Here is a 144,179-nt window from a genome sequence, read left to right as displayed (position 1 = left end):
TATTGTACCAATGGTAAGAGTTGCTAAGTGGTGATTTGCAGGGAAAATTGTGCATTGTGGAAACATGCATTTCCATTTTAACATATCCATTTCTCTGTCTCTCTCAGCAGAGGCATCACACAGCTCCACAGAGGACAAAAAGAGAAAGATCCACATCAAGCACCAGAGGCTGACAGTGATCTTCAACCATCATGCGCTGCAGAGTGAACCTCAGCACCATGATTTTCCTGGTGATCCTTCAGGGGGCAGCAGTGGTGCTGTTCTGCGGCTGGTACGTCCAGCTCAGTCCCTGCGGCTCTGCCCCTACTAACAGCAAAGTTCACGTTCTGCTGCTGTCATCGTGGCGATCAGGCTCGTCCTTCGTGGGTCAGGTGTTCAGTCAGCACCCATCTGTCTTCTATCTTATGGAGCCAGCTTGGCACGTATGGACCAAACTGCAGAAACCAGGTGCACGATCACTCCGGATGGCTGTGAGGGATCTATTACGGAGCGTATTCCAGTGTGACTTCTCTGTGATGGAGGCCTACCTGCCGGAGCACCACAATGTGTCCTCCTTGTTTATGTGGAGTCACAGTAGAGCACTGTGCTCACCGCCAGCCTGTTCTCTCACACCACGCAACCAGTTCAGCAACCAGACTAGGTGTTTCCAGACATGTGATGCTAGGGGCCTGCAGAGGGTGGAGGAGGCCTGTGGTACTTACAGTCACATAGTACTAAAAGAAGTGAGATTCTTTGAGCTGGAATCCCTCTACCCACTCTTGCAGGACCCAAGCCTAGATCTCCGCATCATCCACCTGGTCCGAGACCCTCGGGCTGTGGTGAAGTCTAGAGAGGAGTCAGCTAAAGCCTTCGTGAGTGATAATGCTGTCGTCTTAGAGCAGAGAAGCATACCAGCTGGCGAGGTGCAGTATCAAGTCATGCAGGAAATCTGCCGTAGCCATGTACGAATTAATGAGAGGGCCATCATGAAGCCCCCTCCATTTCTTAAAGGCCGCTACAAAATGGTCCGCTATGAGGACGTTGCACGCAACCCACTTGCGGAGATAGCTGCCATGTATGATTTTGTAGGTCTGGAGATGACCTCACAGTTGGAAGAGTGGATCTACAGGGTGACTCACGGGAAAGGCAAAGGGTCCAGGAAAGAGGCCTTCAAAATCACATCACGAAACGCCGCTGATGTCTCGCAGGCTTGGCGTACCGTGCTGCCACACAACAAGGTCAAACGAATTCAGGAAGTGTGTAAAGGGGCCATGTCATTGCTTGGATACAGGACAGTAAACAATGAGAAAGAACAGAAAAGACTTGACATAGATCTACTAGTACCACGGGAACCATATCAATTCAGCTGGTTGCCAGCTAAAACAGAGCATCCCAGTAATAGTTAAATGACAGTATTCTGTTTGAATGACAGCGACACCAAGAGACTATGCTGAACTGAAGTCTATATTCTTTATAGGCTTTATTGGCTGTATAAGTCTTTAATGAGTACTACCACAGACCGATTGATCAACTGGGGGAACACTGGCATGATGTCTGAGGGAAAAGCTCTTTGCAGCAATCATACAACTTGGACTGGCACAGCCCAGTCCTCACTTTTCAAAAGATTTTATAATTTGGGTGAGTTGACATTACATAGGCCTGTCATGGTAACTAACTGGTTAATTTATAAGAAAAAAAAAAAAAGCAAACTAATAATAGGCCTTTGCTGTTAGTCCAGCACACCTCTGACTCAGTGAGCTTGAGCGCTGCATTTCAAAGCGCTATCCAATTAGAGGTGGTTAAATTTTAATGATCCGTGATGTAAATGTCTTGCCTTTTATTTTATTTTCTGTTAACTTTACTGACAATCAACCACATCAGGGTGGAAACATGCTCACTACCCAATTTTGGGTCTCCACTGGTTTCTTGGCCACTCTGCACCGTGCAGCACCTGTGCTACCGTTAGCTAGCTAGTGGCACTGCGCATTCAGCGATTACAGCTGATAACGCTGTACAAGTGGCTGAATGCGTTGCTGTGGAAACATGGTACCCATCCTCTGGTCTCCCCCCAGGTTGCCACGGTGAGTAAGTGGCCTCATTGTGAGCCATTTAACCCTTTTTAGCATTGTTTAATATGTTAGCACCACGAGCTGTGTTGAGATTGCTAACGGTGATAACAGAGCTAACATAGTCAATAATGCTAAAGGAGGATTTGGGGCTCATAAATGAGCTGCTTACTGACTGGGGCGAGCTGGGGGGCGACTGGACTCTGAGTCAGTGTTTCCACAGCAACGCTGTTGTGCAAGGACGTAACTAGTGGTGGCCAAATGAGTGGTGCCACTAGCTCCTACCAGACCTGGGTGGTGTGCAATACAGTAAACTGGATAGTGGCAAAATTAGCCTATAGGCAACTTGTGTAACTGGTCAAAAATATTTTTGGTGGGTAACAGGTTAAGGGGTGACGGTTGAGATCTCTAGCATGGACATGTTTTGCTGTCATTTCTGGTCGCATTGCCTTTGTCCTCTCATCTTCTCCCTGTGTCAAAGTTTCACCCTCACCATGGGCTAAGCTCCTCACTCAATCACACACATTTGATTATGTTTTATTTATTTTGAATAATGTTAATAATTCTTTTCACATCCACTCCAATGGCTGAATATTCAGAAGAATCAAAAGGTTGTTGCTCTTTCAGAGGATGCACCTACATTAATATGCTGTTAAATTATCTCTGTATCAGTGGCATAAAATGCTCTTACAATTACAATAATAATGTTTAATGCAGTTATTTCTGGGACAATATATCATCCACCCAAAATAGTTATCGTGACAGGCCTAGTGTGACAGTGTATTTGTTAAGCAGCCATAGTCTTTGCATGGCCATACATGCAAATAAATCAGTTGGAAACATAAGGAAGTTGATAGATAATTATATGGTCTGGACAAACATAAAGGGGCTGGGGGTAGTCTGCCTTTCCTTTAAGTAGCTCTCCACTTTGTGTATAGTTTGTGAATCATTTAAGCTCATGGCACTCTCCCCTGCACAAAGTGAATCTAGGTTTTGCACAGTGCAAGCATTCTGGTGGTGACAGTCCGAGCATATTTAGCAGTACTGTGTTCCTGCAAAACATGAATCTCTGCAATCTTGTTAGTCTGAGAAATCTGCACATATTGAAGAATTCTGATATCTTGTGGAGCTGTTGTCGTCACTCTGTGTACCAGAGAACTAATGTGAATTCGCCCCATTTGAATCTACATTGTTTGCAGCTGGGCCTCATGCCAGTGTCCCCTGAAGGCCTGGTCTGTCCCAACAGGAGACTGTTGATCACTGATGACACTCCCACAGAGGAGGAGAGGCCAGCCTGAGGCCTGTGGTGTGACTGAGACAGGATGCTTGTTGATGTTATGGATCTACGACTGGGGCAGTCAGGAAGCACACTTACATTGTTGCCAGAAAACTGCAAAGGTCTCCTTATAGCTTGATGTACTGGATTTGAATCATCAAAGCTTCACTTGCACTAGGCAAAAATACATACAATCTTCAGACTATGGTTGTAGATACATCTTTTTTCCTAAAATTACTTCCAGGTGTCTGTGTTGTCACTGTTGGGAAATCAGACCAGGCGCTAGAAGAAAGTGTTGGCATTGTATGTTTCTGCAAACCACAGGAATGTTAGATTTCTGCATTTCATACACATCATATCAATGTTTGTAAAGTGACGTAGTGCAGTATGAGCTGACTTTGTCATCTGGAGTTTGAGGGGACGGTTGGTGGTGTGACAGTTAGGTGAGACACCTGCCAAGCTGCAGATCACTGTTTGACCAACAAACAAACAACCAACTAACAAACAACAAAACCAGTGTCATCACGTTTTCACCAACTTTTTAGCCACCATTCCACTGCTGCGATTCCACCGGGGATAGTGTTATGAAAAGTTGTGTTTTTTCGCTGAGACATCTCTGTATTTAGAGCAGGGATTGTCCAACCAAAACTGAGTATTTTAAGCCTAAACTTGATCTTTTCTGAACCATTACAGCATGTTTTTTTGTGCCTAAACCCAAGCACACAGTGCTGTTAAAACGTAAAGTTTAATGTATGTGATACATGATAATGTGCAAATGTAACCTATCAGTGGTTTGCAGAATGGTATATACAAAGGCAACATTTATTCTAGCAATTTGGTTGTTGCAAATCCTCTCCCCCTGAAACCATTAATGGTTAAACCTCCTTCTCATTACACTTAAAAGATGTCTGGTTCCTGGTATTTCAAACTATGAACAAATTCAAACATTTTGCATTCTTTTTGCTGCCATTTGAAACTCCTCAGTACAGTGGAGGCAACTCTACACAAGTGTAGACTTGTGTAGAGTTGCCTCCACTGTAATAGCTTACTTACTGTAACTTAATCATGAAAGTATTCATACATGACTGTTGAGAATGTTGAGATACATGAAGATGTAATCTGGCTACATGTAAACTTGCTTGCTGGAGTACCCCTTTTTTTTATTTATGTTTGTTTACAGTTTTTTTTCCTTTTTTTCTTTGGTTGATTAATGACTACGCTGATACACTAAGTGACTATTGTTTGAGTAGAGTACAGGATCAAAGCATTAGTCAATAGAATAATGAATCATGTTGGTTTATGACTTCAGAGCCAAATTAAAGAGTCAGTTAACTACTATTTGTTGCTAGTATTTAGAGTGCTTTCTTTAAGATGTTACATTTTCTTTCTATAGAAAAAATGGCCAAGCATCAAAGCACAATAGTTTCCCCTCAACATAAATTGTCCTCTGATTGAAACAATACCTTCCATACATTCTGATAAACCTGAGCTGTGTCCCAGATGGACACATACCTATATAAGGATTTTTTTTTAGTGCATTGTACAGCACAACACAAGACATCGAAGTGGATTTGAGGTGCACTCTTCACACAGTTAAGATGTCAGATTGATAAACTTGAAGCTGCACTAATTGATATTTTTTTAACAGTGGCGCAAATGATGTGTAATGTGAAAGACAAACCCACTCACAATTATGCTGTTCCCCATGGTTTACAGAGAGTTTTGCCATCGTTTAGCTGATTGTTTTAGTTTGTTCCCAGCAGCAGCAGGCAGCTGAGAAAAAAAAAACCTCTTACAGATGGAGCCAAAGAGCTGCTAGCATTCAGAAAACAGGACTTCACCAGAGGCTACATGAAGAGTGTGACTCTAGGGATTTCTCTAAGGATGAGAACTGAGCATTTAAAGGAAAATTCCACCAAAATAACAGCTCATCACAAAATACTAGAATGTCTTGAGCATTGGTGAGAAACATAGCTGGTTAAAACATTAAAGTCTTGGCTGTTGTTTGGCTTCACCAGACACATTTTAGTGAAAGCATTTCTGCACCAGCTCTAGAGTTAGCTCACTGGGAAGCTGATCAGTCTGTAGCTGCTGACACACACTTAATTCATTAAGAAATGCTGACTGCAGACAGGTAAAGTAATAGACTAAAATCCAATATAACACAGTGTGTCTGCTGTGTTGAAAGGGTAATAGTCAGTGAGAGTTTTTAAAGCTGAAGAAGAGAGGCAGTTTCTGGGCTCTGTGTCTGTCTCATATGGAACATTTGGAACATATGGAACAATGAGTTCACTGAGTACACTGTGTTCTCTTAGTACGTATGCAGAAATGTTTAGGGCTGGATTTCCCAGTGGACAGTGTTATATTGCATCGTGGCCTGTCAGTTATTCCACACTTTGCATTAATCATTTTTTTAGCTTCAAAGTTGTAATAAAAGGGAGACTTGAACAGAACACACTGCACTCTGCTGACAGTGTTTAACAGCTGTTTTATAGGTAATCCAGGGAGTTTTTCCCATTTTCTCCGTAAGGCATTGCAAGTCAAACACACATTTACACCAATACAGTCAAGGGTAACTAATTAATGACTAATGACTAATTAATTAAGTAGCTCAGTGATGCTTCAGTCACAACAGGATCATTAGTCCAGACTCCTATATGTAGATAAACTGACCATGTTTTAATGTTGTGAATCATTTCAAAGCTGATAGATTGACATAAACTGTTTTTCACAGTGGATTTAATCAAATGTTTTTAGAAAAAAGTTGCCACTGATTTCGTGAAGTGCCTTAACAGTGAACATGTGTCCCTATGCAATGTGAAAACTATGAAACAGTTTACTGTTACATTTAATCACATGTCTGCCCTTTCTTTTAAGTTTTAGTTTGTATGAAGAGTCATGTTGGTGCCTTTCAGAGGGCTTTGGCTGACAGACGTGCCAGTTTGCTCTTGTGTTTATCTGAAGATGACATACGAAGCAGAAACTATATGGTACTAATGACCGCAATAAATATTTACATGTAACCTTTGTCTTCGTTCCTTCTGTTGCTTTTAACTGAAAACTGGTTATAAACCTGGCTTCACAATGTCTGAAAGATGGAGAGTTTCTTAGCTGTACTTAATTTATGTGTGGGCGCCATCTGTTGGCTGAGTCTAGTTACTGTAAATGAATGAAATAGATTCTAGGCATCTTCACTAAATGTTTATTGTATGTCTATGCTGATAATTAAGGGCTAACAAACCAATATTCATTTGAGGATGGACCATGCAGGAAAAGGTACATAGTAACCACAAAATCATCCCTTAGTTTTGTATTAACTACTTACTATTCACCACACTGTTCATGATGTTGGCTGCCAGTGGTTTCTTTAAATGTTGCACTTCACAGAAATCAACGATTCTACACACAAATCATGAAGAAATACACATTTCAGACCACTGTGACCCTGCAATTACTTAATTTAACATGACATATTTTGTAGATACATACAGATATCAACCTTACAAAGACACAGTCTATATGTCTTTTTGGCATATTTAATTGAGAGTATTTCAGTCTAACATATATTTAAAAATACATACGGCATTTGAAAAAATACATACATTATAGGAGCATAAAATACACACATAAGCAGTTGTGAAATAAAACTATTTTGCACTGCATTGCAAAATTCAGTCAAAGCAATGAGGCTGCTGCAGACGAAATGTGTATCTTCCGTGTGTGTGTGTGTGTGTGTGTGTGTGTATAGATAGATAGATAGATAGATAGATAGATAGATAAACAACAACAAGACAGACTACACGAAAAGCTTGAAAAATACCCAGGGCTGAAAGAGGAGCTGGAGAAGATGTGGGGAGTAAAGGCAACAGTGGTGCCAGTGGTAATCAGGGCACTCTGGGCAGTGACCTCCACACTGGGAGAGTGGTTCCAGCAGATTCCAGGTACAACATTTGAGGTCTCTGTCCAGAAGAGTGCAGTCCTAGGAAGAGCTGCATTACTGCGCAGAACCTTTAAACTCCCAGGCCTCTGGTAGAGGACCCCAGGTCAAGGAGGACACACCACAACCACCCATTGGGGTGTTATGTAGGAAATTCCCTCTTTGACTGATAAACCCCTTCTCTGCTTAGCAGAGGTTAAAAAGGGAACAACACTTTGGTATACCACCTGCATCCCTGTCTACCAAATTGAAATATCTGAACTTTTTGAATATGTAAAAGACAATCATATGATAGGAGAGTGTGGACTTCTAAGTTCAGCCTCCTTGTGCCACAGGAAGACACATATAACTAACTGTGATGTACAACATAGCTGTTGATAATGAGACTGGGGAACTGGAGGTCATACAAGCAGTTAAATACATTTTCAGAATTGTAATGAGCACAGTTTATTCCTAAAGTGATTTGTGTACAACATGACATTTATCAGACAGAAAGCAATTATTATTGGGATGTATACACGCACATATAACTGCATATAGAAGGTGTTAAAAGTAGACATTTTTAAAGATAGTATACATTTCCTCTGTTGGAAAATTACGCATAGGAGAGGTTTTCCTTGTAGGCTGTCTCCAAGAAAGCCCGTTCTGACAAAAATATATTCATGATAACCCAAATCACATGTTTTCCTTACCTTAATGATAGAAAGTTGTCTTGGAAACTGCCTGCAGGTTCAGTTGGAGTGGTGCTGCAGAGACAGGATGCTGCAAAAAGATAACACTAGATGTCAGATTAAAACAGGAAACTAAGCAATTTTGCCTTCAAAATAAAAGGTCTGACAGTTCCATGAGGCATTGAGATGTTTACATTATAGGAAACGTCTCATTCCTCTCCTGGATTTCTGTGAGATTTTGGCAGCTGCACAAAGCTGAAAATTGTTTTAAACATACAACCCTGGTGATATTCAGTTATAGTGTCAATTCTGGATATTGCCATGTAAACATGTATCATGCAAAACCTACATACGTATTTCCTACGTTTTTTTTTTGTTTGTTTGTTTTTTTAAAGCTATAGGTATTGTAGCTATGGCAATTTGCATTGTCCAAGACTGCTAGTGCTGGTGCCATCATAGCTTTATATGCAAATGTAATTCATGTAGAAAAAAGAAAGCTCCTGAGTACAGGAGAGAACATCTGTGACTAAAGGCTAACATGCCAGTGGCTCATATGTTTGAGAGAGAAGATGAGCTGGTACCTCCTTATCCAATGTAGAAAAAACACTGTTACACTCCCGCTTCAATATGCTCTTTAAGGCTTCTACCACTGAGTGTACCAAAAAACTGGATGTAGCATCTATGATGGCCCCAGCAGTGAGGTTTGGCAGCTTAGATATGGGTTCATAGCTCATCACCATCTTGGCAGTAAGGGTTAAAGTTTGGGAAAATCCAAATCTGGTTAGCAGGAAGGAAGCCTGGGCGGGGATGGGTGAGACCAGCAAATGGCAGACACCAGTTAACTACAGTGCCCTCCAAAAGTATTGGAACAGTGAGTCCAATTCGTTTACTTTTGTTGTCGACTGAAAACATTTGGGTTTGCCATCAAAAGATGAATATGAGACAAGAGATCAACATTTCAGCTTTTATTTCCAGGTATTTACATCTGGATCTGATACACACCTTAGAAGATAGCATTATTTGTAATGGAACACAACATTTTTAGGTGAGCAAAAGTATTGGAACATATAAACTTAAAATAGATTAAAGTGAATGAGACTTAATATTTAGTTGCAAATTCTTTGCTTTCAATAACTGCATCAAGCCTGTGACCCATTGACATCACCAAACTTTTGCATTCTTCTTTTGTGATGCTTTTCCAGGCTTTCACCGCAGTCTCTTTCAGTTGTTGTTTGTTTTGGGGGGTTACTCCCTTCAGTCTCCTCTTCAGCAGGTAAAATGCATGCTCTATTGGGTTTAAGTCTGGAGACTGACTTGGCCAGTCTAAAACCTTCCACTTCTTGCCCCTGATGAACTCCTTTGTTGTTTTGGCAGTGTGTTTTGGGTCGTTATCTTGCTGCATGATGAAGGATCTCCCAATCAGTTTGGTTGCATCTTTCTTTAAATTAGCAGACAAAATGTTTCTGTAGACTTCTGAGTTCGTTTTGCTGCTGCCATCATGTGTTACATCATCAATGAAGATGAAAGAGCCCGTCCCAGAAGAAGCCATGCAAGCCCAAGCCATGACATTACCTCCACCGTGTTTCACAGATGAGCTTGTATGTTTGGGATCATGAGCAGATCCTTTCTTTCTCCAAACTTTCGCCTTTCCATCACTTTGGAAAAAGTTAATCTTTGTCTCATCAGTCCATAAAACTTTTTCCCAGAATTTTTGAGGCTCATCTCTGTATCTTTTGGTAAATTCCAGCCTGACCTTCCTATTCTTCTTGCTAATGAGTGGTTTGCATCATCTGGTGTAGCCTCTGTACTTTTGTTCATGAAGTCTTCTGCGAACAGTAGATTGTGATACCTTCACTCCTGCCCTCTGGAGGTTGTTGCTGATGTCACTAACAGTTGTTTTAGGGTCTTTCTTTACAGCTCTCACAATGTTTCTGTCATCAACTGCTGATGTTTTCCTTGGTCTACCTGTTCGACGTCTGTTGCTTAGTACACCAGTGGTTTCTTTCTTCTTCAGGACATTCCAAATGGTTGTACTGGCTATGGCCAATGTTTGTGCAATGGCTCTGATTGATTGTCCATCTTCTCTCAGATTCACAATTGCTTCTTTTTCACCCATAGACAGCTCTCTGGTTTTCATGTTGGTTCCACCTCTAAATGCAGTCTGCACAGGCAAAACCTATCGTACCCAATCTGAAACTGATCTCAGACATTCAGTGCTATTTATTGTTTGAATAATCAATATAATTGGGAGACACCTGGGCAACAAAACACACCTGTCAGTCACATGTTCCAATACTTTTGCTCTCATGAAAAATGGGTGGGTTCAAACAAAAGGTGCTATCTTCTAAGTTGTGTATCAGATCCAGATGTAAATACCTGGAAATGAAAGCTGAAATGTTGATCTCTTGTCCCATATTCATCTTTTGATGTCAAACCCAAATATTTTCAGTCTACAACAAAAATAAAGGAATTGGCCTCACTGTTCCAATACTTTTGGAGGGCACTGTATGTTTGCTGGACACAGCTGTCACTCAAGAAAACAATCATGCTTCTTTTTAAGCCTTGACACGTCCAAAATGAAAGAATGATTCTTTAAATCATTTTTAAAAAGCCAGAGTCTAGCATCTTGTCGAAAAATGTCTTGATTTAGAAATTCTAGTATAATGTGGAGTTTTTGAAAAGACTTCAGAAACAGTCTGGGATGTTTTGGAGCCAGCAGTGAACACAGCTGCTTCACCTCCCAGGTGTGGTGGTTGCTGCCTGAAAAGTATGATTTTTATAATGTAATTTCTTCTGTTCTGTTCATCTACTTCATGTTATGTCTTTGTCACCACCATAAACAAACACTGACTCCATTTTCACACTGGCACAAATGACCCCACACTCTCTGACTGAACCGACACCAACCCCCAACACAGCAGTCTGCCAGCTGACATGAGAAGTTGCTAGGACATTGAGGATGTAGGTTATGAGTTAAAATTAGATTTGAACTGTCCTACCAAATTATTTGGGTGGGTAAATCTGCCTTTTCCTTCGCTGTCCCCAAGCTTGAAATGAGTTGCAAGGCATAATAATATTTGGGGGTTTTTCTGTGAAGTTGTCCGTCACAGTTTGTTCTTGAATTTAAAACTTTTTTTATTTTGCCGCCCATCTTGACCATGACTTCCTGGCAGAAGACAAACTGCATGTCAACAGGCTGCTTAAATAAAGGATCAGTTTAAAAAATACAATCAAATATTTGGTTAAGTTTAGCATTTGAGTCTTGATTCCAAATATCTCCATTAATGAAGATCTATATGTCTCAGACTATGCTGCAAAAACAACTTGGAGGATAACACTATTTTATTTTTGTGACGCATTTTTAAAGGACTAAACCGTTCACTACGAATCACATTCTTTATATTGTTGCCACTCAATTGCCAAAGCATATAGTATACCATATGCTTCCAGGAACTGGTTGCATTTCATTTAAGATAAATAATCTATTACAGTTTTTACCACTATCTGTCAGCTCACAGTTTCATGCACAGATCACTTTGGAAACACTACTCGGTGAAGCATTCAAGGACACTCCATAACCAAGGGTTGGACAGTTCACTGCTGTATTCATGACTGCTGAGAAAATCTGCTCAGAGGACAACTTTCTTTCAACACAATCTTTGATGGAGCTTGAAATCTCAGTAGGTGGACATATAAAGCCACTGATTTGGTCCCTTAATTCTGTCATTATTTTCCATTTAGTCTCCTAAAATAACCAAAATAATCATTAGTAAATGTAATAACAATCATAAATAAACTTAGCAAATTGCCATTAATTATTCTTACTACTGGTTCTAATATTACAGTGTACTGGAGCTGTGCATAGGGTTTGTGCAAGTGGAGTTGCTGTACCCCAGCAGAAGCTGTTGCTTGACTGCTGTTTGTTGGTACAATCAATGTCAAACACTGTACTGTCTTTCTATTTGATTATTTTCAAAAGTAAAAGTGACAAACTCAAATGTAATACGAGTGTTCTCTATAGGCTAAATCACTGTTCATTGTGAGTATGTTATAAAACTGCCATTAAAAGGCATGTTATATGACATTAAAAATGTCATGGTATAGTATGTCATAAAAAGTCAATGTATAGCCTAATACTAGTATGTCACAAAGCTCTGATCTAAGATTTTTGTTTCATAATGCTCCTAAAAGGTCTGTTTAATAGGTGATTAGGGCCCTGAATTATTGAATGTTGTTGGAGGATCAGGAATAACGGCTTTGTTGTCAAAGGTGCGCTCGGAAGTTCTACTCAGTTTTTTTAGGGACTGTTCATTATTTATGAGGGGGGAGGGGTGGTACTAAAAGGGGAGGCATGTCAAATAATTTTTTTATTTATTTTCTGGAGAGGGACTTATTTATGTGGCTTAGGGGAGGGGTATGCAAAATGAAATGGTTGTATTTAACTAACCACCGATTTTTAAAGAAAACATGCAGGTGGATTTGGAAGGAATGCTTTCTTTAAAAATCGCCCAAATGACACCATATATCAGAGCCAGAAATGGTAAAAACAGAAATTACTGTTGGATTTGCAAATTGCCAATAGTTCTGCCAATGTCATGTGCAACGAACGCTTCGCTAGAAAAAAGTCACTTCATTCTATGTCTCATTTAAATTTGGCCAAAAATAAACCGTCTGCACGACAAGAGTGAAAAGCCGAGGCTTTTTTTCAACTTTGTGTTTTCGTCCTCAACTTTCACACATCAAAGGGTAAGTTCCAAAAACCTAATTACTAATCTATGATGGAGGGAGGGTCATGCATTTTCTGCTAGTCACTCAGGAAGGCTCAAGGAAAAATTCTTGTAGCTGCGGGGAGGGTCATAAACAAAACAAAAAGAAGTCACACCCCAACCACCCCCTCCTCGTATAAGTAAAGAACAGTCCCTTACTTGACACTGGTGAAAAGAGTTAAGAGGAAAGTGGGATATCTGCAGTCAAACACTCACCTCCACCATCCCATTGTGATAATATATGTCAGCACATAGTTATACCTGATTCATGAGTAAATAATTCCAAACAACTTCCTGTCTTCCTCCCTGCTCTCGGCTGCTGGCAGGTGGATAATGCGACAGCCAGGAGGATGGTTTCTGCCTCACCGGCCTTTGATTGACGTTTCCCCGAAGATCCAATCGTCTCCCTCACTTACAGATATGGCAACAAGCTCAGTCAAGTCAGCCGGAATAAGCCAGACCGTGACCGGAAGCTTGGTGGCTTCATTTAAAAAATAAAAGCCACAAAAGGTAACTGAATCCATATATGCACCTAATTTTGGGCCTCTGTCAACAGAACCAACAATAAGCCCTAAAAATAAAAGAGGCTACAGAGTTACATTGCAACCCACTGAGTCCAGTTGTTTAAAGAATAAAAATAAATACACATTGTGTCAGTTATGTTTGCACTCTGAAACTTTTGTCCGTCAATAAAAGTTTTGGAACGGGTTTGATATTCTGCACTTTTCACATCCATTAAAATCCTTTAGAGAGTTGTTAGACCAAGAATGAGTGAACAAAACTGGCATAACCTGCAGGAAATGTACAACAACAGAGAGGAATAAAGCACATATAACATTTCATAACTCAAATAGCTCACTTTCAACAGCTCAGATAGTAATATTCAGGTGGATGATGATGATGAGGAGGAGGAGGATTTAATAGAAAATCACACACAGAGCGGGAGGACAGCTCAGCCCTTTAGCAACAAGTTACATTCATGATTTAATGAATTAATGACTGAAGTGATAAATGGATTTAACCATTTAAAAAACAAACACGACCTCTCACGACTGTCCCATTTTACCTGAACATGTCATCAGAGGGAGATAGAGATCCTTGATGTGTTTGAAAGTCCAAAGTTTCTAAATTATTTTACCTGGCAACATATATTTTAATAGAAATATAGCAGAGATACATAACAAGTTCTTACAATAACACTTGAGGTAGTCTTCACAGTTTTTGTTAATTTTCCTGGTAATCTACCAAAAAGTGTCTCAAATTAGGCTACCTGTGTCTGAAACAGATGTAGAGATACAGAGATAAATGACTAATTTGAAATATTGCAATATGTAAAACATTCCAGGTTTGAAAACACAACAAATATTATATATTTATTGTAATTTATATATGTCACATACATTAAAGAAATACAATAATACAGACCTAAACAGTCTTATGTTGGGCTTCAGTTGTTGGGAGTTCATTGCAGCACCTCAGCAGTTGATGTCAGGGGGGTCATACTTGGGGGCTAGTGGGACTGATTACCCATGGCCCCAATTGGAGGGGGCCCTTGATAAGCCTGGAATTTATCTATCTTTATTATAATTTAGTTCATTAGTGCCATAACTAAATCACAATCGTCTGAATAAATCGATTGAAAGAATGAACACTGAATAAAAGAAACAGTGGAAGTATCCCGAGGCCTCTCTCACCCCTGAAAGGAGCAAAATGGTTTAGTCCAGCCTTTCATCATGGGAGTTGTCTCTGAATGTGGCTAAAGCCGAGTGACAGCTTTTGCTGCTGGAGCACCAATGTACATGTCTTTGCCCAAGAAAATCACAGTTCCAAAAAAGAAAAAAAGGAAAGGGAATGAAAGCAAACTGGCTTTGTAATAAATAAATAAATAAACTAAAAAAAAGGATGGGGGAGGGGGCACAGAGACTGTTTAGGTGTAGGGTGCAGAATTCGATGCTACGCCCCTGGTTACTGTTGACCTCAATAATCTGCCTCATATGCTAACAAACAGTATTTGTTTGAGGGTGTAACGTTGTTGGACATACCGGGGAAAAAATCATAACTTTTTTTTTTTATTATTTTTTTTATCAACAACACATTTGTCTACTTTATTTTACTTTGCCCAAAAAAGTTGCAACATGAAAACTGGGACCGGAAGTGCCGTGGGTAGTATGGCTACCTTGACACTGTTGTGGTAACGAGGTGCAGCTGCGGTAGTTGAAGAGCGGTAGACGTGAAGCAGAGGACAGGAGACTGGGCCCAACAGGAGTCAGTGGACAGCATAAATGGCCCCGGTGCCTCCGGAGTGAAGAATGGGCTCCCCGCTATCGCAGCCATGGCCAGATCCACCAACAGAAGCGCCGAGGACGGGGACTCGCGGGTAAGCGCCCCCACGGACCGCGGAGAGGCGCGGGACCTGGCCGAGCCCCGGGAACTGTCTCTGGAGGAGGTGCTGAAGTCCTACGAGCAGCCCATCAACGAGGAGCAGGCATGGGCGGTGTGCTACCAGTGCTGCAGCGGGTTGAGGGTGCCCCGCCCGCCGGCCGGGAGAGTCAGGCGGGTGAAGGACCCGTCCTCCATCCTCCTGCACAGGGACGGAACCGTGTCACTGCAGCACGAGCCCCGACACAACGGTAGGACAACCGGCCGTTGATGCCACCAACTTCCCTCTGCTTGGGCGCGTGTCCGCACAAAACTCAACTATGAAAAAGTAAATTCTAACAATATGTTTATGATGCACAGAGTAAGTTCGCGCTTAACGTTTAACACGACATTATGTTTTAAATATCAGGACCCACTTTTAAATTCGGCATAAAGTTATGTCCACGAAGCTGCGCTGTGTTTTGGTAAAATGTCGACTGTTTCAACTGGTCCACCTGATTCCCACTGTAATCTTCCAGTAAACTATCCCGCGGTATCCAGCAGCTCAAATGTACAAACCAAAATGAATGTAATTTTTTTTTACTAGACTGCAAACTGCCTGGCTGACCATACCAACGCGGAATTCAACAGTGTCTACCAGTGCTCCATAAAAGATATTGAATTATGTTTTATCTTGCAGCAACCTTGAACAAAATCAATCCCGCGTAAAATGATCCAAATTTTATATGGAGTTTGGTACACATGAACATCTTGTCCACAGGAGAGAAACAGGCGCATCGGTGCTAACCCGTCCCGAACAACATAATATCCCCGCATAATCGACCTTCAGCTATATTATTTGATAATATCGCAGACCCTTGAGCTGACTTTACACTGACGGACACTGTATTTTGAATAAAGTCGCTGTTGTGTCGCACTCCCGATGCCAACAAGGATGACTTGTATTATGCCGGTAAATGATTAATTATTCATAGAGCACAGCTTCACCCCAGCATCTCCTCTTGCAAAGACTGTTTTGGAGACTTCAAAGGGTGGATGGAAGCCCAAAGGATATTAGGCAGTCTTCTAGTTGTTTCCCCCACTGAATTGAGTCTGTACCTGCATAATATCCTACTGCATGTGAAGTATTTATGTCCTCACTGCGGATGGGCCCAACAAACCTATTCCAGAAGTCAGATAAGCACAGACACAACTTCATGCCAAACTCAATTTAGAAAAAGGTTTTATTCTGACTCTTTCAGAGCCACTTTATGACAAACCACATATTGTTTGAATGAAGTCTCAACTTTTGTATTCATGCAGCCTTAGGCGAGGACAGACATTATTTCCAGAATCTGATGTTTTATTCAAGTTCTGCTTGTAGCCTATTACACCAAATGTGCTGAAGGTCACAGGAAGCCTCTCAAAGGTCTTAAATCATTTCCATTATTACATTTGCTGCACCTTTGTTGTAAAGCAGCATGCAGCCAGAATATAAAAAACATTAATAACCTTACTAAGAGATGTTGAGAGAGGCAGAAATGTGAGTTTTCAAATCTCAGTAATAAACAGGATAGCCCCAGAGCCTGTTCACTATGCACCAAGTCGTCACAACCGGATGAACCCGCGCTTTCGTGCTGTTGTCTCACAGAGTAACAGCTGTGTAGCACCTTTTAAAGGAGTTAACGGGAAAAGTTTAGAGTGTGTCTCCAGGCAATGCTTATGCATGTCACTCAGCAACAGGGTAGCATCTATCTTAAACCATTTATAGTTTGTTATTAAGTAATTGTAAAGCTCATGCATTGTTAAACTTTACACCTAGACATAAACTATAAAGGAACAGTTCACTCCAAAATCAAAAAAACATATTTTTACCCTTTCCTGTTTATCATTGTAGATTGTTTTGATGTGAGTTGTTGAGTGTTGAAGATAGAGATGTCTGCCTTTCTCCAAAATAATGGAACTAGATGAAAATTGGCTTGTGGTGTGCCACAAAAGTGCCAAAAAAATACATTTGAAAATCTCAACAGCAATCTCTCTTTCCAGAAAACATGACCCAGTTACTCAAGATGATCCACAGACTTTGTTGTGAGCAGTTTCATGTAGGAACCATGTATATCTCCAACACTCAGGCACTCACACCAGAACAATCTAGATTGATAAACAGCACTGCAGGTAAGAAGAAAAATATGTATATTTGATTTTTAGGGTGAACTGTTCCTTTAAAATTACGCCCAAGCACCTATACCCCAAAGAGTGATTTCAATACTCTGTCGTATACTGTCTACATGCTGAGGTGGTAACAGTGGTGAAGTTCTTATAATAATTACCTTGGCATTCTATTCAAAGAGACCATAATAACTCTAAAGTGTTCCTCATTTTGCTGGGGACCCATTGGATCCCCCTCATGGACCACAGGGGGACACTTGAACTACTTTAGGTCTGCGTGCATCACGTTTGCCATTTAACCGTTGCACACTATTAGGATCATTCACTCCCAGCTCTCACTGAGGAGATGTTTAACTCTCATTAGCACAGTTGTTTATCCTTGTAGCCTGTGTTGGTTCACGCTCTGCTGATCCATAAGTAAACACAATGCAGCGGTTCAAATCCCTTAACCAGCATGATGTGAGTCTATTGTAGCCAGTCTGTGTGCATTATTAATGCAGCCAGTCAGCTCGAGGAGCCTTTGCATTCTTTCAGTGGCCAAAATCATCCCAAATCACCGCAACAGACAGCTGGGCTGTATAGGAAACAATTCATATTGAACAATAATCTCAGGTCCAAGCGTCATTAATAACGCACACTGTTTTATTGATCACTTCAACTGACATTTGTACTACTCTCACATGCATATTTAGGGCCCCAAAACCCACCACTGGGCTTAATGTCACATAAAGTATAACGACTATACCTTCACATGTTGGCACAGTATCGTCAAATCACACAAATGTTATTGTGTAGTAATTTTGCTCATATTTTTCCTGCTTATCATTTATTTAATTTTCTTTAAAAGGTTTTTAAACAACTATAAATAGAAATGTAATTTAGAGGTAACACACAGAGGGCGACCTAATGGTTAAGACACTTAGCATATGCTGATTGACCTGGATTCATTCTGGTCGGGCACCTTTTATGCATGCCATTCTCCCTCTCTCCTGTTCTTAATTTCCTGTCTCCTCTCCACTCTCCATCTTCAAATAAAGACAGAAAAGTGCTCAAAAATATTTAGGACACAGCTCTAAACCAGATACACCTAAATTCTGCCAGACTAACGATGAAAAAAGGTCAGTGTCCATGCATGCTGAGGTACACTGCATCTCCATTCAGACATTTACGTCATGGCCGTAGTGCTTTAAATTCTTCATACAAAGGTCTGATCTGGAGGTGTCCTACAGTGTGCTCTGTCCAAATTAACAGACACACTCAGTGGGGCTCTGAAATCAACATGCAGTCAGAGGAGGAAAACTCAATCTTTACAATTGTACAAAAAGTGTCAGAGGAGGACCAAGTCTGCGAAATTGATTTCCATTCTCCCACAATATCCCTTTTAGCTAAAGGCAGCTGGGTTTCATAAGGTAGTTCAAAGGTTGGCAAGAGCACTGTCTGATGAGTTTTCTCAAATATTAAACTAATAACTGGCTTAAAATTCATTTATTCATTCATTTTCTGTAATCACTTATCCTCTCAAGGGTCGTGGGTGGGCTGGAGCCTGTCTCAGCCGCCACTGGGCAAGAGGCAGGATACACCCTGGACACGTCACCAGACTATCACAGGGTTGACACATAGGGACAGACAACCACTCGAGCTCACACTCAGGGAGGAAGCTGGAGAACCCTGAGAACACCCACGCTGACACAGCAAGAGCAAGCAAACTTTACACAGAAGGGTCCCAGACTAGCTTAAAATGATAATGATTAATTATCAAAATAAGTGTGAAACAACTTTCTGTGGACAGACTAACTGATTTATCAAGTAATTGTTGCGACACTAGTCATGACCTTTTTAATGAAACTTTGGCTTTGGAGAACACAATCTCCCCACCAGGTCCACTTTGTAGGTGTTCTGACACTTTCTGTCACATCACATGATCTGCTCCAGCTGATGGACTTTGGAATTGTAGATGTTTGAAGATGTATTGTTTCTGAGCACCCTAAGGATTTGTGTTGGTGTGTGTTGCAGAGTTCAATTTTGGTGTTCTGGAGCTTTCAGTCACCTAATCTTCATTAGCAGATGGACTAACTATGGCTCTCTCGTTAGCAGGTACGCTGTAGCAAATGCTAAGCTTACAGTATGTATGTAAGTTTATTCACCTGACCTTTGAGCCAGTTACACTGGTGAAATCTTGCAAAAATGCATCTGTAGTTTAATATATTCAATTTCTGTCATTCATGAGAAAAACAAGTCATGTATGGAGCGTTACCTCTAAACTGTGATAAAATCTTACATGATACTCCATCCTAGGAATATGAAATATATTGTAACATTAGTATTCACAGCAGGTAGCCTGCGTAGTTTCAAATGACTTTCTCTTTCCTGTAAATCTGTAAATCTAAACCTCATCAGGTTGTACAACAGTCTGCAAAGGAGGAGGAAATTAATGTGAATCCAAATACAAGCCTAGACTGAAGCGGCACCACAGCATTTTAATGTAAACATCAGCCTGTGTCACTAAGTGAGACTGCAACAGAGAAAAACAGCTCATCCTCACTGACACGCTGCAGATTCACTCTGTTTACCAAATGAAATTCTGGTGTCTGGTTGTATAAAACCTGCAGTAACAGTAGTAAACAGCAGCACGTCCACAGAAGGCTGGACTCATCAACATATTTGCTTTCATTTCTTTGTCTGTAGTCACCTTTCATATGAAACACAACAGACCGTCCTTGTTGGTAAACATGAGTGTGTGTGCAGTTTACTGCCGTCACTGACATCAGATGTTGCAGTAAGTGCCAGGCCGGCCCTACCGTCAGACAGAGTGCACATCTGATCTCAAACACATAAAAGCAACTGAATTCATGGTACTACAGTGGATTCGAGTCACATGACACGGATTGAGCCAGGCTCAAGTCACAAATGTGATGATGACTGTAGACTTAACTTGACAAAATAAATTGAAAATAAATTGCAACTCGACTTGGACTTCAAGATTTGATACATTTGGCCAATCCCAAATAGAGAAACATATTTCATTTAAAAAGTGTGCCACAAAACAATTCATGTCCCTTCATTTCCTGAGTAAACCAACATTAACGCTATTTATTCCCAGAGAATTGCCTCTTAATTCCCCAGTTCTCCTTTGAACCAATCTGACAGCATCCAGTCAAGTTGCAGGAGAGAGCTATGAAGAACTACCTTTACAGTTTTGAGTGCCAGTTGGAAAAAAGGATACCAAAGAATTTAGATAACTTTGTAAACCAAAACGTATTTGCGTATGCAAAACCTACAGGTTGAAGATCATAGACGGAGAGGCGACAACTTACAAGTTTGTTTCACATTTTAAATTGCACGAAGAACAGAAAGTCAAAACTAATATACATTGTTAGTCAGCTAATGCTAAGCTAACGTTAGCTAAACAGCTAAGTAACTTTTTTACAAACTTGTTTAAACAAGTAAAGACAAATTTTCAAGTTCAAGTTGAACTTGTGACTTACAAGACAACGACTTGGTCCCACCTCTGCATTAATCTCATGTAAGGCAGAAACAGGGGCGTGAATATAGACAGTGTAGGCACTAGGCAGTGCGATGGCACCGGGGCCTCTGGGGTGGAGGGGCTCATAGAGAGAGCAGGCCTTTGCATGTGATTCAGATTGTCACCTTGGAAATATACCTGTGTTCAAAGATAAATAATTAAGAAAAAAAAGAAAGGAAATTATTGATTTAAAAAATTATGCCATTTACTATACATGTCCTTAAAAGGCAAACCCATCTGCGTCATGGTTTTAATTTTTCCAGGGAGATGTTCTGAGTATATGAGTACATTTTCTGTTTCAGAGCTGAGAACACTACAATAGAATAAAGCTAATTTTGGTGTAAATATCAAAACAAACATTCTGTGGGTCCACACAATCAGTCTCCCATTCATTTCAATGAGCAGCTCCTGGCTTTATACCCTATGACATCACAAGTTTGAGACTCACCTGTCTGGTTTCTGGCTTTAAGAGCAAGCAGCTCATGTTCACAAACATTGATTGAACTTTCCTAGACCATGGAAAATGCCATACTAGAATTCTAAATTTAAATGGTGTTCACCTTTAATATAAACATATTGATGAATGTAGCCTTTAGCACATGGATGAACCAACAAATTAATCAGATAGAATGATGATATATTTCAACATTTCTATTTTTGAAATGAGAATCCATCAGCCTACCAAGAAACCTCTTTAATTCTTGCTGCCATGGTTGATAAGTAAACTGTGCTGTTCCCTTGGAGAAACTTTTCATTTGCCCAGCATCACTGCATTACAGGACATTCATCTCCACAAATACTTAGCAGCAATCATTCATTCATCAAAATAGATAAAACCGCAACTATTAATAAATAAACTATTACAGGCAATACAAGCAAAGAGCTTTGATTCTTTCTGTCAAACTTGATAAGAAGGAAGTGATTAAATAGCATGCTGGTGCCCCAGTTTCAGAAACTGTTTTTGATACCTTGCTTTAAGAAATGTAAACATGATTTCTGCCTCTTATTATTAATAAGAGATGCAAAAAGTACTGAGGTTTGTGCTCAGCTCAAATGGAAACACAATACTTTGTTGTAAAACTGAGGATTTAAACTTTGACGTTTATACTGTCCCATCACAGCTGCAGCACTGTCCTTACGTGAGTCAGGATCACTTAAATGGCACATTAATAGATTTATAACTAAGTGGGTCTAATGGAAATCATATTGTCCCTCATAAAAACTGATTGTGCTGTCTGCAGCTGCTTTGTCCCATATTCCAAAGGACTCCGCTTGACTGTGTCAAGGCACTGAGAAGCTTCTGATTTCTCATCTGTTTAACTTTAAATATCTTCCTCCTGCATCAGCTGGGCTGCATCCTAATCTGTGAACAATAAACAGATGGAACTAGGGACGAGATAAGCAGCAGTTCCTCGATTTGAAATGAGACTCCTCACTGTTACCGTGGGAAGGCTGCAGATAGACATTGCAGGACGAGACTACGGGGTGAGGTGATCGGCTGAGTGCACTCAAGGCCAGCAGGAAGTCAAAGTCCAGATACATATCGCTCCCGTCAGATAAAAAGCTTGCATCACCAAAATGTCAACTGCTTTTGTTTTTTTGTTTTTTAAGATGAAAGACAAAAAGCAGTTTTTAGCTGGCTGACCATGCATTGTTGAAACACGAGACTCAAGAAAATTTGATTTGCAAGGTTTTCCCATTGCAGCATCACTATGCTCTTCGAGAATATGCCAGATCTCTCTCACCCAGAGGGGAGCTTTGATGCACAGCAGTCACTTCACGTAACGCTTTTTTGGAAATTGCCTTTGAATATCTAAATAGAGGCTGTCATTGTAGTGATTTACCCCCTTGATTATTGCTCTCCTGCAATAAATGCACTCAAGGATTTGAAAGAAGTCCAGAGGTCACCTTTGACTTGACATGCAGGTAAAGGTCTACGTGCCACACCCTACTATACCTGATGTAAGAACTTTGAGATAGAGGTAATTTGACAACGCTCTCTTCCTGCATTCCCAGTATTATTTCTTTTACTTTAATCCATTTAACTAGCTTTGCTTTCCCAGCCCAGTTTTTCTTATGTCACTTTGTGGTTTCTTTGAATTTAATCTCTCAGGCCTTATTACCATGGCAACAGATGGCAAAGTCCATCTTGGGAGAGTATGCATAATAGTGTAAGTGCATGTCTATGAATGAGAGTGTATGTGTATGGGAGTGGGGCTATCAAGGTTTTAAGGATGAAATAGTTTCCACCTTTTGCCAGAATAAACACTGTGTGACTTCAAGCTGATAAGAAGGAACACTGTGGGGTGTGGTGAGACTGGGCGTTGTCAAGATGTTGCATTAAGTCCGTCAGACAAGTCACAAAACATGATCAAATATTTGTCTGCTGTTGGTTGGCTAAGAGACACCCGTGAGAACAAATATCAGAAGATAGTTGACAGATTGTTCCGTGCTAGTTGAAGGCCACATTGGTTGTTCTGTCAGCTGGGCCACCACTCTGCTCCAGACTGAAATATCTCTGCTGTTTCTGGATGCTCGCCATGAAATTGTGTCTGTCCCCTCAGTTTGAACTGTAATATCTGCGGTGTTCCTCTGACTATTTATCTAGTGCCATCATCAGGTCATCATTTTAATTTGTCCAGTAGTTTGATTAATGACCAAACGCCTGCAAAACTGGTGACAGTTCCTTCGACCTCAAATGTGCTTCGTGGGTGTGTCTGACATAATTCACTATCCCCTCCATGAATAACACTTAACAGTAAATTGCAATTTTGGTAGTCATCACTGAGAAGCACAATGTCTCACAACTGTAATTTTTATATCTATAAAAAACAACATGATTGTTAAAGTTTTCATTTCATTTTGGGCATTTTGACAGCATTATAATAATTCTTGGTGTGTATTAATTCCACACTAAGCATTTAGACACTCAAGATAAATGACATAAAGCTAATTTAATATACTCTATAGCAAAAAAGGGGCGACTACATTTAGTGGTGGTTAAGAAAAGTTACCACAGGAAATGCTAAATTAAGATGGTGACCATGGTAAAAAATTACACCTGCTAAACTTTTTCATGTTAATATAATGTGAGTATTTAGTCTGACAGAGCATGGCTGTAGACTATAGTCTTGTTTTCACTCACTGCAAGTGGTAATTTGTAGTGCTTTAAATCACAAGTCTCATCTTGATAGAATATTATATTGATTCTTTGGACAATGATATGATGTTTGCTGATATCACAAAGTACACAGTCACAGTATGATTTTGATTTGTGGCAATTTAGGGCCTGCGATTGATATCAAACCACATAAGTGAGTATCCTTATCATCTTGGCTGCTTACCCTTGTCTGCCTGGTGCTAGGCCACTAGAACTGTTCAAATGTTTAGGAAGGAGGTGTGCTTGGATGGAAATGGTGACACATAGGTGCAATGGGAATTTCTCAATAAAGGGGAATCTTAAAGATGACTATATACTGTCATTGAATGGCTATATCAATGTATGATAACACCCCTACTAATTAGCCATGCCGATCATTAGTAATGACCACGTTAGCATGACAGACACCAACATTTTTGTATGTTCAGTTCATCCCAACAGTAAAGTATAAATAAGCAAACCCCAGTCCTCAACTTTAATCCATTACAGTTCGTTTTTCTTAAAAATGGGGATTAAAGCCTCACAGAGCTGCAAGTTTCAATGTCTATGTCCCCTGTCGTTATGTAGCTCTTAAAGCATTCCCAGAAATGTCCTAACAACATTTCAACTTCAACTGATAAGCTGTTGAGATGTATTTGTAAGTTTTAGTTGCAACCAGCAGCTCTATAGATAGCTCTGTCTGTTGGTTGGTCGGTTGGTCCGCAAACATTTCCCCACCCTTTGGTGTCCAAAGTTTGCCCTAGGAGGCTGAAATTTGACATGGAGGTCAAGTGTGTGTTCATGAAGGTGTGTTTGTATATATGGCTGAAAGTGGGTGTGGCAATGGGAGGAACCAATTGCAAAACGGTGCATAAATTCCAAATGGATACACAGAATTGTTCAAGGTTTTGTGGAAAGATTGGCCATAAAACAAAGGACAGCTGACACACACACACACACACACACACACACACACACACACACACACACACACACACACATACATATACACACACCATTTTGCAATGCCCTTTTTCACAACTCATGAATTGGTTGTCATAGGGAGGCACCATTGGACCCGTGACAAGTGTTTGTCAGATTGTGTGGCTGCTGTGGCACAGAGGTGAGCGGGTCGTCCACCAAATGGAAGATCAGCAATTCGATCCCATGTCGAAGTATCCCTGGGCAAGATAGTGGACCCCAAAATGCTCCCAATGGCTGCATCATTGGGGTGTGAGAGTGTGTGAAGGGTAGCAGGAAGCACCATGTACTCACCATGCCTCAGCCCCCATACATGGTGCCACATGTGTGTGAATGGGTGCAAATAGGTGATAGGACATGTAAAGCGCTTGGAGTGGTCAAAGACTAGAAAGATGCTATATAAGTGTAGTCCATTTATGTGTAAATGCATAATCGCATGAATGCATGCACATACGTGTTCATAGCTATTGCTAATTCGCACTTGTTTATTGTAAAAAACTGCTGTTTTCAGTTCTTCCAGTTTTGGCTGGGCAATATGTTATGTATTATTATTTATTGGTATTAAAGTTGATATCAGGATATGAAACTTTTCCTGCTTTAAAAGGCTGCATTAAAGTAAAGAGATGTAATTTTCTGGTCTTACCAGACTGTTGCAGCTGTTCTATTATTTGCCTTTGCCCGCTTAGTCATTATATTCACATGACTGATGATTGTTTATTAAAAATCTCACTGGGCAGATATTTTGTGAAAGCTCCAATAGTCAACCCGTAGCAGTATTGACATCAAAGTTTGGTCAGAAATACTGTGATATTTGATTTTCTACATATCGCCCAGCCCTACTGCCGGTTAGAAAATCACTGCCGCTCAGTGAAGACAAACGGGCCTAAACATCCTCCCCCTGTCCATATATCTCACTGGGTTGTTGTGTTTTCCAACGGCGTCTAAGCGTGAGGGCTCCTGGAAGTGATTTCGATCCAGATTCCTCTCCTCTTTTGTGTTAACTGACCTGTAACTGTGGGAAAGCAGCAGAGGTATCATCGGTTTCACTATGTGACCTGGCTGTGCATTATTTGAACCCGTCTGACAGGTTTGCAGAGGTTCATGTTATCATCTCTCATAATAGCGAGTTTCTTCACCCTCCTTTAGTGTCGGTTGGAGCCTTTTGTTGCAGGTTAAAGCAGCCTCTGTGTTCTCACAGGGAACAGAGTGATGCTCTGTTGCTCTAAGGTTCACATTCTGCTCTCAGCACTTTGTTGTTGACAGGGGAGGATGCTGTGGCAGGCTGACCTCCCTCCCTCCCCCCCACCACGTCCAGACCTATGCTCCACATTTCTCATCTTTTTTTGTGCTGATCTCTCATCTCTATCTTGCTTTATATGTCGCTGCTTTCATCTCTCTCTCTTCTCTGATGTTTCCACGGGTTCCCTCTCTCCGTCTTTGTCTCTGTCTCCTGCTTCTCTTGTCCATCCGTTCTCCTGTTTCTCTGCAGTGAGAGCTGCTGACCGAGGAGTTTCAGGCCTCTCGGGTGTCATTACTGACATCCGAGCTGGGAGAAAGAGCCTTTTTACTTTCTCTCTCACACACACATGCACATGCACAGTCACACACTCACATAGGCATGCCAAACCTGGCTGCGACACAATAACGCATGGCCAAGTTATGACTGTGGGACATATGGAGTTACACATTTGATTTACTCAGTAGAAGATTGAAAACAGGCTGGCTTAGTTTTTATTATTGCTATAAAGTTGACTGCAGAGCTGTTAGTGGCACAAATATCAGGTTTTCTTCAAACAACTTGCTGATCAATCATCCAGTTTAATATGAAACCAGATTTTCTTTAAGGCTGCCCCTGGCAACATTTTGAGTAATATATACATTTGTCTCCAACTGCAGGAAGTGACAAATCAAGTTCAACATGACATGTAAATCTCTCCCCTGAACATTACTGTAGACTGCCAGCTGTTAGCGAAGACTTTATTTTGGAAAAGAAATCAGAGAAGGAAAAATCTTATGTTGTACCTGTTTTGCCTCTTCTCTGTGGTGGTGTTCCCAAATGCTCACACTCACATGAAACTGACTTGACTCAGTGCAAGAAAATTTTACCAGGCTGGAACTGCTTTGACAGGAAAGAACTTCAGCAGCATATTAAAAGCATAAGATGCAAACTATTCAGAGGAAACCTTCCAATTAAAATATGGATTTAAGTTTTGAAAGGGTCACAGAGCTAATTATTTTTGTATGGCAGCAAAACCCAGAGCTCATTAATTAAAGTAGAAAAAAAGGACACTAAGAGAAAACAAAATGCAAGTTTGGACTTCTGTGAAAACATAACAGCAACTCAGAGAAACTTTTCAAACCTGTGACGCTGAGTGGAATTATGACAATAGCCTTCTCTACTAAACAGTGTTGGGGAGTAAGTAGTGACATGTAATTAAATTACACAGCAAATGAAACTGTAATCTGTTAGTTATTGCGATAAAAATGTAATTGAATTACAGTTATTAATGAAAATGTTGATTACAAAGGGGTTACATCTGAATATATACTTTTAAAAAAGTTATATGTGGAATATAAAATTCTTTCTATTGCTTTGCATCTTTTCGCTGTGCAGCATGCCTTTGTGACAAATTTGAATGCAGCACTCATTGGCCTATAACCCAAAAAAGTAATCAAACAGTAATCAAATCTATTAAGTTACATTACTTTGAAGTAGTTAAAATAGGGTGACCATATTTTGATTTACAAAAAAGAGGACACTCGGCCGGCCACGACATAGCCTACTTAAATGATACTCGCAGTTTACTCAAAGATGCCTTATCATTTTAATATATTTAAAATTTATATGTATGGATAGAAAATTCAGTTATATTACAAAATAATAGCTCTCAAAGACAGAAATTCAGATAGGCCTCTATAGGGGACACATACACACACTAGAGTGTGGCGATCCGAGCCCAACGGTACCCGACGGGTCGGGCCGGGTTTGGTCAAAAATGTAGCTATAAATTGTATTCGGGCTCGGGTCGGATTCGGTCAGCTTTCAGTGAAAATGTACTGTAAAAATAAATAAAATCCTATTGTCTGTCCTGTTTATTGCTTGGGCACTGTTATTTTACGTGACAACACCTGAACATAACACACACAGACACACATTGGCTGTTTGTTTCTACCTCTCCCCTCGCTGGAAGTCTCGGACCTCCAGCCGCCCGCCTCCGCCTTGATTAAACGCTGAAAATAAAATAAAAGAGGGAGACAGGTTTTTCCTATTTTATCTTATTTTGTTTAATTTCTCCCTCTCCTCTTGCTGGAAGCGTCGGACCTCCCACCTCCCGCTCCCGTCTCAAACACGGAGGTTTCCCTCTCCACTGAGCACGCCCGGCCTGTTAAATAGCCTGTTACCGTAACAACTGTGTGACACAAACTCAGTGCTTTGGTCATTAAATAATGTCGGGCTCGGTTCGGGTTCGGACAGAAATATGCAGCCCGTGCCGCACTCTAACACACACACACAAACACACGGAAAACCGGACATTATCATCAGTTTATAAAAAGCCCCCGGACGCCCCGGACTGGACGTGAAAAGTGGACATGTCCGGGCAAAAGAGGACGTTTGGTCAGCCTAAGTTAAAATAGTTACATTACTAATTACATTTTTAACAGTGTAACTAGTAACCTGTAACCTATTACATTTCAAATCATTTCCCAACACTGCTAGTTAAACGGAACAGTAACATCTAAAACATTTGATATGACTCACATCATTACTCTGCATTCAGAGGATAAGAAATTAAACTTCTACTGGAAAAAATATGGAAACAATAAGATGAGACCAGCTCAGTATCCCAAAACCTGACATGTACACACAAATAGATACATACATGTTGTGTGGTCACCGGAAAAAAATCCAGTCACTTAAAAAACTAGAAAGTTATGAAGACTAAACAGACAGTTTCAGCTTGTCCCATATTTCATAAAAAGTAAAAACCCTCAACAAAACATAGAGAAAGAATTGGTGATTAATGGTTAGTTATTAGAGCAATCCCCCGCAGAAAGATTTGGTATCAACAAAAGAACATATTTGTTCCCAGTTTAACAGAAGTTAAGTTTCTAATAAACTTCCACAATATGAAAAAATGCAGTGAGAAAAACAATAAAACAATATAAAAGTCATCTGGCAGAACTGGGAAGAGAATATATAACCACTTGTCATGATTGTAGTAGGGTATCTCTTTTTAATTCACTCTTAATATAGAAACTTCTTTCTTGTTATGATTCAGAGATGTTATTGTTACACTTTTTTTCTTTGTGACTTTTATGTCTTCATACTGTACGGCACTGTACTGTATGAAAACTTGGAATCAGCTGTTACATGTTGTTTGTTGTTTGATGTTTTTCTTCTTAACTTCAGTGATAAGTATTTGAACAGATAAAAACAGTATGATTCAGACACCAAATGTTTTATTTACATTTGAAATGGTTTTGGCCCCAAAGGGAAAATGAAACGATTAATATTTCTGTTTAGTCAACGTCCCCAGTGTTGGATGACAGGGGAGAATACGTTTAGAACTTTGATTTTGAATTTGTTTTTAAGTCCAAAGAAACGTTGGGTGACTCTCGAGCACAACAGCGCAATTAAGCTTTAATTAATTTGAGAAGCTGTTTTTCTTTTGGCTCTCTGCAGTCTGCTGGTGGTTAGATTGAACAGGTTTACCTGTGATTCATCAGTCCATAGTATGTTCAGCTGATATTCCCTGATCCATTTCCAACACGCTACCTGTTAATTCCAGCTCGTAGTGCAGTCGCTAAAACAGGGACCTGTTCCTCTTTAAATCTGCACACATTTTGATACAAAGCTTCTGGTTTCTCTTACCAGTGACTGATAACTTTTTTTATTCTTAGTAATTCTTATTCTGGTTAAACCATTTTACAGGTTTTTTGTCTTCATCTATAAAATAAACTCTTTATACAAAATAACATTTATTTGGCAAGGTGACTTTCTACAACCTAAAAGCATCAAAGACACTTAAAACCTTTGAAAAGTATTTTATATCTGCACTGGCATTATGTTTTGTGATTATAAAAACATGCCAAAAAGTATCAATTGAAGTTGATACAAGTTTTTTTTTTCTACGTTGATCGGAAATGGACAAAAATGATTTAATCTGGCAGACATGTCAGATGTAGAAAGAGTGGAATAAAAAGCAAAATGTTGATTTAAAAAAATCACCCAGTATTGTTCTTTATATAAAATGTTGTGCGTCTCCTCCTTTGTCTCCTCAGATGACACAGATGGGCCTCCTGCTCCGCCTGCTGCAGAGCACCAGGTGAGAAAGAAAGAAGGCAGACACAGAGCACCTCACTGTTTCAATGGTGTCGGTAAAATGCTTTTTATTATGGAAATTAATTACATATCAGTTATTACAAGACCTTTATTTGTCACAAAAGGTTTTCCCAGGTGACATAAACTAGATTTTACACATTATTAAATTAATTTCACCCTTATTTTTAAACATGGAACAATGTTTTGACATTTAATACAGTGGAAGCTGCTCATAGTGATCTTGTCTGTGCTGGTCAAATTGATCTCTAAAGACTAAAGAAGGATGATTATTATAATCAAGTTTTTATTCTTTATTTGTCAATGCAAATGACTATCTAATTGAGATTTGTGTGTTGATTACATTATGTAATTAAATGGGACAGCGTTGCTTATTACTGGATTTAATTGACTGTTTCAAACAGTCATTATGTGACCGGCATTATCAGGGCTTCAACCACAGGTGCTTTCACAGTGCATATTTGTTTTCTGTCTCTGTCACTAGCAGCTGTTATTGTTTCTCATTGTTTGACCAGTCTACACAAGGTAGCGTGAGAACAACCAAGTTTGGCTGCTGCATAAGCTTCGAGCAGCACTAGCCTCAGGGGGCCAGCTGGAAGTAGATGAGCTCTTGCAGGGCAAAGTATCATTGGAGTAAAGTTAGAAAAAATAAATAGATATTAATGAATTAGGCTACTTGATTAATTCTATTTATTGCGTCCTAAGCTTTTTGATCATATAAACTGTTGTTCACTGTATCTGTGATCACTGTAAGCCGTCTCCACTGTACTGTACTGTAGGTTTTGTCTTAGATATCGATCGTTGGATGCTTACTGTTAAGGATACAAGTAGGGATGGCAATAGAGAACTGGATCCAGTTGAGTACTGGGTACAAATAGTCAAAACTATTGAAATCATACAGCCACAAGCTTATCAATTCCTTTTATGGATGCTGACATTTGCGCATTACTAAACAATGGTGTCAGACTTATGTGTCTGTGCTGCTGGAAACTTGCAACAAGACAGAGATGACAACAGTGCTACTTGTAATGTCTGTAAAATGACAAATACATGTGGAAATACCAGCCATATGCTCAAACATCTTCTATGCAACATGGGCTTAGAGATCAGATATGCCATGTATTTGACACTCCCTGCACGTGTGCCACTTCTTCCCAACCAAGCAGCACGTCCGTAACCGAGGGTAAATATCCTGTTATAATAACAACAGCGCCTCGCAGCTACTCTGTGTTCAGACTCAGATATAAGAAAACAGTTGCACTGGTGCTGAAAACGTGTGTAGGCCCACTTTTTTTCCACACAGAAGATTGATTAGGAATCAATAAAGAGCAAGACCAACAAATAGTATTGATAGTGGCACTCGTATCAACAAAATCTTATCGATTCTCATCCCTACAAGAGAGCTGGATGGTTTAGAGAACAAATTTCTGTCAGCTACTGCCAGCACTGCTATGTATGTGTATGAAAGGCCCTTCAGCATGGTCTCACATGCTTGATCGTCTTGATCAATCAGACGCACCATAAAGAGTCTTTAATGTGAGACTAAATGTTCTGTTTGAGTACATTAGTTTGCATCTGTCTAGGTGTTTGGCAGGATCATGACAAACTTGGTGTTGGTAATGTTTTGGTAAAGAACAAACTGTTTACTATTGCCCTGTTGTATCTCCTCATTCATCCTTCAGCTGGTCCAGTCGCTGGGTGTGGCCATCTACCGAGCTCTGGACTGGGGACTGGATGAGAGCGAGGAGCGGGAGCTCACCCCCCAGCTGGAGAGCCTCATTGAACGCATGGCTGGGGGGGAGCAGGTTGGAGAGGGTGACAGCACCGCTGGGAACGGTACTAAAGATGAGGGGTACAGCGGCCAGGAAGAGGAGGAGGAGGAGGAAGAGGAGGAGGAGCAGGAGGGAGCAATAAGGCCGGTGTGTACATTCCGCCAAGTGATGGCGCTGTGTGCGTCTCGGCTGGCTAACCCGAGCTTGGCTCCGGAGCACTACCAGGCTGTCTGCAGGGCTCTGTTTGTAGAGACTCTGGAGCTACAGACCTTCCTCATCAAGATCAGAGATGCTAAGGAGGTACATTAAGTTGTCTTTTCAATAGAACACCTGTTTGCTTGTGAAATAATGTAGCTGAAGACATGTAGAGAATAAATGGAGGAGAACGGATGCATGACCTGCTTTTCAGCCGTGGACTTTCACTGCTCCTGCCTTCAGTGGTCTGCACCTCGCTCTGTGTGTGCACTCTTTGAATACAAAATGCTTAAAGCCCTGCTCGATTAATATTCTTGTTTACATGCTACAGAGCAGAGACTAAACATCTGAAGATGCCACCTCCACAGTATTTTTTAAGTGCTCAGCTTCGAATCTAGACTCCTGTTGTGTCACTGCAGTGGTTTACCCTTGTTAAACTTTTTATACATGTACAGGTGGTACGCTCTGTCTCATTTAGCAGATGGATATCTAGATGCTGCATAAAAAGTCCAGTAGAGAGTCATAGTTTGATTAAAATGTATGCTGTTTATCTGTTCTTTAATAATGCAACAATAATTTGAACGCTCCACAGTAAGTCAGGTATGGAGTCATTTGGGTTAAGCAGACTGAGGATTCATTCCTTTATGACAACTTGGGTCTTATTTATAGTTTGGCCATTACTTCCATCAGTAATAATGATATTGTATTCACCAAATGTTTTATAGATACCCTGACTTTCCTCTCACTGAAACATGTGTGTTTGCTTCAGGCCTAACCACGGCTCCCCCCAGGCACCATCAGGACTCAACTATTGCTCTGTCCAAGTCAAGTCAATCTTTATTTATATAGCACATTTCATACACAAGGCAACACAATGTGCATTACAAATTACAATACAATCACAACACAGTCATAAAAGTGCAAGTGCAGAAGAGAAATATGCACACTCACACACACACACAAGGAATTTAACCATAGGCGGTTTTAAAAAGTAAGGTTTTTAACCTGCTTTTAAAGGTGTTCAGTGTGGGGGCCTTTCTCAGGTCTTCAGGCAGGGGGTTCCATCTTCTTGGGGCATAAGTGCAGAAGGCAGCATCTCCTGCTTTAGAGTTAGTACGTGGGATGGTTAAAAGACCACTGCCTGTGGACCTTAGAGTTCTTGCTATTTTGTATCCAATCAGCATGTCTTTTATATACTGAGGTGCAAGGCCATGTAGAGCTTTGTATACTATTAATAAAATTTTAAAATTGATTCTGGTTTTGACAGGTAGTCAATGCAGGGATCTAAGAACAGGTGTAATGTGTTCAGACTTTTTAGTTTCGGTAAGAATGCTTGCAGCTGCATTTTGAATTAACTGTAGTCGCTGCACAGCAGATTTTGGGAGGCCGGTGAGTAGACCATTACAGTAATCTAGTCTGCTTGTTATAAAAGCATGGATTAATTTCCCAGAGTCTGATTTTGATAGAAAGCCCCTTAGTTTGGAGATGTTTTTTAGATGGTAAAAGGCTGATCTTGTGAGATGATTGATGTGGCTCTTAAAATTTAGATCACTGTCTATGATCACACCCAGATTTCTAGTTTCACTTTTGCTCTTCAGAGACAGAGAATTGAGATGAGCTGCAATTCTCTGTCTCTGAGCCTTTGCACCAAAGATGAGTATTTCTGTTTTGTCTTTGTTCAGTTCTAAAAAATTCTCTGACATCCATAGATTAATATCTTCAATACACTGAGTTAGGGAATGTGTGGGATCTAGGTCATCAGGAGATAGGGATATGTAGAGTTGTGAATCATCATGCATAATTATGGTAATTTATGTTGTGTTTCTATATAACGTGTGAGTGGGAGCATACAGAGGTTGAATAGTAGTGGTCCAAGAATTGAAAATTCTGAATGTCCAAACTGCACAAACACCAGCCACACTTAATATATTGATAATCACTCATGACTGCAGTTTAATTTTGTACAAATACAAGTCAAATAATTATTGTAAGATCATAGTGAAACAAACATGTTCTTTGCAGAAACTGCATCAACAAAAGGTACAAGGCGACTAACTTTAGGCCAGTGTTCATCTCTCTTACACATAATGCACACATATGGACACTTACACACACAAATACATACATACATACATACATACATACATGAAGGTGAGCCCTTTGCTTTATAAGTTCCACAAAGTTTAAATGGACACAATAAAAGGGAGCACCAATGTCCAAAAACAAAAGTCATACACATGCAATTGAAGTCCATTCCTACCTCTAAAAAGTCTTCCTCCTGGCTTTACTCACAGCAGGGCACAGTCCCTGATAAGGGCTTCAACAATGTCACTTTCCAATTATGTTAACTAGCTTAGCTAATGTTACAGTTCAAATTCCATCTTACCTTAGTTAGCTAACTCCCTTAAGACCTAGCCTGCTAGATACCTAACTTTTGGAAACAGGTGGCACTTGCCAGTGTCGTGCCAAAAAGTGATTGTCTGCCAAAAACATATTCCCGTCCATGGGCACCCCTGCAGCCTGTTAAATCTGTATCGCCCAGTTTATTCGTCTACAACCCCCAGCTACCAGCCCCAGAGGTTTCCACTTGTTTACAACCTGTCCGATCATCTGTCCTCGTGGTTGTTGCCCCTTGAGACCTTCTTTTAGCAATGTTGTTGCCATGTTCCAAGATCGGCAATTACTTTGGTGTTTACAGAACAAATCATATAGTTATGGAATATGGTCGTAGATATAAAGGGCAGCCAAACTTGCTGGGAAGAGATACAAAGTTGAAGAGAAAAATCATTACTCAAATTGTCCGTAAACAGCTCACAGACCAACTTCCTGCTTAAACTTTGACCTGCTGTACTTGCCGTAGGTGTGTGTGCACATGGTTTTTCATTTGGATTATAATTGACACTTTGGGTCTCACTTTTGTTTTTGTTTTTTACTGAAAAATAATGTTATATATGCTGAGTGAATCGGGTTAATGCCACTACGTGCAGAATTATAATTACTATTTTAAGTTACTGAGTACATCCTCTTCAGATCTTGTATTTTGCACCTGTGGCTGAAAAAAACAATGTTTAAAATGTTACTGTTGTCACTATTTGTTGCACAGATGCTGAGGAAGATCACAACAGAGGAAACGCTGGAAGACAGGTCTACCGCAGAGCTGGACGCATTGAAGCATAGAGACTGGGTGAGACGAAACGAGCAAGGGCGCAGCATGACAGGGAGGACAATACAACAGTGTGTTTGACTGAAGAAGGCAGTGTTGTCGTGTTGACGCATGCAGATGTGTGTGCTGTTGTTTCCATCCTAGGCACGTTTGTGGGTGCAGCTGATGAAGGAGCTCAGACAGGGAGTGAAGCTGAAGAAGGTGCAGGAGCAGCCGTTCAACCTGCTGCCCACCGAGTTCAGCCTCACACCCTTCGAGATGCTGATGCAGGACATACGAGCTCGCAAGTTCCAGCTACGCAAAGTCATGGTGAGAGACAAAACTTAGTTTAAAATAATCAAGCCAAGCATTAGATATGATGTAAATATGAAGATATGAAAGCAGTTAAAACATCTGTGCCATGAAAGCAGTTGAAATTGTCAGCTGATTAGTAAACACTGAAAGCAGATGACATGTCAGTCGAAGAGTAAGAGATAAAAGCAGTTGAATTATAAACAATTAAAACAATTTCAATTTCAGTTGTAGATTAAGTGACAGAGATAATGGAAGTGTCTGCACTGTAAACCCGGTAATAATAATAATAACTTTATTTATATAGCATCTTTTAAAACTGTGTTACAGAATGTTTCACAGATTATATGAACCACCAAGTGCTGATTGGTTTTGATTTAAAAGAATAAGGTTGCAAGACAGATTTCTACAGAGAGACTGCTCTAGAGTTTTAAGGCCCTGACAGCTTTAGTCTTAAGTGTAGATCGAGGGACTGTTTGTAGATTTTTGTCGAACAATCTGAGATTGCGTGCAGATAGATAGGGGCATATAAATTCACATATGTACAGTATCTCACATAAGTGAGTACACCCCTCCCATTTTTGCAAATATTTCATTATATCTTTTCATGGGACAACACTATAGAAATGACACTTTGATATAACTTAAAGTAGTTAGTGTACAGCTTGTATAGTAGTATAGATTTACCTTCCTCTGAAAATTACTCAAAACACAGCCATCAACATCTAAACAGTTGGCAACATAAGTTGGTGGTGAATTTCAAGAGAAAATAAATAAAGACATGAATAACTTTCCTTAAGTCAGAGAATGTTAGATCATTAGATGTTGAAAAAGCAGGACTTAACTCCCTAAATTGACATCTTGTTGAAAGTTTAATTGGAATCAAAGATAACTCCTAGATTTCCAGCATTGGACTGAACAGAGGGCCCCAAGTTCTGGCACTTATCATTGAATACGGAAGTGTCTAATAGCCCCAAAACAATACAATTTCAGATTTTTCTTTATTGGGGTATCCTGGTTATATAGACATAGAGTTGAGTGTCATTGGCATAACAATGAAAAGAGATTTTATGATTGTGAAATAATCTGCCCAGAGGAAACATTTACATACAGAACAGAAAAGGACCCAGGACAGAGCCTTGGTGTGCTCTATGGTGCATAATGGAGATGAACCATTTCAGACCAGTGTCTGTAATTTTTTCTAATTAAGGTACTGTGATCAACTATATCAAAAGCAGAACTTAAGTCAAGTAGGATCAAGCCAGACCCTTCCCCAGCATCAGCAGCAAGGAGGAGATCAGTGATCACCCTAAGTATAGCAGCGTCAGTGCTGTGTTCTTCTGGAAAGCCAGACTGGAACTTTCCAAAAATATCACGTTGGCTCATGTGGACAGTTAATTGTTTGTAGAAAATCTTCTCTAGGTTAATTGACTTGTAAATGCTGAAAGCAGCTGAAACGTCAGTTGTAGAGTAAGCACTTTACAGCAGTTGAAATGTCAGGAGAGGTCTTAAAGGGGCTAGAGGCGAAATTCAAAGCCTATGAGTTGTGTGGACACAGTTCTCAACATGGAGGTGGCTGAGCTGGCGGCTAGCAGCTAATGGTGCTAACTCCATTAACAGCTCTAAACATCAGCAACAGTGCTCACAGAGCTAACAGTGTCAGTTGGGGGTAACTGGAGGGTGGCCAACACGCTTCTGTGACAACACTGTCCCAGTGTCAGCTGTAACCACAGAGTACAGTGCAAAGCATCAGCGATGAGCTAGTGAGTGGGATACACACATGCACTAATATACACATGCGGCAGGACCGGCTTACCACAACAAAGAAGAAGCTGGGATAACAACACACACAGAGGTGGTGTGACTTTAATCTCTGCTCAGGACACCATTACTCCACTATATTTTTACATAGTAAACCATTTATTTGCTGCTACGTTAACACTCTGAATGTTGCATACAAAACCTTGTTGACAGCAGCGAAATTGAAGATGTTGCAGAGGAAATATTTCGAGATTGTTCTTTCCTTTGTGAAACCCAGCAAGAAATGCTTTAATTTTCAATTCACTTTGTTCAAACGGGGCACGAGGACACTGAGGGCAGACAGGAGTGAGACTGTGTGAGACTGTAACACCTGTTTGTCATTCGAAGACCTTGGAGCTACTGTCCTCTTTTCAGGCAGTCCGCTGCACCATGTACTGTACAGGCTTTGTTATAGTTAGAAAACATTATGTAGCAGGCATACATGAGGCAATCACCTTGAGGCCATCTCCACGGGCAGATACATAATTCAGCCTCAGAACACAAATATTAATGAAGATTTCTCTCGGCCTTCTGTCCTCACAGCAGCCAAAATCATCAGCCAACTCTGCAGTTCCCCTCAGCTTCAGCTCAGTTTCTTTAAGCTTCTTGTCTTGTTTTACAGCCTCAACTTAACTGTTTTGGTTCAGTCTAACAGCTCTTATCAACTCCTATTAGGCTGCTGTTATCAGTGAGAAAGCTCTGATAAACCCACTGTACTGTGGCTGCTTAGCACTACATGCCAAAGTTAGCAACTAGCTGGTGAACATAGAATTTAGCAGCTGAAGAGCACTATATTTATTTCAAGGATTTGTGGAGACCAAAATAGGGCTAAAAGTAGACTGCATGCTGGATGTGCCAATGGTAAATATACTAACATGTTTGCCATATAAACTTTATCAGGAGATAATATGTCAGTGTTATGTTAACAGTTTTTAGCATTGCTACACTGCTCACTGTATGATGTACAGACACAGTACTACAGTTAGTGTGGTGTTTCTTGTATTACTCAGGTGGACGGTGACATTCCTACCAGAGTGAAGAGGAATGCCCATGAAATGATACTGGATTTCATCAGATCAAGACCTCCACTTAAACCAGTGAGTGGGTTTCACCTTCTGATAGAAGTTGACCACAGCAGTGTGAAGAAGGGTTCATGTGTGCATTTTTTTTTTCATTTACAGTATACCCTGAAACCCTGAGTGTAAGCAGGCAGGTAGAAGAATACTTGTATTGATAAAAGTCTAGTTTTTTGGTTGATTTGTTGGCAAACAGGATTAACATGGTTTGACAGACAAATACAGTTGGTTGCCATGTTGGTTGCCAAAACTGAAAATATGGTTGCCATTTTTAGTCACCTTATATTTTGAGTATAAAGATAGTATGCAGTTATATGTCAGCTTAATAATGAAAAATGTGACATAAAAGAATGTTTAAAAGCTTTATTACAGTAACCAAGCAACCTTCTTAGTAGTTTGTGTTTTATCTGATTATATTAGATATCTGGTCATATCTCTTTATTTAAGGTTCATCTTGTTCTTTATCAGTTCAATCAGTTTGCAATTTGTTTGTGATGTTGATGGTTAGTCGAACTTTAAACAGTCAAACAGCTTAATTTGCTTCGTTGAAACAGGGTTCCCTGTGCATCATTCAACAGCATGATACTCAGGGACAGAGACTTTCCAAGGGAGAAGAAAGGACTGGAACACACTGATCAATTTATTGACTTCAATTCTTTTTGCACTTATAAAGCTTGTGAATTGATCAGCGCAGTCCTTTCTTCTCCCATGGAAACTTGATTTACCATTGTCTCTAAAACAGATGCCTGAGCTCATGCCAGTAAACACACCAACGCACATACAGCGATGTCTGGTTCTAGTTCTGACTAACAGCAATATTTAAATATCACTAATGCAAAAAATATTCAAAATTAATTTATTTTGGGGTGCATGTATTGTTGTTTGCTGTCCCTGTTTTTTTATGTTAGAGTGGTTACCATTTATGGCAACCAAAGGCTAAGTACTAGGAGCCAATCTCTCAAAATGGGTGCCAATTGCAAATTGGCAGTTTTTGTTTTCAGTGTTACATCAGTTTATCAGGCATTTTATATAGTGAGTCAGCTGTGTTCATCACTGATATCATGACTATGGTGATAGTTGCTTCATTACATTGTAACGAATTATATTCAAACTGTATTACTGGGGTTTTACCATAATAATAACTGTATTGTTTGACCCAGTCAAAAAACATTTGAGACACTTTGAATGGGTGGTCACATCATATCTTTAAATCTTGGCACCTTTTTCACCCATACCTGTATGTACATATACATACAGGTATATGTACATACAGGTATGGGTGTATGTACATATACATATCCCTCAGCCCATACATCTTTAACAATTGTTGTGAACGTGATATATTAAGAGCGCATTAAGGGAATTTCTTCAAATTTGAAAAAAACCCATCCACTTTGACTTAACGATGAAGTGATTAGATTTTGATGGCCAATAGTCAAGTCAAAGTCAAAGTCATTGTGACTTTACATTTGTCTCATTCTCATGAACAAGATATCTCAAAAAGGCCTTGAGGGAATTTCCTCAGATTTGGCACAAACATCCTCTTGGACTCAACGATGAACTGATTAGAATCTGGTGGTCAAGGGTCAAGGTCACTGTGACCTTCCAAAACACGTTTTTGGCCATAACTCAAGAAATCATACACTAAATATGACAAAATTTCACATAAATGTCTAATGGGATGAAATGATGAAGTTATTGCATTTTATAATCAAAAGGTCAAAGGTCAACTTCACTTTGACATCATAACATTCTGCAAAAACATTTGTCTGGCCATAATTCAAAGCCATATCTCAGGAACAGAAGGGGAGACATTTGGTCAGATACTGAATTGGTGACACTAATCTTAAGTCTCCATATTGAAACTGTGCTGATTGTATAGATCTGTGCTGCCAAGGGGATAGATGTGTATGAAGCATCCATATATTCACAGACATAGATGTAAACTCTAACTGCAGCTTGACTGGTTTGTGGAGGAATACAACCATGAGGCGGTAATTCTAATCTGAGATTGCCCAGAAGTATGGATATGTTCTAATTATTCCTCCTCATTAGGTTTCAGAGCGCAGCCTTCCGCCTCCTCCACCGCAGCAGCAGTCCCTCCATGACCAGGTCCTGGCTGAGATCAAGCAGGAGAGAAAGCTCAGGCCTGTATCCCTGCCCAGCTCCAGATGTAAGGGGACAATCATTCACCATTGTGTTTTTTTACCCAACTATAACTAAATTAAAGCTCCACCACAGGTCACATCACTATTTAAGAACTAAATGCAAAACATAAAAAATGTAAGTTCTCAGAGCAGACCCATATGAAGAAATGTATGTTTGTCTTTATTAAACACAACATTTTATTTGGTTACGATAAAAGTATTTTTTTCCAATTGTCCTGTGGTGCTTTGTAGAACTGAGAGCAGACTTTGTTTTGTTTCCATTAGACAGACACAAAAGTACTTAAAGATAAAATAGTCTAAAATGGTGTATTGGCTGTCAGTGGTGCCAGAAACTTTTAATAGGGGTGGCCAGATGGGGCCATAGAAAGTCTCAAAAAACAAAAGCCATAACTAAATTTCTGTAATTTTGTTGTGTTGTTGAAGTATAAAAGCTAGTTGAAGCAGCAATTCTATCAAGGTGCCACTGCTGTTTGTACGCATTTGTTAACATCAAAAACAGTTGGATGGTGCCTGGGGAGAAGCATTACGTATGGTGATAGTGGAGTAAAAGCTAAGGTCTGGTCGCTGCGTCTTCTCCCTGTGCCAGTGTGTTTTTCTTTTTAAAGTCATTGCATGACTTTCAGTGTTCTTCTTGCTGTGCTGTTCACAAAGCAAATGTTACAGTGAAGGTGAGCGGACCACCCATGTTGCTAAATAATTACTTTAGGGCTGATGCTCTATGCTCTATGCTCTCTATGTCTGTACATTCTGTACTGTAGTCTGTGAGGGTAACACTACAGTCAGGCACTGTATACTAGTCTGTAAGCTGTAGTGTGTAACAAGAGTATTTTTCCATTTAGAGATACAGTACATGTGGAGGTGGCGTTGCATTTCATAAATATTGACCGGCTATTTGCAGATCAAGGTCAGTTGATTTCAGTGTGTGGGCCGCTGATAAAGGACTTTTCACACTGCACATCTAAAGAGCACACTGACTGAACAGATATCTGGAAATTAATTATTAGTCTGAATTATCATTGATACTATTAATGTATTGTTATTAATATGATAATTGCAACCCGTTTTGTAGGTTGACCTAACGGGACAGTTGTTTTATAATCTGTGCAGGAAAAAAACCCAACAGTAACCATGGTAAAATCATTCCCCTTGCCAGAAAGATTAAAGATGCATTAAGCGACCTGGAAAATTTCAGTTATCCAATAATAACTCTCTTTTTCACTCTTTTGCTCGTCATCAGCTCCTGAGGGAACTATATGACGAACTATGTTCTTCAATTAGCTGCTAACTTTGTCCGCTGTTTGGTGCTGGGAAGGTGAGACTGAACCAGAACAGTGTAGCTGTGGACTGTAAAACCAAAACAATGAGCTGAAAGATGCTAAAAACTTTGTAGAGCTGAGAGTAACTACTGAGTGGGGTGATAATTTTCTGTGGATTTGTGATGATGAGTGACCTCATTTGCCTAACATAGTCAACTGACCCATTGGTAATCTAAATCTAATAATGCAGTGCAGCTTTACATTATGTTTGTACTGTAAGAAGGGAACACTCTTTCTGCTTTTTGCTGTAAAGCAATTCAACACATTTTGCTCCAAATATGACTCACAACAACATTCAGTAAAGTCAGTAAAATGCTACACAGCAACTGTTCCGACACTGCAACATAGCTCTTCCAATATTGTTGGTTTACAGTATTAACTTTTGATTGTTAACTCAAAATGAGTGTGTTCATAAGTTATTGATGCTAAACCACTACACAGGGTACATCTCATCTCAGTGCCCTCTGATCTCACTGTTTCTGACTTATTTGTTTGCTGAAGGTGTTTCTGGTTTCTCTTCACTCAGCATTTGGCTCTCTGCCCTGCCTGGCTCAGACTTGTCCTTGTAACGTCAAATCAACTTCATGCATCGACCTGTCCGTGTCGGAGCCAGGCCCCCGGCAGCCGTCCCGCCCTCGTATCCTGCTCAAGGCTCCGACTTTGGCTGAGATGGAGGAGATGAACATATCTGAGGTGAGGGCAGACAGGGAGGGGTTGAATAATTGGAATCATTGTTGGCGTCTCTTAGGACTGACTGGTGCTTTTCACAGTAGAACATGCTTTGTTTCCCAGCTTAAGTGGGTTAAGATGCCTCTGCGCAGTTTCAGAATAGCACAGAGGGTGGAAAGCGAAACACTGATTGAGATGAATCTTTTTTTGCACAAAGACTCAACAACTTGGAAAAATGTATTTTTCCCCTCTCTTGTTATGTTACCCAAATGAACCAATTTCAAGCAGATTGGAGTTTAAGTTCTTCAGATAGTTCTTGTAGAAACAGCTGCTAAATAATAGATAGACGTTATCTCCTTTCAGTTGGAGAGGAAAAGGAATTAAGGTGTAAAATGATCACTTGAGGGTGTGCAGTACTGCAGTAACCCTGACTTTTCTTTTAAGAGCTGCTTTGCATTTTTGTAACTGCCAAGGTAATTGTTATCTTAGCAATCCAAGCAGAACTGGACTTTATTAAGTTAGGAAACTGCTGTACTTGTGGTCAATGTATGATATCTCTATGACTCGGTCTGCATATTGTGTGGCCCCAAATGGAAACTGTGAGAAAGCCGAGCGAGACTGAAAACCCCTTAAATGACAGCAATTCAGTTTCAGTCCAGAGGGCTGTTTCATAAACCAAGATTACCAGTTAACCCACAACACCTCTTCCCTTCCCCTCTTCCTTAACCCTTCCTCTCCTTCTCCATCCCAGGAGGAGGAGTCCCCAGACAACGGGGAGCTGAGGAGGGCAGAGAGCTCCCCAACACCTCTGAAAAGAGATCGCTCCTTCTCAGAGCACGACCTGGCCATGCTCCGTGCCGAGATGCTGCCTTCGCTCTCTGAGTCGGGGCAGCTGGTCGGGGCGGTCAGTCTGAGGGGTGAGAGGCCTCGTTCCAGGACGCTGACCGGTGCCGGGCCTCCTCCTTATCACAGAGGTCAGTATGTAGAAGCAGACTGATCATCCGTGGTAACAGTTCATACTTCAATTTATAAATGATTACTTCTATATAGAGAGCAAATATACAAACACAACACCCTCTGATTTCATTTTTAGATCAAAGCTGGTCATGGAATTCCTTCAGTATCACAGAGATTAGAGAAATCGCGCACTGAAAATAGGAAACTGATATTGGAGTCTAATTGCTCCACACATTCATTAGATGGAGGTTTTTGATTCATCAGTATAACCAGATATCAATAGTGGGAAACTTTTACAAACACTACGGTGTGTACATCCACAGAGGCTCCAAAGTCTATATACCTATGACGTCGGGATAATTTTCAAGTTTAGTCAGTTTTATTTTATCAGGATGAGCAACTTGAGATGTATCATGTCATATTCAAGGGGGCCCCACTAATGACCAACGACAGGGTATGAAATTAACAAAATATTTTGGGGGCAATTTTGGCCCCCACGGTCTAAAAAATGGGGGCATTTTCAAAATGTTTGGGGGCCATCAAAAAATTGTAATTATGTTCTAACAATAAGCACATGAAAAGCAAAACCAACTAAGATAGTATCTTCACTCTTCAGTAGAAACCTCTATAAATGAAATAAATAATGGGTTACATAAAGTTATGATTGCAAAATATCACTCAGATTTCCTATAATTCAACCAGTTTAAATGTGATGATTTAACCATTCATCTACTGATAGCAGTACTAATGTTTCACTTATGTTAAATTAATTTAAAATTTAACATTCATTCTACCTTAATTTTTCATTAATTTGTCATTGTGTAGACACAGATCACCCAAGAAATGGTTAATTTATACTTATGGTACAGGAAAGCCCCCTCCCCTTCTCTGTCAGATTACTCTCACGTAATCAGTGCAATCTCGTTGATTATGTCTGGAAAATGAGTTGTAGACGTGACGGTAAATTAATTTAATGAAAATAAAATTATACTTTAATGTCAGATTGTAATACTGTTAAAAATATAAATACTTATAGTTGTTTCGAAAACTTGGGGGCAATTTTGGCCCCTGGAACATGGCTTTTGGGGGCATTTTTTGATAAATTGTGGGCCAAATGGCCCGTGGCCCTTGCTAATTTCTGACACTGACCAACGAGTGAGTCACCCTAACTACACTGAGCTTTGTCCATTTTAAAGCATCATATTGCCATAGCAACATGCGCGAGCCACTTCCCATGAGAGTTTTGTGAGATTGCATAGACTAGCTCTGTGCATGTCATCTAAATTAAATTACTGCACAATGATTCACAGTGAAATTCACAATGAAATATGGATGTTAGGCAGCAAATCAGCTTTGCTTTCAATCAGATAAGTTATGAGAAAATCATCTGACATATCATAAACACATGATTTTTTTCATGGTTATCCAAATATGCCATGTACAGAACTCAGTGAAGATGAGACAAAATCTATCAAAGGACTGCTGAAGAAGTTTGCAGAACATCTATTCAGGCGCGAGCAGTCCTACATAGTAACACATTAAGAGGGGAAAATAAGAAGGTGAAGAAAAAGTTGAATAGACTCTAGACATTTTTCCTGTCAAACAAAAGCATGACTAACAGTGTTATAAAATGCTGCTTCAGCCATGATATTGTTAGTATTCATCTGGGCTTCTCCTGCTATGAAAGGTCAAAGTGTCTGCGGTGAAGAAGACCCATGACTGATTCATTCGAGAACAACAACATGTGTGCTCTCATTATTGTTATTATATATTTATGTAGAAAAAAAACATGTTCAGTACAAGATGGATATTTTTTGACAGGGTAAAAAAAAGAAAAAAACAGTGATGCTCATTAAGCAAACATGTCAGTCAAATTCAAGATATAATGAAGCTCATCATGCACTTGAGGTCACTCTCAGTGTCGCAGGAGAGCCTGACAGCTTTTGTGTGTAAAACATCTGGCACTTTCACCAAGTTTCATTTTGTGAAAACTTCTGAAAGGAAAAATCAGGTGATGGTCTGGATAGTCAAATTTAGATAAATTCTCCTCGGCTCATTGTGTTACTAGTGTCTCCAGTCTTATCTCTGAAAGACCTGCGTGACTGCCAGTGATCTCAGATGACATTACTGGTTGTGGCATGCTCATTTTTACATTTAGCGCTCTGACATAGCCATTTTTAAAAGGGTTCCTTAACATCTTACCTCAAGATATCAGAATGCAAATGGGCTCTACTGATTCCTAAGAGTCTCCCCTATACAAACATGCCTACTTTACTGTATGCTATTTTTTTGCACACAGTATACATGTGTTATTTTCACCTATTCTTTTTAACACTGGGGTCCTTAATCAGTTTTGGAAATGCATCAATTAGGTATGACTCGAAAGCTGAGACTATTATGGAGTTACGAGGCCAATTTTATTCATATGTGGTGATGGTAGTTCCCATAGTAGCCATTTTATTGCAGTGAGACAATTTCTTTTTAAACTTGACATCACTGTATAAAATAACCTACTGTGATCTCGAGGATAATCACAGCCTCATGAAACTTCACAACAACAATTTAGAGACCTCAGGCATTCAGAGGCTGTGTGACTGTCATAAGTATATTGACAATAATGGAGTTTTCTCAGCAGTTTCCAGAACAGAAGTGCTTACTATCCAGCCACTGAAAAAAAATGTAATTCCCCAAAAGTCAAAAGCTTTTGATACCAAATCACAGCATAGTTTTTTTATATTGTGCTTCTCAAGGTCTTGTTTTTAATCATGCATTTTAGGGGATTTTTTGACCATTTTCCTCACTTCTCAAGTGGTAAAAAATGCTTAAATTTACCAGCAAATCTGTGTAACAAATGGTATCAACCCAAAAGTGGCTGCAACAACTTATGAGACATATTTGGGAATGTTCTAAGCCCCTATAGACTCTAAACTTTAAAAGTTGGAATAGGTGCCTAAAGTTCTCTTGTCTGTGGTGGCTCTCTTAATTATTGAGGTTGAAAAAAATGCTATCACTTTATGCACAGAGGAGGGCCACAATTTTTTTTCAGCTTCCAAATGGAGGGTATGATAGAAAAGCCCCAGTATTCCAAGAGAAAGAATTTTACTTCTCGAATTGTGAGGAAAAAAATATAAAGTGCATTGTAAATGAACACATGGTGGCACTGCTGCCACAAAAAAAAGTCAGACAAACATCAGTTGTTACAGTTTGCTCATGGCCTAACACCAGATGTCATTGAAAGGAAGCTCTCTGTCACACCGTCATGTTTCACTGCGACACTTAGCAGAACCAACATTAAGGTTATCAGTAACACCTGTGCTCTCATACTGTGACAAGTCAAAATGTCTCATGCAAAAAAGTGTTTTAACTATAATCAATGATTTGTTTCAGGGCTGGATTGTAGCATGTTTTTGTGTTTTTTATTTGCTCTACATTTAACATACTGTAGCCATACACATCTTTACTTCTGCTTCTTTACAGTTATTCTCAGCCAGGATTCATTCATATTCAGGAGTCTGAAGTTAGTTAATCCCAATCAAACAGTGCTGCAGCTCATGCCGTTGGTTAGTTCCTCCTATTTGGCTGAAAGAAAGATAATTAATGAGATCAGCTGCCGTAGTGTTTGCTCGCAATGAAAACCTGCAGACTGTTGGCCCTCTGTGATAGATGATTCACACACGCTGCAGTTTTAATCCTCCTCCCACAGAAGGAGACACAGTGCCAGTTATAATACAGAGCAGTCTGGTTTCCACAGTCAGTACATCTCTCCTCATTTATGAATTAATGAACTGGATTTTGATTTCACAAACAGTTTGGCCATAAAGTGACGTCAAACCCAGGCTGCCACAAACAGTTAAATTGAGTGCGCTTAGATCATCGATACAGCGGCTAGCACCCTAAACACCCTTTTTAAAGTTTCCAGCTCCTCTGCCTTGAGGCCTGGAAGGAAAGCAGTTGTGTATTAACCAGAACATCATGACAGAACTACTGCTGAAAATTAGCCCTCTCTATACTTCCTGTAACTATAGAGTATTTGCAACCCTTATTCCAAAAAAGTTGGGACGTTGTGCAAAACATAAATAAAAACAGAATGCAATGATTTGTAAATCCTTTTTGACTGATATCAATAGAATATAATACACATGCAAGATATTTAATGCTCAGACTTTATTGTTTTTTGTAAATATACATTCATTCTGAATTTGATGCCTGCAAGACATTCCAAAAAAGTTGGGACAGGAACATGTTTACCACCGTGTTACATCATTCTTTCTTTTAAGATCACTCAGTAAGTGTTTGGAAACTGAGGACAATGAATGTTGAAGTTCTGAAAGTGAAATTATTTCCTATTCTTGCTTGATATTTGACTTGTGTTGCTCAACAGTCTGTCGTACTTCGCGCTTCGTAACACGCCACACATTTTCAATGGGAGTCAGGTCTGGACTCCAGACAGGCCATTCTGGTACCGTCACTCTTTTTCTATGAAGCCACAGTGTCTCATTGTCTTGCTAGAATAAGCAGGGACGTCCCTGAAAAAGACATTGTCCGGATGGCAGCATATGTTACTCCAAAACCTACTGTAGATGTACCTTCACAGATGTTCAAGTTACCCATGATGCTATGGGCACTAACAAATCCCCATACCATCACAGATGCTGGCTTTGAACTTTAAGCTGGTAACAATCTGGATGGTCCTTTTCTTCTTAAGCCACGAGGACACGACATCCATGATTTCCAAAAACAATTTGAAATGTGGACTGTGGAGAAATCCCTACATTCTTTGCAATTGTGATTTGAAAAAGGTTGTTTAAATCTGTTGGACATTTTCTCACAAAGTGACCATCCTTGCTTATGAGCCATCCTTTCAAACCCACCCATAATACCAGTTAACCTCTGGAATTATTGAAACAGGTGTTTTTTGAGCATTCAGCAATGCCCCCTGTCTTTTGTTGCACCATTTAAAGAGAATTGTAATGAAGTTAACAATGAATAAGTTGTTGTAGTGGCATTGAAAAACAATAAAAAATGTTAATCGAAAAAAAACAATTCAGTTGTAGGTCAAAAGGGATGTTCAAATCATTGCATTCTGTTTTTATTTACGTTTTACACAGTGTGCCAACCTTTTTGGTATTGGCTTTTAGATTAAACTTTTTTTTTTCCAAGGGTTTTGTTTCAACCGTAATGGCAATAAAATGATTCACTCGTTGTGGAGACATTACGTCCCCACCACTTTCAGTCTGTCCTCAGTTATACCTCAAGCACTAACCTCATTAAATCCCTATTACCTCACTGAAATAAGAGCTGAATAATGTGTCAGCCCACTGTGGTAAAGTCCTCACAGGCCTTGCTGCCATGGAGTTGACAGGGATTATATCTGCCATGAAGCTGCTGTGATGGATTCTAATCAAATATAAAGATGTGCTGATAAAGTCTAACTGAGTAAAGGAGGGTAGGAGCTAATGGGTTTGTATCAGTGCTGCATGTAACCCACAGGGAGGATGTTATCTGTTTGATGGCCACAATTCATGCATTAGCAGTCCATATCCAGAGGTAATTGTTTGAAAAACAATCTCGACTTGAATCCATTCTCAATCTCTAGATGGCTGCAAGCCGATCCACTCCACTGCATGGCACAGGCCTTAGACAATCAGAGTAATGTGTTATGTAGTACATAACTCTGCCAGCAGGGGGCTCTCCAGCCTTGACTGTACATGTGGGGCTATAAGCCTGTAAGCCCCGGCTGTCATCAGCAGCTGATCCAAATTATATGTACTGATGATGTTTACCGGCCTGTTCCAGCCTCCCTTCCAGCCTGTTTACTTTCCATTAGAGCCAAATTGACACCTTCCATTTGCAGGATCGAAGACGCACCAAGTTTCAGCTGTGTGTGGCCTGTTTTTAACCCCCCTCCCACAGTCTGTTAACTGAGCCTTTCCTGAGCTCCTCTTTTAGCTCAGACCTCTCACTGTGATATAAGTTACAGATGTAGCAGCATGGGCTGAATCCCTCCACTGGAATCAGATTAATAATACATGACAGTGTTGGAGTCAATCGACAAGCACTCTGAGGGGCTGAGATCTGAGACGGAGCTGAATGAAAGAGGCTGATGTGTAATTCATGGGCTTGTTAGACTGGGATTTGTGGCTTTCTCTCATTCACTGTCTGATGTTGTCCCCATTTTGATTTGGTGGTATTTAGTTCCCCATTTAAACTCTCATTATTTCCTCCCCGTCTCTTACACTTTTCATCCATTTGCCCAATCCAGCCTCCTTCCCAGTTCACGGCTGGGTGCCGCCCTCTCCGGCCCGCCTGTCTCTGAGTTCAGTCGACGAGACCACAGAGGGTTCAGAAACGACGTCTGGCTCCAGAGCTGGAGACGAGCACCAGTGGATGGTGAGTTAGAATCAAAGTTGGCATCAGAGTCGGTCCTTTGCGTCATGTGAACACTCAGCAGTCCCACTGGTGATGACAGTGCACTGCAAAATGATTCATCTTCCCAAGTCACTTTCATCTATTATTGAGTCCTTGTTAGAGGATTTCAACCTCTTTCAAATACTCTCTGGAAATGAGCGTCAGTATTTTTTTCAGAAGACATAACGTGACAGATTGATGCACTAGATTCCAGAAAGATTACACTTGATTTAAGAAAGTCCTCTAAACAAGTCAAAATGATCTTCTTTCATGTCACCACAAGGTCAATATAGGAACTGCTCTGGAGCTTTCAGTTATATCACACGGTCTTCATCAGCAGATGGAGTTTGCCCTGTAGTCATGGAACTGTAAAGGCTTCTCATCTATATTGGCTTAAAAACAAAGGTTCAAAGTTCATTTTTAATCTTGGAAACAACAGTTGACTGTACCTATAGTATAGCTCTCAGTCACATGATCTTTGTCACTTCAGCTTTAAAGTCAAAATGGACGAAAGGTTCTGAAAGTGATTTGAACATCTACAATTCCATGACCCTACCTGTCCGTCAAATAGTGTGTGCCATACTGTGATGTCCTCCTAATCACAGGACTGCAACAAGATCTACTAAAGCAGGAGTGTCAAACTAATTTTAGTTCATGGGCCACATACATCCCACTTTGATCTCACGTGAGCCGGACCAGTAAAACCATTGCAGAAAAACCTATACATAATAACACCTCCAAATTTTGAAGATGATGAAGCCCAAGATGTCTTAAGAAAAATAATATGTATGTTTCCCCCACATTCAGTCAGGCTACTGCTCACTGTCATTACATATGCATTTTTCCACACATTTCTACTCCTGTGTATTAACAATGGCATATCACACCAAACTACAGTGGACGCTGTTGAGGAAGCAGGTTAAGTTATTCAATTCAGTTCAGTTCATACTTTATTAAAGACACATCTCAAAGAGAGGTCCATAGCACCATAAGAGCAAGACAAACAACATACACAATTAAAAAAAAATTTAAAAAGAAAAAAGTTATCCCCGGCCTTACAAAGCATTTACAAACCTAAAGTTTCAGCAGTGACTTATCAACAGGCTCCCACCAGTATTGTTTTAAGATAGAAGTCTGATGCTGATTCTTTTGAACTGAAGCTGCTGATTAACAACGTTTCTGCACAATGTTACATATCTTTGAATATGACCATGATATGTATTCATTGTTTGTTCAGAGAAGTGTATTGTGGTCAGGATGAAGAGTCTCTGAAGCAGCATTTTACATAAAGCAGGCTACCCACTGTCTAACCTGACACCTCCACTTCACAAATGCATCAATATTAGGTGTGCAAAGTCAGCCAGTGGGCCAGACTGGACCCTTTGACAGGCTAGTTGTGTCCCACAGGATGTATGTTTGACACCCTTGTATGAACTGTGCAGTGATTTTTTATTTGGCCGCTGTTTTCAAGGTACAGAATGAACGCTGAAAATATTATGGAACTGTGCAAACTGGTCACTTTACTCAAGTATTTTCTTTTTTTGAAATGAAAATCGATGCCGCATACATGCCAGACACATATATAGGATGTAAACCTGCATTATTGGCTTCTTTGGCCATTTTGGGACAAGCTTATAAACAATACAGTGACATATTGTCACCTTATAAAGGTACTGGTTAAAGGCGCTGTATGTAAGAATGTGGCCAAAATGGTTACTGCACTAAAATTCAAAATACTGCCGCGAGTCTTGTCCGCCCCCCCTCCCCTACAGATTCAAGGTTGCTGGGCAGCGGCACGCTGGAGACTGATTTGTTTGCCCACGGGCGGCTGCTGTGGCAGGGCCGTGTCGCCGCGTCCTTGATCTTCGGTTTTCCAGCAGACCGTTCGAGCAAGTTCGGCTTCTCTGCTGCTAACGCTGCTGCCGGGATACAGCTGAGGAGAAGCCAGCTGCTCATGCTATGTATTGGGACACTGCTAATGCTGCTTGCCGTGCTGCTGTAGCTCAGTTGTAACTGTAACTGATGCTGAGACTCTACTGACTGCGTGACTGGTAGACGGCGGTGGGTGGCGCAACAGGCCAAAACACAAATTCAAAACATAAACATGATTTGTGGACCGCAAAAATTTTTTTTAGATGCGAATATTCTGGCTGTACTATTGTTGTCAGTGAGATCAGTATGTTATATGAACATTATTCCTTAGTCTCTGTGACATATTAGGATGATTTTACGACTATTTGCTTTAGATTTCTTACATATAGCTCCTTTAAGTTAAGTTTAAGTTTAAGTTTATTCACTTTATTAATCCCCCTGAGGGGAAATTCAATGTTTTCACTCTTGCTTGTCATTTTAATGTTTATACGTGCCTATTTACACACATATATATATATATAATATCAAATATTCACCCTCATTTTAGCCCTCTTTTGGTCGCCACAAACTCCTGGTGCAAATATCTTACTCTTTATTGATAGATGTTCTCTAACACTTTGTGTGCTGATTGATGCTGGGCAGGCAATACTCTGTCAGATACAACTATTACCAGCATGCAGGGTTTCTCAACAATGTTAAGAAGCAAGCTGAGAGCATAAGTGATCTCATATGGAGACACGTCTTTGTTTGAAGGGGGAAAGGATGGAATCTCATTCATTCTTATGTGTCTGATATTTCACTTTTCTTGTGCTCTTGTGTTGTTGCTAATTTGTGTTAGCTATTTTTTAGCATACAAATCTTATCTTAAAATATATTCTCGATACATTGTCCTAAAAAGGCTTATAGTGGAACATATAAAACAGTGTTCATATAGACTTACTTTTTGTGGTGCACTGTTTTGCCTTTGAAATTTTAAAGTGTTACAAGCTGTTATTTGACATCTATCTGTCTACTGCTCACTATAGAGTAAACTACTGAGTGGACTGAGTGATAAATCTCCTCTCTTCTTCTGCCGTGGGCTGTGTTCAGGAGGAGTTCAGCCACCCTGTGGAGAGTCTCGCCTTAACAGTGGATGAGGTCATCAACGTGCGCAGAGTGCTGGTAAAAGCAGAGATGGAGAAGTTTTTTCAGAGCAAAGAGCTCTACAATAATCTGAAGAAAGGCAAGGTAACGGAGTGGAACTTCCCTTGTTGCTGTTTCTCACTGTGCTGTGTTTACAGTAAATGGACTCAGTAACTTTGTGTGTGTGTGTGTGTGTGTGTGTGTTTTCTCAGGTTTGTTGCTGCTGCAGAGTGAAATTCCCTCTCTTCTCATGGCCATCTACCTGCTTACTGTGTAAAAGGTATCACATACATTTTTTGAATCCACATTTATCTTTAAATCCTACCTGATGTTTGTTCTTGACAACATGAAAGTCTACATGATTTTGGGGTGAACTGCCCTTTTGAGCTATGGTGATCTGAAATTGACAGTTTTAATATTGGAGTTGAGTACCCAAGCTGATTATTGTTAGTGATTTTGATACTCCGCCCAGTTAACCCCACAGATTTATCATGGTCATTTTATTACTTTAGCTAGTAAAAAAACGGTTTACCTTTTACAACATTCAGGAATACAGGTGTGTTGATTCATTTGTGTTCCTCTTACAGATCTGTCTGCGGCTCCTGCAGTGCAAAGGTAACTTTAATTACGCACAGTCTGAGTGTAATGATGGCAACCATCAAGTTTTTTTTGCTTTATTTTTATTTTCAGTATGGTCCTGTGCTTATTTGGCTGTTTATTGCTTTGTAAAACAACATCAGGACTTTAAATGTGATACTGTACCACTTGTTAACACTTTTATTATTTCAGTTTGTCAAGTACATCATTCAGTAAAGTGGCTGGTATTTCTGTTGACGTCAATTCTTCTGTTGTTCTTTTGTTGGTTTTGATTTGTTGCCTCAGTCCCAGACCGTGTCGGATGTTTGGTTCTGTGCTCTGTAGGTTTGAGATTTAGGCTGTTTGGATTTGGTGTGTTTTTTTTATTATTATAAATGACGTGTGTTGTGTCGTTTGTTGGGGTGCCGTGAGTCATTTGTGTTTTGTGACATTATTGTGGTTTGAAATATATGTTTGTTTGAGTTATTTACTCATTTGTGTCTGTGATTTGTGCCACAGCTAATGGTCATGGTTATTTGCTGTGTACATGTGAAGTCCTTAGTGTTTGTGTATTTGAATCTGTTGGCTTGGACTTGGAGACTCTGTAAATACTTAAATGAAGTATTTTGTCATCAAGTCTGTCTTTTCATAATGCCGTTCTGTTTCTCTTCTCTTTTCTGTCTCATTGTTTTTTTCTCTCATGCTCCTTCCTGTGCTCCAGATGAAGATTCCCTCAAAGAAGATGGCCCATATTCCTGTGTACACTGTAGGCTTCCATAGCACTCCAAAGAACACTGGACACAAAAGCCAAGTCTATAAGTGAGTCTGTGTTTATCTATAGAGACTGTTAGAGCCTTTTGGTGATTTATAATTTAAACATAAAAGGTGACCTAAAATGAGAGATTTATACATAAATGAGCCAAAAAAGTCTCTGACGTGAACAGTGATCAGTAAAAATATATTTTTGTAATCAAAACCAATGCAGATTTTGAAAGGTTTTTGCCTAGACAGCAGAATGGTTTAAAAGATTGCTCAGTCCATGCATTAGACACTTAAGTTTAGATCAATTGTACTCAACCTTTTTTGTGACAGGGACCCCTAAATTGATACACATGAGGTCATGGACCCCCATTTGATAAGATTTAGCTTCAGGGACCTCCATCTGAAAAGATTTTTGATGTTATATATGATTAAAACCAGAGTTCTTTTGCTGTTATCTACAGCTTATGAGATATTCATACAAGAAGTGGAACCTATGATCAGAGTAGTCACTCATGTGACTTTTACTCACATCAGGCTCACTTCTATAGTGAATAAAATAGGGAAATTAAACTATTTCCCTTTTTTCTGGGGACTGCCGTGAACTCTCTGGGGGTCACCAGTCCCCTGGTTGAAAACTACTTTTACGTTACGTATGTGTAGATGGCGCAAATATATCTCAGAGGTTTCAAGTAAGCCGAATTGGAAAGTCAAGACATTGGGTCTCATTCATGAAACGTGAGCAGAAGGAATTTGTGTGTAAACTGTTCGCAGGCGGAAATTTACGTGCATGTCCACATTCATCAATATTTTAGTAGCTCCAATCTTTTTGTAGCTACTAACAAAATCTACTCCCGCTCCTGACCACTCGTAGTGCTTGTGTAAATTTAGTAAAGCACATAAATATTGCTTGTCACTACTGGAAATTACAATTTTAATTCGTATTGTGCTCTGTTATGTACACAATACACAGATGCCTTTGAAACACGTAATCTAAACATGACAAAATATTAAAAATATAACACATTTAGTTAAATTAGTTGGCAATTAGCAGGTTTAAGATCCGGATTAGGTTCATGATTGTGAATTATCTATGTAAATCGACTCAATAGATTACACGTTCTCTCTAGCTACATGTTGAATGATGATAATAAAAATATCCGTAAGGACAGCCGGATCACAGCCTCTTCGGCCTCGGGGCAGGGGCAGCAGGAGCAGCAGGTGGTGGAGCCACGAAGGAGCATGCGCCAGCTGAAAGAATTATTTGAGACAACATGTTTTTTTTTTTGTTTGTTTTGTTTTGTGGCTTTTTGATCATTTGAATGAATAAATCTGATTTGAAAAATGTTTAATTTACGTTGTATAAAACAGAGCTTTAGGCCCTTAAGATTCAAATAATTTGAAGACGATGCATACAAACTGCTGTAGGCTATATGTTATCCGTATCATTTGTTAAAATAAATGTTAAATAGCTCTACATTCCGACAGCCATCACCGATTTAGAGTTTATCCATTACGCACAAAACATCTCTGGTTTCCCGTTCCCACTTCATTCAAAACCCCACAAATGAATCTTCTGTTTGTTTGGTGACCGCTGTATTTTTTTGTGTGTGTGCTTATGCGTTTCTTTGCCTCCAGTTTCATATCAAACCATTTACGCTTCACCTCTGACATGGTTCTTTGTACTACAGACACAACATTAACAGCCTCTGTTACCTCCCTCCAGGCCTTTGCTTTGCCTGTCCCTGTCACACCACTACTAACTGAAGAAAATCAAATGTTTTTTCTTAAGTCCACTTCACCCAAAATTATTTCGATCTCCGCTTCGGAAAAACTCTTTTTCTTTCTCTCTATTTCTTTCTTTGCGCCATGACTGACAGGTCGACTGGATGCACCTACACCTCCTTATATGGTGGTCATTGGCTATTCATGGGCGGGGATTTATGCTAATCGCTGTCACTTCACGATGGATTGGCATTCATGATCATACACACATGTTTACGATCAAATCTGAGTTTCCCGCCACGTTCCTGAATCCAGAGTTGGGTTTTAGTAGAGTAGGTGCTATGTGCAAATCTACACACAGATTTACTCACTTTTCATGAATGAGACCCATTGTATTTTTGCCACACACAATTTTTATTTTTATTTTTTTTTTATTATTTTATTTTAAGAAATATCACAATCTAAGAGTCAGTTTGTCATGAGGCTCATTTGATCACATTCATACTCCTCAGAGGGTGCACCCTTTTGATTTTGGATTCTCAATTGGTCCAAAATGGTGCCATCCTTTTTCAGATTTCAGCATTTCAGACATCATATATCATAATTCAATGGACAACTAGCATTTAATTTGTATATTCATGTTCCCAAGGGGATACATCTTTAGATTTCTATGACCTTTTCTCTAGAATCGCCATCATGACAGACCAACACTAGTAGGGCTCTCACAAGATTTCGTAATGCACAGCTGTGTCTAATGTCAGCATGCTAACATGCTCACAATGACAATGCTAAAATGCTGGTGTTTAGCAGGTGTTATGTATACCATGTTTACAATATTAGTTTAGCGTCCTAGCTTTTTAGCATTTGCTAATTAGCACTAATTAGTCATCCATCCATTACTTTTGAATGTGTTTGGTCATAAACTAAATACAGGACAAATAACAGTTTTGTTGGGATGATGGTGCTCGGGGAAAGTCAGAGGAACACCTAAGCTATTACAATTCGTCCTGAGGGGGACATGAATGTCTGTACCAAATGTCATAGCAATCCATCCAACAGTCGTCAAAACGTTTCAATGAAAAAAAAAAAAAAGTCAACCTCATGGTGGCACTAAAGAAAAGTCAGGGGATCAGGCAAGTCATTAGGTGTCATCACCTGAGGAAGATTGGTACAAAATTAAGTTGCAATCCATCCTGTAGTTGCTGAGATATTTCAGTCTAGGCCCAAGTGACGGATCACCAACCGACAGACCAACATTGATATTCCTAGAACTAATACTGTGGCTAAAAATGAAAATAATCTGTATGCAATGTTGATATTTTAAAATGGTGAGGTGTAATGAAAATATCAGCCATAAAAGCCCTTTGTCTTACTTTTCTTCTTCTAACATACAGTATATGTGACTATTTACTGATGCTAAGGAGGTTATCTGAGGTCAGTGCAACTGATTAGCCTTTTTGTGTGTCATTTCCAAAGTTCACTCAAGGTAAAGTTGACTTGCCATTTGGACGGACTCTTAGCTTGTGACACAGAGACTGTGACCCAGTTTCCCCAGAGTCCTCTCAGCCAATCACTACGCTTGTTCAATCCAAGGACAAATTCACAGCTAGAGTTAAGAACACAGGTTAAATCTATTTAAGTCTGCCACTCCCTCAAGCCACTGATTGCTAACCTTTTCCAACCTAAGCAGAAACAGCCTATGTGCTTACCTCAACCAATTGCAGCGTGCCTACTCAATCCAATCACCCCCCTCCATCCCTTTGTTATATAATCAGAGCAGTGCCTCGAAGCAGCCATTATGTAATAATTACCCAGCTGTCATTAATATCCTCACTCCTCGTGCCTGTGTGAAGACAGACGTGGAAGTGAGAGTAAGAGGTGGACGGAAAGAGAGACGGTGCGACACTGAGTTGGAGAGAGAGTAGAGTGTGGTGCTGATCCACTGTCTTATACCTGTCATCACTACGCGTCCAACCGTGCAGCTATAGTAGGTTTTATAACAGCTAATGTTAGCATTATTTTACTCAGCAAAGACAACCTTAAGCTTTTTATTAGTGACTGTGATGGTTTCACCCCAGTCTTTTTTTTCTTTTCTTTGTTGCACAATCTGTCGTGTTGTGTTTGTATTAACTAAGCTTAGAAAGGCAAACAAGATAAAGCCTAGCTTCATTTTTCCAGCTGCTCAGCTGATTAACTGTGAGTAATGGGTTACACTATGTGTCTGTTTATCTTTTGAAAGGTCAATATTAATCAGTTTGTATGCCATTTTAAAATGCTGCCACAAGAAAGATATTAAATTATAGGTGGGACAATTCATTCAGTGAGGAAGAGAACAGACTGTGACTGTATAACAAGTGCAAAGACAAATGTGAAGTTAGGGTAATGTTTAAATCTCCCATTGATGGTCATCATAATCTGAGAAAATTACATTTATTTACACATAACAGGAAAACGAAACCAAATGTAACATAATGGAACTAAGTAGATGTAGTGTAGCACAAATAGGGCCGTCTCTTTTCATAGGATACTTAATCCTTAATCCCTAGACGACTCCAACAATATAATATTTGTATTATAGTATTAGTACTTTCATAGAGTTGGGGGACTCAAAAGAAACAGGTTTAAAAAATAAGATGGTAAAAATTAAAACAACAGAAACAAAGATATCCTGACTTTTAGTCCCTAGTAGGACTCAAACTTTAAAAATGCTATTTTCCATTTATTAACTGGACAGCATCGTTTTGATAAGACTCAGTCACACCAGAGAGAGGCACAGCTGAGTTCATCCATGCATCCTTAAGAAGATGTTAAGAAGCTAGCTACAGTCCGATGCCCTTTTGGCCATTCTGAGGTATAAAAGTGACACTGCTGAACTCTGGCAGTGACAGATGGCTGACAGAGCTTAGATTCAAGATTGCACAAAGGTGGACGATGTTTGATAAGGCATGGGGACAAGTATGGAGACATTCAAGTGGTCTATGGGAGGAAGTGTGGGATGAAGGATCACATATATTAGGTGGTAGCTGTATGTGTTTATTTGTATTACAAACTTTTTCTTCCTTACTTTTTTATTGTTTTGCCCTCTTGCTTTTTAACTACCTCGCCCATTAATGTGGATAAAAGCCACCAAATAATTGTAATTTCATGTTCTGTTATGCCGCTGTAATGCAGTCATTTGGAGAACAATTAGATTACTTTAATCTACCAATGTGGACTGTATCCAACAATATATTGCAATAAAATATTCGGAAGAACAAGAAGAAGCCAGCTCCTGTAGCTCAGTCACTACCTGGCAGTGTTGGGGTCCTTGTTACTCATAAAACTCATCTATTACACATTACTTGCCACTTTTAACAAAAAACAAAACCCAATTTATTACTTTAATTAATTATGCCCTGTTGAAAGTAACTTATTGCATTCATTTTGCATTACTCTGCAATATTGCCTAAACATAATGTTAAACACCACATGCACCCACATTTTGGCAAAAAACAAGTATCACAAGAATCGGGACAGCACTGCAGTGGACTATAATTGACTCACAATAACATCTATATACATATGTAAAAGAGGTTGGCCTTCCTAATACCGCACAGTACAAATATGATATAAATTATTATTATTATTATTATTATTATTATTATTATTATATACAAATATTACCTCAAAATAACATATCACTAGGCCTGAATAAAATAAAGCAAGAAACTAGCCTGTCTAACACCTTTAGATGACTAGAGAATTACAAGGAAAAAAAGTGTTAAAGTGGCATATAAACTGCCTTTAACAGCCAAACACATTCACTCAAGTTGCTCACTCACCAACCATGGCTTTATAGTAGATTCGTCCAGTTTATTTGACTTGTTTATAACAAAAGCAGTGGTTATACATTATGAGGTGGAGATCCTTTGGTGGAGATCATTTGATGATGTCCTTTTCTAACCGCTCATTATGCAGATAATTGAAGAACTTTTTAACATGTTACTGTAATCGGCTTACTTTGTAACGCAGTGTTTTAATCACTTACTGCAATCATGTTACTTTACGTTACCCCCGACACTGCTAACTGGACAGTAAGTTAACAGTTTATGCAAGAGATGTACATCACTATTGACTCTTATCTCATGAATGTCTATAAACTGGGCCTTTTTTTGTGGAGCAGTTTATACTCCCAACAGAGGAGTGTTAAATAAAAGTTGATGATTTAATGCAGCCGATTGTCTATAATAGTTTCCTCTGTTTTAGACTCTTTGGTTTTCCATTACCTGAAAGGTCAGCATTGTTAAGACAATTTTCTGTTGGTGATAGCACAACTTTATATTATGTCTGATTTCACCAAAGTTGAACTAAAGGTGAGAGATTTAAGCATTTTTGCACTATGTCGCAGTGAGTTGCTTTCACTGAGATGAAATTATTTTCCTTTAAACCTTTTCTGTTTTAAATGCATTATGATATGTCCATTAAATCTTATTTTATTATACTTAGATTAAAGCTGCTAAGTCAGATCCCTGCTGTGATTTTTTTTCAGACATTGATATCAGTCAGAAATAACAGTAAAACTTAATTTCATCAAGTGTGCTACACCACTGTATTCATACTCATGCACTGTATTCATTCATACAAAACCTTCAAATCCACAACCTACAACCCTACAAATCCAATCCTTCCTGTCCCCTTGCAGGTCCCTGCGCACCTTATCTCGCCGCTCAGTGGAGGAGGAGTTCCCCCACCTGTACGCTCACGGCTGCACACTGCGTGACATCTGCGCTGAATGCACCAAATTCGTGGCTGATGTCATTTCCTCAAGCCGCCGGAGTCTAGACATCCTCAACAACACTCCCAAGAGGGAGGCCAAAGCTGCTGCTGCCCCTCAGAGACCACCGCTGCAACGTCAATCACACCTCGAGACTTGCCCTCAACCACACCCTCCCCAGCCTCACCCTCAGTGTCACCCTCCACCTCACCCACAGTCACAGTGTCACCCCCCGCTCCCTCCCCAGTCCCATTATCAACAGCAGCGGCTTCTTGCATCATCGCCGTCTCTGTCGCCGCAGTTCCACACCAAGACGATCAACAACATGAACCAATGACTGACTTTTTATCCCTTTCTGCCCACACACACACTCCCGAATGAGTCGAGCTCCTGCACTGCACTGTTCACACACACATGCACAGAAAGAGTAGGGTTCTTACAGGGTTCTGGTGGTTACATGCACATCAGTGATGACTCAAAACAGCCATTGGACTGGTTCAAACCATAAATGAGAATACATATTCCAGTGAGGGTCCTTGGAGTATTAAGTGCGTTATTACTGTAACAGTTATGCTATGATATATACAGATAAAAAACTTTTTCTGGAGCTGTATAGAACCCTTTTTAGTAAGAATGTAGTGACTCTAAACGACCACCACCTCACCCATTATCCACTTCCCAACTACATCATCTTCCATATCCCAGCATCTCACCCAGCAGATGTGCACACACGCATACAGAGCCCCGCTTGTCACTTTATAAGGTTTGAATAAGAAGCAGTTCTGTCTGTATCTGTCTCATCTACAGCACCATGACTTCACTCCCTGACGCTCACAGCTGCTGGGAGGCAGGCGTATGGGAGTAGAGAGCAGATGAGGAAAGTACTGACGGTTGTTGGAGTATACACTGTGTGAGAGAGGGTGGAGGTGGTGTTGGGTGGTGGTGGTTTGAGAGGAGGACAAACGCTGCGCAGCATAGAGTCAACATGTAACCCTAGCATTTTAGCTCTCTGTGGTTGCCTTGTTTTTGTCATGAATGTAACTTAGAGGCACAGAATCAGAATTGTAAAACGATAAGCTTGTACACAGCATAGTAACATTTATTTTTAATCATCCAAAAAGGGATTTCTAATGAGCGGCTGCTGCATAACGAGGCCTCTTGCATTTTAGACATGCTTGTAAAGTCCCAGGTACAGCTGGACGAGGTATGACGGCAGCGACACTGTGAATGTATCAGGGTGAAGCTGCAGACTGCACCTTTAACTGATGCAGCATGACGATGCTGATGTGAAGCGAGCAGATGAAACTCCCACCTCTCTCACTCCCCATGGATGCTTGCAATCTGCTCTGGTTTTGTAAACACTAAGTAAACCTCAACTGCAATAAAATCTAATGACAAACAAGACCAGTGCTGTGTCTGAGTTTTACTGTTTACATGCTGTGTTCAGCTGTTCTGTGCGGCCACATAACAGCCTCTGTGGTCACAGGGCTGCACTTCATGAATAAATACAAACATGATGTACATTTCCTTTTTTACTGTCTTGGAAGAAAAATCCAATTGGAACATATTAAATATGCAAAAGTAATAACTGAACACTCTCTGGAGGGGTGATTAAAACAAAAGCATTTTGTTTGTACATACAAAACCATTTGTAATCAAAGCAATCAGATAGAGGAACTAAGCAGGGAAGATGGCTTGATTACAAACTAGGTCATATTTAGATACACAATATACACTCATTGGACACTTTATTAAGTACACCTTGCTAGTACAGGGTTGGACCCCCTTTTGCCTACAGAAGTGCCTTAATTCTTGGTGGCATAGATTCAACAAGGTGCTGAAAACATTCCTCAGAGATTTTGGTCCATATTGACATGATAGCAGATTTGTCGGGTGCACATCTATGATATGAATCTCCCCTTCCACCACATCCCAAAGGTGCTCTATTGGATTGAGATCTGGTGACTGTGGAGGCCATTGGACTACAGTGAACTCATTGTCATGTTCAAGAAACCAGTTTGAGATGATTTGATCTTTGTGACATGGTGTGTTATCCTGCTGGAAGTAGCCATCAGAAGATGGGTACACTGTGGTCATAAACGGACGGACACGGTCAGCAACAATACTCAGGTAGGCTGTGGTGTTTAAACGATGCTCGGTTGGTACTAAGGGGTCCAAAGTGTGCCAAGAAAATATCCCCCACACCATTACACCACCACCAGCAGCCTGAACCATTGATACAAAGCAGGATGGATCCATGCTTTCATGTTGTTTACGGCGAATTCTGACCCTACCATCTGAATGACGCAGCAGAAATTAAGACTCATCAAACCGGGCAACGTATTTCCAATCTTCTATCGTCTGATCTTCTGGGGCCGTATTCCTAAAGATTCTTAGCGCAAAGAGTTGCTCCTAGTGGCCAAATTCTAAAAAAATTCTTAGAATCATGATGTTTTCTAAGAATTTCCCCTCAAAGTTAAAAGTAGATCCTGGTAAAGATAAAAGGTATTCCTAAAGAATCTTAGCTCTTAAGAGAGCTCCTAAGATGAGATCTGTTAAGAGCAGGGAGGAGGACTTTTAAGAGGCTTAGGAGTTACTTTTATTCTCATTGACCAATTGAGCCAGAAGCAAACACTGTTCCTCTGTCCAGTTGGGTTTCCTACTTCTTTTCTTCTCCATTGCTGTTCGGTTTGTGGAAGATTTGAATGCCAACCAACACTGCTTCTTATAGGCTGGTTAGCAATCACAGAAATTGCTGAAAGCTGAGCCATTTTACCCTCGTTAATACCAAATGGATGAAGTGCAAAAATTATCAGCATGGTAAATGAATGTAAGCAAATAAATATAACTATCAGCATGTGAGTACTGTGCAAGTGGGCCTGAGTTTTCACACATTTTGTAGGATAATTTTAAAGTATCCTTACTATTTATTTAAAAGATATTTTCTTTTTATGTAAAATATTATTTATAATTACACAGTCTTCATAGAGATTAGATTCTATGATTAAGTCTGTTGATCTGACGGTCCATTCTATGCCCATTATCACCAAAAGTGTATTTTCATCTAGCTTTTAGGATCAACCAATCACACCTTTTGAAATGATGATTCATACCTAGCAACGGGGTCAACCACACCTCCTCACTAAGATAAAAGTTTCTGTCCATTCCTTGCTGAGAGTTCTCTGAGAATGTTCTGGAATCACTCCTAAGCTAAGACTCCTTGCTAGGAATTTTTAGGCTAAGTTAGGAGCTCTGTGAGAGGATTCTCAGAATCTTTGGGAATACGGGCCCTGGTGTCTAATTTTGGTGAGCCCGTGTGAGTTGTAGCCTCAGTTTCTTGTTCTTAGCTGCCTAGGGTAGCACCGGGTGTGGTCTTCTGCTGCTGTAGCCCATCTGCTTCAAGGTTCGACATGTTGTTGGTTCAGAGATTATGTATCAAAATCTAATTCTGGAAACATATGGTGAATTCACTAATAGTCAACACTAAAATATCATCACAGCATCAAATTCTTGGCATTTGGTCTAAAATATCATTATATTTGATTTTCTCCATATCGCCTTGCACCAGTAGAAACTGAAAGTCAAATTCCCAACATCTGTGTGATGCCTCTCCTGTCCACGCACTCTGACAACAGTCTCCACAGGACTCCTGAAAAGAGAGCTCTAGTATATTTCAAACTGGACTCTATTTTTTCAGTGTTTTTGTGTCTAAGGGACTTGTAACAATTTCTGAAATTGGTCCAGTATTGAGAGGGAGTCAGCAGCCACAAAACAGGCCATAATGTAACCACTCGAGACAGGTGCGCCCCTTCAATTTACGTCCATTATAAATTTTGTTTTTGCCTCTGACAGGCTCAGACTGTTACTATGAGTGTCTTACAACATTATGGAAAGTAGCCTACAGAGAAATGAAATATTTGTCTGTACCTTTAGCTTGTTCCTTCTGTGGACTTTTCAGGATTACCAAAATCAGCTTAATATTTAGCCAAATAAGAGTAAGATGTTTTCTGTACTCAAACAAACAAACAAACTTACCTTCACTCCTCTCTCCGGTTGTCACTCACGTTTCCTCCGTTCTCTTCCTGCAACAAGTCACCAAGAGTCACCTCTTGTGAGATTTCATAATGAGACCTCTCATTTAGCAAGACATGGACACAGAACAGACTGGAACAAGAGTAAGATATGGAAAAATCGTTAATTTCTTTGTAGTTTCCTTTCCATAATGATGTCAGACACTGCTAATAATAATTTGAGCCTGTCAGTGGCAAAAGCAGGCACATTTAAAGGAACAGTGTGTATGCTTTAGGGGGTTTAGTGGCATCTAGCTATGAGAATTGCAGATTGCGACCAGCTGAAACTTCTCCCAGTTAGAATTGCTTCAGTGTTCTTTGTACCAGGACCCGAGTTATCCCCAAAGGTCTCTTTCTCTAACGTGAAAGCAGTTTCACGTTACAAATCAATGTTTCTTTGGCACGTCACAGACAGGCTGTTTGCCCATCACCTGCTAATGAGTGCCCACCGACTTTCTCTGATAACTTCAGGTCCAGATGTTCAGGACCCACTGATTTACTGTAAAGTGCTAAAACTTTGTCCTATCTAGAGCCAGTGTTAGGTAACAAATACACAGTGATAAGAATGATGAAACATACTTATTATACCTATTACTCTCTTTCAATACTGGATCAATTTCAGTTGTTCCCATGAGTCATTTAGACATGAAACATGGGAAAACAGGGTCCAGGTTGGAAAATACCAGAGTTCCCCTTTAAGACCTGTTCCAAGACCTCTTACCAGCTGAATCACTCAGATCCAAGCCTTATAGTACACTACTATGCATTGCTGTGGTCCTCTGGTAGAGGGTACGAGTGTGAGGCAAATTAGGAACAATTCTTGTGGGGTTATAGTCTGTTGATCAGACTCAACTGCCACTTCATGTCACTTCAGTTTTTCAGCTGTTGTTCCTGTCTGCAGACTTTATGGGAGTACCAGTCAGTAACAACTTGCACATCTGTCTAACCAACAATACTTTTGACACACAAGTTGTGGTATTGCTTGCTGCTAGGGTTAGAAGAAACGGTACAGATCAAGAGCAGAGACTGTATACAACTTGTACAACTCTCAGCCATACTTTTCTCCAACCAGACATGGATGCAGCTCTGTTGCTACCAAACTGTGGAGAAGTTGATGATGTTCCCATTCTTAAAAAGATATCATTCATCAGCTGTTTTTCTACCTGGGGGAAGCAAAACACCAGACCTATTTGAATCAGTGGATCAGAAGGTGTGGTTGGCAATTCAGAGGTCTGTAAGCTGGCTATTGGGATTAAGATTGATAACTCCTATTGTATTTCTCACATCTGGGCTCATTAGTCTCCTTTGTGTCTTATTGTGGTACTTTTTGAGCAATTTTGTGTTGTTGTTGTTGTTGTTGTTGTTGTTTTTTTTTTTAATAAATTCTTGAGTAGCCAACCCCAAAACTCCTGCAACAACTGATGAGACATAATTGACTATGGAAATGGCCATCATATACTGCTATCATAATGTTCTAAGCCCCTATATACTCAAACTCTGACATTTTATTAGATACCTACCCAAAACACCATATTTTATTTATGTATTTATTTTACAGATTGACTATAAAAACCAGACACACAGTGCTGATCTGGATCTCATTTGATATTCAGGTTTTAAGCTTTCAGATGATGGATACCACTGCTGTGTGGCATATACTGTTGACCTGCTATCTTCACCTTAAGATCCACTGTCCCCCTAAAAAGACAGAAATAGGTCTATGGTGGGTCTCTAAGGGTTAATGTTCAACTAGCCTATATACTTCAACAGCATAATATAATTCCTGAAATTCAGTTATGAATTTGGTTTTGGTGTACCAACCCAAGATGTTCAGTGGCCCCATCTGGCCACACTTATGAAGAATTTCTGGGGACACCACTGTCCCTAACAAGGAAACAAGTAATATTCTGCTATCTACATTCAGTTGTCACTTTTTAGGTTCACCTTGCCAAAACTAACTCTGTATTATATAGCGGTAAAACAACAGTAAATCCTACCACATGTTCTGTTTTACAATATATTGTTTTTACTATGTGGTCATTTTGGAGGCTGTAGTTTGTGTTGCTGTATTCATTCTGACATGTCTCATGCAGCACTTCATCTCTTAATGTGTAGACAGAGCTTTCCTAACATGCAGGTTTGCAGCAGCTGAGCTCTTTTCATTGAAAATTAATGGTTCCAACTGATCGCTTGGTAAAATGCTTTCAGATGTGACTCTGCTGGTGGTGAAGAATAAAGGCACAGGAAGCAAAGCCCATGTTGTGACTCCACTGGAGGTCTGAACTGTGAAGAGTGTGTATCACTGCATTGCAGCTTGGTGGTACTGTTAAAATGTCTCAGTTATAATAAATGGAAGATGTGATTTTTTTAACTAAAAGAATCTAAGAATCTAATCTAAGTGACACCTGGTGACCATGTGAACATCATTTACAGTAGGTCTACATTAGATTACATCCAGAAAATACAGACAGAGAAACTGTATTAAATCATGTGTAATCATTATGACCGTGTTATATTGTCTGGTCACCTGTAATGTCAAGAATTCATTTTCTCACTTTAAAGAAGATAAATATTTTTAATAGTTTATTCTATTGTGATCTTGAGCAAAGTATTTTGTGAGCTCAAGAAAAAAGAATCTGAACATCACATCATTAATATTTTGTGAACTCAACAAAAGACTGTCTTCTTGTTGCATATTATTTTGTGATCAAAGGAAAACAAAACATTTGAAGTGATGCCACACATGGCCTGAGGGAGTTCTTGCTTTGGGATTAACAGTGTTTTGAGTTATTTCAGTCTGATATCAAAGAGCCAGAGATTTCACACTTGTCACGAGCTTTAAAGTTTTCTTGAGGAAATGTTTTGCCATCTCAACAACACAGCCTCAGTTTGATCATTAAACGGCTGTTCTGTGGCACAACAAATTGGTTTTGGCACCTTCTGAACAAAAAGAAAACTGCTTTCTAGAGTGGACATGATTTATACAGCAAAACAAACAGTGCCAAATCATTATGATTGTTTAGACAGAGCAGTTATTGACTTCAGGGACAATGATCATAGTAAAATGCCAACAGGTCCATTCTGACTGTTTGCCTTAATAAGTGTTTAACTCTTTGTGAATGTAATGAATGAAAACCTCCAGATTATGAAAACAAAGTTTACAGAAGGCCGCAGAAGCCATTACAAGAGGCAACACAGTGAGTGAACTTAAGTAGGCTTTGTCCCCGGTCAGTGGATCTATAATGCGTCTGTGGACGCCCCGCCTCTATCATCATGAATAAATAATCTACAGGTCTACATGTCTATTGGCTGTGTCTGTCTGTCATCCGGCTCTGAGTTCACTCATCAGACAGACAAGCTGCGTGAAGACACAATGAATGACATTGAGGGAAACAGGAAGTTAGGTGATTATACTTTCGAAATAAAAGCGTAAAATGTAATAAACTTTCATTACTGTGCATTCATTGACTTTTTAATGTTTTTTATGGTCACTTTGAGGTCCACCTGTGATGAATGCTTCAGTCTGTGTCAATATCTTTATTGGTCTGAGTTCAGACTCTGATCTTACACTTACACCAGTGAGGAATTCAGAGGTGCACCACCTAAGTCGACTAAATATATATCAGGAAATGTTTTATCATTTTATTCTTTTGGGCGTAGTTTTGTTTTTCTGTGTTTTGATGAAAATCTATGCTCCTGTTTGTGCATTTTCTGTATAAATTTCTGTATAAAAAGAAAGTAAGTTTTCTCTTACTTTTATGTTTTTATTGGGGGGTACAAATGCACATGTTTTAAATACTGATGGGGACATGTCCCCTGTATCCCCCCTAAATCTGCGCCTTTGAAAATTTGCAAATTTGGTCAGTCGTAATATATTGTAATATAATAATACATAGCTTTTAAATGTTGTTTGTTTCATCCTTTATTATGTTTTATAGGCTATAATTATTAATCTACTGTTTTTATATTAATAATTTATATTATTTTATTACTAATATTATTTTTTACTCTTTTTACTTTTACTCTCAGCCTGTGTTTTGTGCTGTTGTGACACGTTTTTTTTAAAATTTCATATTCTTGAGAAAAAAGGAGGATAATTTATTTTACATTTAGTGACTGAAAGTAAAGGAACAACCAGAAAGCTTTCTGTTGGACACAGTGTCTGCAGTTGTTACTTTCGTCTTTTTTATGACTCCAAAATGTGATCATAACAAAATTCATGTGCATGTCTTTTATTTTGAAAGCATCAAAGGGATATTGTGTCGCTGTATTCTCACTAACTTCCCAGTGGAAGTCGGACAGCTTTAGAGCTTGAACTCAACAACAAGCCCTCTAAGGCTGGCCCATCACAGCCAGTTGTTCTTTTCTTTTTTCTCTCCCTCCTTTTTTTGGGAGTCCTGTTTTTTCTCGCCCTGTGCCTGCAGTCCTAGTGTGAGTGGGTGTGTCGATGCGGGCCAGTGTAGCCTAGTCGCAGCTTGTGCGCACTCTGAAAAAGAGGAAAAAGTTGATGATGAGTTTAGTGTGAAAGCGGCCCGCCTCGGAGCAGGCTAACCGTACAGGAATGGCAGTTTGGACCAGAGCGGATAAAAACGGTCAACTGGACCTTCTGCTCCGCGACCGCTGGATCCGAGTGGCCGCCGAACTCACCCGAGAAACGCTGACTTTAACGGCCGAAGCGGATGCAACCGGACAGGGGGGCAATCACTGGGACTACAACAACTCTTCGGCGGGCCTGCGAAATGGCATGTCGAACGGAAACGACCCGGGAGCGAGTCCGGGGAACCCTGGCCGCGGTCCGTCCTCGGGTCAAGACCAACTCCAGAACCAGAACCACGGGGGCAGGGGGCGCAGCAGCAGCCCGGGGCGCGGGGGTGTCAGCCGGGGTCAATATGACGGCAACTACGGTTTAAGCAGCCCTGGAAAGTACCCGAATAACGGCACAAACTCTGACTTTGGAAGCCCCGGATCCAGCTACGGCAGTCCCGGGTCCAGCTTCGGGTCAAGGCAAGGCGACGTCCCCGTCAGTCTGGACGGTTCCTCTGAGGCTGTGCGGAAGGTCCGAGTTGTCAAACAGGAGTCTGGCGGGCTGGGGATCAGTATCAAGGGGGGGCGCGAGAACCGGATGCCCATCCTCATCTCCAAGATCTTCCCGGGGCTCGCTGCCGACCAGAGCCGGGCTCTCCGGGTGGGCGACGCGATCCTGTCGGTGAATGGGAACGACCTCCGGGAGGCGACACACGACCTGGCGGTCCAGGCGCTTAAGAAGGCGGGGAAAGAAGTAACGTTGGAGGGTAAGTTGGCCAACGCGAGAGCGAGGACTTGCAAAGGCCGAGATTAGACTCCTGTGGTCTGGCTGCACACATCTGTGCATTTTCATTTTCAGGCATGGGCGTCTGTGTGGTGGGCTACTTTCTCTGTACATCAGTACTCTTGTGAGTCCGTCCTGAACATGCAGCACATTATCATGTAGAGACTAAACTATTAAATGTTTTAAAGCAGTCTTAAAAATGGAGCATGCAAATAAAATAATATTGATAATTGTTTCATTATTAACATTTCACCTTGACTGACTTCTGTAAGTTGAAAAGTACATTAAATAGGCCTACAAGAATAGCTGAAGGTGTATACTAAGTGAATTGATGCTCCTGTTATACTAACAAGATAATGCACCGATCAGCACCACAGCTTTGGCCCCTTTTAAATAAGAGTAATAGGATGCACAATGCCATCACTAAAGCTCACTGATACTCCACACACGCTCTGGTTTTTAATGTTCACCACACACAACCATTTCTGTAACACGTTATGACACAACAGCAGACAGTCTGACATAAACAAACAGGCGCACAGTAACAGTTGATCTATGGTCAGGTGGAGGGTGGAGAGGAGGAAGGCTTGAATATCAACAGATCAGAAAGCCTTTGATTAGTGTAAACAGGAAAGTAACCACAGTTGTGGTCACAGTCAGAGTTGGATACATTGTGCTCTGTACATTTGAATGGCTGTGGGTTGCTAAAGATAAGAGGTCACAGTAGACAGAAGCAGATGAGATCAGTCTGCGTTATTACACTGACACTGTCCAGGAGAGAGACCGAGGGAGAGAAAGAGGAAAACATGTAAATGATCTGTGGGGAAATTGGCATGTTGCAACCGCATAAACTAGAATATAACCAATTATTTATATATACATATATATATGTACATATATATATCGGGAAAGTCAAAAGCAGAAATGTATTAATGAGCAGTTGTGTAAGCATGGCCCAAACAAAAGCAGTGGAATATACTCAGCAATGTAAAGGAAATGAAAACACACCCTATAGTAGATGCAGTGTGTTAAATATTGTATGTGAAAAGATAAAAAATTCAGTCATATTGTAAAAAAAAAAAAATGTACTCACTGCATTTAGAGGATGACATCTATATATGAGACATATAAATTAACATCACTCATTTTGGCCAATATCAGATTTTAGAAGTAATATTTGTTTGTAAGTCCAGTCATTTTTACTGATGGTATGGGACAGTTTTTTCTGTCTCCTTTTTCTTAGTTTGTCTTCTGATACAATAGGGCTGCAATTAACGATTCATTTCATTGTCTTTTAATCTGTCGAATATTTTCTCAAGTAGTTGTTTGGTCAGAAAGAGTCCAAGCCAAGGCCCAAGATGACCTCAGTGACATCATCTTTTGTCCACAGAGCAAACACATTCAGTGAAATGTCATAGAGGAGTAAAAAAAACCTGAAAGTATTCACATTTAAGAAGCTGGAATCAGAGAATTTCACTTTTTTCTGGTGATTACTGTAATAGATGGCAACTAACTTGTAGCTCTACAATACAACTAAAAAACAGAAGAGAACTGATAATACAAATAAGCCACATGATGACCTTAAATGATGTGGTTTAAAAATGAATTAATCAGTAGTTATTATTATAATAATAAGGCTAAATCAAATGACTGTGTAATGAGAGAGCATCTCAGCTAAAGCCTAAACAGCTAAAGAAAGAATGAATACTAACCGTTATCACTTTGATATGGGGGGAAATTTATTTTTATGGGTTTTGTCTTCAAGAATGCATCACATGTGCGTAGTATTCACATAAGCAGCTCCACAGAAATTCATAATAAATTGGTTCTGCTAAAGCTTTAGTGTGCAGTCACGCATTCCACAAAACTATTCACATATCAAAAAGTCTACTAACCTTCAGATGGAAGGACTGTAACACATTCCAAGTAACACGTACGTACTGTAGATTGAGTTCTCATAGGGAAATGTGTTAGGAGATTCGTACTGGCTTCATTATAGGACTGAACAGAGCTCCATGGAGATGAGTTCAGATCCTGAACTGCGCTGATATAGAACAGTTCAATCTTTAGAAAAGTGGAAAAAGAGTGAATTGGAGGGAGGGAGGCCACAGAGCCCTTGGGGTTTGGAAACTTCAGGCCAGGAACGGCTAAATGCAGTGTTTAATGGTTTGGAATGAACGCTGGATGAATACTGACGAGCAGGAATTGTAGGAACTAATCAATGTGTGACACATTTCCACTCAAGTCAAAACAAGACCTGTTTTTCACCTCCCAAAATAAACCAAGGTAAAATGTTCTGGAGTCATTAAGCCATCCACTGTGCTGATTGAATAAAAACCCGAGGCTCCAAAATTGTATCAACATCAGTTTTTCCCTAACCACAAATGATCCAAAATACTTTGTTGTTATACTCGGTTAGTTTTTTCAGCTTGTTGATGGAGATCTTCAGATAGGCGACTCTGACATGCACAGAGTGTAACACAGTGTATCATTTCAAAACTGCTGGTGGAATTTGGCTTATTGCAACTGACATCGGTATCAAAACATTTGCAGCAACCCTCAGGCGCAGGCAGGATGTGCAGCCTTGTGCCACAGCCACAGTCCAGACGTGGGCTGCTGTTTGGAAGAATGTGTCAGCTGCCTGTCACTGTTTGTCAGTTTGACAGGGGCTGAGTCGTGTTGTTTGTGGACCGGCTCCCTCTCCCAGTCCCCCTGTGCGTCTGCTTGGCTCCCACAGCCCTGAGAAAGAAACAGCCGTCAGACAGAACGAGGCTTGAGTTTCCAGACTGCTATGCCATGTACACAATACATAAACCCCCAGATATTCTCACAATTAGCTTAGGTGCCCCACATTCCTGACCTCCGCTTGCATGTGTGTATTTAGGGCAAAGGTCAACACTGGTGGCTCCGGCTTGGATGATTTGTGCTGCTTCACGCTTAGGACACACTTTCAGTGATATTTATTGCTGGTGCTGCATGACGGAAGAGAGAGCAGAGATGCACATATGAGCAGGGGATGGATACAAAGGGCAGGGTCTTGTGTTTTTTTTTTTAGGAAAGCTCGTCACCAACCATTTAATTGAGATGCATGTTGTTAGTCTAATCTTGGCCCATATCTGTGAACACTGCTGTAAATACCAAGCAAAAGTACTGAAATCTGCCAGTGGCCTGAGTCATTTTCACACTGCAAATCAACTTACTGGTCTCAATCATGTCTTGTTTTCTTAGTCACTGTTGAAGCTTCATGGCACAAAGGTCAGCTGTAGGAAGTCATGTTATCTTAATTAAGATGATTCAATCTTGTTTGTTTTTATCCAAGATAGATAATCTTGTCAAGCAGTTGTTGTTGTTTCAAGATGTTCAGTCCATACAAACAAGTTAGGTTTGGATGGTTGTAGGGATCATGGGACAATATATGACTTTTTTTTGTGGATTGGGGACAAAAAACACTCACAAAAAGTTGGTCATAGTGAATTTCCGTTATCAGGATAATCATGAATATTGTGTCCAGCAGCACCCAAAGAGATGGCTCGGCAACCAACAATAAGAGATTCTCTGCAAAAACAAGCCGTATACGCATCAACCTGAAAAAACAAAACAAAACAAAAGATTTTAATCAAGCATTGAGATATTTCGTTTCGAAAGACATGATGCCATTTCAAATAGTTGAAAAGCCTGTTATTTTTTTATTTTATTTTTTTTTTTAAGATTTTTCATTTTTGCTTTCAAGGATGTTTCCTAAAAAAAAATGATGTGTGCCCTATCTGTGACGCATTAAAAATATTTATTTCTTAACAAAATGTAAGGGAAAATGATTCTTGTATGTTTTAGGGCCGTTTCAAGAGTTTTAAGCATATGTAATTTATTATTGGCATAATATTGTGAATCATAATTGGCCAGGATAATGCTGTGTTGACATGAAATCAGGCAGATGGTAAACCAAAGACAACATTTTGCAATAGAGATTTTGTATTGTTTACAAAGAATGCAGCAAGTTACGTTTAATAAAATTATTTTGGTTTATTATGCCATTTAATTATTCTAGTAATCCAGTAATTGTCTAGATCACACATGTTTTCTCCCTGTGTGAGAGTTCTACGCTACATCTGGTTGTAAATTCCATCATGAAGGACCCCAAAAAGTTAAAATATTTTAACGTTGAGTGCCATTGTTGTCTATGGCTACTGGTGCTGGTTTTCTCTGCCAGCCTAATGTTACTGTCCTGCTCTCGTCCACTAAAACTATATCCAGTTTGCCATCTGCCTGATTCCATTTCAACGCAGCATAATCATGCCAATTTTCCTATTGTCTCCTGCCAAGTTGGTTGTCCCACTAATAATTGAGATGTCTATAAGGAAGAAACTAGATGTCAACGGTCAGACCAATTTTAAAACTCCATTATGAATATTTTTGTATAACTATGGATAGAATGTGAGTTATTGCTCAAAGTCATGATCCCACAGAGAATTAATACCAACTCTGCAGTTCCCTGTCGACCTGCAGAGCTTTTTAGGGTCTTTCAGCTCATTGTTTTGGTTTTCTGGCCCACAAACTGACTGGTCAGACGGTGTTTTGTCAAGGTCCAATTTTAATTCACAAAATCCAAGTTGGTTGCCGGGCAACTTCTCTAGCTTACACAATATTTTTTTTTTGCAATGAATTGTATCTGCTTTTTTCAGCCTTGGTACAACTAACAAGTTGAACAGCAAGGGGAACAAGTTTGAGCTCAGTGAAATCTCCATATTAGCCAGTCAATTAGCCTATCACCTAGGGCTGCATTACCGATTAATCTGCCAGTTATTTTCACGATGAATTGAATAATCACTCAGTCTATAAAGTGCCAAAAAATATGAAAAATGACAGTTTCTAGAGCCCAAAGTGACATCTTCATGTTGCTTATTTTGTCCAACCAACAGTCCAAAACCCAACGTCTCTGCGTTCACTATCTTAAATAATAAAGAAAAGTAGCAAATTCTCACATTTAAGAGACTGTAACAAGCAAATGTTTGACAGTTTTGCATGAACAATAACTGAAACGATTAATTGATTCTCAAAATAGTTAGGCATTAATTTTCTTTTGATTGACTCATTGATTAATTGACTAATTTTTGCAGCTCTACTATTTCTGAGACCAAGTTAAAATCGTATTTTCTTAAACCAAGTGAAGAAATCTGCCAGTGAGTTGTGGTAACATATTCTTAATCAAAGGAAATAACTTGTGATGATGGATGTTTTTTCATGTTGATGCCTCTTGTCAGAGTCAAGGTTTGTGGCTCTATAAAGGTGGTTTAACTCTCAGAGGCCAAAGGAATGAATGAACGAGTTCCTTTCAAACAGACTGGTTTTGGTCCATTAACACATGACATACATATAATCCAGACACGACACGCCGCTGGTTAATCCCCCTCCCGTCGCCAGCTGACTGATAGACATAATATCCCATATGTCCAAATGATTAGTTGAAGCTCGCCACGGCCGCCCCTTGTGTCTTATTGGGTTAGCCTGCTGGTCAGTGGAAGGACACGCAGGACGAGCCCTTTGTGTGAGTAATTGGAGGAATAAAAACAGTGCATACCAGACACAGAGGCTATTGATGAAACGGGGACAGCCCTGACAAGGAACAGTTCTTTTTCTTTTGTTCCGAGGCCAGAACTAGCCGACCGTCCGTTCACTGTGTCGATGGCTGTCCTCGTGAGGCGAGATCTGCCACGGAGCATGAGTCTGCACAGCCTGAAACAGGCCACATCAGTTTGTCAGCTCTGTCTCAGTATGAACCCCACTGCCTCTGATATCCATGTGCAGATGTGTCTCTGGTATCCAGCTGTACAGAGAGTTTTAAATGACCCTCTGGAATGTGACAGGAACTGGATTTTCAATTACATGTGTTTTCATTAGTTTGGCTGATACGGTAACTATTAGCTTTTCAAATGTTAGTACTAAATACATAATACAAAAACAGCTACATGTAAGACAAGTTGTTACTGCTCCTGATGGTAGCCATTTTAATGTTGTCCGAGGATGGAAACAAAAATTCCCCCATTTTTTTCTCAAATCAACTTCATGTGAGATTTAAATGATTTCAAACCCACGGAGAATCGTATCACCAACTCTGAAGTTCCTCATCTCTACTTAGCATTTTAGTATCTCCAGCTCATTGTTGTGGTTTTATGGCCCACAACTTTTCTGTTTTCTCATAAGCTTTGTTTCCATGTGCGGCAGGAAGCTGCTTCAGTGAGAAAACTTTGATAGGTACTGTACACTATTTTCCCAGCATCAAACATTGACAGTGTAAGCAACTAACAACTAGCAGGCGAGAAAAGTTAAAAAGATGAAAGCTAAAAGGAAAGTGAATGTAAGATGTATGTTTGTTTTTGGGAGACACACAACTCCAAATGTACTGTAAAACTTCAATTAGTAGCCTGGGCTATTGTTTGCTTAAATCACTGGACTCAACAGGCTTATATTTGGGACAGGCATCTATATGGGACAGGCTTTTAATTCCTTTCACACATTCATTTGATTTATCTCCAACAGACAGCACATCAGAGAGAGACAATACTCTCGATTTGGATGAATTTTTATGAAAAACCCTTTTGATTCTTTTGATAAATGGACCCTTACGGACTTAAGGAATATGAATAACTTAGCAGGTAATTGAGGAATGGATACATATTCTGACTTAATGACCGCTTCAGAGGTAGGAAGTCCCCACCTTTTTCCCGTCTCTCTTGTTAACCGTAACAGTAAGTCTGAATGAATGAATTTTTGGTCCGCATAGCTTCAGTAAAGTGAACTGATCGATTGAATTATGGGGAATCTAACTAAGCTAACAATATGTAGCATCTTCATATTCATAAAAGTTCAAGCATTTATATTTGTTTGTGTGATCTAAACAGCTAACTAGTATTAGCTCAAGTGGATAGCCAACAACCTGGTTTTATACATCCAAAGAACTTCTATAAAAATGAATTACATGGTGACTAGACCAGGCGTCTAATTGAGACAGGCCTTTATTTGTCAAAATGTGTAGCCACATCGGGCATGTAAAAGGGAGTGGGCTTTTAATTGAAGTTTTACAGTATGCTAATGTTCCTCTGACTCTGCTTTATGTGTATTATTTGCTAACATTTTAGCAGTAACAACTTTAAATGGTGATAATATGTCAAATAAGTGCGTCGTCTTCAGCTTGGGTTGGAGTCATCGAACAAAGTAGACCCCCCCCCCGAAAAAGAAAAAAAAACTTTGGTCAGTATTTATTTGTTACTGTGGCGTCATGCTCTGTGATGTGTTTTTCTGGCCGCCCTGTCGTTATCAAGGCCCCACTGAGGTCCAGTGTGAGCAAACTTGAAAGTGGCTCAGTGGAAGCATTCATTAGCCACTATGGAGAAACTATGCGGTCTCCCTCAGAGCACATTTCATTTGGGGTGTTGCCCATTTACAGTATTGAGCCTAAAAGCACCAACCATTTGAAATAATGAGTTGTAGCATAACAACATTTAATGTATTATTTTTATGTGGCTTAGATTTTTCATATAGTGTTTGGCCACTCAACAAACAAGACAAGAAACCTTTCACTACATCAGTAAGTGATACAGTATGAGTCATTGTAATAGTTGTATCTGACAGAGATAATAGTGACAATCTCTTCTGTTGTGAAAATATATCATTTTACTGTATTTTGTTTTTAGAATATAATAAAAATGTTTTAAATGTATTTGCACTAGTTTGTACTACATGAATAATCAATAAAATAAGCCTAATCAGCAGATTAATCGTAGTCAAAATAACTGTTGCAGCCCTTATTTTCACTCATGAATCGTGAAACGAAAAGAAATAACGTAATTGATTAGACCTGCACTGTCCTGTCAATTTTTAACGTTCCTTCTGTTTCTCACTCACATGACTCCCTTTGGTACAGCCTCTAGACTATTATTTTCCCGTTGACTTTGTGTATGAGGTCTGTTAATATTTGTCCCTGCATCCTGTCACGTAGGAAAGTGAGTCTTTTTATTTGTATTACAGACTCACGTCCCTCCTTGTTTGTAAAACTAGACCACATCAGAGGGCATCCAGCATTTCCTCCCTGTCAGGACCTAAAACCAGCATCAATCTGCGCTCTCACTGCCTGCACGATGGGCAGACATTTGTAATCTTTAACAGTCACTACAGTTGAGAATGATGGATGTGATTATTTTTGTCCATAATCTGCTTTATCCTTTGTAGAAAGTTGGCACATATATCCAGATACACTTCCAGGCCATTCACTGAATACACTGGCCTTTGGAAAACTCATTTATGTAATCTCATAATGTTATAGTGTGGTGTTGCAGATAAACACACTTGTGTGTTTACACTTCAACAGCGTGATTTCCCAAAGGTTTTTTCTCTGATCCACGTTAGAGGACAACAAAGAGGAGGGGGCAGGTGTGACTCTGTGTTCGAGGGATCAAGGGAATACTTTCTCTTGTTATGATGATCTGTGTGTGTGAGAGAGATCGTTTCTCCGTAATGTGTGTGGTTATACTGCCATGCAGTCTAGTGTATGTAGGGATTTTTATTGGCAAGCCATTTAGTCATTTATGTCATAAAATAGTCACCAGTGACTAATTTTGAATGATCCAGATTAAGGTTGTAATATCTACTGTAATATAGCAGATTTCTGGCCTTTCTGTGTTGATCTTACAGTCCAGATACAGACAAGAAATAGGGAGAGAGAGAGAGCAGCATGACATGCCTGAACCAAACTGGGTATGTTGCAATTATATGGTACATCTAAACCACTGTGGGTCACGAGGATGTCCCTGATATTGTGAATTTTATGGAAAATAAATTGAAAAAACATTTATAGGGAAAATAACCTAATGGAATGTCTGTTTTTGGCTAATCCAGTGTATTAAATACCCGACAAATCAGGTGACTTCATCATGTTGATGTAAAAATCCTGTAAATCCATATTACCATAAAGCAGTCTTGCTCACTGACATGCAACATGAACTGCGACAGCTGAAAGCAACCACAGATATTAAAGACTAAGCTACTATGGAAGCCCATTTCTGCTAGTGTGATGGAAAAAAGATCCTGCAAATCATTATAATGAGAAATATCTCAAAATAATGACGTATTATGTCAAAATAACGAGTTAGTATCTCTAAGAATGACTTAGGCTAATTACGTAAAAATAATGAGAAACCTAAAAATATTGCCTAAATATCTCAAAATAATGAGAAATGATTGTCATCATTTTGAGATAACTAAGTCATCATTTTGAGATAGTAAGTCATTGTTTGAGAAAAGTAAGTCATTATTGTGGGGTAGTTAAGTCATTGTTATGAGATACTAAGTCATTATTTTGGGATACATAATACGTTATTTTGAGATAATAAGTAACTTGAGATAGGTATGTCATTATTATGAGATGGGTAAGTCACAGTTTTGAGATACTAAGTCATTATTTTGAAGTACTACGTCAATATATTGAGAAAGTGAGTCATTATTTTGAAATAGTAAGTCACTATTTTGAGATACTAAGTCATTATTTTGAAGTACTACATCATTATTTTGAAGTATTATGTCTTTTTTTTGAGCTATTAAGTCATTATTTGGGGATACTAAGTCCTTATTTTGAAATATTACATCATTATTTTCAGATACTACGTCTTTTTTAGATACTAAGTCATTATTTGGAGATACTAAGTCATTATTTTGAAGTACTACGTCATTATTTGGAGATACTAAGTCATTATTTTGAAGTACTACGTCAATATATTGAGAAAGTGAGTCATTATTTTGAAATAGTAAGTCACTATTTTGAGATACTAAGTCATTATTTTGAAGTACTACATCATTATTTTGAAGTATTATGTCTTTTTTTTTTGAGCTATTAAGTCATTATTTGGGGATACTAAGTCCTTATTTTGAAATATTACATCATTATTTTCAGATACTACGTCTTTTTTAGATACTACGTCATTATTTGGAGATACTAAGTCATTATTTTGAAGTACTACGTCATTATTTGGAGATACTAAGTCATTATTTTGAAGTACTACATCATTATTTTGAGATAGAGTCATTATTTTGAGATAGTAAGTCATTTTGAGATACTATGTCACTTAACTAATTAACTATTAACTACTAAATTAAATGTGTATTTTACTCATTTAACACTGATGCATTAAGTATTTTTTGCAAAAGTTGATAAATGAAAAAAAAAAAAGGGTTAAAAGTCCTGTACACCTGTGGTTCTGTCCTTGATTGACATCTATGTAGCTCCGGTGCACCAGTTAGGTTAAACAAATAATACTTTGATCAGTCTTGTATGTCCTCTGAGTCAATGACCTCATGTAATTTCCAACATGGCTCCACCCAATGTCAACCTGAGCAGTGGTCTAATAAGCCAGAGTAATTGAAAGCACTTATGGGCCTTTAGAACATGTTTATGTTGCCAGACTTAAGAAACCTTTTTCCTTCTCTGCACAGCTGGCCAATCACTGTGTGAAGTGGGTGTGAATGTCAGATTGTTGGACATAGACCTCACAATCTTACATCAGAGGTTTTTTGGGAGGGGGTTTCCGTAGCAATCTGACCACCTGACAAAGCCAGATCACTGACCCCTTCAGGGTCCTGGTATTGTTCATGTTGTCTCACTGTCACACTGTCATGGTCGACTGACACCTGAATAGAACATTGCCATCATTAGTAACACCTGAGCTTTGCGACTGTGATGAGTCAAAAAGTGTTGACCAACCAACAGTTCAAAACACAAATATATTCAGTTTACTATCATAGAAGTAGTCTTCCAAACAATATGTTCATATTTGAGAAGCTGGAATCAGAGCATATTTGTTTTTACTTACAGAAAGGAATATTCAATTATAAGAGTAGTTGCAGATTCATTCCGTGTTGATCAACTAATCAATTGCCTGTCTCAAAATTATGTCAGTAAAATCAGAATCGGTTGTTCAGTAGGAATATTAGACTGCTCCTTTTTTTTCCATATAGAGAATAAGAGTTCGAATGGGGTTCGTTGGGACCTGAAGGGTGATAGCGAGGCTTATGTAATATAGTGAACAAGCCAAGTTAGCCCTTCGAACTAACTACGATAACGACGGATCGGAAATGTGCAACAGCATTTTTTGCTGGCACTAGATATCAAAAGCCAGACACTGTGGCGTATTAAGTTGCTGTGAGCTGTAAATTCACCACCTCTAAGCAGAGGGCAGAAGATAACGTCATCTCGGAGCCTGACTGGGCAAAGCTTCTCTTTCTCCGGGTAGTTGGCTCCATTGCACTGCCTTTGCCTGAGAGCAGCATGAAAGAGAGGGTACACACTCTGCAGCTAACTCTAGGGACCACAACATCCCAAGAAGTAGGCTAAACTGCACACTGATTGCCCCCCCCCCCCTCAAAACTGCTCAACTTGAAAAATCTTAGTCAATTGATAACTTGAATCTTCAGCTTTCGTGGGACAGCCCTAGAATTGACTAATTGTTTTTGCTTTATCACTAACTGTAAAGTGAAATTGTTTAATCAAGAGAACTGAACATTAAAATATGAATTATAACACAAGTAATATTATAATATCAGCTAGTAAATGTAAAAACTGTTCTGTATCACAAAATGACCTGCAATTGTTCATAATGCTATTGTGAATATATCTGCACATGTGTATACTAGTGGAAGGACCCCATGAGGACATCTGTCCCACACACACACGCACACATATTTTGACACATTGTTCTCATTAGGTTTCTGGCAGAAATGGACTTCAAGGGAGGCGGGGGGGCAGAAGAGAGGGTGAAAGAAATAAGGAGCAGACAAGATCAAGAAGGAAAAGACAGAGGAAGGACTTTATGAGAGGCAAGGGAACAGATAAAAGAGAGGGACGAAGAACAGGAGGGAGTGGGAGACAGCGAGAGTGAAGTGAGAGATGGAGGACTGCTAAAAGAGGAGGAGGGATGGAGGAGAAGAAAGGAGGGAAGAGAGTAAGAGAGGAATGAGAGAGAAGCGAGTGAGGAGAGAGTAGCAGGCCAAACCACAGGGGAATTTCTGGGCAGTTTTTGGGGAAAATACAGAGGCTGGGGTCTGACTGCCTCACTTGCTGCTCTGTAAGCTATTATTTCGTTATTTCGGCCATACCATAAGATGATTACTTCTGTGTGTGTGTGTGTGTGTGTGTGTGTGGTGAGAAAGAAGAGTAGAAGGCGGTTTGAAGGCGGGTAGTTTTACGGATAGCTTTTCGCCACAACTAACGCCACAACCAAATATGTGTCGAGTCAAACTCTTCTGACTTTCCCTCTCCCCCTCTTGTGCATGTTGTCCTTTATTCTTCTGCCCATCCTCTTCCCTGTTTCCCTCTGTCCCTCTGTTGCTGCAGGCAGAGAGGTATGAAGAGAGGCAGATGAGCCGGCCTCATGGGATATTGGTTGGCATCTCTGGGGAATCTCTCATGCACACATTAATGTAAATGCATACACAGGCAAAAATGTGTGAGAGCACACACGCGTGCACACGCACGCACGCACGCACGCATGCACGCACACACACACACACAATGATCTAGTCCTCTGTGTACAGGCCTAATTAGAAGCAGAAGTGGAGCTGAGTGAAAGGCCTGACAGAACTAATGAGTTCATTTAACGGCACCAAAGGAGACAGAGATAGACAAACAGACATGCAACGCAAGAAGAAAGCCCTGAATCTGTCTGTAATGATGGAAAGAGAAAAAAAGCATTTTATCTGAGACAGACTGGAAAGAGGAAGAGTTATTAGTTCTGGCAGGAAAAAGTGGGAAATATGTAACTTGGAAAAGCCCCAGTGCCACTGCAAACATCCTATGATGATCTTCTGGTATTTCATGTATTTCCCCGATTGTTCTCGATGACTGGGAGATATGGCCAAAAAATAAAGTTTTGTTTCACTTTGTTTTTTCAAGCTTGGGGTCAATTCACACTTTCTGTTTTCCTTTAAATGCAGAATTGAAGCATTGTTTTATTTTAAGTGCATGACAGTTAAGCAACAATAATAAAATACTTGCACAACCTGCAAGACTATCATCATTATGCAGTTAAAGAATAAAACTGATTATCCTGCACAGCTATAGATTGTCAGTATCACATGTTTCAACTACAACACAATCATCAGTTTCAGCAGACGGCAGAAAAGTCTGCTCACTAATTAATTGCTCTGTTTGTGCTAGTTGATATCTGCCGACAGCAGGTAGGCGCTCTATAGTGTTACAGGAGTCCTAAAACCTGGAAATGAGTTAGCATTTTGGCACTCCCAGTTCCCTCTTCTCAAAGTCGATGGGTTTTTTGAATGGGTTTTGGTTAGATGCCTGAAATAAGGTCTGTAGTTAACACAAGCTTAAGAGACTTTCAGGTTTTGTTCAACAACGTAAAGTGTGAAGCCTTTACGTGTCTTAAAAAAGACTGTTGCTAACAAGTGGCTGAATGAGACTACATAATGGCAACATTGAAGTCATGTGACTGGAGTGTAGTTTGTTTATAGTCTAACATTAGCTTTTTACTTCAGGCGATTGTATTTATGCTTCGTAAATCACCAATGAGAAGATTATCTTGCTGAACAAAACATTTAAGTGTTATAAACCTTTGTTTGCCACAAGCTTATTCTCTGCAATAGTTCAAAATCCAGTGGAAAAATCCCATTGCCTTTTTGTCAAGAGAACCAGGGTGAGTTTAACCCTCAGGTTTGCCTACAAATGAACATCATCCCTGCGTGTCTCTATATTTGCAAAACTAATGATATTCCCATCAGCCTTGGCTGTACTTTGTGTGAAATGCTAATTTGCAAATATTAGCATGCCAGCACACTAAATAAGATGGTAAATGTAATACCCTCTAGACCTCAGCATGTTAGCATTGTCAATGTGAGCATGTTAGTTTGCTGACATTAGCATTTAGTTCAAAGAAGCACTGTTTATGAGTACAGCTTCAAAGAGCTGCTAGCCTGGCTATAGGCTTATGGTCTTGTAAGGAAATCTTTGGAAAATAAATTGTGAAGTATTGGCCAGAAAATGTGCATTTGGATATTTTCTTTGAATCCTTCAGTCTAAAATATTTGGTTATAGTACCAAAACTCAGGTATTGTAGTAGCACCAGTATCACAAAATTCTAAATGATATCCAGCCTTATTGTTGTGTATCATCTCTCAGATATAAATTATTTCATGTGTAAATGCCAACAGACTTCATAAAGTATGATGCATGGGTCACCATGTTTCAGCCATATTGCTGACAGTAGCCTTTTTACACACAAATTGCGCTTGAAGGCTGCTACAAAGTCCCTTCTTTATCCAGCCTTTGCATTTTTACACAGAACCAAACAATGGCAGCATCGTGCCACTCTGATGTGTGATTTTCGCAGAAGCAAAAGAGGCATGACGAAAATCATCGTCATGTAACAAGTAGCGTCAGCCTCTAGTATGACATATAACATGGATATAAATTATTATTAGTTATTATTTATATCAATAAATATTTACTGTCCCTGTTTTATGGCGGTTTATCCTGTCCTGTGCTCGCATGGTTAAGGAACTCTCAGACCTCATTGTTTTCCCAATTTGTAGGCCGCTGCTCTTCCTCTTTGACTTAGCTGCTAACTGCTATCAGCTGCTTTTTTAATCTCCCAGTGGTGGGTTGCACACCGAACATGCATCAAAACATCACATCCATCTCATCCATGACCGTGTCCTGCAGGCTGTTTTTTTAATACAGAAATTGTTTCGGCGCTAATACTACTACTACTACCTCTCCTACCACTCCGCGATTGTACTTTTTATACAGAACAGCGAGGTGGCAAAACAGTGTGAAATTCCCACCTTGAAGAAGCAGTGTAAAAGGGGCTTATAGTAACAACAAGGTTACAGTGTTTCAGGTAAAAAACGGCACAGTGAATAAACCTGTAGTGCTTATGGCATCAGTTAAAAAGAGGCTACATCCCATGACGATGGATTTGATTTCTGTGGCTACATCAAAGACTGCAACTGCTCCCAGGCCTTTCATTTAGACTGAACAAAAAAAAGACAAAAAAAAAAATAATGAGTGGGAGCAGATGTATAGTGGTCTGCACTGCCAACAAATTACACAACAGAGAGCATTCATAAGCTTCACAGCAGCAAAAGGTTTTCTCAACCAAGATTCTAGAAGTGTTGTTTGTGAAGTTATCTGACAATGAAATCTGAATCTAATTACTGAATCTAATTATGCACATTAAAATCACAGAATCAGAGAAATGGAGAATAGGATTTGTTATAATCTTTAACAGAATTTCAGGTAACTCCACTCCATTGTCAGATCTCTGTTAACTGTCTCAAGTGTAGTGCTACCACTATGACAGCTTTTTATTGTTAATAAATGATTCCTCTGAAAACAATGCATCAGGTTGAAATCTAGCCAACCTTTATCAGCAGGTTCGTCTGCTTTCAGGTGACCTATCCTCAGCCCAAAATCATTCCAAAGTAGTGTCAGACAATATACAATGATGCAATATGCAATCCTGATTTGGCATTGTTTGCTTGTAGAAAAGAGTTTTGTTTTTTACAGGCTTTACACACGATAAATGACATTGGATAGGATAGGATTTATAATCTGATTCCATCAGTTAACACGGTCATTGCATAATCAGTCCCACTCCTTTCCCATTCCTGGCAAATTTTTGTGCAAGTTTGTCAAAGGAATATGATTAGCATCATCGTAAATATGTTGTCACAATTGTTACAATCAGCTTCTCTAACTTTTCTTGATTGGGGGGATATAATCTGCTGGAGGTCAGAGGTTGCCAACCAACAGATTCTTCAAATCTAGTGTCAAGATAAATCTGAACTTTGTCAGGGTTTACTCACAATGATGACAACCTGCTGATGAATTAGTGCTTTCATGTTCCCCTTTACAGAGAACAACCATGATTGTGAAACTCTGTGTGAGTGCTGGGAAATGAATTGTTCCCATATCCTCTTTTCCTGTCTGGCTGATTAAAGGCTTGATTTGTTAAACATTAACACCTGCACGCACAGCTTGAAGTCCTACTGTATGTTTCTCAAATCAGTCTCTGTGAAATTAAAGTAGCAAATATAAATTAGGATTAGCATTAAATAGAAAGCTGCAGAGAGTGTAGTTGATACAGCATGTATGTTTTGGGTATAACTCACATTTGATGTGTGAGAGTTTTTGGTTATTATATACAAAAATGGTGTGTGGCTTTTGTCTCTTGCACAGATTTTAGGGTAACGTGATTGAGCTAATTTACCAGTCACAAATATAAGAAATGTGAAGGCAAGAACTAACTTATTTAAAAGTTTTGTTTTGAGCCTACTTTCTTTCACTTTTATGTAGAGACTTGTAGAGCCCCCCATTTGATTTCATAAATAATCCTACCCACCATTGCTATCATTGCTCTTATTAGGCTATGTGGAGAGTTACTTGTAATGCATTGGGGTCCCCCAGGGCTCCACTTTGGGTCCTTCATTTTTATTCCCGGTACACTAGATTCTTGCTGTATCATTACTTACTACAATTTTTTCCCCTGCCATGTCTTTGACACTGAACTTAACGTCTTTCTCAGCTTTTACGCTCAGGTTCAGGCATGCCTGCGGATTTACATGTCATCTCTACTTAGATTTGTGCTTACTGTGCCAAACTCGGTCTCAACAAGAGACGTAGTTTCCATGGAAAATTTCATCCTCTAAATCAGTCAGTAATGAAATACTACACAGGCCATCCAAAAATGTCAGCATATTACTAGACACCACTCTGTAAAGCCAATATTTCCCTTAGAGCAAGGCTATTCAATTACAAATTAATTGGGCCAGATTTTAAATTGAGGGAATATATATCAATGGGCCAGACATTTTCAGCAGCAGCCTATTTAAAACTTTTTAAAGCTTTGGTTAATGACAAATTTTAAGCAAATGCAAATGAATGTAGCAAAAATCAGCAGTGTTTATTGTTTCACTTTTGGAAAAAGGCTAACATATATAGTTATATATTGTTAAAAATTATTTGACCCCCTTATGCAATGTGCCAACTTCAGATTTTGGGCAGTAGTCTTAAGTTCCAACTTCAGCATTTGCTGTGATTGATTATTTCTTAATTCCCTGTAATGTTCATCCCAGTTTTTTCATATATTGTGGTCATAGTCATGGAGGCAGTGATAGTATTATCAATAGCTTTGTTATTAGCAGTATTATAACTACATTTGGTAATAACTATAGAACTGCTAACAGATGACTTGAAAGCTGATAACCACTGTACAGTGATGCTCAGTGAGCTGTTCGTTTAGTATTTGGAGATATAAACAAGAACGACCACAGAGAGCCCTGGGTCTGTGGACGGAAAATATCTTGGCCGAACATCTCTGCAGCAAATCTGATTATTAGACTGAAAGTAGGGCTTTGCAGCAGAGACATCCTCTTCCATATGACCCTCAGACATAAACATGGGCATTCAGGAATGCTCTCACAGTCACTTACTTACTCTAAACCACTTACGTTTGCAGAAATGGTCCCAGACCTTGTTGGTATGGGCGGTGTGGTTATGAGGGCCGGTGAAATGCGGCTTCAATTTCTTGGCTTGTTGCCTCAGCATTACTACCAGCCCCGCCCTTCACTCTGACTCATACATAGCGTAATGTATACACAAGCATGGAGGGACTCAAGCATTGAGCAGATTTCTCTGTTTCTTAGGCTCAGTCATAAACTCTATGGATCTCTTGTTGACTTAAGAATCATAAACAAGCACATCACTTTAGACTTTATCTCATCTTTCTGTAGCTCTCATGCATGCATACTCACACACACCTTCCCAAACCTAATGTATCAGTATGCATTCAAGAATGACCTCATCTCTTGAGTCTTGTCTCAGGTTTCATACAGAGCTGAACAACCTGATGGTCCAACACACACTCAGTTTCTGTCTTTCTCATTTCTCCTATTCACATTACACTATTATGTGCACACATGTAGACTATGGGCATGCACTGGAGGAAACACTTAGGAGATAAAATGTGCAAAGGAGGAGAAGAGAGAGCAAGAGTAAGTGAGGGCACGTGTTTGTATCGGTGGGGGTGGAAGGAGTACGAGGCTATGAGACCAAATTTGGAAAGTGAATCCATCACCTCAGAGCAAAAGCCATTGCTTTACAAACAGCCGACCTGCCAAGCTCACAGCTGTGTGGCCAAGTCGACTTTTATTTTTCTTAGATAAATTCACACAAGGGACCAATATGTCCTTTTAAGACATGCTGGAAGATAGCAGGCACTGTTTACATTCCAAATTCTTGGCTGAAATATGATCAGTGCCCTTTCCATTTGAATAACTCACCGTATGAATAATTAGGTATGATTAAACTTTAGGTTGGACAAACACAGGACACAATCTATTTTCCATCCCACATGAATTTACAAGCTGATTGTTGACAGAATAAAACCTCAGCTTTCTCCAACTATGTTTAAACAGTCTTATCCTAACGGGGCCCCAAAGTGTTTTTGGACGCAGATTAAATGCTAACGTCTTTCAGAAAACTTACAGAGTGTTTCCTTATGTCCTGGTTTATGGCTGGCCACACCATATATCCTGAGTGACGTGGTGTTATTGGGTGGAATCCCACAGATGGTCAAACTATCAACACACTATTTCCTCAAGATCTGTATATATTCAACAGCTGCCCCTGCCAAACTAAAGCAAATTGACGTGTTGATTTTTTATGATAAGAGGCAGAGTGAAAGATTTTCCTTAACCATTTGCTTTATGAAATGGTCGATAAGAATTGGAAAGAGTCTTTGGTGACATTTACAGATTGATTGTTTTGTTCAAGCAACAGTCCAAAACACAAATATATTTAAATTGTAATAATATAAAACAGGGCATCAGATCAGATCTCCACATTTCATCATCAGGAACTAGAGAATGTTTGGAATTTTTCCCTAATAATTTAATCGATTAACAGACTTATTGTTATTTAACTTTCTTCCCAGTGGTTAATTATTTTATGGCTACTGGTATTAGCAACACTGATTCCTTTAGAAATATTATACATTACAAGTATGGTTCAGCATATTCAACGTATTTTAAAGCTGCAGTAATAAATGTTTTTGTGTTAACAAAGGAGTCACTTAAGGTGTAGAACATAGACTGTAAAAATGGACATTGCTACTGTGATGTCACCCATTTGTTTGTGGAATCCCCTTTTGAAGCCTTGAGTTCTGCATTTTGGTGTTGCCATCTTGGTTTTTTGGAGTCAGATATGACCATATTTGGGCGAGAGGCTGGTGCTGTGGAGTAGCAGGGGTGGATCTGACTGAGAAGCTGAGGACACTATTGGCAGACAGCCTGTTAATCAAAGTGGCCTGACCTTAATCATGTGTAACTTAAAACCTCAATAAAATGTAAATGGGTGAGTTGTATAAAAATTCACCTCCTGTACAGTTGTCATGAAGGGAAAATTAGCTCTAGAGACCAAAAACTTTTTTTTTTCTTTTTTTTTTTGTACCAGGCAGTAAACATGTTTATTTCTGCTGTAAACTTGGGCATTTTAACATGGGGATTGACTGGGTTCTGGAAACAGCCTCAAGTGGCCATTTAAAGAACTGCAGTTTTTGGCACCTCTATGTTGGTTTCACTTTTTAGCCCTTCAGGTTGCTGCCCCGGAGGTCTAGACAAATGATCGAGTAACCTTATTGAATGATACATTTCTAAGTGCGAACCTCTCTCACTTATATGGTATTCATTCATTGGTGTCTTTAATCCCAATATTTAGGTTCACGGGTATCAACAGAAAAGATGAAAAAGATAAACAGACGTACTGCTAGGCTTGAGCAAGATAAAGCCACTGTGCGTGACCTGCTCAGCACAGTACAGCAGATGGATAAAGCTAGCAGCCAGCTGTAGTGGAGCATTTAAGAGGTAAAGAGACAGATTTTTTTTCTCACAAGTGGGTGAAGACCAAAACAGAGCAAAAAAAAATGCTGTGTATGCATAAACAGCTTTGTGCTTACACATTAGTCATATAGACCATGTCAAACTTGACAACATTAAAATTCTAAATGGGTTCAAGTGTATTTTCTTTTAGAGTATTTGTTAATGCAGTAGCTGGCAAGGAAACTAGATTTATAGGTTCCTTGGTAGCTGACAGGAAGTAAACAGGTACCAAAACTGTTGTCCTAGCAACTGAATAGCAATGAAACGGTCTATTCACTTTATATGGTGATAATTTGTTAAAAGTATACTACGCAGGATCAGGCTCATACTAAAGTAGTACCTCTTAATCATCACTGATGACCCACTACAAGTGTGTGGTGGTGTATTTATCTGCACAGACTGTTCCCTCTGCTTGTATTTTCTTCTTACTTTACTCTGTTTGTGGGCGTAGAGTGCAAATGAGGTCTATAAAGAAGTAGCAATCATGTAGTAGCAGCAGGCATCCAAGAGAAAGCTACAAAACTGCACACACAGTGTATATTCAACTTGTTCCAATCAACCCAAGCTGCAAAATAAAATTACTGCTGCTTTTAAATTAAACATCAAATATGCAGTATGTGCAAATACAAAATATTTAAGGATTTAAATACCTCTGAGATTCTATTTTGTGAAAGGTAAAAAGCCTCTGAAATAGTGGACACTGTCATGATATAAGCATATCAGCCAACCTGAGTGCCACTAAATCATGTCACCTTTTATTAGTTTTATATTGGATGCCCACAGGTTGACATATGTCTCTTCTGTGTTCCACCACAGTGAAGTACATCCGCGAGGTTTCTCCGCTCTTCAAGAAGCCGTCCCTAGTGGCCGACCTACCGTGGGACGGCGTCCGCCCACAGTCACCCAGCTACAGTGGCAGCGAGGACTCCGGGTCGCCCAAACACAGCAGCTCCTCATCCTCCAAAGACAGAAAAGTGATAAGCCTGAAGATGTGCTACATCAGCAGGAACCTCACCATGCCAGATCTGGAGAACAGGTATGTTGTGAAACTCCTCAAAGTTTGTGTGTATATCACAGAGAAATATCTGAGTATGTAGGAGTATAGGCGTAGTTGGGTGTGTGTGTGTTTTACCACTGGGTGTGTTTTTTTTTCCTGTGCTCAACTTCTGTTCATTAGATTGGAATGTTTGTTGTGTAAGAGATAATGATCCTGACTAAATGCTCTTTATGTTTGGAGTTATTAAATAGATGGTCATCAAATCAAGGATCAAGGATGCAAAATAGCGAGCAAGATACACAAGTGAAAATTAGATCATGTAGACACATCTGCAGCTTGACTATTTGACTTTGGGTTCTTTGTTTCTGTATACATCCATGGTTACAGTTCAAACAGGGAATGCCAGTAGCTAATGCAGCATGATTTTTCATGGCACAGATTTGCCAAAATATAAACAGACACAACAGACACAATATTAAACTATTATTGCTTTTATTTGACAGAAAAATAGTTCAGCCATTACTCAATATGGCTCGCAGGCCAGATCTGGCCCATGATAAGGTGCCAAGTTGTTGGCAAGCATTTTCGAATTCACAAGGAAAATAAATTGATTTAAATTGACCTGACCTGTGCGGGGCTGCTGCGACTGGCTCCTGGCCACCTGTCATTTTGCAAAGGCCCCTCCTCCCAGCAAGTCAAGTTCAATATCCCTGATGTACAATACCACTCAAAAGCCAAATAATGGCATTTCTGAGTAACTTGTAAAAATAATACCATCCCTATCCTTTTTAGGACCCATTAACCTGTCAGGTTTGTATATGCCATAATTTTCTTTTATTGGTCTAGGACAGGGGTAGGCAACCTGCAGCTCTGGAGCTGCAGGTTGCCTACCCCTGCGGTTCTTTGGCACCTCTCCAGTGACTCCCTGTGGCTTTGGCAATAAATTATTTGGAAATGAATAACCATTAATAACCTGTAGGCGGAAAGTGATTGAAGTGATTCTTACATTCTTCAACTGTAAAAATGCGTAGCCCGTACACCAATTTGAAAAAATGTTTTAACATTTTGTCAACCAAAATGTGCATCATATGTCTGCCCTGGCGCCTTTTTCTCTAAAATCATCACTAGCAATTGCTACAATAGTCTTGAGTCTTCCTAGCTAGGCTGGCTTTGGATTCCAAATACAAAAAGGGAAAGTCTCAGGGGAAAGTCGAGAATTCAATAGTGCATGCAAAGTTAAAGTATCAAATAATCAAATATAGCCCACTGCAGAGTAGCCACCTTGTGCTGAAACATATTAATGGATGCTAATTATCTATTAGCAATGTTGATAGGCCAAATTAGACTTAAAAAGCTGTGTTACCTTTATTATGAGGCTCAAATATGTTTTGCAGCTCCAGACAGATTTCTTTTTTTTTCTTTTTTGGCAGAAAATGTCTTTTTTGATTGTTAAGGTTGCAGATCCCTGGTCTAGAACATTGAGGAAGCTCCAAGGAGATTACATAGAATAATTATATATTTCATTGCAACTTTCAAGTATATCTCAAAGAATAAAATGTGTGTTCAACTAGAATATATCCTAAAAGAAATAAGACTCTCAAAGAAAACTGTTTTATCAGACAACTCCATAGCTTAGAATCCTGGTCTTAATGGTTCACGTTTGTGAATGTGGTTAGTTCTTTTCCATGAGAAGTTAACATTATTCCATGTAGTCCCTGTATGGGGCTGCTGATACAGTTCATATATTTCCTTTGTCCCATATAGACTTCTTGAGCTCCATTCCCCAGATGGCCAACACACGGTGGTGCTGCGCTGTAAGGACGGCCCCACTGCCAACTCCTGGTTCACTGCCGTCCACACCAACATTGCCGCACTGCTGCCTCACACCCTGGCTCACATCAACGCTTACCTAGGGGCCTCGTCTTCGTCCTCCACGCACCCCCATCTCAAACACATTGGCTGGTTGGCCGAACAGGTATATTCAGCTCTGTTTAATTCAACAGCTGCATGCTATCTTATACAGGTGATAATCCTTTGCAGTTGCTCAGGGCTTATTGCTAATCTTTAAACATGAGATGCTTTGCAGCATCACAGAGCAGGATAAAGACAAGAATAACACTAATGGAATAACACCAAACATAATGATAATATAGCAAATAACTACATACTGTAAATAGACCTAAACTATATAATCAAAGAACAAAGTCACAAAAGCAATGACACTAATTATTTTTGAAGATTCCAGTATGTCTATGTAAATTTAGTCTCGAGTTTCTTCTGGTTGTTTAATGCTAATTCCACAACTAACATTCTATGACGCAAAAATAAGGCATTTCTGTTGTCTGGTTAATGCGCTTTGCAAGCTGCCCCTGAGCCAAACATCAGTGGTTAGAAACACCACTGTTATGAGGGGACTGTTTGATTTGCAATTTAACAAGACCAAAATAGTGGTGAGTCTTCTTAAGTAATATAATCTAGCTCATTGTGTTATGATGGGGCTACAACTGACATGCTGAACCTAGTCATGCCCCCAGCTTGGTCAAGAAATACTGTAGCTCCACATTAAAGATGTTTCTAAAACCACACTGACGTTTCTATTTCTACACTTTCATAACAAAGATACAAAGTTTAAAATTAAAATTAATTAAATTGCAATTCAAAGAAATGTTTTGCTGAAGTCATGAATTATGATGCCACTAAATTGTAAAATTCAATACATGTCAAGGTAATATATATTCTGGGGCACTGGCCAAGATAATCACACTGTAAAGTATTTTTTATCAGCACGTTTTGATGGTATTGTGGGAACACAGTACATTATCAGGTCAGATAAACATATACTTGAAACACGAGTTGCTCTCAAAAGGAAATGGTATCAGTGCTTTTTCAGTGTAGCTTGTTACAGTAGCTGTTTCAGTGCTCCTAAATCACTGCACGCACATAGATCTCAAGCATATACACTGGCATTTCTGCTCCGCAGCAGCACACAGGAAGAGCATGTTTTCTTGAATTAGCTTTAGTCCTAAATTTAAACACATCCATTGAAAAGTGAACTAGGGCTGTTCTCAATTCACATCCAGGAAAATGCTCTTACTGTGAATAATATCTTTTCACCTTGATGAAGTGTTCATTCAAGGTCGTGTTGAATGTATGGATGCCTGGCTGCGTTTATCTTGACCCGGCTCAAACAGGAAACAGTCTAATGCAAGTTTCCGTTGCATTACACTGTTTCCTGTAGAGCCCACCTACTCGCCACAGTTGCACCCACAAACACACTGTCTGGTTTTATGTCATTGCTTTTCATTGTAATTCCACCAACACCCCAGTCACCCAGCCGTGACTCAGACAAATACACACCGCCCTATTTTTACCACAATGCTCTCAAAATTCAGGTCAGACTGTCAGGGTGAGCTACTTAACTCCTCTGCAGCTGTACATTGTCAAACTCAATTTTCCATGTACACTGTTAAACTGAAGTGCTACACTTGTGCCGTGTACAAGTTTGTACCACACTAAACTACATCACAATCACTTTTATCTGTAAGACCAAATTTCTATACTTGTACCTGTCCAACTACATCACAGTACCTGTATCTTGTCAAACTGCATCACTACACACACCCAAACAACTGTTTTCACACTCTTAAACTATATTACTACATCATTACAACTCTACAGTCAAAGTACATTTCTGTACCTGTACCCCAAACCCTGTAGTAGTTAGTATGCATCACTATACTTGTACCCCATCAAACTTCATCACTATTCCTGTACCCCATAGAAATTTTTATCCCATCAAACTACATCACGATACCTGTATCCCATAATAATTCACAATCACACCCCATCAAACTACATCACGATACCTGTACCCCATAGTAATTAACACCTCATCAAACTACATCAGTATACCTGTACCCCATAGTAATTAACACCTCATCAAACTACATCAGTATACCTGTACCCCATAGTAATTCATACCCCATTAAACTATGTCACGATACCTGTACCCCATAGTAATTCATACCCCAATAAAGTACATTACCTATACCTGTATGTAAGGGGTAATGTATAATGAGCCGGTGAATACTGGGAAAATAACTCCCGACCGGCTCATTATACATTATCCCGCTTATTAGACGGCTAATTATCAGTTAAATAAATAATGTTGTCTGTCTCTGCGAAATGCATTAAAACCGACCGGATTCGACAACTTTTGGTGAAAGTTTTGAACTTACCCAGGCTTAGTGGACTGAACCGAGGCATAAAACTCACGTAAAATGTCATTAAGCATGACTGCAAAGTGTGTATTCAAATCCGTGTTCTTTTGTTTTTGGCAGAGAAAGTCCGTCAGTAGCCTATAGTAGTAGTAGTAGTAGTAGTACAGTATAGTACAGTAGCCCATTTTGTTGTCTTTTTTGTATTTATCTCATCTTTCTCCTCCTCTATCACTTGAAGCTCTTCAGGTGTCAGTTCCTTGTGCTGTTTTTCGCTTGATTTTTTTCTTTCCTTCTCCATTTCTTTTTCTTCAGTGGTATCCCATTCCTCAAAATCCTTGTAGCTACTCTCCAAATAAGTTAAAAGAAATGTTAAAATCAGCCATTTCTGTTTGTTTTTTCCCTCGGAAGTTGTTTGACAGCTGCAGTGTTGCAGGGCAGCGTCCCTAGCAACGCTGGGCTACATAGCAACTGTGTAATTACATAGTAATATCAGGCCGCTGAATGCCGCGACTGACCAATCAGAATACAGCATTTAGTAGTAAGTCATACCCCATCAAACTACGTCATGATACCTGTACCACATAGTAATTCATACCCCATCAAACTACGTCACAATACCTATACCCCATAGTAATTCATACCCCATCAAACTACGTCACAATGCCTATACCACATAGTAATTCATACCCCATCAAACTACGTCACAATACCTATACCCCATAGTAATTCATACCCCATCAAACTACGTCAGTATACCTGTACCCCATAGTTATTCACACCCCATCAAACTACATCACTATACCTGTACCTCATAGTAAGTCATACCCCATCAAACTACGTCATGATACCTGTACCTCATAGTAATTCATACCCCATCAAACTACATCACTATACCTGTACCCCATAGTAAGTCATACCCCATCAAACTATGTCAATATACCTGTACCCCATAGTTATTCACACCCCATCAAACTACATCACTATACCTATACCCCATAGTAAGTCATACCCTATCAAACTACGTCATGATACCTGTACCCCATAGTAATTCATACCCCATCAAACTACATCGCTATATCTGTACCCATACCCCGTAATGGTTTGTACTATGTCACACTGCATCATGATGCCTGTAGTAACTACATCACTATACCTGTACCCCTTCAAACTACACTGCAATAACCATACCCCATACCCTGTAGTCATTTATACCCCATTAAACTACGTTCATCACCATACTTTTAACTCATTAAACTACACCACTATACCTGTACACTGCCAAACTACATCATTAAAATTGTCTCTATTCAGTAATGTGATATTTTACACATGAACTGAATAGTTAGATCTATATGCCATATGTAAGTTAATTATGGACTTATTTTAACATACACAGGCTTACCTATAATAAAAACACACCCTTTTCATGAGATCAGAGAATGACTCTATGATGCAAGGTGACTAATGGTAGGAGAAAGTGGATATATTGCTGCCTTTTGCAGTAAACTGATGGAATTACTGTAAATTACTGAAACAAAACATGAAGTAAAAATGTAATTTAGAGATTTACTTTGTTTTGATGTATCAGTTTAACTTATTAGTACTGATATCTCCCTCTGACTTTCTTCTGTAGGTCCAGCTGGAAGGTGGACGGCAGCAGTACAAGCCAGTGGTCATGGCACTGACCGAGAAGGACATCCTGCTATTTGAATCAGTGCCGTGGAGCAGAGAGTCCTGGTCCATGCCTCTGCTCACACACCCGCTGCTAGCCACAAGGTAAAGACATCGGACAGCAAGTGCACTCAGCTAAAGCCAGAACGTTCAATCCTACCTGACTGGTCTGCTTTAGGTCTATCAGGAAACATATACATATGTCATGCTATGGGTCAAATGAAAGTCACAAGTAGAAATTACTCCTTTACAGATTTAACTTTTGCTCAGAACAGTTCACTGTCATCATACCTGTGAAATTAGTTTATCATTTCTTTATGGTACAGATATTTATATTTATGTTAATATGCATTTGGGTGGGACATTTTTTTGTTGATTCTCTGCAAGATGTCAGTAAATATTCAAGAGCATATCAGCTGACTGTCAAAAGGGGAAAAAGGTTTCAAAAGGTTAAGCTGGGTTTCAGTTCAGTACTTTCCATTTACTGTCACTGTATGTTTAACAAAGTGTAATTTATGGTAAGTACCTGGAAGTTTACAGTTGGTCACATTAAAATGAAAGTGAAATAAAGTTTTGTTAGGTCAGTGGTGACCTGTTCAGTGTAGTTCAGTTTTGTTGCAGTGTAAATGTGAATTCTGGGGGGAAACAACTTTTACAGCTGGGAAACCCCACCCGTAAAACACAACTCAAATTTCAACACTCAGTTCATTTCACTTAGGAAATTACACCAGCCAGACCATTCGATGTTGTGGGTTAGCAACTTCAGAGACCAGGACTCCTTGCCAACTTTAATAAACAGCTTAAGAGGAGCTAAGCAATTTCAATTAGGAGCCTCACCAATGCAGATTATCTATGCGGGTGGTCTTTGAGAATGTTAAACGTGTCTGTATTTTCATTTGTCTCTCCCTCCAGACTGGTTCATTCTGGCAGCGCCCGGGGTTCTCCCGCCCAGGGTTCAGACCTGGTGTTCGCCACTCGGACGGGCACAGGGCGGGGCATCGAGTCCCACATCTTCCGAGTGGAGACCCACTGGGATCTGTCTTCATGGACGCGAGCCCTCGTGCAGGGGGCACATGCTGCCGCTGAGCTCATTAAAGAGGTCTCCATTGGTGAGTGTGGGTGTGTGTGCAATAGGTGATCAGTCTGTAAGAGTTTAAAGTTCAGTCAGTCCCTGTGGGCTTGTAGACATCCAAATAGTCTTAAGGCTGAAACAAGCTTCAAGGCAAACATATGCTAGGGTTATTCTGAAACATATGATGTTTCTGTTATACTTATATGTACAACTTATAGTGTTGTAAAACAGGCGTATGACGCTCTCCCCAACAACAGCTGTAACAACTAAGGACATTCTGTGGTGGAATGTAGCTGTATACATTTACATGTGATATTAACTCTACTGAGGTACAATTTGAGGGACTTATGCATAATGAGTACTTATACTTTTAATAGTTTTGGTACTTTTTAAAAAAAAAAAAAATAAAGTATTTGACTTAAAATCGAGTATTTGTGGCGTCACTACTTTTACCTAAAATGGCTATAATTGGTATTTATTTATATATTTTCTGTCCTGTTTTATGTAATATTTATACATAATGTAAATGATACTGCTCTTTGTGATGAACCCTCAAAGAATTATTAGAAACTCTACAGTTTACTTCATCTTACCAGAGGGTTTTAGCATCTGTCACCTCATTGTTTTGGTTTTGGTTTTATTCTGAAACTTCTTGGTTCACTCTGACCGCTCTCATCGGCAGTTTCAAGCAGCAGCAGGCAGCTGTTTCTAGCAAAAAAGCTGAGATAAACCCACTTAAAACTACCTGCCCAGCACCAAATAGCAGACAGACAAACTAGTTGGTGAACATATTTCGATCAGGAGTTGGTGGAGACCAAAAACAGAGCTAAAAGGGGAGTGAATATTAGACACAAACATGCCTCTAAGTGAATGCTAATATAGCTTTGTATCTGCTGAATGTGTAAAAATTAAATTGGCAGGTGTTTGCTGTGTATTTATTTATTTTAACCATTTACTGAAGGTGTGGATAAAGGATGTTGATGTTATTTTTTCCACCACTGATAACATCTAACCAGACATTCAACCAACCAACCAACAGCCCACTATCTTTAACTGGTTGGTCATACTCTAACTAAACAAGGAATATATATATATATATATATATATATATATACACACATATATCGCCACAATAACTGTCATCAAGGTAAATGTTGATAATGCTTATTGATTTAAATGTAAGGTCACCCCAGGCATTTTTTTCTTGTCCACAGGAAACACTTCACTATAAACTGCAATACAATACAACACCACAGGCTACAACCTCAAACAATGCCACAGAGTGGACTGAGCACCACAGGGATGCTCGGCTCGTGTATACAAGTTTTGATGAACGTGCTTGTTTTATATTCAGTGTGTGTGGTTTGTGTCGGTGCAGATAGGTTGGCAGCAGGATGGCAGAGTGAGTAAGCAGACCTTTAACCAGAGGATGTGGGTTCACCTTTGTGCATGAAATCATCATTCTATTAAGTGAATAACAAGAGGAAGTTACTTTTCTAGAGAAATTATACCTCATGTAATGCTTGTACATGAGTTTTTTTTCCAGGGAAGCACAGATAAAATATTTCTATGTACATACATAGGCATTTAAATGCCAAAGTACTTTGACTTTGACAGGAAGCTCCTGAAAGCAACTGGCACACTCACAGTGTGCCGTAGCTCAGAGAGAGCAGCTCTGCAGGAAAAGCAGAAGTGGGAGCCAGCAGAGGGGAATGTTTCCACTCTGTGCTGAACAATAGTTGGCTGCAGGAACAGCACTGGAAAGAATCAGCCTTTTTTTTTTTTTCCTTTTTCGTCTTCCCTGTCCTTCTACAGTTGTGCAGGAACATTAAAGCCAAGTCAAGTTACAGTAATACACATGCTTTCGGATCAAATGACGACACAGCTTAAGCTGCACGGTGCAGGATTTTTATATGAAAGATGCACTTGTCTTTGGGCTGCAGCAGAGAGGAGCAGATTCTGTAAATTAACTTTGTCTAAGTTATTATTCAGGTGACAGAAAGCATCACTGGTGGGACCAAAGAAAGCATCCCATGCAGTTATTTAAACATGCAGTACACATTATACTCACCCACTGGTACATTTCTCACCCTGCTCCCCCGCCATTCTGAAGCTCTCTTTTTTTCTCTTCCAGGTTGCACGTTGAACAGACAGGATGTTCGACTGACGCTGCACTATGAGAAGGGCTTCACTGTGACGAGGGAGCCGGCAGATCCAGCCGGGGGTGCTGTGCTGTTCAGATACCCCTACGAGAAGCTCAAAATGTCCGCCGATGACGGAATACGCAACCTCTACCTTGACTTTGGGGGTCCAGAGGGAGAAATGGTAAGTTAAGACAATGGGAAAAATAAGATTTACTGTAATATTTGATATGATGTCATGACTTTTCACCATTTTATACTCCTGCTGGAGAGCAGGTGGATTACTTCATCATGTGACACATCATTGTAACTTTTATCGAACATTTTTAATTAGTTCTTTAGTCTAAAATAATATAGATTTTTTTTAAGTGATTTGGAAACGTATAAATTATTCTGATAACACAGGTTTGTAGAAAAAAATACTTCAAGTGAAACTTTGTTCAGTCTGTGTGTTGCTTTAAGCTCGCTCATTGTAATGTGAGATTTTTCTGGGGGGGCCAGAGTGTCTTTTTTGATAATACCATTTGGGGGCACTAAAGTCACCATTTTGAAATGTTGAAGGGGAACTCCAACTATGTGACACATGGATCCACAGAGATGTGCATGTAAATACAGCTATGTGACTTTTGGGTGACGGCCAGAGATGGTATGTAATACCTAGATTTACACAGTCTCTGGCTGTCAGAAAGAATGAAACTCATATATGAAGACATCTGTCGGAGACTTTCCGCAGTCGAAGTGATGTGACATTGCCTTGTATTTTATGAACCATGAACCAGTCTGTTCATGTTTTTTATATAAACATTTGTAATCAACAACACTACCCAAAAAAGAAAACCAACAACAATATCAATATCACCATTAGTGTGCACAACAATCCCAGTCTTCATTTCTGTACCTTGTAAAAAGTTACTTCTTTGTACGTCTTTTTAAACTGTCAGTATGGCGGCAACGATAACAAAGAAAGGGGATTGTCCTGCAACAAGTGTGGTTTCTTGTTTTAGCCTAGCTGATGTGCCAAAAATGCATTTTGCTCTCTGCTGCTGCTATGTGATTTTGTTAAGGACTTGCCCCGACCAGCCAGTTAGGAGGAGTGGGGAATCAAAAGTCAACGAATGCATGAAACAGTCAATAACATGGGTTTTTAACAATTGTGAGTCACTGCAACCACAAGAGGACCTGGAACATACAATCATAAATGTGCACACAAAATATGGGGCAGATTGGTTCAGTAGTTTATGAAATTAACTGTGGACAGACAGATACACACAAAGTGACTGTACACATAATTTAGGAACTCAAATTAAGTGTTTACTGTAGTAATGTGATCTGCATAATATAGTGTTAATAATCTGCATTTCAGTAGATGCAAGGAGGTTGTAGAAATCAGAGTTTGACCCTTTTTTTACATTCTAATATCCCTCTTTTCCTGTTCCATCTACTCTGCTGTTTCTTTCCTTCCTTACTTCCTCCCTCTATCCTCCAGGTATTTGACCTCCACTCTGGTCCAAAGCCAGTGGTGTTTGTCCTCCACTCCTTCCTGTCAGCCAAGCTCACTCGTATGGGCCTCCTGACGTGAAACAACCAACAGCAGCAGTGTGGACCAGAGGACGTGCCCAGGCACAGCGAGGAGGGGGGAGACGCTCCCAAAATGCTGATACCGGGGGTTGATTCTTTATTTTAATTTTTTTTTCCAATTCCTCCATTCACAGCTGAAGCTGCAGGGAAGATTTAACCCACGAGTTGTATTGTCAATTGTCTAGAAATCGTGCCTTCTCTTCCAAACTTTTCCTTGCAGTTATTTGGATTGCGAGGTCAGGTAAAAGGAAGTGGCACTTTGCTTGAAGTCATGAGGTGTGAGGAGACAGTCACAACGTGCAAAAAATAGCTATTAACAATCTCATAACATTCCATGTGATAATGTATTAAATTTAATTATCTGATATGTTAAAAAAATAAAAAAGTTAAGATGCTGTGATGTGCTTATGAGATTCCATTACCAGTGCACTTCAAGCAAAGTGTTGCTAAAATATATTATGGAAAGGAAGGATTTTTAGACAACTAATACACAGCCAAGCACAGACTGGTAAACGCTCCCTGTTTTTACTCTATGCCTATCATTCCGTGACAGCCTTCCAATGTACTTTGGGCTCTTTTTAATGTATTTGTGTCTGTGTAGACGTGTGAGTGAATTACGCTGTTTTAGAGTCAGAGTGCAGTTAACTAAACAGAGATTATGTGAATGAAGAAAGGTCTGTGTGTGTGTGTGTGTGTGTGTGTGTCTATACTACACGCTTCTGTTGGCTTGATAGTGTGCCTGCTGTCTGACAGACCCACCTTTTAGCACATTATCCCAAACTACTGTTGTAATCAGGATTGCCAACTGTGCCTTTTTACATGTAGTCAGAGACACTCTTTGTAATGTTTCCTTTTTTTTAATTTCACACAATAAGAGAATTTCAAGCTTTCAACATGTGCAAGCAATAGTATTACTCTTATAGTGTAAACCATGTTACTTTGTTTTTATGGCGTTTGTTTTTTTAAGTGTATACTCAATGATAGCATGACTTCCTGACATTGACCTCTGTATCAGACGATGATATACGACATGTGTTACCTCCCCTTCTTTACCTACACTACCACGTTGTCTCCGTCTCACTGTCGCCATCATCTCATTCCACTTTCCTTGAGATTACTGGTCTCTTGTTACCATTCCTACAGCAGCGTTTCTCTGGCTAAGGACTGTTTCACAGGCTCATGTCAAGGTGGGCCACCACATGACAGAAGTACCATTGTATTTTCGTAATCCGAACTACAGTGGTCAAACACGTCACACCTCCTCTGAACCCCTGCAGAAGGGAAGTTACTGTACACTTTATGTCCTTTAGCTTATTGTGGTCCTTTCCTTCCGTTTTTGTCTCAAGTTTAAGAAAATGATCTTAACTCCAGGTCCACGACTGGCTTTCTTTTTGGAGCTCTCAGTTACATATAATGGTCTCACTTGTCATATAGATGACTCAGCTGTAATTACGTGACCGAAGCCTAGAACTTAAAGGTTGTGCGTATGGCATGCAGATCACTAATATAGCAGCAAACCACTATTTACTATGTAAAGATATAGTGGAGTAAAGACATTGTGAGCAGAGAACAAAGTTATGCTCCCTCTGTGTGTGGTGTTATCTGAGCTTCTCTGTGGTTTGTTGTGGTAAGCTGGCCCGTGCATGTTAGTGCATGTGTGTGTCCCACTGCATAGCTCATCGCCATCACTTTGCACTGCGTTCATAGGGCGGTTACTGCTGATATCGGGAGTTAGTTAGCGGCCACCTCCCAGTTCCCCCTGGTTAACACTGTTGTTGCTCTGTCAGCACTGTTGCTGTTATTTAGCACTGTTTACAGAGTTAGCATCATTAGCTGCTAGCCACTGGCTCAGCCACCTCCATTTTGGGAACCATGTCCAGACAGCTCATACGCTCTGAATTTAGCATGGAGTCCCTTTAACTCACGTTGTAGTAGATTGGGGGCGATGGTCTGCTATCAGACGTGAATGACTCCTTGACCTTTCTCCAGCTGTCCACTAACATTGATGAGATTTTGCCCATTTCCTATTCAATGCTTTTGGTCTGGAGTAGTTTTTATCAAACGTCTGAGATTATTATTATTATTTACACTAACAACAGAGCCAACTGAGGTCAAGTGTGAGGTCACTTGACGACAACTGAGCAAACTCCATCCACTGATGAAGACAGTGAGGTGCAGTTAAAAGCTCTGGAAAAAAGTTAGTAAATGGACCTAGAGTTAAGGTTATTTGTTAAACTACCGTTTCCAAGCTCAAGAATAAACGTTTACGCTCTTATGAAACTTTATTTTTAAAGTTTCCGCCAATAGTAAATACCACCAAAACAGACATTTATTTATCTATTTTACGTACCACTTTTGGTACAGTACCCCTATATTAGTTCATTTTTTAAATTGTTACTAAAATTGAGGTGGGTTGAAGTTATCTAACTAAACTCAATACAATCTTCTCTTCAGTTCTTCTGTTCAGTCCGGTGCCTGTGTTATGGAGACAGATTTATCTCAGTATTATTTGTGTGAGATGATCGACAGTCTGTGTGTAAATCTGTAGATCTGTAAATATCAAACAATTTTCACAAATACAAAAAAACCCTAATCCTTTTTGTAAACTTGCAAAAATACTTTGCATATATAAAACAGAATGGAAAATACACAAACAAATTCCAAAACTTTAAGAAAAAGACTGAGTGTGCATAATATGCGTAGACTTGAGATTCACAAGTAAAAGCTGGTTTGAAAGCTGTAGATTTCAGGAATATATTTACAAATGCTTTTCATTTATTTGTAACCTAAATGTATTTGTGTATTTGCAGATCCATTTTATATTAACAACACAGATTTTTGAGTTTACAAATCTTTTTTTGTATTTTATATGTATGAATTACACATTAACACAGATTGTTGATCTGAACTGAACACAAATAATACCGAGGCAAATCTATTTCCATATTGTGTTGAGACCTTATCGTTTATAAATTCAGCATGACTGTAATTAACATTTTCATAACTCTCTGCTGGATCATGGTACAAGTTGCTAAAGCAGCCCTTCCCTTCAGTAGAGCCTCTGTGTTCTTTTGGGTTTCAAACAATGTCCCATTGTGTCCACTGACCGTGCAACATAGGAGAACAAGATATCCCCTCTGTCCTCGGATAAGGAACACAGTCACCACTCTGAATGACCTTTATTCTATTTTGGACGCTGATGTCCTTGTGATAGTTTAAACAACTTTTTGGGGGGCTTTTTTATGTAAGCTAACTAGTTGTTGTAGCTTATAGTTCTTTTTCAAGCTGTAGTCAGTAGGCGAGGCAGACTTTGCTTCCCCTAAACTATTATCTGCATGTGGGAGGTTCGAGTTATTAACCACACTTTTAATTTTATGTCAATCGTGTTCCTCTAACTCACTGCACAGATCTGATTGTCTTAAGTTGGTCAACCTTCAACGAGCTACAGGCCGTCCCTCTTCGAGCTTGATGCACTAACCTAACAAACCCCTTTAAATCTGTGAATGTACACCTCCCCTCCTCTTCCAGGTGATTATTTTTCATCCTTTTTCTCTATATGTTCTGAAATCGTGGCTATCCTGTCTATGCAAAGCAATGCTTCAAAGAAGGGGTTTTTGAAACCAAAGGTAATATCTGTGGCAGCTTGCGTCCAACACAATCATTGAACTGAAAAGTCACAACAGGATAAAGTGCTGCTGCAACAACCTGTCATATGCAAAGTATTTTAGACTTCCTTCCAAGATACAGTATACAATGTACGATAGCAATGTAATAATCTCAAATGTAAATACCTACCAATAAAACCGTTACAAATTACATAGATTGATGTGTGGTTTGTTGTGGAGATTTACATGTAGGCTGTAATAAAGACAATATTCTAATTTCATTTTATGTTCTGACTGTTTTTCTCGGTGTTTATGTCCACACGTGTTTCAATGTATATATTTCCTGTCTTATTGTGAGCATGTGTCTTTTTCAATTATGGGAGTACGACTGCTATGGCACCAAAATGGCCGCTAGGTGGAGCCAGCAGCAGCTTCCTTTGTTACGTTGTTGGATTTATCACCACACAATTCTCTATCATTGAGCAACAGGGTTATTACTATCATTAGAAAATCCATTTTAAAGTTGTTTAGTATAACAAGGGTTTCTGTATATGACTTATTACGTTCAGATGATCATTTGATATTTTTTATAAAGTTTAATAATACTCTTTAACAAAAGGTTATCACCAAATCTGCAAAGCAATTCCAAATCCTTTACGTCTTATGATACAAAGTAACGTTGCAGTTTTCTCGGATTTCTCTTCCTCTGGTGATGTTAATTTGATGGATCAAAAATCTGTTAACAAAATGATGAGCATAGTTTTTACACAAAAACTCGGAGGGACTTGAACTCATGCTCTGTATTAAGTAATATAGAGGTCCCTTTAAAGGAAAATGTCCTTTTTATTTAATCTACCATGCCATGTTGCTCCTTAAGCCAAAGAAACCTACTTTAAAACTGTCAGCATTATACCCTGTTAATTATTTTCTTCACATAAGATTTAAATTTGAAGTAGACACTTTGTTCCTCAGAAGATAAAACCATTTACCTTTTTTTTAAATGTCCATATGTAAATTTGTTTAGGTCTGGTCATAAAAAAGGATAATAAACCGTCATTTAGTTATATTGAAATAGTTTATTTTATAGACAACGTGGATGCAAACATTTCATAACTGTTAATCTTGGGATTATTTTGGGTAAATATTGTATTCATAATTGTAAGTGGAAAGGGTGTGCTCCCTCTTTCACTGTGGTTACAAATTACTTTGCCCATTAACGTTATTTCAAATCGCTAAAATATAATTGAAATAGTACAAATTGAATAGTAAAGCTAAAAGTTGTATTAATGTGTAATTAATGTCTCTTACCCTGCCTTTTGTGCTCCTTATTTGTTTACCTGATTGTCTCTCCTTTTTATTTTTGTTGCATTTTCGTTAAAATTCATTTTTCTCTTTTAATTTTCAAAATAATACCTCTTTTACCTCTATTGTTAATTTCTGTATTTGTGTTGTAGCACAATGTACCTTCGTACATATATTCCCAGACTTATTTCGTATAATTTTGTGTTTAAGAAAACGGAAAAAATCAATAAAAACAAAATTAAATTTAATAGTGATAATCTTATGGATAAAATATTGTTTAAGTTGTTCAATGTGTATATTCTGTCATTTTTGCAGACATAAGCTTGTAATAATTATATTTTTAAAGTGTCAGCCGGAAGTTGTCTTTGTGTCAGCTAGCTTGTAGTTGGTAGTCGCAGCGTTGTTGCTGTGGTTTGTTGAGTCGAGGCAGAGCTGTCATATCAGCTAGCTAGCTAACGCATTAGCTACTGTTTTGTCATGTCAAGAACAACCTACCCCCTCGCAACACAGGGCTGCTAACGACTTCATTTTTTAACATATCCACCTTCTGGTAGGGTCAGAGGATAGAAATCTGGGAGGAGAGCGCAAGACTGAGATGAAATGACAACGTCAACATTACAGGTAGGCTAATAGTTGCTAGCTACCGTTAGCTTGCTACAACTGCATATAACTCGGCTTAGCTCATACAGCTGCTTGAATGCAAGCTAACGTGCTAGCAGAACAGCTGACGCTAAAGCCTGCTAATGTTGTGAGCAAGCCAGTTTAGGTAACTGAGCCTGCAAACAGTCTATCAGTACATTGTCTTGGATATAAGATTAGCCTTAGCAAGAGCTAAGGTTACTGCACTAGCTAACTACTTGCTGTATAACAATAATATTAACTAATACTGATGTAGGTTGTGCATTTGTGGATTGCTCACTAACGTTAAAGCTCTGCTGGATGATGTTTATAACGTTAGCAACCGTTCTCTCAGCGTTAGCCGGGCTATAGCCCCTCCTCACTGACAGCTATAAAGAAAGAAAAAAACATTATAACGTAACGGAACATTTTATTTTTTGTGCTTTAATTGCCCTGAGAAGTAACCAGTGGATTTTGTTGTATATCACAGAAACTATCAGGATCCCTTTGTCTAACATGTTATGCTAGTTGTTTAACTTTGGCTTTGTTTTGGTTGAAGCTCCAGTGTTGACATGTGCAGGCTGATGTGAGGATGACTAATGTGCACATTCCCTGCCTTTATTGTGTCTCCACCCCCAGTTCATCTATGCCTACATCTGCCCTCTGACTGTGTCTCTCTGCATCTGTTGTAGAAAGCGATTGATCTTGTGACCAAAGCCACAGAGGAAGACAAGGCAAAGAATTATGAGGAGGCCTTGCGACTGTACCAGCATGCTGTGGAGTATTTCCTACATGCCATCAAATGTGAGTGCTGCAGCCTGATAGGTAGTTGAAATTAGTTTAACATTAGTGGGTTTTTCTCACATTGTTGTTTGGAACTCTGTCTTTCTCATAGATGAGGCCCACAGCGACAAGGCGAAGGAGAGTATACGAGCGAAGTGTATGCAGTACCTGGACAGAGCGGAGAAACTCAAAGACTATCTGAAAAATAAAGACAAACAGGGCAAGAAGCCTGTCAAGGAGGCACAGAGCAATGACAAGTATGCTGTCTGTCTTCTGCGCTCTCAAAACATATGTTCAATTCTGTGGGCTTTACTGTGTTTGTGTCAACCTCTGTGTTTGTGTCTGGTGTAGGAGTGATAGTGACAGTGAGGGTGAAAACCCAGAGAAGAAGAAACTACAGGAGCAACTTATGGGTGAGTTCATGTGCATGGGGCAAAATAGTTAGATAGTTAATAGATAATTTTGTATAGCTCAATAACACCACACTCTGATCAAATGTTACCTTGCATAATTCTTATTTTTATCAGTAGTAGTCTTAGGTTTAGTGGAGTTATATGGTCTTTTTTTGTGTAATGGCTACAGGTGCACAATCACCTTTGGAGTGTTTCTGCCATCTGTATTGTCAGTCTTCATCATGCTCTGCCTGTGTTTCCAGGTGCCATCGTAATGGAGAAGCCCAATGTCAGGTGGAATGACGTGGCTGGACTGGAGGGAGCAAAGGAAGCTCTTAAGGAGGCTGTCATCCTGCCCATCAAATTTCCTCACCTCTTTACAGGTACAGTAGGATATTCCCACTCCAATTCTGTTTACACCCATTAATTATCATACACTGAAATCAAATATGCTGATCAAAAATTTAAATGCAGCACTTAACCACAGGTCTTTTTTAAAAAAAAAAGATCTAAGACATTTTAATGCACTCAAGAGATTCTCAAATTTTGGTGGCAGATTTGTTAAAATCTGTGTACTTCTCCTTTTCCAAGATAAGCCTCAGAACTGTAGATCACATGTAGCCACACCAGCTCAGGACCTCCACATCCAGTATCTTTACCTGTAAATTGTCTGAGACCAGCCAAGTGACAGCTGCTGCAACAAATGGTTTGCACAATCAGAAGATTTAATGCACAAACTGTCAGAAACTGTCTCACAGATGCTCATCTGCATGCTTGTTGTTCTCACTAGGGTCTTGACCCGACCACTTTATTATTGTAACCCGCTTGTGCAGTTGTGAGGCCAGTCAGATGTACTGCCAAATTCAAGGGAACAACACTTGAGACGTTTTATAGTAGCGAAATGAGCATTCAGCTCAAAGGCAACAGCTCTGGTGGACATTCCTGCAGTCAACATGGCAATGGCATGCACCCTCAAGACTTTTGATTTCTGTGGCATTGTGTTTTGTGATCAAACTGCACATTTTAGAGTGATCTTTTATCTTTTACCATCCCAAGGCACACCTGTGCAGTAATGATGCTTTTTAATCTGCATCTTGATATGTCACACCTGTCAGGTGGATGGATTATGGATGGATGGAAAATAGAAGTGCTTACTGACATGATTTTAACAAATTGGCGACCAAAATGTGAGAGAACTGTATCTGATTTGTAAGTTGATGAAAAAAGTCTTGGATCTGTAACCCAAACCTGTGAAAATGGGAGCAAAAAGAGAAGTGCTGCATTTAAATTTTTGTTCAGTGTAGTTTGAAATATTTTTCCTTAGTAAATTTTTTAGATGTGCTTGGAGCTAAAAATATACATTATGCATTGTTGTATAATAATGTGATGATGATGGGTGTGCACAGAGCTAAAACGATTGATCAAGAGATTAGTTGGCAACAATTTTGGTATTCAGTTAATCATTTATGAAGCCAAAACTGCCCAAACTCTCTCAGATTCTCGCCCCTGGTCTGTCATAACAGTCTGAATTGATCAGAGGATGACGTGTCTAACATTACTTCTGGTCTTTGCGTTCTCAGGCAAGCGGACTCCATGGAGAGGCATCCTGCTGTTTGGTCCTCCGGGAACAGGGAAGTCGTACCTGGCTAAGGCCGTGGCCACCGAGGCCAATAACTCCACCTTCTTCTCTGTCTCCTCCTCAGACCTCATGTCCAAGTGGCTGGGAGAGAGTGAGAAGTACGTCTGTTCCTCAGGGGTGGTTGCTGTCTGAAGTTGTACTCTACACAGGGAAAGACACATTTGTTGTAGTACAGAAATATAGCAGAATGTGTTTTTAACTTCTTTTCGATGTTGATTTTATCAGGTGTTTTCAGCCTAATTAGAGTGAAAATCTGACTCTTCATCCTGTCAACAATGCGTGAACAATCTAAATGTTAAGGGTAACTTGGGTATTTTTCAGCCTGGATCCTATTTTCCCATGTTTTTGTGTCTAAGTGACAAAGGGGATCAGTTCTTGAAATTGGTCTATTATTGAGCGAGACCATGGCAGCTGTCAGCTGTTAAACAGGGTGCAGTGTAACCACTCAGGGCATTTGTGCACTGTCAATTTACGTCCACTAAAAGTGCTTGTTGTTGTTACTGACATGCTCAGATTATTATTCAGAATATCTGACACCACTATGGGAAGAATACCCATAAAGTTAGACCTTTATGTTTAACCAGAAACAGCCTCAAAATTGCTATCCCCAAACTCACCAGACTCCATTTAAATACAACACAGTGTCTTTCCTGTGTATACTGCACTGTATAGAGATAAATGACAATATCCTCTCTCTTATCTCATCTCTTACATTATATCAGAGGCTAGAGGGCCTATCAGATTTTTGAAACTGTTTAAACACATTGCCTTGACAGAATATAGGATGCTTACAACTCGGAGTAAATCCATTTCAACCCAGACTGGCAGTTCTCTCTGTTTTTGTCAGGGACACTCTTCACCTCTGCTGCTTGCATTCACTAATTCCTTCAGTATTGCTGTCCGAGTGTCTCTCTCAGTCTCACTTCCTCCATCTCTCCCTGTGTCTCCCAGGCTGGTGAAGAACTTATTTGACCTGGCTCGCCAGCACAAACCTTCTATCATCTTCATCGATGAGGTGGACTCACTGTGTGGCTCCAGGAACGAGAATGAGAGCGAGGCCGCGCGCCGTATCAAGACAGAGTTCTTGGTCCAGATGCAGGGTGAGCCGAATGAGATGAGGATAAAGATCAATAGGAAACTACAGACATCTTAAAAATGCAAATACATAACCCGGCATGGACACAGAGAAGCAGAAAGTGCTCATATTGAGCTGACTGAAGATCTCTGATTTTGTAGGTGTGGGAAACAACAACGATGGTATCTTGGTGCTGGGAGCCACCAACATCCCCTGGGTGCTAGACGCTGCCATCCGCAGAAGGTCAGAGGGCACTACAATACTCCTGGGTTGAATGTGTGTTTGTCTCGTCCTGACTGTGTCTTATTATTATTCAAATGACCAATTATTTGACCTAAATTCATCCCTGTGAGTCAGAGGAGACATTTCACTGTTGCTGTACATTATGTATAAAGGTTATGACTTAAGGCAACTGGAGCATGGTCGTTATCTCTGAGATGAATAGAAGTTATTGTAGTGGTGTATAGTTAAATTTCAGTCTTCACATCTTAGCAGCACGTTGTCCATTTCCATCATTTTCCTTTTAAATTCCCAAAAGACCTAAAGTCACTGATAAGTTGCGTTGGAAGGCGGTTTTCAGCTGTCTTTGCGTGACAACTGAAATACACTACCATTAAGGTAGTGTATTTCAGTTGTCACGCAAAGACAGCAACAAAGTCAGTGTCAGAGGACCAGACAGTTATTGTCATATGAGCCACCAGAGTCAATGAGAAAGAAGGAGGCTGCACTTGACAAGTCTAAGAGTAATTTATTCAAACGGCATATAAATCATTTATATTTAGAGACTTTAAAATTATTGAAATATGTTATTTTGTATTTATTTTATTTAGTTAATTTATTTTGGTCACTTTCCAACTTATAAAACACAAATGTACTGATAGATAGACAATGAATAAACATGAAGTTAATGCCTTTTTTAGCATTATAAAACAAAACAAAACAGGTGTAGGCTGAAGCCTTAGTTTATTACACCTACCCTTCTAACATTCATTATTTTTATCAATTATACAGAGCAATAAGAAACTGATGGAACTATGTATATATACAGTATATAGGCCTATTGTCTGCCCAGTTATCCAAACACAATTTATGTATACTTTGGTGTTCATAGTTCAGTTTTATATTTGTTAATTATCTTGGTAAATAACAGCAGGGTGCCTGTAGGTCCTTTTAAAAGTCTTAAAATGCCTAAATTTAATGATACTGAGGAAAGAAATAGGGAGTGCTGCACTGGGTTGAGCTGTTTAGTTAGTTATAAAAAAAAGCAGGTGCTCTTCTAGGATAGGGCAATAGTCTCATAAAGATAAAGACTGGCATGGATAAACCAGCACGTTTTAACATACATATCTGCAGTGCTTGAATAAGAAAGATGATTTGTTTAAAAGTCAGTCTTAGCTTTGGTTAAAATAATACAGAAAAGGTCTTGAAAGGCATTAAATTTAAGTGTCTGAAACCTGTAGACACCCCGTAATAGTAAAAGTAAGTAGATGGTGGCATTGTCAGTTGATTGAGTCAGATGAAATGCAAGGTGCATGAAATAAGCCAAATGTGAATACATCTGTAGATTCACTAAACCCATTCAGAAAGCGAGATAACCCCCTGACACTATGGCTTTATGCACATCAGGGGTAATCCAAAATATGACAGTTGTATTATTTTTATCAATGTTGCTGCTTCACTTAACACAATTGTAAAATACTGTCCTGTGTTTTTATATTCTGTCCTTTTTTATAGTGTCAGTTTCAGCTCCAGGCAGCTTTCAGAAGCTCTTGAGAGTCTTAGATGTGAGCGATACCTGCGAGCATTTCTGTCCTCTATGACTTGAACAGCTGGTGATTGTGCGATTGAATGGCTCTTGTCCTCTTTTGTGTGTCAGATTTGAAAAGCGTATCTACATCCCTCTGCCGGAGGAGCCAGCTCGGGCCCAGATGTTTCGTCTTCATCTGGGCAACACACCGCACAGCCTGAGCGAGGCCGACCTGCGGCAGCTCGCCCACAAAACAGACGGTTACTCTGGCGCTGACATCAGCATTATTGTCCGGGACGCTCTCATGCAGCCTGTTAGGAAGGTCCAGTCTGCCACCCACTTCAAAAAGGTGACGTGAATAGAAATCCATAGAAACATGTTAAATCTTCAAAGCTCAGTCAAATATTTGGTATGGTTAATAATTCTTTCATTACTATTCAACGTTTTTTCTTATCCTCACTCCTGCAGGTTCGCGGCCCATCCCGAAGCAACAACCAGGTGATGGTGGACGACCTCTTGACTCCTTGTTCCCCTGGCGACCCTGCAGCCATAGAGATGACCTGGATGGATGTACCTAGTGATAAGCTACTGGAGCCCATAGTCTGCATGGTGAGATACACATATATTAATGACAACACAGAAATGATCAGTGCTGGAGCTCGTCGTTTCAGATCTCCATAGTAACAACTACACAAGATCTAAAACTGAACAGGTGCTTCAACATTTTTGAATGGACACCCCGTCAATATTCCTACCTTACCTCAGAAAAAATAACATAATGTATATGTGCAAGTTAATTCATTGTCACAAAACAATTGTCACATATACACCCACACTAATTAAAACTGTAAGTAAACACACAACAAGAAGAGAATAAGGAGCAACAGAAGCACACATTGTATCTGTGTGCTGTGCTTTATGTAGGCTAGATTAAGTATGGGAAACAAAGGGATTTCATTTGTGTTCTTATGACTGTAGATGGATTGTAAGGAATAAATCCAAATGATACACAGCACTGTGTAACTGCTGAAAGCAACGTTGTTTCTGCTGCCGAAGTTACAGTAAATTACAGATGATTAATCTTTTGGAACTGAATTGTTGTAAGGAAACAAATTAATGCTTCAAAAGGTCTGTTTGACAGAAATGGCATGTCTATATTTTATTTATATGATAGAACTTGATTTGTAAATATTTGAAGTCTAAAGAAATGCTACAGCATTTTCAGAAAGTCACAAGTTTTTCACCAGAGCTGCAGTGATGGAATAAGAGTGGAAAGGCTGCAGCTATAATCAACCAGTCCTGTGTGGAATAAAATGTATTAGTCACAGTTAAAGGGTAGCTTCGATAATTTTCACCCTGGATCCTATTTTTTCATGTTTGTGTGTCCATGTGACAAATGGGAACAACAGTTGAAATTGGTCCAGCATTGAGTGAGATCGCTGCAGTCAGCAGCAGCTCAACCATCTGCCATTTAAACTCACAGGCATTTGTGCACCATCCATTTACGTCCACAAAGAGTGCTTGTTTTACCCACCAACAGGCTCAGATTATTATTTTAAGTATCTGACAACCTATATAAAGGATCCTTACAAAGGTGGACCTCTTGTGAAAGAGTAAGATCCTTTTTGTTTAACCAGAAACATCCCTAAAATCACCATTGCCAAACCCACCAGACTTCATTTAAATAAACAGTAATTTTAGCGTGTATAGAAACAGCACATTTTTACAGCTAAGTGGGTGAATTAAGGGGTTATTTCAAACAAACCAGAGTGGGTGATTGTTGGAACAGTGGAAAGTTTGACCGAGAGGGCGTTTGTGAATTTTATTTTGCTTCTGTCAACTTTGAATGAAGTGCGTTTTACGAGGGTAAAATTACTGTTTATGTAAATGGAGTCTGGTGGGTTTGACGATCTTTAACAACCTCTGTTGGTGTCCTTTCCATTGTCAGACACTTACAAAACCAGTCAAAGACTGTCAGTGGCAAAATTGAGGATTATATTGCTTAGTAATGGACCAATTTAAAATATTGTTGTTCCCATTAGTCACTTAGACACAAAGACATGGGAAAATAGGGTCCAGGTTGAAATTATGAATGAGTTTACCCTTTAATATGCCAGTTTATTTTCAGTTACATTATTAAGCAGCTTGTTATTAGAAACGCAGTAACCTGTCTATGAGTCTAGTGGAGAATTGAGTCTAAAAACAATGTCAACCAGAAGTGACATGTATCTCCTGTCCTGTTGCAGTCGGACATGCTGCGCTCTCTGTCCACCACCCGTCCCACAGTCAACACTGAAGATCTCCTGAAGGTTAAGAAGTTCACAGAGGACTTTGGGATGGAGGGCTGAGAGACAGAGCCCTGCCCCACCTCTCCCCGGTCCACGAGAAGGGTCAAACTGTTCCCACCAACACTCATCACCCCCCCCCATGCCCCAACTGCTGTACCATCCTGTAGGCTTTCATCTCTCAGCTGAGCGCTTGGTTCACTGCCTCTCATGGATTTGAAAGAAGAGACTGGTCTGTTCGAACAAAAAAATGAAAGGGGTGGGAAATCTTGTATTTCTTACCTCTAATCATCCAGGCCAGAATTTTTGAATCCTTGGAGGAAGTTGACTAAATGCTATAGTAGAAAATCTTGATGTGATTTGGTAGTTGGACAATAGAACCCATGTCTTACCCTCATTTCAGATGTTCAGTTACAAAGCAACCGCTACAGTGTATTCACCACAAGAACTCTTCATCTAACCTGCATTTATGCGAGGAAAGCTGCATTTGAAGCCAAATGCATTGAGTTTGTCCCTCTCTGAGCCGATTCTCTCTGACTGAAGGACTGTACATTTTGTTGCCATCGTGCACTTTGCTTTGGATCGCAATGAAGGACAGTGACGCTTAAAGGAGAAACAAAAGAAAAAGATAGTACTCCTGCCAGGCATGCGAGTGTGTGAATGCATCTAAGTGTTTTTATGAAACTTGTGTCTTAATGTATTTGTCTATATGTTGGGAGCTCTGTTGTTTTTTTTTTTTTTTGATGAAGAGTTAATTGATCATCACTGCCTCAGTGTCCCTCTACAGCTCTGTGTGTGTCTGCATCAGGCCTGTGCCTCTGTGCCAGCAGAAGTCTGAGTGAGGCTTTCATGTTCCATATTTACATTACAAGAGATGTGCTTGATTGAGAGTCCCAACACCTCATTCACTCAGTCCAAAATCTTTTAAAAGTTTTTTTTTAATTCTGTGGTAATCTCACCACAAGGTTCATTTACTAGCTATTCTGGAGCTTTCAGACTGTCAGGTGAGCTTCCTCAACGGATGTTCACTTGTAGTATTGTTAAATTTAACAACTTCTCATTCACGTTGGCTTAAAATTTGAGGTTGAAATTTCATACTTGACCCTGGAAACAACATTTAGAAGCTGTTGTGGGGCTTTTGATTATCTCACATGATCTTCATCACCACAGCTTTTTAAGCCAACATTGATGAGAGGTCCAGGAAATGCTCAGAGGAGATTCTGGGCAAACTATCTGCTGATGAAGATCACGTGACACGATCGAAAGCTCAGACTGTTTTCTGAAATGCTACTTCCAACTTCAAGGATGAACTTTAAACCTCAACTCCAGTTGCTCTGTTTAAATCAACTCAAATTAGTTTTTGCACTGCATTTCCCAGAATACACTTGTCTGAATGTGCGGTCTGCCCTGGATTTTCTTTTATTGAAGTTTGTGTTGCAGTTTCTTTCTTTCTTTTTCCTCCCATGTAAGAGAATCAATCAAGCACATCTCTTTAAATCTGCATATTTTGATTTTGTCTTGTTTGCCCTGTCATAAATTGTCCTGCAGTGTTACAGAACACTATTTCCACAACTTGTTCGATCACATCTGACATGTAACTTGACTGACTATAATAGACGTACAGAACGTTTACACTTGAAGTATTTATTTTGTTGATGTTTCATGAAGGAGCTCCAGTGAAAATCTTGTTTTGTTTTTTTCTTTTGGGAGGCAAATGTACACACAAAGTTCAAATCTGAGGCAATCACCACCATATTGTTTCATTACTGTCTGTTCAGGGCTGGCTTTCCTTCTCCTGCTTAAATAGTATAGTGTCCTGTTGTCAGCTAACAGACAATAAGGAAAGCGAGCCCTGCTGGCTATCGAGAAGCAGGACCACACAGTTAGTTAGTTTTAAATAATCTTTTAAATCTGCTATTGGATGTTTGTTCTGTACCAACTCTCTGACCTCTCACTATCGCACCAGAACCACAGGCTTGTCTGCTAACTCAGTGATGGGACTTCTTGTGATAGCTCAGTGCTAGTATTGCTGTGTGTTTGTGGAGGTACATACTGGTTCAGTGGGAGGTCAGTTATTAACGTCCCTGTAAGGGGACCCAACCTGCCGCTGGCCATGTAACCATTACTACTAATTTAACCTGCATTAATAAAAACTGACATTTCAAATGAACAAAGGAATGGTTGCCGGTTTGACAGTTTTATTGTGTTTAATAGCTGATGGTATGAAGGGACAGTTCACCTGAAAAAACCTAAATACATGTTTCCTCTTACCTGTAGAGCTGTTTATCAGTCTGGATTGTTTTGGCGAGGGTTGCCGAGTGTTAGAGATATCGGCTGTAGAGATGTCTGCCTTTTCTCCTATCTAATGGAACTAAATGACACTCAGCATGTGGTGCTCAAAGCTCCACAAAAATACATTTAATAAACTCAACAGCAATGTCTCTTTACAGAAATCATGACTCAGTATTTAAGATATTCCACAGACCTTGTTGTGAACAGTTTCATGTGAAAACTAGTATTTTCTTTCTACTTATCTGCACACGCCATCTGTATCACTGTGAGGAGGAAGCCTGCATCTACCAACAGGTGAGAGGCTCGCACTTGTGACAGCATGAGATGTAGCATTTGCCCTTCTCACACAGAATTTGCACTATTAGGCCGCTGTGAAGTCTCTTCTTCATGCCAGCTTTGCATTTTTACACAAAACCAAACAACAGTAACATTATGTCACCCCAGTGTGTGATTTTAGACAGCATGCCCGCATCATGGAAGCAAAAGAGGTGTGTCTTGTAGCACAACAGCGCCAGCCTCTAGTGTAACGTAACACATATGCGTCAGCAGCACTTTATAAACAATAACAATGGCAATAACAGTCATTTACTCTCTGTGTTAAATATTGGCTGATCTTGTCCTCTGCTCGGAGGGCTCCCAGACCACATTGTTTCTCAATTTTTAGACATTTCTGGCCACTATTTGTCTTTTTTTTTAAATTTGCTGCTAACTGCTATCAGCTACTTTTTAAATGTCCTTCAATGGGTTGCACACATAATACGTTGCCAAAACATCATACCCGTGCCACCCATGATCCCATCCTGCTGGCTGTCCCTTTTTGAGGCTGTTACTACCTCCCATGGTGACTTTATGGTGAGACAACTCTGTCCCCGCATTCCGTGACTGTTCCTTTTATACAGAATGGCGAGGCAGTATAATGGCGTAAAATTCCCACCTTAAAAAGGCAGTGTAAAAGGGGCTATTAATAGCATCTTCCTGGGCTGAGCTATAACATTAGCTAGCTCAGTGGTGCTAGGTGAACTAGCAGTATTTGCACATCCTTCTGTGCGGCGATACAGTTGGCGGGTGTAGTTCAGTAGAAAGAAAACCGTTCATGAAACTGCTCACGACAAAGTCTGTGAATAATCCTGAGTAATCGGGTCATGATTTCTGGAGAGAGATATTGCTGTTAGGTTTTCAAATGTATTTTTACTGTGTTCAAACAATCCAGATTGATAACAGCACTACAGGCAAGAGGAAAAATATGTTCTTTGATTGTGGGGTGAACTGTCTGTTCAAGCATATTCAGAGGCTCTACAGCAGTGATACTCAACTTGCGGCTCACAGGCCAAATCTGGCCTATGACAGGCTGCCGGGAGGCTCGCCAGCTGTTTTCTAAGTCAAAATAAAAATAAATGTATTCACACTATGAAAAAAAGTCCCAGGGAAAGACTCCTCAGACCCTGCCAACGGGGATCTGGGCTAACTTCTCAGATCCTGGAAACGCCCATGCATACACCTGACTTGTACAGGGCTGCTGCAACTGGCCCCTGGCCTCCTGTCATCTTGCATTAAGGACCCCCTGGCAAAGTAAGCTGGGTATCACCGCTCCACAGTTACATTATCAGTATCTATTCCAGTTAAGTAAATATCTGTCTGAGACAGTTCTCCCATCATCTTTACCTATTTATTGACAGCTGGGAGTCAACACCACTTCTCAGTGATTTCTTCTAATGAGGCCACTCTTTATTTACAGTACATTTAGGCATTGAAGCTGAGGCTCTTAAAGGAATACCCTGAGAAGACTGATACAAATCTTAGGGCTCTGCAGTAAATATGAAGCTACAGCCAGCAGCCTGTTAGCTCAACATAAGAACTAGCTACGTATTTAGCCTGCAGACATCTCAGAGTGGTATCAATCTTCTTATCTAACTCTGGAATAAGGAATAAGCATATTTCCCAAAAAGTCAAACTATTCCTTTAACAATAACAATAAGCAAGTACATTGAGGAGTTCAGTATTTCTGCTCAAGGACACTTCGACAGGACACACAGCTGGTCATCGACATTATACTGATGCTGGGAGGACCAAACCTGAGAGCTTTTTATGATTTTGCCACAAACTCGTTTCCTTTGATTCTTCTGCTCAAATCCCTACGAGAGGCTGTCACACAGACCCAGTGTTTCTGTGGGCAGACTGAGCTTATGCAAGTTGGTTCAGTTCCTTGTTGCCGTGCCCTTTCATAGTTTTATCAGAACAGCAGAGATGGTTACAATAGCACATCTAAAAATGTGACAAATGCTCCACACAAAGGACGAAATACCTCAGCATATCTGTCAAGGCAACATTGTCCTCATTACTATCGCTTCATTTAGCGCGCAGACCTTGGCAGCAATGTGAATATTAAGAAATACTTCAGAAACCTAAGAGAGGAGATTTCTACTGAGCCCATGAACAGTGCTGCAAACAACCAGATCTACAGCAGAAAATGTGCTCTTGCAGCCTTTCGAAATTTTCACGACTTCTGCTGCATTATACCGAACACAGAGCTCTGTGAAAGCCGTCCAGCAATGTGTTAATCCGAGTCTGTTTGCTGTGGCTGTGCTGAAACTGATACGAACTGTTCTGCTTTGCATTTGCTCAAAGTTCCAGAGTAAGTCTTTAAGAGCAGATCTAGCGTGGCCAGACACCAACGTCCATCCTTTGAGTGCACATTTGTAAGAATGTCACCACCACAGGTTTGTCTTTGAGTCCAATGTCTCGTCGTTACAGTCTCCATCACACTTTGCTCCGTTTCGAGTGGCTCTCTGCCGCAGGAGCAGCCCGCTTGTTGCGATGGTGGGGGAAGGTTGGCATCAGCTCTGGTTCACAGGCTGCACAGAGAAGCAGAGAGACAAGATTAATGACTTACAGTCCATCAGAGGGTAGGGGTTACAGCTGAGACACATCCATATCCTTCTCACTCACGTAAAGGTTTCTCTTTGAAGTAGGAGCTCTCCAAACAATCTTTGGCAGTAGCTCTGGATCAGGAAAAACAGACAATAAGCAGTCAGTGATGGCTCTTACAGTTAAACATATCTGACAAAGACTTGTTGTATTTAAATCAGCTTAGTCTTTGTGCTTTGAATTCCTATGAAATATAACAATACTGTTTAATCATACAGATATGGAGTCCAGGGAAATAACACACTGGGGCCTCGTTACAGAAACTTCCTAAGTCTGAAATCCTATCTTACCTCACTTTAGGATGAAATTTAGGATCTCTGGCATTATGACTAGAATTACCACCCTGCAGTTGTATACCTCTGCAATACTGTCAAGTTGCAGTAACTTACACCCATGTGTGTAAAAACATGGATGTGGCACACACATCGTCCCCCCGGCAGCACAGAAAACCTTTTTCATTGGGACAGTTTCAAGATGGACACTCAAGATTAGTGTCAACAATTCAGTATCTGACCAAATGTCTCCTCTTCTGTTCCTGAGGTATGACGTTAAATAGAAAAGTGTTTTTGCAGAACATTATGATGTCACAGTGAAGCTGACCTTTGACCATTTGGATATAAAATGTCGTCACTTCATCATTTTATCCTCTTATACATTTGTGTGAAAATTTGTTATAATTAGTATAAGAATTCCTAACTTACGGCCAAAAACATTTTTTTTGTGGTCATAGTGACCTTGACCTTTGACCTCCAAATTCTAATCAGTTCATTCGTGAGTCCAAGTGGATGTTTGTGCCAAATTTGTGAAAATCCCCCCGAGGCCTTCTTGAGTATCACATTCTCGAGAATGAGACTGATGAAAAGTCACAGTGACCTTGACCTTTGAACACCAAATTCTAATCGATTCATCTTTGACTCAAAGTGGATGTTTGCGCTAAATTTGAAGAAATTCCCTCAAGGTGTTCTTGAGATATCGTGTTTCACAAAATGAGATGGATGAAAGCACTTTGTTTAGGTCTGTATGGCAATGAAAATGACAATGAAGATGGGAAACAACAGGAACACTGAAAGATAATGTGTGCACTGGTATTCTTTTGGTTATGACTTATTGATCCCCAAGCAAAGTACAAGAACAGGTCTACCTGTCTGTCTCACTTTCTCTTGTTTTTTTGGTCTCACCAAAATATAATTGAAGAGCTACTCAGACTGCAACCTATGATGATGCTTCAGATTTCTTGGACTATGTATTAGTGGGTATATATTGACTGCAAAGACCAATAATTGTTCATTAATAACTTAAAAATTAATAATTAATTTTGAATTTGATCAATATCCTCCACCGTCAGAATCTGTGCCTTCTACACCTCATAGCTAAAATTGAATGGCCATCTTTTTTGTGCATGATAGCAAGGTGGCTAGCCAGTGATAAGTGAAAGCTGTTGTTATTATGGCATGTCTGTCTTGAGTAGCCTACAGGTACATTCTAATCAAAGATACAGGCAGTCTATTTACCCTCTCAACATAGATACAGCCATGACAGTATGAGTGTTGATTGAAGAATTGAATTTTCAGTTATTGTTAGGATTTCTTAAGATAAAATGGGAGGTCTGAGATGGAAGGATGGACACAGCCATGAGTTTGGGAATTGGTTATGTAATAGGAAGACAGGATTTTTCTTATCTTTGAAACTTAAGTTAAGAAAAGACAAGCAGTTAGGATATTCTTCTGTAAATAGGCCCCTGGCCCTTAATAGTACAGCAAATTAGTCCTATGTTGACATGATATCTGACACAGAGTCAAACTAGAGACCACAAATTAAAATGCATTATGGGACGGGGGTGTAAAGTAGAGGGGCAATGATCTCTTCCCTACTTCCCACCCACCTACTTCAGCCCCCCTTGCTTAGACCAGAACCATCTTCAAACTCAGCATTCACTTTGATCACAACTACACATCTGTAAAGTTTTGTGACTGCATTGTTTTAACGCTACTGCGTTGCCAAAATCTGTCCACAGGCCCACAGACAGACACATTAACACCTAGCAAAACACATTTGTCTTTTATTTATTCCTCTGTACAGCACTTTGGTACTCTGTGGTCGTTTTAAAGTGCTTTACAAATAAAGTTGGGTTGGATTGGACTTAAAACCACCTCTACCATAATCTATCTCTCTCTCTCTCTCTCTCACACACACACACACACACACACACACACACACACACACACACCCCTGAGTTCTTCAGAAGAGCAGTTTGACATCACAGAAAGGACAATAGGACAATATGGAAATCCATCGGTAAAAAAAAAAAGGATTTTTTTTTCTTCCTTTACAAATAGCAGAATCTGTCTTGAGAGATTACAGAAAGGATGACTCAGCACACTTAAGAGACATGTGCATGCAGATGAGCCAAAGTGAACCTGAGAAATCAAACTTCTCTTTCTTGAACTACAAAATAATTATTGATTGATCATTCCTGATTTATTATAATTAATAAATGATAACATAATCACAGCAAATTAATCTGTGGAATTTATGTGAATGTGTCTGTGTGTATACAGTTTCAAAGGACACATCATATACTGTCATCCTGAGAATATGGTAGGTAACTTAGTGTAAACTATTATCATTCACAGGGATGAGGTGGACACGATTTTGATCCCAACCTTGCAGTAACTATGGCAACACCACTGGACAAGGCTACAAGAGTAAAAGGACTGCAGATCCTCTATGCTTATTTTAAAAACAGCATTTCATAGCTTCAAGGTGTGACAGTCCAAGGTACAGACTTCATCACAGAGCTATCATGGCATTTGCAGGCTTTGTGAAAATGTTTTCTCCTGAATTATAAACAGCAAATCATATTACTGAGCAGGTGGCGAGGAGCCAACTTTTCAATATGAAGACCAAACTTTAACCTCTTGGCACCACTTGCTAAAGACAGAAGGATATTTTTATAATCAGTGTCACATAACATAATTTAATTGATTATGGGCAGTGTTGGAAAGTAACTAAGTATATTTACCAAAGTACTCATCTTAAGTACAGTTTTGAAGCTCTTGTACTTTGAGTATTTCCTCTGTATGCTACTTTACACTTCACTTCCTTTCACAGGAAAACATTGTACTTTTTACTGTCTTTTTGTCAGTCAGTGTTAATAGTTACGCTCTTATCAAGTTATTTTAGTTTTCCTGAAATGTTTTTTTTTCTCAAGTTCCCACACCTTCTTAAACATCAAATTCAAGGACTTTTCAATTACTTTCCAGGCCTAAATCCTTTAAGGATCCAACACAGTAGTTTAAGACATGGATCAAGATTACGGTTTAACACAGAAAATGTTTGAGAATAAAGATTACCTTGCCCCAAATTAGCTGTTGTTACCTACGACAGATATGCTGTTGACATATCAGGGCAACAGTGTTGCTTGTTTGCTGCTTCCTGTTTTGCTGCTGAAGTGCAGCTATTGGTTGTTGACACTTGATATTTTTCTGCTACAGGGAAATTGCTTAGAAGTCATTTGATGTAAGGCCGGCATTACTCATTCATTCATTCATCTTCTAACCACTTCATCCTCTTGAGGGTCGCGGGGGGGCTGGAGCCTATCCCAGCTGACATCGGGCGAGAGGCAGGGTACACCCTGGACAGGTCGCCAGACTATCACAGGGCTGACACATAGAGACAAACAACCATTCACGCTCACATTCACACCTATGGACAATTTAGAGTTATCAATTAACCTGGTCCCCAACCTGCATGTCTTTGGACTGTGGGAGGAAGCCGGAGTGCCCAGAGAGAACCCACGCTGACACGGGGAGAACATGCAAACTCCGCACAGAAGGGCTGCCACACCCGGGATCGAACCGGCAACCGTCTTGCTGTGAGGCGACAGTGCTAACCACCACACCACCGTGCCACCCGGCCAGCATTACTGTGACTTGTTAAATGTTTTCTGTGAAAAAGGACTGTCAGCCGTACACGTACATGTGTGTTTTTTAATGAGAAAAAAGACAAAGGCAGTATGTGTGTGTGTTTCAGTGTGTGTGTAGCTGTACCTGCGCTGTGGGTTGTACATAAAGAGCAGGTTGAGCAGTCGGTGTCCAGCATCAGACAGCCAGGTGAATTTATTCTTCAGGTTGTTGTACGGCTGCTTCCTCAGACTGTACTGACCAATGAGGGGCAGCTGAGAAAAACCCTGACACACACACACACACACACACACACACACACACACACACACACACACACACACAGTTTGGCATATTGCCTTAACATCACCAGACATCATAGAGTTTAGTTTATGCTGAAGAGAAAGAGATATGGAGAGCTGAGGTCTCACCGGCCAAATGTTTTCATTGGGTGTTCCCAGCAGCTGAACTATCAGGTCGACCTGCTGGATCTCCGAGGTTCCTGGCAGCAGAGGTTTGTGAGCCAGCAGCTCAGCCAGGATGCAGCCGACAGCCCTGCAAAGAACACGTCATGGAAAGTTTGGGATTATCAACGAATCCTTTTTCTTTCTTTTTTTTTTATTGGCTCTTAATGTGGTGCGAGAGAAAGTCTGCAATATCTCTGACTGTGATAAAGAAACCATGCCACTCGTCTGTGCTTGAGACTGTTTGTGTGAAGTGTTGTCAGGTTTCAGTGCATGTGTTTGCAAAGTACTGAGCATACAACTGGATAAATGAGACTTCAGTTATACTGCTGAGCTGTGTCACAGTTTGTGAATGGATGTTTTGATGGAGTTTTGCTCTTGTTAAAAGTGATCCCCAATGACTTCAATTCCTAAGATTTTTTCTCTGTTTTTGGCTCTTCATTCACCCTGTGAGGAAAAGTTTTCTTCAAGAATTCAGTGTAACACGGGGTGAGTAACTGATTTACAAATGGTCATTTGGGAGGTGAAGTGTTCCTTTAAATAGAGATTCTCCTCCCTGGGTGGGAGTCCCTTGTGTTCTAAGATGTGATAAGAGCATGAAGTGGACGTTTGTGTATTTCTGTATCACAGAGGTTGAAGCCTTACCACATGTCCAGGGCTGTAGTCTGGGTCTTGGTCCCTAGGAGGAGCTCTGGAGCTCTGTACCTGCAAACAGATGAAGGAGGGGGAGGGAACGCATATCGTGACAGAGAGCAGGCCAAACCGAGGTAACGGAGCTAATAAAGGATTGCTGAGAGAGATTAAAAGTAGGAGTTTCCACTAAGGCTGCACAAGTGCAACGTAAACAACACAAGGGTTATCTGCAGAGCATGCCACACCCATCCACACATTATTAGAATATGGCTAAAGGAGTAATCACGGTAAACATGGCTAAGAGGCCCAGCAGACACTCACCACAGTGTGACCACTCGAGGCGTCATGGGCTGCTGTGGGATGCCGTACATTCTGGCCAGCCCGAAATCAGCTGCATAGAGCAGAAACAAAAAAAGGAGATCCATAAAAAATACAACCACTACTATTAATTCATATACATGTCGTTAGGTTACAACTAACTTTTATTTTCATTGACAAGTAATCTGCTGATAATTTTTTCAATAAATGAATAATTAATTTGATAAAAATTACAATAAAAATTTCCGAAGAGCCAGGGTGACATATTAAAATAGCTTGTTCTGACTCACAATCAAAGATAAGAAATTTACACTGACAAAGAGAGAAAAAAAATCCAACATTTTAAAAATGCTGGAAGCACAGAATATTTGGCATGTTTTGCTTAATATATGACAATTATGATAATTGCTTTAGATTCATTTTCTATCAATCAACTAATTGATCACAGAACAAATCAAAAAGTGTCAATGTTCATTTTTGAACTTATACATAGTGGGTCAACAGAACAATTTTAAACTAAGGTCCACTTCAACCACATTTCCTGGTCTTCTCTTGATCAGCAGCTGAACATTGTTCAGCTGACTGATTGGTATTGTTGGTTGTAGTTATTTATTTATTTATTTTTTTAATTAAAGGTTTTGTTTTTATTTTTCCATATCAGAAACACAGGTTTGAGGAGAGCGGGCGATGTATGTTGTTGTCTGAGGCAGTTGTTGTCAGAGGGGGAGAGAGGTCAAAGGTCAGTGCTGGCAGACTTTGGTATGTATGTCAGTACAGGAGTAATATGATTATAGTGAGAGCTGTAGAGGGGGTTATAATAATAGTGATGACTCACCAATCTTAACGCAGCCTTTGTCTGTCATCAGCAGATTGGACACCTTCAGGTCCCTGATAACAAGATTCAAGAGGATAATGAGGCTGCTCCAAGACGATGTGATACTTTCAACCCCCTCCACATGTCATGTGTTTGTAGAGGCAAATGTAAAATTGCTTTGAACCTTTTCAGTTACAGCTGTCAGTAACAGTCTTTCGTCTTGGCACATTTGTTAGATTTCGGTCAAGTTGGACGGAGGAGAGTTTGTAATCGGCTTCACATCATTGCCCTGAAATTTAAAGCACTCTCACGCTGTCTAGCTGTGGTAAAATGTGGCTGCTGTTTCTAGGAAACTCTCCTACTGAAGGTCTTAGCAGTAAAATGTGACTGAATTTAATCTGTTAACGATTGAATGTTGCCTTAAGTAACATGAACACAGATGCTGGAGATTTTCTTAATTGGATTTTCACTCTTTTTTCTTATTTGCAAATATTCTACAATTGAGGCATACCTTCGTTTATAATCTTAAGTACATTTTTTCTAATTGCAAAAGGAAACAGAGATCAGCTTTCCTTAACTAAACTCACAGATTCCTGCACCATCAACTGCTAACCTGCTGTTCAATTTCCATTAGCCTTTTTCCAGAATATCAGACCTTCATATATCTCTATACATCTCTTTCTGAACTCAACAAACCTCTCCTTAGCTCCATTGTGACTCCAAGTGTGACCGTAGCTTGACATAACTTAACTAATCCAACTGCCTGGCTTAATGACGCAAAGCAGAATAAGAAAAAGAGGACTGAACAGACAAAAGCATGTGGAACATAAACAAGATAAACAACTCTAGAGATATGGCTGGCCAGTTTCCTTATGTTGGGTCATAACGTAATAAAGTATGTGACTTTGTTTGCCTTCTACATCAATAACAAATTTACTGCCTTTCCCTGAACAACTTTGAATAGCCACCAGAGAAGAGGCCACAACAGGAAGCGCCGTCTTCAAGTTTTTGAGGCAAGAAAAAGGGTTAAGATATTGTGGCTGCACTCGTGCTGTATTGCTGCCTGTATTAAGGCATTAAGTGGATGTCATTGAAAACAGCAGCTCTTTGATTACTGATCCCCACCTGAAATATGCCATCAGTACTTTGCGTATTTTAACTGTGGGGCCACAGATAAACTGATTAAACATTGCTGACAGTACATTTTCATTAAATCTGAACTATATTAGGATGAAATCTGAGGGGATTCAGGATGCTATTTTTTACACAAATTCATTTAGATGTGTTATGTTACTGCAAGGCCCCTGTTCTTACTTCAGATACTGGTATGGAACTCTCTAAGAAAAAGGTAAATAGAAAGTGGTTGTCACAGCTTTTTAAAACTTGTTTTTCCTGAGTATACTGAGTACAGAGAAACTGCAGATTTAAGTGTTGGGTTTCCAATAAATGTCTGAGACTGACCTGTGTATAATGAAGTTGTGGTGGAGATACTCCAAGCCTCTGAGCAGCTGAAGGACAATACACTTTACCTGAAAGAGGACAGCAGAAAAAAAAATGTTATGATGCAGACAACACAACCTGACCCAGCAATCAAAGAGTCATGCAAACCAAACTAATTAAGTACTGTCAAAAGGATGTTTACAATCAGGGGGCCTTAAGGGGATTACAATGGACCCTCATAAAAAAGCTTTCAACACATTTTATTCATTTGAAGACAAATGAAGTCCACCAAATTTTGCTAAACATTCAACCCAAGAACAAATCAGTGTCCTACCTGAGCCTCAGAAAACGGTGTCTGCATGTTTTCCAGCAGACTGGCCAGATCCTGTTCACAGTAACTCATCACCAGAAACAGGCTGAACAAGACACACACAGAATTACACAATATAAGATGATTAAGTGCTAAGTTAACATACAAATGTAAAACAGGTTATGGTGACTAAGGTTACAAAACCAGCTGGGCTAACATGACAGATTATGAACAGTTACACTGCACACAGAGACATGTGCAATTTTAAATGTCGCTGTAGAATATTCTCTTTTATTGCTTGTGAATCCCCTAATATATATGTGTGTGTGTGTGTGTGTACTACCTCTCTAGCTGGCTGCCAACAACCACTTCTTTCAGTTCCACTATGTTGGGATGTCTCAGCCTCAGCAGCAGAGTGATCTCTCTGAGGCTACTGATGGGGATCCCTGAGAAAGAGCAGCAGGTTCAAGAACTTTTACAGGCCATTTTAACAAGAACTAGAATTTCCACCTCACGACTGAATGCCTCTGCTAAACAGTCACATTACAGGTTACATCCATGTCTGTCCAAACTCATATGTAGCCATAAAAGTAGATAATGTTTCAAATATAGATGTAGCCACACACATTTTCTCCTTGGCAGCTCAGAAGATCTGTACAACAAGTAGGGTTTCAAGGTGGACACGCAAGATTACTGTCACCAATTCAGTATCTGACCAAATGTCTCCCCCTCTGTTCCTGAGTTATGATGTTGAGTAATGGCCAGAAGTGCTTTTGCAGAACATCATGATGTCACAAGTTGACCTTTGACCTTATTGGATATATAATGCCATCACTTCATCATTTTATCTTATTGGACATTTTTAGTAAATTTTGTCATTATTAGCCATAATCATGGCCAAAAATGTCTTTTGTGAGGTCATTGTGACCTTGACCTTTGACCAGCAAAATCGAATCAGTTCATCATCGAGCCCAACTGGACATTTGTGCCAAATTTTAAGAAATTTCCTTGAAGCATTGCTGGGATATTGTGTTCCTGCAAACAAGACAACTGTGAGGTCACATTGACCTTGACTGTAACATAAACTTTGGAGAGCCCAGGGTGGGACTGAAGGATGACAATATTGGTTAGCTGGTATGTCCAACAATGTGTTCAAGATCAAGAGAGATATATCTCAATAACTATTCAACTCCTTTACGCATCACCATCAAGCCAAAATTTCCGCATGTATACAAGACATAACAAAGTGTTAAAGGTATACTATGCAGGATTTTCCTAAAAAATGTATAGAAGTAATCCCTTTCAGTCATCACTTATAACCCAACAGAAGTATATGTCAGGGTATCTATCTGCAAATAGCCTGCCATGTGTCTGTATTTTCCTCTTATCTATGTGTTCAGGACATTTATGAGTGTGTATCCACACAGTGCTCAGGTGAGGTTGGTGCTTCATAAAAAGGTGGCAACCTGGTGCCTGATCGTAAGCAAAAAGCATCCAAGAAACACAGTGCCGAAAAAAACACAAACACAGCAAGGCGAAATGCCAAACAGTGGAGAATTTGTCCATACAAAACTACTGGATTCAAAATACTCATACACATGAATCAGCATTAAAGAAGAGCTCTTACCATCTTTCTCTTTGTCCATCCGGACTTTCTTTAATGCTACAATTTCATCTGACTTTGTGTCTCGCGCTCGGTCTATATTAAGAACAGAAAACAGTTTATTGACTGAGCAGTTTAAATGACCTGGTATTTTTAAATTTCCTAGTCAAACAAATCCACAGTCTCCAATATTAATGACTTACACACAATGCCGTATGTTCCTTCTCCTATGCGGTTGAGTTTCTCAAACTCTCTGACACTTCTGCAGCTCCCAAACTGAAAAGAAGTCAAGAGACAAAGAAATGGTAAAGAGGCTATCTACACTTGGGTGAACTTCATCATCATGCTTGTCTCAGACAGAGAGAGTTGATTTTCAATGCAACATTATGGACAGGATACACGTAAAGAATAAATGAACAGACACTGACAGTTTCACTATTTCTCTGTATGGCTCCATGTAACATGTTTTATGTATTCAGAACTACTTAAATGAACATATTGTGAAACTGAAATGCAATGCTGAACAACAAGACATCAATAAGGGTTTTACTGGTGATTATCAAAGTAAACAGGTGCCTTGAGCCTCTAAGAAGAGTTGGATCTGAGAGGAATTTACCATTACCTAAATGGAAAAATAACTTAAGGCCAATGCTCATTAGATAACCAATCTGGGACAGCTAGTGTCAAAAGGTTGTAATTGCGATTCCACTGTAGTTTACTTAGTCCTAAAAAAAGGCACCCTGGAGATTCACCAGGGAATCACAAAATGACGTAGAGATTTGGGTGCTTTAACGTGCAGGCTTATGTGTTGATGGAAGCCAGTAATGAGATTGGTGCTGCTGGAGACAATGACTGAAGTAGTGAAGTGTACACAGACCTTAATTTCACCCTTACCGTTCAGTTACTCATAAAAGCGCCTGGCTAACTAATTACTTTACCGCAGTGTGCACTGCACTCATGGGCTCAGGTAAGGTTAGTTCATAACTAAAACAACCGTCGTATTCCCTCTGATGGAGAGACGCCAAACATCATTTACAATTCTACAGTTTTAATTACCACCTTGCTTTTTCTCAACACCGGCGACCACGTTGCTTAATAAAAGATTTCCTTAGAGCTGATACCTTTTAAACTCAATCGTATCGATGAATTTTCAACTCGTACAGGAAGTGGTGCATAATGTTTTGCTTGCTTTCAGCATTAGTGCTACAGTTTTGTAGCGTTATGTGGATTATGATTAACGTTAACGTTATTGAGTTTAAGACATCCACATAGTGAAATGTTCCCATTATAATTAATATTGCCTGTATCAGATGCATGCCGAATTTTAGACTGGGCCATCTAGTATTGTGACAAGTGTTAATTTGTAACCTGTGAGTTATGTATTGTTGCTAACATGCAGAGGATTATTAAACTATCAAAGTCCTGGACGGAGTTTGGCGTCGCTTCACCCCTACACGGACCTAATGTTCTTACCCTGTCATTTTGAGGCACTGTGAATGTTTTGTTGTTCTTGATAGACTTGAGCTTTATGGGGTCCGGTTCGTCTTCTCCAACGGCGTCCATACTTTAATTTAAGAGTCGTTTTTAACCTCTGAAGACAGGAGTGTCGTCCGCTGTGTCTGTAGCTCGTCAGGCCGCAGCTCACTCAGTTGGACGCCGCCATAGTGTTTTGGTTTGGGCCACCAACGGGACAACTGGGTGCTTTCCCGGAGTTTGAACAGGCGGGGATACCGCACGGAAACACGTTGTCTCTGCGGTTCTGCCGCCGGGTGGTGTTGGAGAAGTCCAGTTTGAGTCTTTCTTCGAAGACTGTAATAAAGTAAAAATACAGAAATTACAACTCTAGCCTTTCTACTTGATAAGGATTGAGCCACAGATGCAGTCACACTAGTCCTCTCAAAAACAGCATGGCATACATGGCTGTAACTGAAGTACAGAGTGAGCAAATATTAGGCTTAAGAATGGATGTAGTTGCAGTAGCACTAAAAGTAGAAATGTGCTTAAAGGGCCAGCAAGTTAGTAATGTTAATGCACTTCCATAAAGACAGATTTTTAAAGAATGGTCAAACTTAAAGCAGTAAGTCAGAAGTCCCTGGTAAAAGACAAGATTCTTCCAGTAACCAACATATGTATCATTTCATTAGACCCTGCCATCTAAAAGCCCACATTTCTCCACCCCCAACTTACCAACTCTTAGCGTTGATGACATCATCAGGGTTATTTTTTTCCTACAGCAGGGCCATAATCACCTATTTTATGTTGGGGTCACCTTCTGTGACCAAACCCCCCCAGGATAGACTTTAACAGCTATAAACTGACCATTCTAAAGCATTTTTGAAACAGAAAATCTTAGATTGGGGTGCTAAAAGTTATGATGACCAAGTGCCATTTTAGAGAGCCAGCAAATCATTGAAGGCCACTAAGAAGAGTGCACATATTTATGACATACTATACTAGTATAGTAGTAGTACTAGTACTAGTACTTTTTTTGACATTCACACAGAAAGCGTTTTGAAGGTTGCAAAACACCATGCCCTTTTTTTTTAATTGAATGCCACTAGTAAAAACAAAACGCTTGCTGCACCTTTTTATTGTTGCCAGGCAACCATGGACTCACCTCCTTATTCTAACCCTCCCATGTAATCAATGTACCATTTACTTATTTAGTTTAGTTATTTTACAGTTTTAAGTATCTCGTTATTAAAATGGACAGGCAGAGGGTACTAGCTCTAGCTGTGATTGAGGGTGAGAGGCTGTCAGCAAATAGTTTACTGGGCACAGGAGAACAGCAGTCAGTGTGAGTTCATGAGACCCTAAAAAAGAGGGTGGATCACAGAGAGTACCACCAGAAGACCCGCCGCCTCTCAAATCATCCAATTGGACAATGGGAAAAAAAGATGACGAAAAAAGAGATGACGTAGGGCGTTTTTTCCGCTTTGAGTTTAAGTTTTTTCAACACAAGGAGTTCAGAGCGCTTCTGCAAAAATGTCCTTCAATATACATTATAATTACTGCCTATGTCCTATGTCAGATGGGACAATTGTTACTCCAGAGCCACAGAAGACATTATACAACTGTTTTTCCAGGCTGATGGTCCATGGGCCAGGCCAGAATTTGGTATCATCTGAGGTTGCAAAATCTCTAAAGTACCATTTTTTTTGTAGGGTCCATACAAGTACCTTTAAATATGATAACCATTTCAAATGAACAACAATTTTTTTGGGGACACTCATTGTTTTTGCCACTACTGTCCTACAGTAACTGCACAGTAGGTTTGTGTGCAGTCTACTGTAAGATTGTAGGTACCAATATTTGCAATGCATAAGTTTGCCTCACACATAAAATTACACATGCTTGTCTGTTCTGAGCTACTGTAGAAACGTAGCGGTGCAAAATAACGGGCCCTGTGAAAGAGGATCTGCTCCCTCTGTAGATATAAAGGGTTCATTCCAAGGTAACAAAAACACAGGGATACATATTTTAATTATTCATGTATCTTGCAGTGATTAGTGCCATCATTCAATGTGTTTTGCTTATGATAAGATCAACTAGACCAGATACCTGACACACTACTATGCTCGGAAGTATTGCCTGGAGGTTGATCATCCTGGTGTTCATGCACACTTTGTAAATGGTGGTTTTCTGTCCAGCTGGGCAGGAACAATTCCACTGGTATGACTCCAGTGGACCAGACAATTGAGGAGACTGTAAACAAGGATACCCAGACTGGTGGAGGAACCAAGGGTTTCAGTCTGAAAACTGCAGCATTCACCAGATGTTATCTCACTTAAGAAAACAGAAGTCAGTATCTGAAGCAACTCAGGGGCATGACAGGCAATGGGTCTTCAGATTGTTTCAGACATCAAGATCTACAGGAGACCAGGATAGAGAAGCATAGGGCAAATGTAAATGCCTTTGCAGAGCTTATGGAGAAAAGCTGGTTGAACCCTCCAGGTCCAGATCAGCCTGACATCATCAGTCTGTGTCATCAGACATAGCCAGCGATCTGTTGCAAGCCCAACAGACCCTAGAGGAAGCATATCCGAGGTTTAGAAGTTAACGTTTGGAGAAAGAGTCACAAACATCCAAGTTCTATGACAAAATAAGAAAACAGTATCTGAGGACATTCTCAAGCATCACGAAAAATGATGTGTAAAGTAAGCACAAAACAAGGTGATGGTATTAAAAGCAGATAGAGATCTCCTTGGGCATTGCTTTGCAAAGTTAAAATCCTTAAAGATGTCCTGACTCATCCAGTTGGTCCGCTGCTTTGGGCACCCTCAAATCCAGAGGCTCATAATGGACGACTAACAAGGCCGCTCTTTCGAGAGAGTTTGAGAAATCAGCATCAGCAGTTGAAGATAGTAGAGAACTCTTGACATGCATCATCGATGGAATGAGCCTTGTTCAAAAACTGAAAGGTGATGGCAAGACTTTTTGAGAGATTGGTTTTGTGCTGAACATAGTGTTGCATGTTTGTTGAGTACTTAAAATCAAGACTGTGGACTGATGAAGTCATGGTTAAGCCTGGCAACTGATAACAAAGGTATACTTATTATAAATGCAATAAATAAATAAATGTTCATTATCTTGCTCTAGTAATAAAATGGTATAATATATATAGGTCATTTCTAGACATTTTGGCACCTCACTAAATTGGACGATAAATATCTTTCACTTGTTCTTACAGGTATGCTGATTTTTGACTTGAGTGGAGGACCCCAGCACCACTGGCCCTCCTGGAACTGATGGCCTACATCCTTCCAGACTGCCCCTGCCTTACCAACAAATTAAAGTGCACAGAAGTTGTTGTGAAACTGGTTGATTATGATGCTAATGATGACAATGATGACGAACAAACCTAATACTCTCAAGATACTCTCATTTTGTTCTCTGTATAACATGTTCTGTCCAAATAAAGTGGCCAAGATTTCTTTGGATAAACAGTTGGTGTCACTGAAGGTTGACACCTGTGACTAAGCTGCCACTTGGGAAAGGTTATCATGTTGAAACATGATCTTGAGATAAAGACTTTTTTCTAAACACCATACTAGAATTTGCCACCTTGGGTGGTACCAGTAAGTGAAAAGGTTGCAAAGAAGTGCATACAGTCATGAAAACCTCAACAAGGTGCAGCATTAGAAGGTGTTCACACTGATTGAATAAATAAGAATAATTTAATATGTACATAATAATATGACACTCTGAAGAGGGATTATTTGCAGTAAGGACATTTTGTTGTGTAAATGTACTGCTAATTCTGCTGTACTTTCCAACTTTTACTTTGGTAAAGGATTTTAATACTTCTTACACTACTGTTTATAGGCTACAGTAGTAAACTACTACTACTATTTATGCAGTAAACTGTAGTTTCAGAGTTTTTGCTCCCCTCTCTGAGTTCACCAAAGTTTGATTCCTATTTTACCTTCTGTGGCAGGACATGCTGAGTCACTGTCTGGTCTCTACTTTCTTCCCCACTACAAAGGGTGCAGAAGAAGGCCTCCTCTCTTTGACGGCATCAGCTATAGTAATGGTGGATGGCGAGGCGTGGATGTCTTCCCGTGATGGAGCTGTGACGATGATGGCAGGCGGTTGAGGAGTACAGTTGGCTGATTCAGACTCATTGTTGGACTGTGACGATGGGGGGCTCTCTGTAACTGAGAGGTGGAAGATTGACACTGACTGGCTATTTTTACCTACTCAAACAGCATCCTTGATTTGGGACATGTTTACAGTAAAGGTGAATGTACCCATTAAACTCATTAAAGGTGCTCTTTACTTACACCCCATCTTCTCCGGCCTCTATTTTAATTCTTGTCTACTAAATATAGTCCTCACAGATATAAGAGAAACACTGGACTGTCATAGGCCTGCAGGTCAGATGAGGTAAACCTGCTGACTGGAGGATTTCCAGCAGTGTGCATGTGTGTGTGTGTGTGTGTGTGTGTGTGTGTGTGTGTGCGTAGGTATGTGGTCACAGTGTTTGTTTGGTATGAAGAGCAACAACACCTTTTAAATTGGATTGTGCTAATTTCTTAAGAGCGTTAGAGCTGTGTCTACATCATATCAGCGTAATGGCGTTTATTATTGTGAACAATGATCAGCCATGATGAGGTATCTTAATATATACAACTGCTTTGAGGACAAGGCACCGAACATTAATACGGTGCTGGAAACAGTTGTACCTTGGTGGATGATGGAGCTGAAGCATCGTACGAACTGTAAACATCATCATAAAGAGGGCTTGGTGGGCTGATAATTCCATAGCTGCTTTGTTGGCATGGTTGTTACTAATCAGCATTATTATCACAATAACAAAGAGATGTGGTCATCTGCACCTTCGTCTCACAGGAAACATCTTATCTACCATCTGTACTAATGATAGATGTTAAATGAATTACCTTGATGTTAGGATTGTAAAGCCATATTCTAATGCTTGTAAACCTGGACTGGGATAGCTCATAGCTCTGGACTGGGATAGCTGCCTTCTTAATGAATTTAGTATTTTCTCTATGGCTGATAGCAAAAAGTAATACAAACTTCATAAGTTATCAGGGTGGTCGGTCAGTATTCCCATCTACAGTCCATATACAGAAAAGCCTACCCTGCACTTTAAGTGTGTTTCATCCCTACCTGTATATTCCTTCTGGCTTGCTCCTGACCCCATTTGGCTTCAGTCAGCTGTTGTACAGTCCTTACATGCCCACATACATAGCGCTCACATTTTAACCAGCCTATGCTACAGCACATTAGGAGCCTGTGCTGTGTCTGAGGCTACTGCTTAACCAGCAGTCCTCTCCCCGTCTCTGCCACTCCCTCCCTGTCTCCGTCACTCACTCTGTCTGGGTGACAGACTCTAATCCTGCGCAGTTGCTCACAGCAGAAGTGAGACGCTGGACTTAAAGGGCAAATAGGGATAAGTGAAGTAAACTTGTCTTATTATGAAGAAAACAAATTGCTGTATTTATTGCTACCAGATGGCAGTTGAGGGATCGCCACATGCCAGGGGGTTTACAATTAATTATACTTATTATATTGCTTTTTTTTACTGCGGGAGAGCGAGTCAGTTGGGACAAAGCAGCAACCTCCAGGACTGAAAAATAAAGCCAATGCCGAAGTGCCAAAAACTGCATTTTGGCACCAAAACAGAGTCAGTCCCCATGGATGCCCAACTTTACAGCAGAAATAAACATGTTTACAGCCTGGTACATGAAACTGTTTTAATCTTTATAGTTAATTTCAGCGTTCATGACAACTGCACATGGGAGGATTTTTTATTTTTTTAACCTACCCATTAACAAATATTTACAAAGTAACGCATATTTAGGAGCGGTACTGCTTGAGTGACAGGCTGTCTGTGAGGCGTTGCAAAACCAAAAGCCAACATAAACCTTTAGGCTACATGTACATGTTCAGGGATCAAATTATTTTCATTACTACTCAAGTAGTCTGTGTGTAATGGATAATAATAATCAATTAATAATTAAAACACTCATGTTGATTGAAATCCTATGAGTACAAATCACTGTCTCCTGCTGGAGGCCATTATTAAGGTGTTATATCAATGTTTATTTTTATAACATTCAGCAATTTGAAACAAAAACTCTGAAGAAAACTCTAAGAAAGACCTGGACAGCCAACAGAGAAAGGCCACACTGTGTTTCACAATGTCTTCAGAGAACCTCTCTGCTACAGCAAAGATCATATATATTTATAAAAAAAACCTTTTTTTTTAGTAATTCACCAAATAACAAGAGACACTGGTGAGGAGGCTTTTAAAGCAGGCAAGAGTAGCGGGAACAATGCTGGGAGTTTGAGGGGAAGGGGACAGCTCAAGATTGAAGTCATTTAGTCATTTAGTATTGTAAACAATGCCCTAATTATAGTGCATATAGTTACAGAGCTCATAATACCTTACAACAACAAAAATTGTAGTTTCTATAATGGAATGCTGCAGGAATGAGTCCTAAAACCCAGAAATTAGTTAGCATTTTAGCACTCCTGCTTCCTTCACCTTGAAGTCAGTGGGTTTTTGGTTAGACTCCTGAAATAAGGTCTTTGGTGATCACAACACATTTTCACATTTTTTTTCTACAACATAAAATATTTCAGTAAAAATCCCACTTGTAAATTTCGAAGCTTTTAGGTGTTGTAAAAGAGACAGTTGCTACATAGGACGTCAAAATGCCGAATATGGCTTTGTAGCCTTTGTTGTGGTGGCGATGCTGAAGTCATGTGTCCGTAGTGTTTTTCATTTATAGCCTAATGTTAGCTTTTTACTTCTGGTGATTGCATTTATGCTTTAAAATCTTAAAGTGGTTTTCATTTGTGAAGATTATGGTATCATAAACGTTTGTTTGCCACAGAAGAAAGAATGGTGAAATCCCATTGGCCACTTGACGACGGAACCAGGGCTTTCGTGTTGGCTTACAAATAAATGTCATCCCTGCATCACTCTATAAAGACCCTGTGCACTACATGAAATACTTTTACTGACTCTTCAAGCTACTCTTTTTCACTGATACTTTGCTGTAGAGAAGACAAATACCCACATAAACATCGAACACTCATGAACAATAACATATCATTTCAACTTATTTATTCCGTCCTTTCCTTTTTAGGTTTTAATACCCGTGTGTTGTGGTTGATGGTGTGGCTGTAAGGGTCCATTCGCCCAGCGCCGCAGGTACTCTAAATCATCTTCAATCTCATCTTCCTCCGTCTTGGCTTTGGGAAAGAAAAGACAAAGACTCTGAGCAATTTGCATCAATTAGTAGTTGGTGCAGCCAACTGCACCAATGTGTTATACCATGGTATTTTAGCAGTTATCATCAGTTTTCCAACTATTATTAAGGAAGCTAACATGTGAAGTTGCCCACTACCACGTTAGCACTACCACACAAATGAGCACTATGGTGTGACAAGTCTTCTGCTTTACCAACAAAGCTAACTAACTATGTTTCTGCATCTGCTCCTAAAATGGTTCTTACCAGGTTGAGAAGGTGATGCAATGGGTGACACTTTGGGACAAAAGTCTTTCTCCTCCATTCTGTCTTTCTCAAAGAGACTCTCATCCAGATTGTTCTCCAGACTCTCCAGCTCTACCAGCAGCTCATCCTGAGCAAACCACACACAAAGCAACTGGCTTATATCACCACACCTTTGGCTGACTGCATGAGCGATTTATTGTGATATGGTAAATGATATTTATCAGAATTACGTGTAAATACAAAAAAATACAAAAATTCTATTCAGTTTAAATAAACAAAGTCCACGCCTGAAATAAAAAAAGCTACACTAAAATAAAATCTCTTGAGGAAATACTGTCATTGTACCTCATCAAATTCCACTCCTAATATCACAGATGTGTGGAAGGCGTCTGACATGTCTTCAATCAGATCTTGCTCCTCTGTAATGTCTTTGATCAGGTCATTCACCTCGTTGACAAAATGTCTGAAACAGCCAGCAGAAAGTTCCTGTCTCAGTTAAACCCTTCTTTAAAACTTTATTAGGCTTTACACATAAAGAGGACATTATAACATTTGCTATGAGCTGGATCCAAACTCAAATCAAATGTAAAAAACATAACATCACATACGTTCACTTCGCTTCAGTATCCTTATAAACTGTATCCAAAATCTTACCTATTATCTACAATAACTAACATTTTACGAGTTCTTCTTTTCATCCTGCTCCATTTCTTACAGATATCCATACATGTCATAATTTAAACGACCATTTACGCTGATGTCTTTTCCCTTACGTGTGTTTATGAGTGGACCTCATGGCCTGAACAGTGCAGTCGATGTCCTTCAGATGTTTCTCGTACCACTTCTTTCTTCTCAGTGCCTGCAGAGCCACTGTGAGGAGAGCACAGCGAGATATGAGTAGGAATGCTCTCAACAAGTAAAAAGAAAAACAGAATCATGGGAATTTGCAGATTAAACAGCAACATCGCAGTCATCACACAGTAACTGTTGAGAAATGTTATCTGAAAGGCAGCTTTAATTGTTACTGTATACGTTTTCTGTGAGGGATGTGTGAAAATGCAGGAAGCATGCAGGTTTCTTCCTCAGCACATGATTTTCTAAAATACAGACACACCTGTTTCTGTCACTATAGCGTAATACAGTATTAAAATACAATAGTCCTCATTACCAGACTTTGACTTTAGACCTTTTTCACAGCAGACATTTTAACTTATCACAACAGAAAAATTGCAGATATGTAACTAATTATGAATTAAATATGTCTCAGTTTCATTTATAATCCCAGTAAGCCATATCATGAAAGATAAAATATTATACAGTATTTACATGAATGTCTTCACATCTGTCCATCTATATGTGTTACATTAATGCACATCTTTGGGACCAAATCTATTGTACATATTTCTTTAATATTTTTTTCTTGTTTTCATTTTATTTTCTCTCACTTTGTTTGTGTTATGCATCAATACACCACAGCAAAATTTATGTACCTGAAAACCTACTTGGCAATAAACTGGATTCAACACTTGTGCTCTCTGTACATTTGTCAAAGGTCAGACATTGTGTCATACAATCTGCACTGTGGTATCTCTCCCTTTAATAAACTTTAACAAACTATGTAAATTAGTAAACAAGTGTACTATATCATGATATTGTAATTAACGTTACCCACACCTGTTCCTCCAGCGACATGTCAAAATCAGTGTTGGGAAGTGGTGTAATACATGGAAATAAACTGGAAGTTAAACTACATTCTGCAGTAGCTCGCTGGTAGTTCAATTACATTCATATTTGCATAGTGATTCCAGTAGTTAACTTCTTTTTTTTGCCATTTTCTTGTGTGGTTGAGTTCTGAAACTGCAATACTTTTTGAGCCATAAAAGCAAAGGAATGCTTTTTTTATTTTATCATTGCTTCTCTACAGTAATTGAAACCCCTTTCAAAGAGAAGTTGGTGCATGTTGTTTTAGAAGTGACCTGGCTAACTTAACCCCCCACCTGGACTGTGGTTTCTTGAAGGCAGGTGTCTGACTAATGGATATTAAATACAACCCAAAGCTGACATTCCTGCACTTTCCATGAACAGCTGGGAATTTTATTTTTTTTTTTTTTGTTTATGACCTGTGAACAATAGGGGTGTAATAATTTGGACAAAGATAGGATATTTGTTGATATCAAAAAGTCTCTGATTTCTATTTGATTCAACACACAAAGACTACCATGGGAATTTAAAATGACAAATCGATGTTTTCACTTTGCATACAGTACAGGCCAAAAGTTTGAACACACCTTCTCATTCAATGCGTTTTCTTTATTTTCATGACTATTTACATTGTAGATTCTCACTGAAGGCATCAAAACTATGAATGAACACATGTGGAGTTATGTACTTAACAAAAAAAGGTGAAATAACTGAAAACATGTTTTATATTCTAGTTTCTTCAAAATAGCCACCCTTTGCTCTGATTACTGCTTTGCACACTCTTGGCATTCTCTCCATGAGCTTCAAGAGGTAGTCACCTGAAATGGTTTTCCAACAGTCTTGAAGGAGTTCCCAGAGGTGTTTAGCACTTGTTGGCCCCTTTGCCTTCACTCTGCGGTCCAGCTCACCCCAAACCATCTCAATTGGGTTCAGGTCTGGTGACTGTGGAGGCCAGGTCATCTGCCGCAGCACTCCATCACTCTCCTTCTTGGTCAAATAGCCCTTACACAGCCTGGAGGTGTGTTTGGGGTCATTGTCCTGTTGAAAAATAAATGATGGTCCAACTAAACGCAAACCGGATGGGATGGCATGTCGCTGCAGGATGCTGTGGTAGTCATGCTGGTTCAGTGTGCCTTCAATTTTGAATAAATCCCCAACAGTGTCACCAGCAAAACACCCCCACACCATCACACCTCCTCCTCCATGCTTCACAGTGGGAACCAGGCATGTGGAATCCATCCGTTCACCTTTTCTGCGTCTCACAAAGACACGGCAGTTGGAACCAAAGATCTCAAATTTGGACTCATCAGACCAAAGCACAGATTTCCACTGGTCTAATGTCCATTCCTTGTGTTTCTTGGCCCAAACAAATCTCTTCTGCTTGTTGCCTCTCCTTAGCAGTGGTTTCCTAGCAGCTATTTGACCATGAAGGCCTGATTGGCGCAGTCTCCTCTTAACAGTTGTTCTAGAGATGGGTCTGCTGCTAGAACTCTGTGTGGCATTCATCTGGTCTCTGATCTGAGCTGCTGTTAACTTGCGATTTCTGAGGCTGGTGACTCGGATGAACTTATCCTCAGAAGCAGAGGTGACTCTTGGTCTTCCTTTCCTGCGTCGGTCCTCATGTGTGCCAGTTTCGTTGTAGCGCTTGATGGTTTTTGCGACTCCACTTGGGGACACATTTAAAGTTTTTGCAATTTTCCGGACTGACTGACCTTCATTTCTTAAAGTAATGATGGCCACTCGTTTTTCTTTAGTTAGCTGATTGGTTCTTGCCATAATATGAATTTTAACAGTTGTCCAATAGGGCTGTCGGCTGTGTATTAACCTGACTTCTGCACAACACAACTGATGGTCCCAACCCCATTGATAAAGCAAGAAATTCCACTAATTAACCCTGATAAGGCACACCTGTGAAGTGGAAACCATTTCAGGTGACTACCTCTTGAAGCTCATGGAGAGAATGCCAAGAGTGTGCAAAGCAGTAATCAGAGCAAAGGGTGTTAAGTACATAACTCCACATGTGTTCATTCATAGTTTTGATGCCTTCAGTGAGAATCTACAATGTAAATAGTCATGAAAATAAAGAAAACGCATTGAATGAGAAGGTGTGTCCAAACTTTTGGCCTGTACTGTAGATAATATTAGATTGTTGAATCACTGAATTGATATGTCACTTAAGATCAGTGTATCATAATGTTACACCCCTAGTGAACAAGAGGGCACTTTTTTGCTAGCATGTGGATTTTTTGTATTGTATTTTGTTATAATTTCATATCACATTTACATTCTCAAAATGATCATTTTTTTTACAAAGTAATTTGCGCTACTTTTAGCAAGTAGCTTCACTTAACCAACTCAGATTTCTCCTGTAGTTCAACTTCTTCCAGCCTGAAGTGTATTAATCGTTAGCTTGCAAGGCTATACTTTCAAAGTAACGTTAGCTTCCCCAACACTGGTGAAATGTCTTGCATTGATGTATTAATGTGATTTCAATTCAATAACAATATGTCTAGTAGACTACACTGAATGGCATTCATATAATACATGCTAATTTACTTCTTACATGAGTGCTAATAAATTTGGGTTAGCCTTAAATGGTCTCATTTGCTTGCATAGGTCCTTAGCAGTTCAAGTTAGTTAGCTGATTTGCTAACGGAAGATTTTCGGCTAACACTATGAGCTTCCCTGGCTAATTGAATGGGTGAGAATTATACAAGACATATAGATAATTTAGAACCTATCAGCACATTTTAAAATATTTCACCTTTTCTGTTCTTTCTGCAGTTTTTCTTGGCAAACAGAAGTTCCTGCTCAATCTTTTTCTTCAGATAGTCTCTCTTCTTCATCAGCAGCTCCTCTCTGTCTGGAAGGTTCTCTGTCTCCTCTTGTTGGCAGGACGTCTTTTTCACTTTTTCTCCTCCACTAAACAGCTTGGTAAGCAAAGACATGTCTGAGATGCTGACTATGACACAAACTGACAGTTTAAAGGGTCCAGGTCGTGGCCCTGCACCGATGGCTGTGGGGTTTGTAGTGATGGCTGCCTGTAACTGTGGAGACCACTTTCGAACGAAAATGCGCGCGCTGGTACAGGTAGATAATGGATGGTCACAGAGACTGGCAGACACAAGCTGTATCAGCTCTGTCCTCAGAGACAGGTGGAGACAGGAGGCTGCTACAACATAGCACTCACAAAGACATGTTGTTAACTGTCTCTGAATTCACTGTCTGAAATTGTAAATTTGCTTTGGCATCATATGAAATGTTATGCCAATAAAGCTTAATGAACTGAATTGAATGTCTTTATTCCAACCAGACTCTGCAGTATCAGGTAAAAGGCCTAGATTTTAATGTTACCAGACATGGGCTCCATTTGTTGTTTTTACCTTGCCTGGAGAGTTTGTGGTTGGCCTATAAAATGTGTTTGTGTGAGCTAACATTACTTTAGCATTTATGAAAACAAGTCTTGTCTAATAGTAGCCTACAACAACTTTATGTTAATGCAAATAGAGAGAGAATTAATATAA

At 39.7% G+C, this 144,179-nt stretch overlaps 6 protein-coding genes across 7 annotated transcripts in view; 4 read left to right on the top strand and 2 right to left on the bottom strand.

Moving 5' to 3' along the window:
• chst6 (carbohydrate sulfotransferase 6) overlaps positions 1–1,714 on the top strand; it is a 17,603-nt gene extending 15,889 nt beyond the window's left edge. Inside the window, exon 2 of one of the 2 annotated variants that reach the window (XM_033635891.2) lies at positions 108–1,714. In XM_033635891.2, coding sequence (XP_033491782.1) covers positions 192–1,385 — 1,194 coding nt within the window. In that variant the 5' untranslated portion in view covers positions 108–191 and the 3' untranslated portion in view covers positions 1,386–1,714. The remainder of the gene's footprint in view (positions 1–107) is intronic. The other variant, XM_033635892.2, reaches the window with a different exon arrangement.
• A 13,166-nt stretch (positions 1,715–14,880) lies between these two features.
• On the top strand, positions 14,881–62,229 carry spire2 (spire-type actin nucleation factor 2). Its single transcript, XM_033634074.2, has 15 exons — positions 14,881–15,325; positions 30,149–30,192; positions 31,889–32,278; positions 35,277–35,357; positions 35,481–35,645; positions 38,438–38,524; positions 40,559–40,676; positions 42,514–42,680; positions 43,408–43,630; positions 49,876–50,003; positions 52,983–53,120; positions 53,228–53,295; positions 53,603–53,630; positions 54,313–54,410; positions 60,757–62,229. The coding sequence occupies exons 1-15, from the start codon at positions 15,028–15,030 to the stop codon at positions 61,163–61,165; spliced, it is 2,442 nt and encodes an 813-aa protein (XP_033489965.2). The 5' UTR covers positions 14,881–15,027; the 3' UTR covers positions 61,166–62,229.
• Positions 62,230–69,328: 7,099 nt separating this feature from the next.
• Positions 69,329–102,490, top strand: sntb2 (syntrophin, beta 2). The gene is made up of 7 exons (XM_033635543.2): positions 69,329–70,189; positions 90,955–91,174; positions 92,900–93,110; positions 96,989–97,131; positions 97,939–98,135; positions 100,233–100,423; positions 101,726–102,490. Exons 1-7 carry the CDS (start codon positions 69,460–69,462, stop codon positions 101,816–101,818), a joined length of 1,785 nt encoding a protein of 594 aa, XP_033491434.1. The 5' UTR covers positions 69,329–69,459; the 3' UTR covers positions 101,819–102,490.
• A 4,624-nt stretch (positions 102,491–107,114) lies between these two features.
• Positions 107,115–117,437, top strand: vps4a (vacuolar protein sorting 4 homolog A). The gene is made up of 11 exons (XM_033634981.2): positions 107,115–107,345; positions 108,035–108,146; positions 108,238–108,382; positions 108,477–108,538; positions 108,781–108,900; positions 110,098–110,254; positions 111,108–111,256; positions 111,393–111,474; positions 113,108–113,327; positions 113,447–113,587; positions 115,225–117,437. The coding sequence occupies exons 1-11, from the start codon at positions 107,325–107,327 to the stop codon at positions 115,324–115,326; spliced, it is 1,311 nt and encodes a 436-aa protein (XP_033490872.1). The 5' UTR covers positions 107,115–107,324; the 3' UTR covers positions 115,327–117,437.
• A 1,811-nt stretch (positions 117,438–119,248) lies between these two features.
• cdk10 (cyclin dependent kinase 10) lies at positions 119,249–131,671 on the bottom strand. The gene is made up of 13 exons (XM_033634982.2): positions 131,438–131,671; positions 130,168–130,240; positions 129,989–130,060; positions 128,705–128,807; positions 128,386–128,467; positions 128,073–128,140; positions 126,633–126,685; positions 125,801–125,870; positions 125,492–125,551; positions 124,814–124,937; positions 124,530–124,669; positions 120,502–120,554; positions 119,249–120,407 (listed from the first exon to the last, which is right to left on the bottom strand). Exons 1-13 carry the CDS (start codon positions 131,525–131,527, stop codon positions 120,313–120,315), a joined length of 1,083 nt encoding a protein of 360 aa, XP_033490873.1. The 5' UTR covers positions 131,528–131,671; the 3' UTR covers positions 119,249–120,312.
• A 6,808-nt stretch (positions 131,672–138,479) lies between these two features.
• On the bottom strand, positions 138,480–143,679 carry LOC117262868 (charged multivesicular body protein 4b-like). Its single transcript, XM_078168322.1, has 6 exons — positions 143,420–143,679; positions 139,728–139,824; positions 139,300–139,417; positions 138,955–139,081; positions 138,596–138,691; positions 138,480–138,493 (listed from the first exon to the last, which is right to left on the bottom strand). Exons 1-6 carry the CDS (start codon positions 143,601–143,603, stop codon positions 138,480–138,482), a joined length of 636 nt encoding a protein of 211 aa, XP_078024448.1. The 5' UTR covers positions 143,604–143,679.
• Between the last annotated feature and the right edge of the window lie 500 nt (positions 143,680–144,179).

Source organism: Epinephelus lanceolatus, chromosome 5 (genome assembly GCF_041903045.1).
Source record: "Epinephelus lanceolatus isolate andai-2023 chromosome 5, ASM4190304v1, whole genome shotgun sequence".
NCBI lineage: Eukaryota > Metazoa > Chordata > Actinopteri > Perciformes > Serranidae > Epinephelus > Epinephelus lanceolatus.
This window is presented reverse-complemented; position numbering and strand designations above follow the sequence as displayed.

What these genes read in the sequence shown, in the direction of transcription:
- spire2 (XM_033634074.2), top strand. Translation starts at nt 15,028, where the DNA reads ATGGCCAGATCCACCAACAGAAGCGCCGAGGACGGGGACTCGCGGGTA. An exon ending in GCACGAGCCCCGACACAACG is followed by an intron (nt 15,326 to 30,148) that starts GTAGGACAACCG and finishes TTGTCTCCTCAG; the next exon opens with ATGACACAGATGGGCCTCCT. An exon ending in AGATCAGAGATGCTAAGGAG is followed by an intron (nt 32,279 to 35,276) that starts GTACATTAAGTT and finishes TTTGTTGCACAG; the next exon opens with ATGCTGAGGAAGATCACAAC.
- sntb2 (XM_033635543.2), top strand. Translation starts at nt 69,460, where the DNA reads ATGGCAGTTTGGACCAGAGCGGATAAAAACGGTCAACTGGACCTTCTG. An exon ending in ATGCCAGATCTGGAGAACAG is followed by an intron (nt 91,175 to 92,899) that starts GTATGTTGTGAA and finishes TGTCCCATATAG; the next exon opens with ACTTCTTGAGCTCCATTCCC. An exon ending in CACCCGCTGCTAGCCACAAG is followed by an intron (nt 97,132 to 97,938) that starts GTAAAGACATCG and finishes CTCTCCCTCCAG; the next exon opens with ACTGGTTCATTCTGGCAGCG.
- vps4a (XM_033634981.2), top strand. Translation starts at nt 107,325, where the DNA reads ATGACAACGTCAACATTACAG. An exon ending in TGACAACGTCAACATTACAG is followed by an intron (nt 107,346 to 108,034) that starts GTAGGCTAATAG and finishes CATCTGTTGTAG; the next exon opens with AAAGCGATTGATCTTGTGAC. An exon ending in TTTCCTACATGCCATCAAAT is followed by an intron (nt 108,147 to 108,237) that starts GTGAGTGCTGCA and finishes TCTTTCTCATAG; the next exon opens with ATGAGGCCCACAGCGACAAG.
- cdk10 (XM_033634982.2), bottom strand. Translation starts at nt 131,527, where the DNA reads ATGGACGCCGTTGGAGAAGACGAACCGGACCCCATAAAGCTCAAGTCT. An exon ending in CAGTGCCTCAAAATGACAGG is followed by an intron (nt 130,241 to 131,437) that starts GTAAGAACATTA and finishes ACTTCTTTTCAG; the next exon opens with TTTGGGAGCTGCAGAAGTGT. An exon ending in CCTCGAGTGGTCACACTGTG is followed by an intron (nt 125,552 to 125,800) that starts GTGAGTGTCTGC and finishes ATCTGTTTGCAG; the next exon opens with GTACAGAGCTCCAGAGCTCC.
- LOC117262868 (XM_078168322.1), bottom strand. Translation starts at nt 143,603, where the DNA reads ATGTCTTTGCTTACCAAGCTGTTTAGTGGAGGAGAAAAAGTGAAAAAG. An exon ending in AGGTCCACTCATAAACACAC is followed by an intron (nt 139,418 to 139,727) that starts GTAAGGGAAAAG and finishes TGGCTGTTTCAG; the next exon opens with ACATTTTGTCAACGAGGTGA. An exon ending in TAGGAGTGGAATTTGATGAG is followed by an intron (nt 139,082 to 139,299) that starts GTACAATGACAG and finishes TGGTTTGCTCAG; the next exon opens with GATGAGCTGCTGGTAGAGCT.